At 38.4% G+C, this 144,179-nt stretch overlaps 1 protein-coding gene across 1 annotated transcript; it reads left to right on the top strand.

Moving 5' to 3' along the window:
* The first annotated feature begins 123,258 nt into the window (after positions 1–123,258).
* On the top strand, positions 123,259–123,957 carry LOC142169637 (uncharacterized). Its single transcript, XM_075231527.1, has one exon. It carries the CDS (start codon positions 123,259–123,261, stop codon positions 123,955–123,957), a length of 699 nt encoding a protein of 232 aa, XP_075087628.1.
* The last annotated feature ends 20,222 nt before the right edge of the window (positions 123,958–144,179 follow it).

Here is a 144,179-nt window from a genome sequence, read left to right as displayed (position 1 = left end):
GCCATTTTCATTGGCCTTGTTTATACATGTTGTTTCAATTACCTTATATTATGTGTTTCGTATAGATCATATTGCCATTCTATTTTGAAAGAGGATTTTTAGCTATATATACTAGTGCTATTCGACAGTACTAACGTCCCTTTTGCCAGGGGCGCTGCATCTTTTAATGGATGCAGGTATACTTCTACATGATGATATGGATCTTTGATAAGGATTTTCTGCGCAGCAAATTGTGGTGAGCCTGCTACAATTCCAGTGGGCATTTGAGTCTAGTTGGTTTTATGTACTTATGTATCTATTGTCATAGAAGCTCCATATATATTGTGGGTCATGTACTTAAGTATTTGAGTTTCGTCATATATTTATGTTCACAAATATTTATGAAGTTATGTACCCATCACGAGAGAAAAAGAAAAGAAAAGAAAAAAAAAACTTTTCGGGCCATTGAGCCAAATGCATTCAAATATGAAAGTCATGATTTAATTATGTTTTGATAAATCAAGCATGAGTTATGATGAGTGGTTGATGAAACATAGGCTTGCTCGACTGGGTTCACTCGGTTGAGCACCGGTCGCGCTCCTCGAGTTCGGGGCGTGACAAAAACACAAGTACAAGAACTGCCAACCAGCCCTAAAATGTCTCGAAACCCTTCCAAAACACACTCAGGCCCCCCAGGACCCCGTCTGGACATACTGACAAGTCCTAATACCCTCCTTGAACCTATACAAAGACTCAAAACACGAGAATTAACATCAAAAACAAAGAATCGACAATCAAAACACAATTGGAACTTCTCTTAAGTTCATCAGCCTTCAAACTTCAAACCAAGCATTTGATTCAAGCCTAACAAATCCAGAATGAAACCAAACTTTGCGCATAAGTTCCAAATAAAAAAAGACCTATTCCAACTTCCAGAACAACAATACTATTTCGATATCATCAATGTCAACCCCCGATAAAACTTAGGAACTCTCCAAACCTTCAAATTACCAACTTTCGGCAAATAATGCAAAAACTCATAGGAACCTCCAAATCTAAATTCGAAAACTAGTCCAAAATCACCATACGAGCCTACTAGAATACTAAAATCACTAACCCGAGGTTATTTACACAAAAGTCAAACCTTGGTTAACTCTTATAACTTAAGCTTCTAAAAAAAAAACTAAATATTCCAATTCACTCCAACACCTTCCCAGAACCAAACAAACTATCCCCACTAGTGACAAAACAAAACCCAAAAAAGTATCAAATGGGACACGAGGCTCAAATACACAAAATGATTGGCCGTGTCATTACAGCGTGGGAGATAGTTGTGTCGTGATTAGACCGTACCTTAGACTTTTGTATTTATGATATTATTTTGAGATTTATTTCGCGTTATTATTTATAGCATGGCTTGCTTAACGAATAGATAGTTTGCTTACGTTATTGTTGTTGAGTGTTTGCTTGGCAAGCAAGCGGGCTAGGCCTTTTGTTGTGACATAGTTTGACTTAGAAGATGTTTATATCATAGTGGAATTAGGAGCATATCCATATGAACTTTGTGGTATGCTTATCACGTACCTTGAGGACATTTGATGCTATTTAAGTCATTGTAAATAGGTTCACCAAGCTCGAGCACATTATACCGGTGAATACTTATACTTCCAAAAGGTTAGCTTAGATTTACATCTGGGAGGTAGTATGGTTGCATGGGGTACCTATTTATATCATTTAAGACTGTGGTACTCAGTTCACATCTCAATTTTGGAGAGCAGTACAACCGGAGTAGGGTATGTAGGTTGAGCTTCGCTCATCTTTTCACCCGCAGATGGATGGTTTGTCCGAGTGGACTATTCAAATTCATGAGAACATGTTGAGAGCTTGTGTGATTGGCTTTGGAGGCCATAGGGATCAACTTTTGCCTTTGACAAATTTTGCTTACAATAATAATCATCAGTCCAGCATTTAGATGGCTTCGTATGAGGCATTGTATGGTAGACAGTATCGTTCTCCTATTGGTTGATTTGAATCGAGTGAGGCTAGGTTATAGGGTACAGATTTGATTTCAGATGTTGTCGGACCCGACAACCTATTTTTATCAATTCCATTTCCGTTCGGTGGTTCAAGGATGCCAGTAACTTCATATAATGTATTATATCTTGCATGTATGGTCAGTTTCAGTTTACGAGAGGTTTAGGATTGTTTGGAATAATGATTCTCATTTTGGAAGCATTAAGTTGGAAAAGTTGACCAAGTTAGACTTTTGCGTATTTGATCTAAGGTCAAAGTTTTGATTGTCCTATTAGGTCTGAATGATGATTTTGGACTTGGGCGTATGTCCGAATGTGGATTTGGAGGTTCCTAGGTCGTTTTGGCTTGAATTAGCAAAAATTAGGTAGTTGAAAGTTTGAAAGGTTGATAGGTTTGACCGATAGTTGACTTTATGGGTATTAGGTTTGGATTGCAGTTCTGTTAGTTGATATAGGTCTTTTGTGTCATTTGGGACATAAAGGCAAAACTTGAGGTCATTCGGAGTTTATTTGATATGGTTCAACATGAGTTTGGGAAGTTGAAAGTTCATTAGTTCATTAGGCTTGAATTTACGTGTTATTCGTAGTTTTGATATTGTTTGGTGTGGTTAGAGGCCTCAATTAGGTCTGTGTTATGTTTTTGTATTGGTTTGTATGATTGGATGGGGCCTTGGGTGTGTTTCCGATAAGTTATGGATCATTTTTTAACCTTGTTGAATTGTTGAAGATTTTGAGTACTGATGCTTTCACACCTGCAGATAAGGTCCTCGGATGATGCACCGCAGAACCGGCAAGGAGAGTGCAGGTGTTGAAATTGATTTGAGAAGGAGAGTGCAGATAAGGGCCGCAGATGCTACACTGCATGTGCAAATGCATGTTGTTGACCGTATATGCGGTTTCGTTAGAAGTTGCTCGAAAGTCGCAAATGCAATGGTTTGACCAAAGAAGCGGTACTGCAGATGCAGTTAAATGATCCATGTATGCGGAATCTCTGGAAGAGTTATATGACGAAGGATTTGATTGTTTTTCTTATTACGGGAGTTGTAGAGCTCGGTTTTAGGTGATTATGGAGGGGATTTTCACGATTTGGATTGGGGTATGTATTTTTTGACTCGTATTTATTTATTTTACATGATTCCAACCTCGATTTAGTGTTTGATTGATGTTTTGAATTGGGGATGTTAGTGAAAACGTTTCTAAAATTTAAATTTATGATTTGAAAGCCAATTAGAGGATGAAATTGGATGATTTTGATACGGTTGGACTCGTATCGGAATGGGTGTTCAGAATGTGTGAGTTGGGCCAAGCCCAGGGTTAACTTTTTGGGTTGACTTTATGATTTTAGTTAAATATCAAATCTTTATTATCCGAAATTATTTCCTATGGCTTTTCTTTAGGATATTAAGTTATTTTGGCTAGATTCGAGTCGTTCGGAGGTTAATTTATGAGGGAAGGGCTTATTAGAGGATTGATTTATCTTGTTTAAATTAAGTATCTTGCCTAAGTCTATGGGGTGAAATAACCCCGTAGGATTCGTCTAATTGCATTATTTGAATATATGTGAAAAATATGTACACGAGGTGACGAGTGTGTACCCGGGCCTATATGTGAAAATTGACCGGTTTAGACTATTAGGTTATTAATATGCTTTTAATTTAAGTTGTTGTTATATGGAATATCTTTCATTGTCAAGTTATTTCTCGTTTTATTTTGTTTTTGAAATTCTTGTATACATTGTTGTTGAGCCGTAGGCTATGCTTTATTGTGATATTCGTATTGTTGTTTAGGTAATATTGTGGTATATGTGGACATGTGGGGATTTATTGTTGTTGTGCGGAGCATATGGGTGGCAGTTCACTCTTTCTGATTGTGCGGAGCGATAAATGTGGCTATTGATATACTGTCTGGGAGGAGTGATACGGGTGGCCATTGTGTTATTGTCTTGGAGGAGTGATATGGGTGGCTATTGTATTATTATCGGGGCGGAGCAATACGAGTTGCTATTAATATATTTTCTAGACGGAGCAATAAGGGTGGCTATTATGATATTGTCAACGCGGTGAGATATGGTTGGATATATATGGATGTTATGTGATGGGCTGGGGCATGTTGTTGATAAAAGAGGAGTATTCTGGTTATTTCTTTTGAATTCTTTGTGTGTGTCATGCATATTACGTGATTTGTTGTGTTGTTCCCAATGTGCTACTTGGTGTCTCTTATATTACTTTATGATTTGAGCTGTGATAGTACACTTGCACATGCATACACTATAACATGTCAATTATACCAGTCCAGGAGTATGAAACTTGGTTTTCATTGATCATGTACATATATTCTTGTATATCTTCGTTCTATACGATGTGGTTTAGACTTGTAGCTCGTGACCACGCCGGGTGGTTTATGATATTGAGCCTGTGACCACACCGGGCGATTTGTGATATTGAGCATGTGACCTTGCTGGGCAGATTGGGATATTGAGCCCCTGACCATGCCGAACGGATTGTGATATCGAGCCTATGACCACGCTGGGCAGATTATAATAATGGCATATGAGTTGTCCGTGCGATTGTGACTTATATCGTGGCACGATGACTTAGCCGTTTGAGGGCGATTGATAATGTGGGCATGAGGTGTAATGTTTATAAGAATCGTGATCTGTGACGTGAGAATTGTGATTCTGAGGTGTGGTCCCTCGAGGTGACTCTTGTTATAAAACCTGCGTCAAAACGGTTTGATGATTAGAACTATCACTGTCTTTCCTTAATTACTTTCACTTGTATTTTATCTCTGCTTTTATTATTTTGTCATTTTATCACATGATTTCTCTGTGTGCCATTTATTTACTTTGCTTTCCGTTGCTAGATTTATATTGATATTTTGCACAAGTTACTTTATTAGTGAGTGTCTTGAGCAGATCCAGGTATTGAGCTAGCAGATTCAGTCAGTGAGAGCTTCTTGATCGTGAGGATTCAAGGTAAAGCTGCTTCATTATCGGAGTACCTTGGAGTCATTTCCTTACACTATTACTGTCAATTCTCTGTTCGAACAGTATTGTATTTCACATTTTCTATGTATTCAGTAGAGTTTGTGACTATGTACTAACTAGTATTGGGGAATTTGTTGTGATTATTGTCGCGTAGGCTTGTATTACCTTTATTTCTGTATTTATATTAAACCATGTTTTCATTATGTCATGTTTAATTGGTTTAACTATTGTAAGTGATCGGCTTACCTAGTTTTCGAGACTGGTATCACGATCCCAAATTCACACCTTAGGATGTCGTTATTGCGCCTAGTCTCTAAGACTAGATAAGCCTAACAAACATCAAGATTTAGCGAAAAAATAACGATTTAAATATCAACTTAAACTGGTAATCTTTTAAAAATAATCAGGCAGTAGAACTGTCAAATAACTCCAAAACCTGGTGGAACCGAGTCATAAGCTCTACAGAAAGTGCACTAATAATCTCGAAGTACAATATTGTTTTGATCATGAAATAAACAGTAATAGAACTAAAAGCAGAAGGTGAAATCGAGGCCTGTGAACGTCGAGTAGATATACCTTGAAGTCTCCAAAAATAACTGATCAATCACTAGCATCTGGCACGAGCGGATGTACCTGAATTTGCACAGAAATATGCAGAAGCGTAGCATGAGTACTCCACAACGGTACCAGTATGTATCAATCCTAACCTTGGTAGGGTAGTGACGAGTTCAGGTCAAGACACCTACTAGGACAAAAAAATTGAACAAAATATAATATAGTCTAATGACGGCAAGCGAGGGAATGAATGATAGCAAAGCAGTACAATAATGTAGTCTAATAATAAAATTTAAGGTAATAAAGGCAACAAGGAGTGAACACATGAAAAAATAACAAAATATGTTCAACCAACAAGCCTTTTTAACATAGAATGTACAACATGAATCACAGCCGTGGTTCCATACCTCACAATCTCATTTCCCAAGTCACAATCATAATCTTCCTTATTCGCGTATGCTTTGCATTTATTTTTGAAAATATTTTTTCCGAAATAGCTACATGCATTTTAGCCACCTTATCTCACCACGTGGCTTCAAGTAATTTTGTTACTAGCAACAGGCATATAAATCCCATCTTATCTCACTGCATGCGTATCAACCCCTATCCTAATACCACCGCATGTGTATCAATATCACAGCACAATGATCAACTCTCACCACACATGCCCATATGCCACAACACTTGCCAAATCAACAATAGCAGTGTTACCACGTCATATAGCCTACGGCTCAGCCTACGGCTCAACACAATGTGAACAAGAATCTAAAAAATAACAAAATGAATGAGAAATACTTAACAAGGAAAGATATCTTAATAGAAAAAAGTGCATCGCTTGCTTGAAGTCAGTTCTTTCTCGCCTTCGAGAAGCATGTTGTCGTTCAACAACTTCAACCTTAATGTTTCAATAGGTTTCACAACTTCAACTTCAATAACTCAAAACGAACGTATTTCCACGAAATGAAAACTCCCAATTCAAGCGTATAGCATAAACATAACGATGAATAAGATAGTATAAAATAGCAATTACGTCTAAGTGCATAAGAATAAAACAACACGAAGAGACATCATGTAATAGCAACTTCAATTAAGAATAATTCAACAATAAAAGAGGTAACAAGACAATAAGAGAGTAAACACTTCAACCTAAGCATATAAGAGCAAACTTGATAATAAAAGATAGAACATGTGCTAACAACATCAAATAGAACACGTGAGAGTAAATTTAACAATGGAAGATATAACATGTTATGACAATTTCAATTATGTGCATGGAAGAAGCCTAAGAGTCTATATTTGTCAAAATACCACCGGTCAAATACTATATATAAGCCCGTGTACACACTCGTCACCTCGTGTACATGTCTTCCACATAATTCAAATAACACAATCAACCCAAATCCAAAGGGGTAGTTCCCCCATGCAAAGTTAGGCAAGTTACTTACCTCAACTAGGCCAAATCAACCCTCAAAAATAGCTTTTCACCTAAATTTTACCTCAGTATGGCTCCAATCTAACCAAAAATGACTTAATAACATCAAATGATGCAAGGAAAACCAATTGCGACATCAGAGACACTAGCACACCAGCCGCCTGATTCTGTTCAAAACTATTCTAAAACACGTACGAAACTCACCCGAGCCCTCGGCGCTCCAAACCTAACATCCACACAAGTCTAAAAATATCATACGAACTCACTCGCCTGATCAAAACACAAAAATAATATCTAGAACTACAAATCAAAGATCAAAATGCATGAATTTCAAAAGCAAATATAAGAACCTTTATAATTGCAACCAAGCGTCGAATTCTATCAAACCAACTCCAAATGACACCAAATTTTGCAGACAAGTTTCAAATAGCAAAGCAGACCTATTCCAAGTCACAAAATCAAATTTCGAAATCGATACCCAAAGCGGATCCTGCCCAAGCACTAATATAAAGTCTATATGGCCTGCTGCGGCATACAGCCCGATCCCATAATAATAGATAAAGCCTATAAGGTCTGCTGCGGCGTGAATCCCGATCCATAATAATAATAATAATAATAATAATAATAATAATAATAATAACAATAATAATAATAATAATAATATAAACCCAAGAAGGCCTGCCACAGCGTGCAGCCCGATCCACAACCTTACTTACATCACGACTCTCTAGTCTCTCGGGCTCACAAGTCTCATGCCAATCAGCCCGAACAATGATACATGATTCAACAATAAATGACAACAGAGACTGAGATATGATATGCAAATGATGGATGTGACTGAGTACATAATTGCAATTTAAGCAAATAATTCAATAGCAAAAATGCAGTGGGTCCCAACAAAATAAGCATATAGCCTAGACATGATTTCTAACATAGATTGCAGCTCAATTACTCAAACACGTAGGGATTACATGAATAGCAACAAGGATTGATAACTACACAATACCACGAAATCAACCGAGTCACAATTACCACGATGCACGCCCACATGCCCGTCACCTAGCATGTGCGTCACCTCAATACCAATCACATAACACATATTTGAGGGATTTATACGCTCAGAACCAAGTTTAGAAGTGTTACTTACCTCAAACCGTGCAAATCAAAACTCCAACAAGCCGTTGCCTCGCGAATCGGCATCCGGACGACTCAAATCTAGTCACAAATAACTTAATACAATCAATACAAGGTATAGGAATCAATTCCATATGATAAAGCTAAGTTTTTTAACCAAAGTAAAAAAGTCAACCCCAGGCCCACGTCTTGGAATCCGACAAAATTTATAAAATTTGAACACCCATTCATTAACAAGTCCAACCATACCAAAATCATCCAAATCCGACCTCAAATCACTTTTCAAATCCATAAAATATAGTTTATGAAGTTTCTACAATATTTTCCAATTTTTCCAACCCAAAACACTAATTCAATGGTAAAAATAATGATAGATTCATGTATATTAATTAAATTCGAGTTAGAATCACTTACTCCAATCAACTCCTTGAAAATTCCTTCAAGAATCGCCACAATCCAAGCTCCCAAAGTTCAAATGTGAAATAATACTCAATCCCTCGTTTTTGAAATTAAATAGTTTGCCTAGTTGTTCCTGTTTGCGATAGCGGAAAGTCCCTCGCGATCGCGAAGGATAAAAAGAAGCTCACACGAACACGAAACTCCAGCTGCGAACGGGATGCACAACAACACAGACCTACGCGATCGTGGACTCCTACTCGCGATCGCCAAGAACAACCACGTGGGCTCTCCGGGCCTCCTCTTCATTCTTCGCAAACGCGGCACCTCTCACGCGTTCACGAAGCACTAACTCCCAAGCATCACAATCATGGACCAACTCTCACGAACACGTAGAACATTTTTACCAGTCACCCAAACAAGCCTTCGGAATCACGGACCTTCTCGCATGATCGCATATAAGGAAACCAGATACCTGAAAGTCAGCAATCCCACAAGTCCAAACGCAAATCCGAAACCAATCCGAATCTCACTCGAGGTCCCTGGACCCCAACCAAACATACCAACACAATCTAAAATATCATACGAACTTAGTCGAAGCCTCAAATCACATTAAACAAAATTGAAAACATAAATTATACCCTAATTCAAGCTTAATGAACTATTGAACTTCCAACTTCTAAAACCAATGCCAAAACACACCAAATAAACTTCGATTGACCTCAAATTTTGCACATAAGTCATAAATAATATAGTAGAACTATTTCAACTCCGGGAACCAAAATTCGAGCCCGGTAACAACAAAGTCAACTCTCGGTTAAACTTCTCAACTTTCCAAACCTTCAACTTTACAACTTTCGTCAATTCAAGCCAAAACGACCTACAGACCTCCAAATCAAAATTCGAACATAATTTTAAGTTCAAAATTACCATACGAAGCTATCGGAACCATCAAAACTCCATTCTGGAGTCGTTTACTCATAAGTCAACATCCGGTCAACTCTTTCAATGCGAGCTTCTAACCTTGGGACTAAGTGTTACTGTTCATAATGAAACATCCCCGGAACCAAACCAACCACCCCGGTAAATCGCATAATAAGAAGAGAGCATAGAATAAGTAGTAAACGAGGAAACAGGGTTACAATACTTAAAACGACCGGCCGGGTCGTTACATCTAATATTTCTTGGTTCACTTGCAATGTTCGAGAACACCCTATAAATATGCTTCTATGTTTCTCCATCTAACGGGTGACATAGAATACCGGTTGGCCTTCTATGTTTTTAGTGTCATATCATATGAGGAGCGAAGCTTATTGATGCATACAACCTCTTTAACCTTGGCATAAGGGGTAATAATGCACCGCCTTCACCAGAACCTTCTTCTTATTAGAATTTATGATTTTCTTATAACGAGGCTGGTTACAAAACCTACAATTTTCTAACGTTGCATCATCCTTAAAAAATAATACGCATCCTTTCTTTGAATAGTTAATCCTCTATGATGAAAGTCCTAACTTGGACACCAATTTCTTTGCAGTATAGAAATCTTTGGATAAGTCAACTTTATTCGGATTAAGTTCTTTCATAAGCTCAATGATAAAATCCATGCCCGCTTGAGAAATAGAACTATCTAATTTGATAGTTAGTAGTCTAACTACAATAGAAAACTTGGAACGCATTGAGCCTTCGTATAGTGGACGACTAGCTTCCTCTAGTTATTCATAAAAATGCTAAGCCTTATCATTTGGTTCAGATTAAGCCCCTAGGAATATCTCAAAAGAGTCTCTCATCATTTCATTAAATCGAGAATTTTCAACATTATTCTCTGATGCGGGACTACCCTAAAAAAAAGAATAATGAAAATAATTATTCCCTCCATGAACAGTCCACGCATAATAAATATTTATAAAACAATTCTTATAACGATGAAATCCAACAACATCTGGTCTCAATAACTTGATACACTTGCATTTAATACAAAGGCACCTAATTGTCCCTTCAATGAGAAAATCATTCAGTGATTTTGCCTTAACAATAACTCCCGCAACCCCTTCTATAAATTCATCCCCCAATCCCGCGTGATTAGGATGAGTCCTATTATACATCCATGTACGTTTTTCAAATTACATAAACATAAAGAGAGAAAAAATTAAATTTTGATATTATATTCTTTCAAAGGTTTTTATTTCGAAGGCATAGCATTATTCCAAAAACTTTAATTAATAAGTAATTCTTTAAAAAAATTCTATTTTGACAATTTTCTTAGCATTATGCCAAAAACTTTAATTAGTAAGTAATATTCTATTACATTAAAAGGTTCCTATTTTGAAATTACTTAGAATTATCAAACACTTTAACTAATAAGTTTTATTCTTTCAAATTAAGGGTTTTGTATTTTGAAAGTGCACTAAGTACTATGCTAAACACTTTAATTGTTACTTAGTATTATTTCATTATTTCTATCTAACTTAAAGTGAGTTAAACTATATGTAAATGTAAATTAATAGTTATCTCCTAGCATTAAAGTAAAACTAAAATTTTAAATGTACACAAAAGAGAGTCATTCATGAAAAAACAATAAGAATGACTAAAAACTTAAAGAAACAACAACAACAAAAATTAAGGTGCTAATTCCATAAATCAATGGACAGTATTACTCAAATAAGCTGAAAAATTATATCAATAGAAGAATACTGCTATATTTACTAGTGCGAACAAATTCCTCTCAACATTTTCGCATGTATTTAGCAACAAACGATAATGAAAATAGTCGACTAATAAAGCCCTCTTCATCTTAAGCCTACCCGAATCTTCGCATAATATTAAAATTTACACATCTATTACTTATGGTGGGTCTCAAACATAAAAAGCTGTAATTTCACACTTATTCGAGACAAAATAAACTAAATATCAGAGAACCACTGGTACCTAGTTGTAAAAACATGGAGAGAGAGATGTAGATAGAGATAGAGATAGAGATAGAGAGAGACTGGCGGAGAGACACTTGGCAGTTGAGTTGTCGTCGCCGGCCGCCAATCACGACCGTTGAGTCTGCCGGTTGAAGAGACGAGACAATAGAAGAGAAGAAGAGAATGTGTGAGAAAGGTAAAGAGAATTAAAACAATAAGGGTTTAGGCCCGAAATAATTTATCTGACTACAATAGTTGCAAACTCGTCTGACTTACTTCCAATTGTTGCAGTCAGAGAAGTGTATATAATTTCATGAAACTTTATGAAAATAGTAGTAAAAAACTTAGTGACAAAAATTCTAAATAAAATATAAAAAAATAAAAATGAAGTTTCTGACGACAGTAGTTGAAATATTTGTCACGACCCAAAATACAACAAGTCGTGATGACACCTAATTCAACCCGCTAGGTAAGCAACCTAACAGTCAACAGAATCCAAATGAAACTAATAAGAAATCAATGATGAATTAAATGTACTTTTATACAATAACCCAAGGACTTGTAGTACAAGTCACGACCCACGAAAACTTAGATTTACAAAGTGGGTATACAAATAATACAACATCCGTTTGGTATAAACATAAACGAAATTTAAAATCTAAAGCCATCAAGGACGAGTGGTAGCTATATCCGAAAGGTAGGTAAATCTTCAGTGTCGGCTCCACCCATGCGCAGCAACACCAGCTCAAAAATTGCGTGCAGATGTGTAATATGACTATAACCAACACCATGTACTCAATAAGTATCATAACTAACTTCGGCGAGATAATAGAAGCAAGAACTATAAATGATACTCGCTAATACCAGTACAGTTCATAATTCTAGCAAGTATAGAATAGAAAATATGATCAAATCATGAAATCACATATAAAACGTATTCTGCCCAGTCAACAATCCAACATATAAGGAAGATATGAAAATAAATCAGGTATCAAATAAGGAAATTGCAAGTAAAAATTAATTGCAATAACCAAATATTAATCTGTTGCGGCGTGCAACCCGACCCAAATAAAATTCACATCATGGTTCGTAGGCCCACGTCTAAATCTCAGTAACCGAACCTAAACAATAACCTGCTCTCCCAGAGCTCACATAAACCAGAAACCCATCGATTTCTCATAATCCGTGTGTACACCATCAAGAGAGAAATATGAGAGGGTGACCCTAGGGGATGAATCCGTATCCACTCGCTGCACGGACAACTCACGTGCTAAAAATATCAACCGCACTGACAACTCACGTGCTGCACGGACAACTCAAGTGACAATAATATCATTATCTGAATCCGCACGGAGAACTTACGTGCTACACAAATAACTCACGTACCAATCATATCAATATTTGGATCCGCACAGAGAACTAACATGCTACACGAATAACTCACGTATTGCACGGACAACTCGCGTGCTAATAATCACAATCCACCCGGCGTGGTCACATGCTCAATATTACAATCTGTCCTGCGTGGTTACAGGTACAATTTCCCAATCCGCCCCGCGTGGTCACAGGCGTAATATCGCAGTCCACCCGGCGTGGTCACAGGCATAATATCACAATTTGCCCGCGCGTGGTCACAGGGACAATATCATCATTTGCCCGGTGTCGTCACAGGCTACTAGTCCAAACCATATCACACATAAAGCAGATAAGCAAGTATACATGTAAATGATCAAAGAACATCAAATTTTAAAATCCCAGATTGGTATAAGTGATATGCTACGATGTATGCATGTCCAAGTGTGATATCATAGCTCAAATCATGTGAATACCTCACGAAATAGTAGTTATCAAGCTTGATCAAGAGATTAACCTCTATGCAACCTCAAACATGGCACAAATTGCTCAAACCAAGGGTACAAATAAGAGAAACATCACAACATAAAACTTAGCAATCAATTTAAAGCATATCACATCCTAAGCACTCCCCTGAGCATGGAAAATACCTCGTGCACGCACATGGGCTTAGCCCAACACATGTACGCCATTCATAGCATGTAGCTATCATAAATAACTCCAACAACTAGTGCCTCAACCATGTTTAGTTAAGATACTTACCTCAAACAAGCCAAATCGATACTCTAAAATGCCATCCTGAGCGAATCGACCGCCGAACGACTCGAAACTATCTAAAAGAAACTATTCACTTTAGAAACATTTAGACAAGAACCCCCATGTTCTCTTTTAAATTCATCAATTTAATTCCAAAATCAAAGATGGAATCATATAATATAATCAAATTCGAGTAGAAAATACGTACCCCAATCCATGTGCTAAAAATCCTCTCCAAAATCGCCCAAATCCGAGCTTCCCAACTCAAAATGTGATAAAATGAGCTCAAGGTCCGAAATAGAGTACTTTATATCACTGCTCCAACAATACCCATCGTGATCGCGGAAAATCTTTCGTGATCACGAAGAACAAACGCTACTGCCCTACAATGCTCTAACACGGCCTTCCAGTCACAATGCGAACGCAATGCTCAAACATCCATAACCTACGCCAATGCAGCCATCCAGTTGTGAACGCGATGTAGAAAATCACCCAGCTCAAGACTTAACCTATGCGATCGCGGTTACATCTTCGTGATTCCAATTAACAATTGAGGCACCAGAAATCAGCAGAAACCAGCAATGAAATTATCCTCTGAAATGATCAGAAACCACTCTGAAATTCACCCGACCCCCTTGGGATCTAGTCCGAACATACCAACAAGTCCCAAAACAGAACACGAACCTACTCAAGGCCTCAAATCGTACATAAAAATATCAAAACCATGAATCTCACCTCAAGTCAAACTTAATGAATATTTGAACTTTCAAATTCCAAAATATGTGCCGAACCATATCAAATCAACTCGGAATGACTGACCGTTTGGTAAACAAGTTCCAAATGACATAGCAAACATAGTCCAATTGTTGGAAAAATAATCTAAACCCGATATCATCAAAGTCAACTCCCGGTCAAACTTATGAACCTTCCAAACCTTCAAATTGTCAACTTTTGCCAAATAGAGCCAAAATCCATATAAGTTGTATAAGCTCACCATGCACATACCCATGGGTGATCCCACGCTACCACAATCCATATAAGCCCAACAACACAACCTAACTAAAAATCCTCATTTCAACCTTAGTCCATAAACCTTAGATCACAAATCCCCAACATCTAGAACTCATTATAATACTCGAATCTCGCATCTATACGTGTATATGTTTGAACAAGCTGTACCAAGCCATAATCATAACCCAAGACACAATAACATGGTATACCACATAACTCAAATAATCATAGCAATAACTTCCGACCACAATAGCTACCCAATAACAAACCGGGTACCGGTAACAAACCTCATATCAAATAAAACCTTGTTCTGAACATTTGTACACTGCCGATGATGAAAGAAACACGCAGAAACTCATAACCACTCATCAGATCAATAAGTCGTAAAGCTATCTCGCCCGATTAGAACCATTGCCGAATTTTGAGCTGACAAATGAAATTATTCTCCCAACTCACCTTAATAAGATATGATAGCACTCATATCAGGTCCAATAACCCCATCTCATCCAATACAAGTTGATTTACCGACTTCCTCACCAATACTACCTAGAGCCACATAACATGCAATCGGTGCACCAAATAAGCAATAAGTCAGATGTACCCAATGATGAAAAGAGAAAATAAACGAGAGAACTGTCCCGCAAGCTCAACAGATACTACCACAAGGAACAATGCTATAACCCATCACACAAAGTACAACCAAATCACAAGAAACAAACATAAGGGATCATATCCCAATATAACTCCGTCGCAGTGCTTGACACAATCCAAACACCGGTCCATATGGAATACCTCGAGCCATGAGGCTTAAAATAAATAATCATATGCATTCCAACAAAAATCACTTGAAGATAATGAACATAATAATGGAGAAAAAAACAGTACAATATACCACAAACAGGAAGACCATAACCAAGGCGCAATCAACCATTCATCACCCCAAGAACCATCTTGCTCGAATTTTTCCACAAGGCTCAAACAAAAATGCATCATGTGTGCAAATAATCAACATATCATAACCTATCATAGCATAGAAGACTAATACATAGAACATATCAGAACACGAACAAGCTCAACTCTAACCGAATGACACACCCCTCAACAATAGTAGTGCTGAGTTAAATAATCCGACTCGGTGTAGAATACACGTCCTCATTAGGCTTACCAATGGGCCCTAAAATCAACTTTGGTCATCCACAACTAGATAAATAACACTCCGAATGTTCACAATAACCTAGCTATAACACGTACTATTAGCTGTCTAACTTTGGTCATGCCATCACAATCCGCAACCAAGAAACAATCTGCTGCTGGTAACTCCTAGTCTCCAAATCTCTGGAATACTAGAATCACCATTTTCGATCCCAACTCGACCACTCAAGTGACTGACACATCCCTCATGCACAATCATCCAACGAGAAATACTTCCATAATTCTTCCGTGCCATCTAGCAAAATCTGAACATCAATAGTCGATCAACCAGGCAATTATCGTAATACTAATTAAGTATCCTCAAGTAAAAACACAGTGTGCCTTTCTGACTTTGGTCATCCACAACTAGATAAATAACACTCCAAATGTACACAATAACCTAGCTATAACACGTACTATCAGCTGTCTAACTTTGGTCATGCCATCACAGTCCGCAACCAAGAAACAATCTGCTGCTGGTAGCTCCTAGTCTCCAAATCTCTGGAATAGTAGAATCACCATTTTCGATCCCAACTCGACCACTCAAGTGACAGACACATCCCTCATGCACAATCATCCAACGAGAAATACTTCCATAATTCTTCCGTGCTATCTAGCAAAATCTGAACATCAATAGTCGATCAACCAGGCAATTACCGTAATACTAATCAAGTATCCTCAAGTAAAAACACAGTGTGCCTTTCTGAAATATACGCTCTTCTCAAGTGATATCAAAATAGTGCCAGCATTATTCTAAACCTTTAAAACTGTCCATGTTGTCTAGAACTCATGACCTTCCCTTCGATACTGAACCACTAACTTGTACATACAAATCTCAATCTCACACGACGCACCGCATCAATCATGCCAACGTACGAAAAATACGAGAACCCCCATTATCAATTCATAGTCACAAGCAGGACACTTATTCCATCAACTAGCTTGACTCAAGAGAAAATTACCACATCCAACATACTCCTCATGCCAGTAGAAAACATCCATCTCAAACAGTGGTAGAAATCGTCGAGAACGCTTCGAAACCCATTAGTGCAATACCAACCCATCTAAACTGAATCCCTCTAACTCAACCAAGTTATGCAGGTCGCCAGACTCAAGAGTATTACCATCAAACACCAGGAAAGCCTCACCCATTCAAAAGAGTACTTCTAAGCTCGCCCATTTCCTTAAATTCCTTCAAATTACATTTATGTTAAACACTTTCCCTTGCCAGTACACTATGATCCTTAACCCCAAGCTCACCACAAGAGATTCTATCATGAAACCACCTCATCATAAAGCCCATAAGCCATTATATTCTCTCTTAAGCACCCAAAATCCCGCACCTGATATACCCACTCTAAAGATACCTTATGTGAATCTGAAGCTGTTTTCTTAACCTGTCTGATACTCAAATGTAAAATCCATAATGATACAAAAATACCACGAGTCTCTACATCAACCAATGTAAATCTGAGATCTTAACCATTTACAAATTCGAAAATTCCTCAAATATTACATATGATTCTTGAACCCATTAGAACCTTCTAGAGAGTCATCCACCGTATCCTAATCTCAAATGCACCATCCAAACGATCCGAACGACGTGTGTCCCATTAGAACACCAACTCCTAAAGAATTAACCCCACCTTAACGCACCCGAGTGACTCCTTTTTCTTATCACATTACATCCATAACGAATAACAAACCTAAACCATTCCAAGATCTCCATATATCCATAAAGTGTAATACATCATGCATCTAGAAATTTCCTTGATCAAGTCATAATTGATCCTCAAACCTGCCTCAAACCGAAACTAATGTAGCACATAACCATGCAACCTGAACACTTGGCTCAAATCCATAGAACACAACATATGATAACTCACAATACCCTCACTCCATTACTAGAATAATCCCACACTCTAATTCAACTAAATTCTTCATAAACTCATGTAACACAAATCATGAAATACCTCAAATCATCTGCTAAGATCACATTCATCCTCGTGTCACTTAAGTCAACTTCCTCAATTGATCAAAACACCAATTGCAACACATATAACCCGCCGGTAGAAAGAAACTCTCCACAAAACATTATAACAATCACACATATGTAGACTACCATGCAGGTGATAAGATACCTGCTTAGCCTCAAATTGGCATCGCTCTACTCACTACCATGGTCACAACCACCATGCAATCACTAAATCTTCCCTAGTCTAAGCTTGTCAACAAGACATAAGAATCCACTTCATCCCACAAATGAACAACATGTAAGATCCCTCAACACGCTCATAACTCGAGAATGTAAAACTCATTAAGACAGAAATCAAGCGCCCAATAGGCCTTTTTATATCGCAAGCAAACTCTTCTCGTCACATCCAAGCCATCTGAACACTCATTATATGGCCATCCAACCACTCACCAAGCCATAAATCGCACTCCTAGGGACACTACTGGTCATATAAGTCCAAAAGCACATACTTACACAACTGAAACTACCGAGCCCAAGTTGCGGTCTAACCTGGCCTCAAGTCCTCCAGACTGGCCTAACTCCGCAACATAGAGAACATATCTCACACCTCATCCATAGAATCAGAAGTTGTCAATGCACAGCTGATATCGAGTGCTCACCTAACATACAAGTGAGTGAAAGAAAATCAAAGAGATATGCTTCAAGTTGAACCAACGCCACACGATAAGGAAAGAAAAATGGGAAGTTCATCCAGGATGCCTTGTAGCCTCTCGAAGATAGGTATGGACATCATCATACCAGTCCGCAAGGCACTACTAGACACTTGCTCATGACTCGTAGAACCTATGAACCTAGAGCTCTGATACCAACTTGTAACGACCCAAAATCCAACTAGTCATGATGGCACCTAACCCAACCCGCTAGGTAAGCCAACTAACAGCCAACACAGTCCAAATAAAATTAATAAGAAATCAAAGATGAATTAACTGAACTTTTATGCAATAACCTAAGGACTGGTAGTACAAATTACGTGCCACTAAGGCTTAGATTTACAAAGCGTATAAAATAATACAATATCTGTTTTGAATATACGTAAACATAATTTAAAATCTAAAGCTACCAAGGACATGTGATAGCTATATCTATAAGGTAGGTACATCTTCAATGTCGGCTCCCACCATACGCAGCAACACCATCTCCAAAATCTGCACACAAGGTACAAAAGTTTAGTATGAGTAAAACCCACCCCCTATACTCAATAAATACCAAAATCTGCACACAAGATGTAGAAGTTTAGTATGTGTTGCACGGACAACTCACCTGCCAATAATATCAATATCTAGATCAGCACAAATATCTCACGTGTTGTACGGACAACTCACGTGCTATGAATCACAATCTGGCCGACATAGTCACAAGCTCAATATCATAATCCGCCCGCCGTGGTCACATATACTATTTCACAATCTGCCCGGCGTGGTCACAAAAACAATATCACAGTCTGCCCGACATGGTCACAGGCACAATATCATAATCCGCCCACCGTGGTGACATGCACAATATCACAATCTGATCGGCGTGGTCACATGCTACCAGTCCATAGCATATGACACATGAAGAAGATATGCAATTATATATGTACATGATCAAAGAACATCTAATTATATAATCCTTGACTGGTATGAGTGACATGCTAAGGTGTATGCATGTGCAAGTGTGATATCACAGCTCAAATCTTGTGAATACATCACAAAATAGCAACTATAAAGCTAAATCAAGAGATTAATCTCTATGCAACCTCAAACATGGCGCAAATAGCTCACAACAGGGGTACAAATTAGTGAAACATCACAACATAAAGCTTAGAAATCAATTTAAGGCATATCATAGCCTAAGCACTACCCCGAGCATGGAAAATACCCCATGCACACATATGGGCTTAGCCTCACACATGTACGCCACTCAGAACATATAGCTATCACAAATAACTCTAGCAACTAGTGCCTCAAGAAAGTTTAGGTAAGATACATAGCTCAAGAAAGCTAAACCAATACTCTAGAAATGCCATCCTGTGTGAATCAGCCTCCGAACGGCTCGAAACTAGCCAAAAGAAACTGAAAATATCAAATAATGCCATAGGAATCATTGCAAAACGATAAACGTTGAATCTTTTGCCAAATACTCAAAGTCAACCAAAAAGTCAATCTAGGCCCGCATCCTGGAACCCAACAAAACTCACAAATTCTGGCAACCCATTCAGATGCGAGTCCAACCATACAAATTTCAGTCAAATCCGACTCCAAATCGATGTTCAAATCTCAAATATTCACTTTAGAAAAATTTAGACACCCCCTCCCCAAATTTCTCTTTTAAATTCATCAATCAAACGCCAAAATCGAAGATGGAATCTTATAATATAATGAAATATGAGTAAAAAATACTTACCCCAATCCATGTGGTGAAAATCCTCTCCAAAATTGTCCAAATCCGAGCTCCCCAACTCAAAATATGATAAAATGAGCTCAAGGTCAAAAATAGAGTACTTTATATCACTGCTCCGGCAATACCCACCACGATCGCGGGAAATCCTTCATGATCACGAAGAACAAATGCCACTGCCCCAAAATGCTCTTTGTGTTCGCGAGCCTACACACGCGGACACGATGCCCACAAATGCCAACTCCACGAACGCGCCCCATGCCTCGCGAATACGAAAAAGAATTCACCAGCTCCCAACTGCCCAGCGCAAACACGGTAAGCTAGTCACGAATGAAGTGCAGAAAATCATCCAGCTACAGACTTAACCTACGCGATCACGAAGAACAGCGAAAGTTCCAGAAATCAGCTAAAAACAGTAATGAAATCATCCTCCAAAATTATCCGAAACTGCCCCAAAACATAGCCAAGTCCCTCGGAATCCCATCCGAACATACTAATATGTCCCAAAACACAAAATAAACCTACTCGAGGAAAATCACACATAACAACATCAATACTACAAATCGTACCTCAAATCAAATTTAATGAACTTTCAAACTTTCAACTTTCAAAACTTGTGTCAAACCATATCAAATCAACACGGAATGACCTCAATGTTTTTTCACATAAGTTATAAATGACATAATAAACCTATTCTAATTCCCTGAACAAAGTCAACTCCCAGTCAAACTTGTGAACCTTCAAATTGCCAACTTTCGCAAAATAGAGCCAAAACCTTCTAGAAACATTCAAATGCAAATCCGGGCATAAGTCCAAATCCAAAATCACCATCCGAACCTAACAGAACAATAAAAACTCCGATCCGGGCTCAAATATACAAAATTCAAACTTAGTCATCTCCTCCAACTTAAAGCTTCTTATTTAAGAGTCATTCTTCCAAATCAATTCCAAACAACTCGAAAACAAAAACCGACCATACACGGAAGTCATAATAAACCATATGAAGCTAATCATGACCTCAAACAACTGAAATTAATGCAAAACCTTAAAACAATCGGTCGGATCGTTACAAATTATAACTAACATTTTATAGTCGGAAATTATAGTCAGGAAAGAGCTTATTTTATGATAGTGTGCTCGCATATGTGAGCTTCACTAAGTTTCTGATCCATTGCACCTGCACAATAAGTTCCACTTATGTGGAACATCGACGGGGCAAAGGACCTCGCAGATGCGCCATCGCTTTTATGCACTTCCTTCGCATGTGTGGGCTGCCAGCTCCAAGCCAAGATCCACTTCTTCAGACTACCTTCCGATTTTACGGGCTCGCACCTGCGAACCATAGCTCGCAGGTGAGAAACACTAGTACTAGAACTGCCAACCAGCCCCCAAATGTCTTGAAACTCATCCTAAACACACTCGAGCCCCCACAGGACCCCGTTTGGACATACTAACAAGTCCTAATATCTTCCCTGATCCTATATAAGGACTCAAAACACTATAATTAGCATCAAAAACTAAGAATCGATGATCAAAACACAATTGGAACTTCTCTTAAATTCCTCAAACTTCAAACCAAGCGTTCGATTCAAGCGTAACAAATCATGAATGAACCTAAACTTTGCGCACAAGTTCCAAATAAAAAAAGACCTATTCCATCTTCCGTAACAACAATACTATTCTGATATCATCAATGTCAACCCCTGGTAAAACATAGGAACTCTCCAAACCTTCAAATTGCAAACTTTCGACAAATAATGCCAAAACACCTAGGAACCTCCAAATCCAAATTCAAACATCCTAAGTCTAAATTCAGCATACGAGCCTACTAGAATCCTAAAATCACTAACCCAAGGCTATTTACACAAAAGTCAATCCTGGATTAACTCTTATAACTTAAGCTTCCAACAAAGAAACTGATGTTCCAATTCACTCCAAAACCTTCCCAGAACTAAACCAACTATCCCCACAAGTGATAAAACAAAAACCAAGCATACAAAAAGTATCAAACGGGACACGTGGCTTAAATACACAAAATGACTGGCTGGGTCGTTACAAGTTAGGAGACAATGGTATCGTGATTAAACCATATCTTAGACTTATGTATTTATGATATTATTTTGAGATTTATTTTGCGTTATTATTTATATCATTACATTGTTAATGAATTGATAATTTGCTTACGTTATTGTTATTGAGTGTTGGTTTGCCAAGCAAGCGGGGTACGCCTATTGTCGTGACATAGTTTGACTTAGAAGATACTTATATTGGAGTGGAATTAGGAGCGTATAACTATGGACTTTGTAGTACGCTTGTCATGTACGTTGAGGATATTTGATGCTATTTAGGTCATTGAGGATAGGTTGACCAAGCTCATGCACTTTATACCGGTGTTGAATATATATACTTCAAAAATGTTAGCTTAGATTTACACTTAGGAGGTAGTACAGTTACATGGGGTACCTATTTCTATCATTTAAGACCTTGTTACTCAATTCACATCTTAGTTTTGTAGAGCAATACAACCAGAGTAGGGTACGTAGGTTGAGTTTCGCTAAGCTTTTCACCCGCAGATGGACGGTTTGTCTGAGTGGACTATTCAGATTCTTAAGGACATGTTGAGAGCTTGTGTGATTGGCTTTGGAGGCCATTGGGATCAACTTTTGCCTTTGACAAATTTTTCTTACAATAGTAGTCATCAGTCTAGCAATCAAATTACTTTGTGTGAGGCCTTGTATAGTAGAGGGTATCATTATCCTATTGGTTGATTTAAACCTAGTGAGTCTAGGTTGTAGGGTACATATTTGGTTTTTGATTACAGACGATCCGACTGGTCATTTTCATTTCTGTTCGATGGTTTGAGTCTACGAGTAGCTTCATATGATGTATTATGACTTGTGTATATGGTCGGATTCGATCTATGAGCGGTTCATGATTGATTTGGAAGAATGATTCTCATTTTGGAAGCTTTAAGTTCGAAAAGCTGACCAAGTTTGACTTCAATGTATTTGATCTCAGATCAGAGTTTTGATGGTTCCATTAGGTCCGTATGGTGATTTTGGACTTAGGAATAGGTTCGGATGTGGATTTGGAGGTTCCTATGTTGTTTGGGTTTGAATTAGCGAAAATTGGATAGTTGAAGGTTTTGGAAGGCTGATAGGTTTAACCGAGAGTTGACTTTGTGGGTATCGGGTTTGGATTGCAGTTCCGGGAGTTCATTTGGAACACGAATGAAAAACTTAAGGTGATTTGGAGTTGATTTGATATGGTTCAATATGAGTTTTGGAAGTGGAAAGTTCAGTAGTTCATTAGGCCTGAATTTACGTGTGATTCGTAGTTTCGATGTTGTTTAGTGTAGTTAGAGGCATCGAGTAGGCCCGTGTTATGTTTTGCGATCGGTTTGTATGATTTGACGGGGCCCAAGGTGTGTTTCAGATGAGTTGCAGATCATTTCTGAACGTTGTTGAATTGCTGAAGATTCTGAGTACTGATGCTTTCCCACCTACGCATAAGGGCCACATATGCGGCACCACAGAAGCGGTCAGGATAGTGCAGATGTGTAAATTCATTGGAGAAGGCAGGGACTATAGATGCAGTTATCTTGGCGCAAAACCAGAAGCACACATGCGGTGAAGGTCCGTATAAGCAAATGCGTGTTGTTGACCGTATATGCGGTTCGTTAGAAGTTGCTGGGAAGTCGCATATGCAACGGTTTGACCACAGAAGTGGTAGTGCAGATGCGGTTAAATGATCCACATATGCAGAATCTACGGAAGAGTTATATGTCAAAGGGTTTTAGTTATTTTCTCATTTTGGGTGTTGTAGATCTCGGATTTAGGTGATTTCATAGGGGATTTTCACGATTTAGATTGGGGTATGTATTTTTGACTCAGATTTATTTATATTTCATGATTCCTACCTCGATTTAGTGTTTGATTAATGATTTGAATTGGAGATTTTAGTAAAAACTTCTCCAAAACATAAATTGATGATTTTAAGGTCAATTAGAGGACGGAATTGGATGATTTTGGTATGGTTGGACTGGCATCAGAATGAGTGTTCAGAATTTGTTAGTTGAGCCAAGCCCAGGGTTAGCGTTTTGGGTTTTATTTCATATGGCTTTTATTTCTTATGGCTTTTATTTATGATATTAACTTATTTTTGGCTAGATTCGAGCTATTCAGAGATTTATTTGCGCGGGAAGGGCTTATTATAGGGTTGATTTAGCTTGTTTAAGGTAAGTATCTTGCCTGACATTATGTGGGGGAAACTATACCGTAGGATTTGATCTAATTGCATTATTTGAATTATGTAAAAAATTTGTACATTAGTTGACGAGTGTGTACTCGGGCCTATATATGGAAATTGGCCGGTTTAGACTCATAGGTTATTAATACGCTTTTAATTGAAGTTTCAGTTATATGGAATATCTTTCAATGTCAAGTTATTTCCCGTTTTATTTTATTGTTGAAATTCTTGTATACATTATTGTTGAGCCGTGGCTATGCATTATTGTGATATTGGTGTTGTTGTTTAAATAGTATTGTGGCATATGTGGACATGTTGTGGGGATTGATTGTTGTTGTGCGGAGCATATGGGTGGCAATTCACAGTTTCTAATTATGTGGAGGGATACGGGTGGCTATTTATATACTGTCTTGGCGGAGTGATACGGGTGTCAATTCTGTTATTGTCAGGGCGGAACGATACGGGTGGATATTAATATATTGTCTAGGCAGAGTGATAAGGGTGGCTATTATGACATTATCAACGCGGTGATATAAGGGTGGCTATATGGAGATGTTATGTGATGGCATGGGGGCGTGTTGTTGATAAAAGATGAGTATTCTTGTTATTGCTTTTGACTTCCTTGTGCGTGTCATGCATATTACGTGATTTGTTATGCTATTCCCATTGTTCTACTCGGTGTCTCTTATATTACTTGATGATTTGAGCTGTGATAGTACAGTTGCACATGCATACACCGTAACATATCATTTATACCAGTCCAGGAGTATGAAACTTGATATATGGATCATGTACATGTATTCTTGTATAATTGCTTTCTCTACGATGTGGTTTGGACTGATAGCCCGTGACCACGCCGGTCGGTTTATGATATTGAGATTGTGACCTCACTGGGAGATTTGTGATATTGAGCATGTGACCTCACAGAGCGGATTGAGATATTGAGCCCGTGACCACGCCGAGCGAATTGTGATATTGAGCCTATGACCATGCTGGGCAGATTGTGGTACTGGCATGTCAGTTGTCCATGCAGTCGTGACTTATATTATGGCATGAGGTCGTAGCCATGAGGTGCCATGTTTATAAGAATTGTGATATGTGACTTGAGATTTATGATTATGGGGTGTGGTGCCTCATGGTGACTCTTGTTGTAAAACTTGTGTCAGAACAGTTTGATGATTAGAACTGTCATTGTCTTTCCTTAATTCCTTTCACTTGTATTTTATCTATGCCTTTATTATTTTGTTGTTTTATCACATGGTTTCTATGTGTGCCATTTATTTACATTGCTTTCTTTTGCTAGCTTTATATTCATATTTTGCGCAAGTTACTTGATTGGTGAGTATCTTGAGCAGATCCTGGTATCGAGCTAGCAGATTCATGCAGTGAGAGCTTCTTGACCGTGAGGATTCAAGGTAGAGCTGCTTGATCATCGCAGTCCCTTGGAGTCATTTCCTTAATTTGTCACGCCCCGACCTCAGGGAGCGCGACCGTCGCTCAACCAGGATAACCCTGTCGAGCAAGCCAGCTAGATTTCCTTCTACCCAAACTCACCCATGAATAACGAGAAGATATATTTTCATTAATTAGACAATAAGGAGATCATGTATACAACACCAATCCATTACTATTAGCTACTTCATTTATAAGTCCCCAAAATATTACATTACACATCCATAGTTTAGAAGTGGAACATGTGATTCAATTACAACATCTATAGTTTGACCTTCCCAATACCAACATACAACCCACACCATGTCTACGGAGCCTCTAACGGGTACAAAAGAGTACTAGGATAGTGCCGGCAACAAGGCCCCGGCTATACCTCAAAACACAATACATGAGAAACAAACGATACATGACCCCGATATAAAGTGGGGCTCACCAAGTCAGATGAGAGGAGGATGTACTGCTATCACTGATCGATACCGCCTGCTATGGAACCACCTGCATCCATTAAAAGATGTAGCGTCACTGACAAAAGGGACGTGAGTACATGTGGAATAGTTTATTGAGGGACTCACTCACCCTATCAGGCTTTAGATGGCCAAGGAGGTCGGAAGTGAGATTTCTTTTTAGGCGGCTGCTAATATCGCGAGGAGGATCGAGATGGTTCTTGCATAGGAGAGAGGGTAGAGGTCTGATAAGAGGCCTCATCAGTTTGGTGGTTTCAGTGGTGCCTCGACTGGAGGCAGAGGTAATTTTGGTAGGGGTCATCCTCCCAAACTGTTTCATTCAGGACTTAATGCATCTCACGGTGCTTCGGGTAGTCACAGTTCTATTATGCCTTACTATGGGCAACTAGCATTCAGTGCACATTCAGCTCCTATCAGTGCATCGCCACTCCAGAGTTACTACAACGATTATCCGGCCCATTTGGGCATTATACGGAAGGCGATGCCGTTCGCCAGTTGGGTGGTTTGAACCGGGAGAGGCTCGGTTATTAGGTACCAATTTGGTTCAGGATAGACATCGCACAACTCAGTCTAGGCAAAAGAGTTTTGCCAACCGTAAAGTTCGTGATATTGCATTCATAGTTGGAGAAAGAATATTGCTTCGGGTTTCACCTATGAAAGGTGTAATGAGGTTTGGAAGGAAGGGCAAGTTGAGCCCTAGGTATATCAGACCCTTTGAAATTCTTGAAAGGGTAGGTGAAGTAGCCTACAGGCTTGCATTACCACCTAGTTTATCAGCAGTTCATCCGGTGTTCCATGTGTCTACGCTCCGGAAATATCATGGTGATCTGTCCCATGTGTTAAATGTCCCTAATGGATAGCATAGTCGATCGGATCGTGATCGAACTCCGTGTTAAAGACAGTGGTATTTATATTAAGAGAAATTATGGTTGATGTCTCTAATGAGATGGCCTTGCCGATCGGGTCGTGATCGGACTTCGTGCTAAGAGTACGGTGGTACTGGTTTTGTGAATATTGGTATTGGTATGGTGAATAATGGTACTGGTATTTGTGAGCACCTAATTTTTGACTATATTTGGATTTTTATCCCCTTCTACTATGTAAATATTTTCAGAATTTAATATATATTTTTTAGCTTTGTTACACTTATATATATATATATATATATATATATATATATATATATATAGAAAAATTATTAATAATTTAAAAGGTCAATTATTACTATTAGTATTATTTATTATTATTATTTTTATCTTTATTTTTAAATAAAATGAATTAAAACCGAAAATAAATAAAAATTAATTATTATTATTATTATTATTATTATTATTATTATTAAACAAATTTCGGATAGGAATTAAAAAATAGGAAAAGTAGAAATATAAAATTAAAAAGTAAAAGTAAAAGTAGGTAGAAATTATTTAATTAAAAAAAGTGGAAAAGAAAGTCGGCTAGGCCGTCTTATTAGAGACATCAATCTTTTTATATCAATCATCACATTTCATAATACTTTCACATCTTTTTATTTCATTGGCACTAGTGGTGATAATTATAAAATCATTCTTGGCACGTTGGCCATATTCAGTATTTCATGCTCACCTTATCAATTTCAAATATCATTATCATCATCAACAACAAATACAACTCAAATCAAGGTGTGTAGTACACATGTGAGCAATTTAAAGTCTAAGGCACATAGAGATATTTCACAAAATTTTGGCATAATAGCCTTCATTTGAACTTGACTAAAAGTGAAAACATTATTAATGCACAACCCATATTTTAACACATCCTCAATCGGTAACATAACATGAATAGAGCATTTGTGATGCTTGTTGAACATATATCGTTCAACCCAATCTTACTCGGAATAGCCAATTTCATAATGAATCACTCGGGACTTACATACCTCACTTGAGCTTTCTTACACTCTAAAACGTTCCGGAATTTTTAGGAAGATGATCATGGTTCTAGCTCACTTGAGCATTTAATCAAACACTATGTGTGCATAAGGTTTCAATGTCCCTTTTATAAAGGATTTCATCATCCCACAACCCAATTTTTACCATTTTTAGCTCAACAATCTTCCTACACCCTTTGATAACACATGCATGTAAAATAAACAACTCTCATGCCCAGAAATTTATCTTGCTAGTTACCCATTTTTAGAAAATTTCAAAATTAGGGTTTAGGGTGTAGAATCTTACCTCTAGGATGAAGACCTAGTAAGCTTCCCTTCTTAATCTTCCAAAACTTGAGCAAGAATTGAAGAAAAATTATGGAGGAACACCTTCTCACTCTAGGGCAGTCTCTCTCACTCTAAAATATTAGATTATGTCTCAAAAATGGCCCAAAGAGTGTATTTAACGAAATAGGGCCATGTTTTAAAAACCCAAAAATGGAGCTTCGGAACAAGGTATGCGATCACATAACCGATATACGTACCGCATATCGGTCACATATTTGATTACAGAATAGCCAAAAGAACTGCCTGTGTATGCAGACCGCATAACCGTTATGCGGTCGCATAATGCACCGCATAACAGTTATGCGGATCGCCTAATTGCTTCCAATTGGTCCAATTAACTACCTCACCCATTATGAGGTCCGCAGAGTGATTTTGCGGTCGCATAATGGACCACCGAAATGTACTTTTCCGCCAAATATTTTTCTTTACTTTTCGGTGCATTGTTCAACCCAAAAAGGCCGAGCCGCGGCGAGCTTGCGAGGTAGAGGTCTACAATCCTCAAACCCATAAGCCTATTCCGGCACCATGAAACATTATTTCCTTTGCAAACTTTACCGGGCTTTACACTTAAGTACTTCAAAATTTTCCAGGGTGTTACAGGCCAAGCAGGTAGAGGGCGTCCTAGATGGGGTGGCCAGGCTCATTTCTATGATTTTCGGGTCGGACGGAGGCTACTACTTCAGATGCTATCATCATAGGTATTGTTCCGATATGTAGTTTACTCATATGTGGCATTTTAATTCGCTCCATATTTGGATATATCACATGATTCTTTGAGTGCTCATATTTTTGTGTCCACACATGTTTAGTTACTCTATCAGTCATGTTTAGTTACTATTGGTGGTTATGAGAAAAGTGTTGATCTATTGTTACTCAATATGGTAGACTTTGATGTGATCTTGGGCATGGATTGGTTTTCGCCCTATAATGCTATTCTAGATTATCACGACAAGATTATGACACTGATATGCCAGGTTTGCCACAGTTGGAGTGGAGGGGTACATTAGATTATATTCCTAGCAGGGTTGTGTCCTTCTTTATGGCAAAACGGATGGTTGAGAAGGGGTGTGAAACATATCTAGCCTTTGCGAGAGATGTCAGTGCTAATACTCCTATCATTGAGTCAGTTTCGATAGTGAGAGGCTTCCCATATGTATTTCTTGTACATCATCCGGGTATGCCACCCGATAGAGATATCGATTTTAGTATTGACGTGTTGCTGGGCACTAACCCAAATTTTATTCTATAATATAGTATGGCACCAGCGGAGTTGAAGGACTGAAAGGAACAACCTTAAGAGTTGCTTGATAAGGGTTTCATCTGGCAGAGTGTTTCACTGTGGGGTGCTCCGGTTCTATTTGTGATGAAGAAGGATGGTTCTATGCGAATGTATATTGATTATCAAAAGATGAACAAGGTTACAATGAAGAATAGGTATCCATTACCGCGTATTGATGACTTATTTGACCAGATTCATGGTGCTATAGCATTTTCAAAGATTGATTTGAGGTCAGGGTATCATCAGTCAAAGATTCGGGAATCGAATATCCTTAATACTGCTTTGAGGACTCGGTAAGGTCACTACGAGTTCCTAGTGATGTCATTTGGGCTGAAAAATTCCCCAGCAACATTTATGCATTTGCTGATTAGTGTATTCCAATCATATTTTGATTCCTTCGTCAACATATTCACTGACGGCATCTTGGTGTACTCTCGTAGCTGAGAGGATCATATGCTGCATTTGAGGACCGTGCTCCAGACCTTGAGTGAGAAGAAATTATACGCATACTTTTCAATGTGTGAGTTTTTGGCTTGATTCAATATCATTTTTGGGTCATGTGGTATCTAGTCAGGGGATTATGGTAGATCCGAAGAAGATTGTGGTAGTTCAGAGTTGGCCCAGGCCGTCTTCCACTACTGCGGTTTGGAGTTTTCTTAGTTTGGCTGGATATTACAACCGTTTCATATAGGGTTTCTCATCTATTTTTGCACCTTTGAACAGATTGACCCAAAAGGGTGCTCCATTCAGATGGTCTGACGAGTGTGAGGAGAGTTTTCTGAAGCTCAAGACTGCCTTGACAACAACTCTAGTCATGGTTTTTCCTTCAGCATCGAGTTCATATACGGTGTATTGTGATGCTTCGCGAATTGGTATTGGGTGTGTTTTGATGCAGGAGGGTGGGGTAATTGCTTATGCATCGCACCAATTGAAGCCCCATGAGAAGAACTACCCCATTCATGATCTAGAGTTGGCAGCTATAGTTCACGCATTGAAGATTTGGAGGCATAATCTCTACGACGTGTGTTGCAAGGTATTCACAGATCATCGGAGTCTACAATACTTGTTGAAGCAAAAGGACCTGAATTTGAGGCAGCGGATGTGGTTAGAGTTGTTGAAAGATTATGATATCACTATTCTGTATCACCCTAGGAAAGATAATATGGTGGTCAATGCCTTGAGTAGAAAGGTGAAGAGTATAGGTAACGTTGCATATATCCCAGTTTGTGAAAGACCATTGGCATTAGATGTTTAGGCATTGGCCAAACAGTTTGTGACATTGTATGTTTCAGAGCCAAATCGGGTTCTAGCTTGCGTGGTTTCTCGGTCTTCTTTGTATGAGCGCATCAGAGAGCGTCAGTATGATGACCCCCATTCACTTGTCCTTAAGGACACGGTGCAGCAAGATGATGCCTAAGAGGTTTCTATCAAAAATGAAGGCGTGTTGCGGATGCAGGGCCGGATATGTGTGCCCAATATAGATGGGTTGCGTGAGTTGATTCTTATTGAGGCCCACAGTTCGCGGTACTCCATTCATCCTAGTGCTGCTAAGATTAATTAGGATTTAAGGCATCACTATTGGTTGAGGAAAATGATAAAAGATATAGTAGAGTGTGTGGCTCGATGCTTGAACTTTCAGCAGGTGAAGTACAAGCATCAGAGGTTGGGTTGTTTGCTTCAGAGACTTGAGATTCCCGAGTGGAAGTGGAAGCGTGTTACTATGGATTTCATTGTTGGGCTCCCACGGACATTGAAGAAATTTGATGCAGTGTGGGTGATTGTGGATAGGTTGACCAACTCAGCACATTTTATTTTGGTGGTGACGACCTATTCTTCAGAGAAACTAGCTCAGATCTATATCTGTGAGATTATTCGCCATCATGGGGTGCCGGTGTCCATTATCTCCGATCAGTGCACTAGTTCACATTGCATTTCTGGAGAGCTGTACAGCATGAGTTAGGAACACAGGTTGAGTTGAGTATAACATTTCACGCTAGACGGACGGGCAGTCCGAGCGCACAATTCATATCTTAGAGGATATGCTACGTGCCTATGTTATGGATATCAGGGGTTCATGGGATTAGTTCTTTCTGCTTGCAAAGTTTGCCTACAACAACAGCTACCATACGAGTATTCAGATGGCTCTTTATGAGGCCCTATATGGCAGATGGTTCTCTAGTTGGTTGGCTTGAGCCGGGAGAGGCTAGGTCGTTGGGTATAGATTTGGTTTCGGATGCCTTCGAGAAATTCATGTTGATACAGGATCGGATGTTTGTGATGTAGCATTTATGGTAAGAGATGGTTTTGTTGCGAGTTTCAAGTGATGAGGTTCGGGAAGAAGGAAAAGTTGAGCCCTAGGTGTATTGGTCCTTTTGAGATCCTTGAGAGGGTGGGGAAGGTGGCCTACAAGCTTTCATTGCCAACCAGCTTATCAGCAGTTCACCTGGTGTTCCATATTCCATCATCCGGAAGTATCAAGGTGATCCGTCCCATGTATTAGATTTCAGCTCAGTCCAATTGGACAAGTATTTGGCTTATGTTGAGGAGCCGATGACCATCCGGAAGCTTGCATTGGTTTGTCTTATTTATTAAGACTTGATGTTATGTTTGACGGGGTCCTGGGGCTCCGCGTCTGATTCGGATTGAATCCGGATTCATCTTGGCCTTGGAGGATTTTCTATGCCTGCTGAACTCTGGTGCAATCGCACCTGCGATGGTATGGCCGCGGGTGCCGCACCGCAGAAGCAGCCTTTGATTCGTAAGAGCGAGATTTGGCATGGTGAACTGGTCCGCATGTGCGGACATAAGTGTGTAGATGTGCAACCGTAGAAGCGAGAATTTTTCCGCATATACAGAATTTACACCTTGGGCGGGGGACCGCAGGTGCGGTGTTTTTGCCCAGAAGCGGGACTCACAGATGCACTTTTGGTCCACAGAAGTGGAAGCGTAGGGGCGTTGTTTGTGCCTTAGAAGAGGATATTTGCTGAGCCTTAATGAAGCCGCATATGCGACTAAATGACCGTAAATGCAAAAATCACTGGGCAGAAATAGCTTCTTCGAGGGTTTTATTTCATTATCCATATTTCTAGTTAGTGAGCTCGGTCTTGAGCGATTCTGGAGGGGATGTTTATGGATTGGATTGGGGTAAGTGTTTTTGACTTGGATTTGTTTATTAATCATGATTTCATCATTGTTTTTAGCATTTAATTTGTGATTTGAGTTAGAGAAATTGGAGATTTTTGTGAAAACATTCCTAAACTATAAATTGAGGATTTGAAGGTCGATTTGAGGTCGGAATTGGATAATTTTTGTATGGTTGGACTAGTATCAGAATGGGTGTTCGGATTTTATATGTTTGGTCAGATTACGAGGCACGAGCGCGGGGTTGACATTTTTAAATGACTTTAAGATTTTCTTTAAAGATTGCAACTTTATTTTCCGAAATCATTTCCTATGGATTGTATTTATTGTATCAAGTTATTGTTCTAGATTGGAGCCGTCCGGAGTTGAATTTTTTGGGAAAGGCTTATTAGGGGATTTATTTGGCTTGCTTGAGATAAGTATCTTGCCTAACTTTGTGTGGGGAACTAACCTTTAGGACTTGGTTTGATTTGCGTTATTTGGATTATGCGAAAGATGTGTACATGAGGTGACGAGATTGTACATGGGCTTATGTGTGGTGTTTTGACCGGTCTAGACTATTAGACTCTTTTATGCATTTAATTAGAAATTTTAACATTATGATATATCTTCCTTTATTAAATTTCTCTTACACGTTTTATTTGATGTTGTTATCACATGCCCCATCCCTTATTGTCAAACATGCTCTTACATGCCTTAATTTTCTTTGCTATATCTCTCATTGTTATATTACCTCTTTTATTGTCGAGTTATTTTTATTTGGAATTGTTATTCATAATGTGTTTTCTCGTGTTGAGTTATTTCATGCATTTAGATGTAGATACTATCTCATACCATCTCTTTCATTGTTAAGCTTATGTTGCACATTTAAAATGGAAATTTTCATTTTGTTGAGATACCTTCATTTGGGTTATTGAAGTTGAAGCTATGAAAGCTAATATCAAATTGAGGTTGAAGTTGTTGATTATTGAGATGTCTTTCCTTGATGAGTAATTCTCATTCATATTGTTATTATTGAGATTCTTATTCATATTGTGGTTGAGACGTGGGCTATATGTTGTGGAAACTTTGGTGTTATTGATTTTTGGCAAGTTGTGGCATATGGGCACTTGTGGTGCTAGTTGTTGTTGTGTTGTGATATTGATGCACATGCATCGGTACAAGGATAAGGATTAATATGCATGTGGCAGCATAAGCTGGGATTTATGTGCATATTACTAGTAAGGGAATTACTTGAAGCCACACGACGACGTAAGGTGGGCTAAAGTGCGTGTAGCTATTTCGAAAAAAATATTTTCAAGACTATCTAAATGAAAGGCTCACGTAGCAGTATAAGGAATATTGTGATTGTGATTGTAAAATGTGGTTTCGAGGCGGTACCTCGGCTATGATTCTTGTTTTTATTTCTTTATTGACCTCATTTGTATTTGTCCACATTGTTTTCTCGATGTTCTTATCATGTGTTCCCTCCTTGTTGCCATTATTGCTTTAAATTCCGTTGTTAGCTTATCTTATTGTATTGTTTCAGTGTTACTATTTCCTCATTTTCATCATTAGATTGTATTATACTGATTCAGTTTCTTTCTTATCCTAGTAGGTGTCTTGACCTGAAGTTGTCACTACTCTACCGAGACTAGGCTTGATACTTATTGGGTACTATTGTGGTGTATTCATAATATGCTTCTGCATATTTTTGTGCATATCCAGGAACTTCGACTTAGGATAGGCATCAGTGATTGGACCATATAATTCGGAGACTTCAAGGTATACCTGCTCAGTGCTCGTAGGCCTCGGAGTCACCTTCTGTCCTTAATTTTGCTATTGTTTACTCTTTATCCAGACAATGTTGTACTAGGGATTTTTTAGTATATTCTTATAGTGCTTATGACTCAGTTCCACCGGTTTTGGGAATTTTGTTACAACAGTTTTGTTTGGAGTTATTATGAGTTTTATCGAATTATCTCATTATCTTAGCTGTTAAATTCCGTTAAATTTTTCATGAAAGCACTTAATTGGAATTGTCATAACATGTTATATTTTGCATTATTAAACTTACTATCACATGTTCTATTTGACGTTGTTAGTACATATTTTATCTTTTATTGTCAAGTTTGCTCTTATATGCTTAGGTTTAAGTTGTTACTCTCTTATTGTCTTGCTACCTCCTTTATTGTTGAATTATTCTTATTTGAAGTTGCTATTACATGATGTCTCTTTATGTTGCTTTATTCTTATACGCTTAGACGTAGTTGCTATTTCATACTATCTTATTCATCGTTAAGTTAATGCTATATGATTGAATTGAAAGTTGTCATTTCATGGGTATACCTTCATTTTGAGTTATTGATATTGAAGTTGTGAATGCTATTAACACATTGAGGTCGAAGTTGTTGATTATTAAGATATCTTTTCTTGTTGCATATTTCACATTAATTTTGTTACTTTTGAGATTCTTATTCACATTGTGGTAGAGCTGTAGGCTATATGTTATGGTAACATTGGTGTTGTTGATTTTGCAAGTGTTGTGGCATATGGACACGTGTGGTGCAAGATGATTATTGTGTTGTGATATTGATATGCATGCGGTGGTATAAGGGTAAGGGTTGATACGCATGTGGTGAGATATGGTGGGATTTATACGTGTGCTGCTAGTAAGAGAATTACTTGAAGCCCCGCGGTGAGATAAGGGGGCAAAACGCGTGTAGCGATTTCGAGAAAAATGTTTTCAAAATAAAAGCAAGGCTCACACGGTGATATAATGAAGATTGTCATTGTGACTTGTGAAATGAGATTATGAGATGTGGTACCTTGGTTGTGATTCTTGTTGTACATTCTATGTTAAAAAGGCTTGTTGGTTGAATAGTTTTTCTTATTTCTTCATTCTTCTTGTATTTGTCCGTATTTGATTACTCGTTGTTCTTATCATTTGTTCACTTCGTGTTACCTTTATTGCCAAAAATTCTGTTGTTAGACTACATTATTGTACTGCTTTACTGTCATTCATTCCCTCACTTTTCGTCATTAGACTATATTATACTCTATTCAGTTTTCTTGTCCTAGTAGGTGTCTTGACCTGGCCTTGTCACTAACCTACCAAGGTTAGGCTTGATACTTACTGGGTGCCATTGTGGTGTACTCATGCTACGCTTCTGCACATTTTTTGTGCAGATCCAGGTACCGCTTGTGCTGGACGCCAATGATTGATCGGTTATTTTCGGAGACTTCAAAGTACACCTGCTCGACGTTCGCACACCTCGAAGTCACCTTCTGTTTTAGTTTTACTATTATTTATTTCATGTTCAAAGCAATATTGTACTTAGAAATTATTAGTGCACTCTCTGTAGAGCTTATGACTCGGTTCCACCAGGTTTGGGAGTTATTTGACAGTTGTAGTGCTTAGTTTTATTTAATTGATTACCACTTTAAGTTGATATCGAATTGTTATTTTTTGCTAAATCTTGATATATGTTAGGCTTACTTAGTCTTAAAGACTAGGTGCCATCACGACATCCTAACTAAGGTGTGAATTTGGGGTCGTGACACCTAGTCTCTGATACTAGGTAAGCTGATCAGTTACAATAATTAAATCAATTAAACATGACATAATGAAAACATGGTTTAATATATTTACAGAATAAAGTTGAAACAAGCCTACGCAACAATAATCACAACAAATTCCCCAAGACTAGGTAGTACAAAGTCATGAACTCTATTGAATACATAGAAAACGCGAAATAAAAATACTGTTCGGATAGAGAATTTACAGTAATAATGTAAGGAAATGACTCCAAGGGACTGCGATAATCAAGAAGCTCTACCTTGAATCCTCAACATCAAGAAGCTCTCACTGCCTGAAACTGCTAGCTCAATACCTGGATCTGCACAAAGATGTGCAGAAGTGTAGTATGGGTATACCACGGTCGGAACCCATTAAGTATCAACACTAATGTCGGTGGAGTAATGACGAGGTTCAAGTCAAGACACCCACTAATCAAGTAACTTGTGCAAACTATAAATATAAAGCTAGCAATAGAAAGCAAAGTAAATAAATGGCACACATAGAAAGCATGTGATAAAAAAATAATCAAAACACAAGTGAAATCGATTAAGGAAAGACAATGACAGTTCGAATCATCAAACCTTTCCGACACAGGTTTTACAACAAGAGTCACCCCAAGGCACCACACCTCATAATCACAAATATCAAGTCACATATCACGATTCTTATAAACAGGGCACCTCATGCCCACATTATCAATCACCGTTTCACGACTAAGAACTCCTGCTATAAGTCACAACCGCACGGACAATTCATGTGCCACTATCACACTCCGCCCACCATGGTCATAGGATCAATATCATAACCCGCTCGGCTATTTCACAAGCTCAATATCATAACCCGCTCGGCTATCTCACAAGCTCAATATCACAATCCACCCGGTAAGGTCACATGCTCAATATCACAAATCACCCGATGTGGTCACATGCTGAATATCATAAACCGCCCGGCATGGTCACGGGCTACCAATCCTAACCACATCATAGAGAAAGAAGATATACAAGAATACATGTACATGATAAATGAACATCAAGTTTCATACTCCTAGACTAGTATAAATGACATGTTAAGGTGTATGCATGTGCAAGTGTCCTACCACAGCTCAAATCATCAAGTAATATAAGAGACACCGAGTAGCACATTGGGAACAATACAACAAATCTCGTAATATGCATGACACACACAAGGAAGTCAGAAGCAATAACCAGAAAACTCCTCTTTTATCAACAACACGCCCCAGGCCATCGCATAACATCCCCATATAGCCATCCTATCTCACCGCATTGACAATATCATAAGAGCCACCCTTATAGCTCCTCCCAGACAATCCACCTATATCGCTCCACCCCTACAATAGCACAATATCCACCTAAATCACTCCGCCCAGACAGTATATCAATAGCCACTTGTATCGCTCCGCACAATCAAAAAAAGTGAAACGCCACCCATATGCTCCACACAACAACAATTAATCCCCACAACATGTCCACATATGTCATAATATTACCAAAACAACAATACTAATATCATAATAAAGCATAGCCCATGGCTCAACAAAAATGTATACAAGAATTTCAATAATAACAAAATAATACGGGAAATAACTTGACATTGAAACATATTCCATATAACAACTACTGTAATTAAAATCATATTAATAACCGAAGAGTGAAAGCTTGTCAATTTCCACATATAGGCCCGGGTACACACTCGTCACCTGGTGTACACATTTTTCACATAATTCATATAATGTGATTAGACCAAATCCTATGGGTTACATACCTTAAACAAGCTAAATAAATCCTATAATAAGCCATTCCCGTGGAAATCAACCTCCAAATGGCTCAAATCTAGCTAAAATAACTTAATATCATAAATAAAAGCAATAAGAAACAATTTCGGATAATAAAAATTCAATATTTAACTAAAATCATAAAGCCAACCCAAAACGTTAACCTAGGGATTCGCCCGACTCACAAATTCTGAACACCCATTCTGATATTGAGTCCAACCATACCAAAATCATCCAATCCGTCCTCTAATCGACCTTCAAATCATCAATTTATGTATTAGAAACGTTTTGGCTAAAATCCCAAATTAAAATCATCAATCAAACACTAAATCGAGATTGAAATACTTCCCCCAATCATAATCGTGAAAATCCACTCAACAATCACCCAAATTCGAGCTCTACAACTAACAAAATTAGAAAAACAATCAAACCCTTTGACATATAACTCTTCCAGAGACTCTGCATATGCGGATCATTTAACCGCATCTGCGGTTAAACCATCGCATCTGCGACTTCCCAGCAACTGCTGATGAACCGCATCTATGGTCAACAACACACATATGCATCTACGGACCTTCACCGCATGTGCTCTTCTGCTTCAGCGCCTAGATAACCACATGTATGACCCATGTCTTCTCCAATCAATTTCCACACCTACACTCTCGTGGCCGCTTCTGCGGTGCCACATCTGCGGCACTTATCCGTAGGTGCGAAAGCATTAGTATTCAGAATATTCAACAATTCAACATGGTTCAAAAATGATTCGCAACTCATCCGAAACACACCCAGGGCCCCGTACAATCATACAAAACATAGACCTACTCGAGACCTCAAACCACACCAAACAACATCAAAATTATGAATCACACGTAAATTTAAGCCTAATGAACTAATGAACTTTCAACATCCAAAACTCATGCCGAGCCATATCAAATCAACTCTGAATGACCTCATGTTTTGCATTCAAGTCCCAAATGACACAACAGACATGTATTCAACTCCTAGAACTGCAATCCAAAACTGATAGCTATAAAGTCAACACTCGGTCAAACCTATCAACCTTCTAAACCTTTAACTATCCATTTAATGCTAATTTTAAGCCAAAAAAAACCTAGGAATCTCCAAATACACATCCGTACATACGCCTAAGTACAAAAACACCATATAGACCTAACAAAACCATTAGAACTCCGATCTGAGATCAAATATGCAAAAGTCAAACTTGGTCGGAAGTGCAAACACTTCGCACCTGAGAGCCATGGTGCGCAGGTGCGAGCCCGTAGAACTAGAAGGGAAGCTACAGAAGTGGAGCTTATCTGGGAGCTGGGATCCCACACATGCGGAGGAAGTGTGTAGAAGTAATGGCGTATATGTGAGGTCTTTTGCCCCAGTGTTGTTCCACACAAGTGGAACTTGTTGTGTAGGTGCAATGGATTGGAAACTTAAGTGAGCCCACAGATGCAAGCATATTATCAGAAAATAGTTTTTCTGACTATAACGTTTGATTATAAAATGTCAGTTGTAATTTTGTAATGACCCGACCGGTTGTTTTGAGGTTTTGTATTTAGTTCGGTGGTTCGAGGTCATGAGTAGCTTCATGTGGTATATTATGACTTAGGTGTATGGTCATTTTTGATTTTTGAGTTGTTTGGAATTGATTTGGAAGAATGATTCTTAAATAGAAAGATTTAAGTTGGAAGCATTGACCATGTTTGAATTTTATGTATTAGAGCTCGTATCAGAGTTTTTATGGTTCCGTTAGGTCCAGATAGTGATTTTGGACTTGTTCTTATGCCCGGATTTGTATTTGAATATTTCTAGAAGGTTTTGGCCCTATTTGGTGAAAGTTTGCAATTTAATAGTTCATAAGTTTGATCGGGAGTTTACTTTGATGATATCAGGTTCGGAATGTTGTTCCGGGAATTGGAATAGGTTTGTTATATCAATTGTAACTTGTGTGAAAAATATTTGAGGTCATTTCGGGTTGATTTAACATCGTTCGACACAAGTTTTGAAAGTTGATAGTTCGAAAGTTCATTAAGTTTGTTTTGAGGTGCTACTTGCGGTATTCATGTTGTTATGTTTGATTTAAGGCCTCGAGTATGTTCATTTTGTGCTTTGGGACTTGTTGGTATGTTCGGAGATCTCGAGAGGCTCAAGTGAGTTTTGGGGTGATTTCAGATCATTTTGGAGGATCATTTCTATGCTGGTTTCTGTTGATTTCTAGTACCTCAGTTTTTCTTCGCGATCACGTAGGTTAAGTTTGCAATTGGGTGATTTTCTCCACTACATTCGCGACTGGATGACCACGTTCTCGTAGGTTTTGGAGGTTTGAGTATCGCCCTCGTACAGTGGAAACGTGTTCGTACTGGACAGGTGGGAATTGGTGAATTCTTCTTCGTGTTCCGTGGCATAGGGAACGTTCGTGGATCGTTTGCATATGTGGTCATCGCGTTCCCGTGTGTAGGCTCGCAAACGCATAGAGCATTTTGGGGCAATGGCTTTTGTTCTTCGTGATCGTGAAGGATTTCCCGCGATCGCTAGGGGTATTGCTTGAGCAGTGCTATAAAGTACTCTATTCCGGACCTTGAGCTCATTTTATCACATTTTGAGTTGGGGAGCTTTAATTTGGGAAATGCTTGAGAGAATTTTTACCACATGGATTGCTGTAAATATTTTTTACTCGGATTGGATTATATTATATGATTCTATATTCGATTTTGGCATTTGATTGGTGAATTTAAAAGAGAGGTGGGGGGTGGAGGGGTGGGGGGAGGATTGTCTAAATTTTTCTAAACTGAATATTTGAGATTTGAACATCGATTTGGAGTCGGATTTGAGTGAAATTGGTATGGTTGGACTCGTTTCCGAATGGGTTGTCAGAATTTGTGACCTTTGTCGGGTTCCGGGATCCCGACCTATGTTGACTTTTTGGTTTACTTTGAGTATTTGATTAAAGATTTGACCTTTATCGTTTGGGTTTGATTCCTATAGTATAATTTGATGATTTTGAGTTACTGTTGGCTACTTTCGAGCTATTTGGAGGCCGATTCGCACATGATGAAATTTCTAGAGTATCGGTTTGGCTTGCTTAGGTCAGTATCTTACCTAAACTTTGTTGAGGCACTAGTTGCCATAGTTATTTGTGATAGCCACGTACTATGAGCGGCGTACATGTATGGGGCTAAGTCCATGTGCGTGCATGGGGTATTTTCCATGCTCGGGGTAGTTCCTCGGCTATTATATGTCTTAAATTTGTAGGTATGTTTCATGTTGTGATGTTTCTCGTATTTGTACCCATGTTGTGAGCTAGTTGTGCTATTTTGTGATGCATTCACCTGATTGATATCACACTTGCACATGCATACGCCTTAGCATGTTACTTACACTAGTCCGGGATTATGAAGTTTGATGTTCTTTGATCATGTACATGTATTCTTGCATATCTGCTTTATGCGTGATATGGTTTGGACTGGTAGCCTGCGACCATGCCGGTCAGATTGTGATATTGTGTCTGTGACCACGCCTGGAGGATTGTGATATTGTGATTGTGACCACACAGGACGAATTATGAATGTTACATTCCGTACTTTTGTACATTGGATTTGTCGTATGATAATTGACATAAGTTCAAGGACAAGATTATTTTTGAGGTTATAAGTACTTATGCTATTTATAACAAGTATTAAGTAAAGTCATGAAGGTTAGAGGGTAAAGGAATCGAAGAAAATGAGTTTCGTCAATATTTGACATTTTTGGATGAAACAAATTGTCCAAGCTATAATACCACGTATTTATGGACTAGTGCTATACCACATGACCATGATAGTAAGGTATATAAAATATATTAGTACTTAAGTGAAATGAGGCATATAAATATTATTGTATGAATAATTGGTTAAATATTGGTATAAAGTTGAAGAATATGGAATTAGTTATAAGTGGTGTGCAGGAACTATTTTTTCCGCATAGGATCATGACAACTAATGAAAATGTGACAAATATGTGTGTATAATCTGGTGGTGTCATATTTTGGGATGAGTATGATTGCTAAGCATTGAAGTGTATAAGTGTGGTGGACCCCATAGCCCACCAATAAAGATTAGTTAGGATCATTTATTTAGGTGGCTTTCTAGAAAAGAACTGAAGATTTTATATATATATATATATAATAGAGATACCCTTAAGCTCATTGAATAGCAACAGCAAAAGTACACGAGCAATCATATATTTCCATACTTGGAGGAGATATAACGTGACTTCTATTTATATAGCAGCTACCTTTTTATCTTTGAAAATTATATATAACACCAATACATCATCAAATGGATATATCATCAACGTGAATTTACATTGTAGCAGCACCAACATTAGTTGGTAATTTATGGAAGAAGAGTGTAATCTTTCACAAAGATAATATACGGGTTTTGCGCACCACCTCGATCTCGTTGTTCTGTTTTTGCGCGTTGGTTAATCCGAGCTTTCTTCGATGTGAAGTAAGGTGGAATAAGAGTACTTCTTGGCAAATAAGGTAAGAACTTTTCTCTCCTTGGTATATTTAAATTTGTCTAGGGCATGGCTAAATTGTGGGATGAGCATTATGAAATTAATAGCGGAAAATTGTATCTTTATGTTGTTGTTGTTGTATCGGCTATTTGCTAATTTTATAAGTTTTTTGTGGCTGAAAATTATTGGAGTAATTTGAGTATACAGTTGGTGTAGTCATTGATATGTGTTTTGAAGGAAAGAAAAGACTGGAGAAGTATGGTTGATAATCGTAGCCGAGCTTTCTGCTCGCTGTATCATTCCTTAGGTTGTAAAACTTGTTTTAGGAATTGCTAGCTATGTTGTTGTATTAACTTGACTATGGTAGGCTTGAGGGAATGATAAGAACAGGGGAAATAATGTCTATTTCAATGTTGGATAGGTTATCTTCCATTATGCGACTAAGCGAATTGTTTGTATGGTTAACAATATTATTATTCTTGTTATCGTATAGATCATGAAGTGGATATGAGTTGAGCTCTTGAGCCATTAGGTTAAGACCAGGTATGTTATTGCTATCCCTTCTTTCCTTTTCGCATGATCCATATGATACAACGAAACGAGCAAACACATATCTTTCACAAGTGACTCTATTCTTAGAAGTCTTAGGGGTACTTATGTTCTTGATTCCCCATGTCCTATTATTATATCGTTTGTTCATGGGTCTCTGAAAATACGTATGTTGATAAAATTTATTTAGTGATATTAATCGAAAGCATATTAATCTTATTAATTTTTGAGAGGTCTTATATACTTACTTCATTATGCATTGCATTCATTTGTACATGTACATTGACCCATGACCAGATGATGTTATTATATGGAAATGGGGTATGGGGAAAGATTACGGCGTTATATATGCAAAACTACTTGATCAGTTGGTATACATTGATGATTTCACCACAGAGGCTGAGATGATATGATGGGATGCCCTTAGAGCCTTGAAGATGTTATGTGCGCATAGACCTATGCATTATATGACATTTATATGCATATGCATGACATTATAAATGTTTCATGATTCACATAGCTATTCAGACATACAGGTTAAGTCCTTTACTCCATGTTTCTTTTATGTCTTTTATATACTTAATTTCATGCCTTACATACTCAGTACATTATTCGTACTGACATCCTTTTTGTTGTGGATGCTACATTCATGGCTACAGGTGTATGTAACCAATTTGACGAGCCCTCATAGTAGACGAGGTTAGCATTCAGCGAAGAATCGGTAAGACTCTACTTCATTTGGAGTACAACCGTGTCTATAAGTCATCATGTCAGAGTTTTTCTTTAGACTTATGGGTAGGCCGCGGCCCTGTCCCATTTGATGTCGAATAATCTTAGAGGATTTGTAGATACATGTTCATTATGTACAGTATGTCAGAGGCCTTGACATCCCATGTGTATTCATGTTTTAAGTACGATGGATGGTTGATACAGCGGTTGCCCATTTACAATTGTACATTATGAGTTGTGGCCATGTTGCCCCATTATAGTTACGAGAGGAATGGGTTTAGTTAACTTAACCTATGTATGTTCTAGTTTTGGTCGAAAGATCATGACTTATAAAGTGGTTCGCTCGGGCCAGCACGACACCGGGTGCCAGCCACGCCCCCAGGTTTGTGCATGACAGTGAAATTTCTACTTGTGACAATGCTAGGATGATTGTGATATTGAGCTTGTGACCACGCCAGACGGATTGTGATTATTAGCACGTGAGTTATCCGTACAACACGTGAGATGTCCGTGCAAATTCAGATATTTATATTATTGGCACGTGAGATTTTTGTGCAACACACGAGTTGTCCATGCAATTGATATTATTAACATATGAGTTGTCCATGCAGCGTATGGATACAGTTCCATCCCCCCTAGGGTAAACCTCTCATGTTTCTCTCTTAATGGTGTATACGCAGATTATTAGAAACCAACAGGTTTGTAGTTGATGTGAGCTCTAGTAAAGCTGGTTATTTATTTGGTTCGGTTACTAAAATTCTGATGTGGGCCTGGGAGCAGTGAAGAGAATTCTATTTGGGCCGAGTTGCACGCCACAACAATTGTTATTTAGTTATTGCATTTCATCTTTACTTGCAATTTTCTTTGTAGTTACCTAATTCTTTTGTATATCTTCCTTATATGCTGGGTTGTTGACTGAGCAGAATACGTTGCAAAAACCGAGAGCACCAATGTGGTTTTATATGTGATTTCATGATTTGATCGTATTTTCTATTATGTACTTGCTGGATTATCAATTGTACAGGTGTTAGCGAGTATCATTTATAATTCTTGCTTCTATTATCTCACTGAGGTTAGTTATGATACTTATTGAGTACATAGGGTCAGTTTTACTCATACTACACTTCTGCACCTTGCGTGCAGATTTTGGAGCTGGTGTTGTTGTGTATGGCGGGAGCCAGCATTTAAGATGTATCTACCTTCCGAATACAACTATCACTTGTACTTGGCAGCTTTAGATTTTAAATTATGTTTACGTATATTCAAAACAGATGTTCTATTATTTCATACGCTTTGTAAATCTAAGCCTTAGTAGCTCATGACTTGTACTTCTAGCCCTTGGGTTATTGTATAAAAGTTCAGTTAATTCATCATTGATTTCTTATTAATTTCATTTGGATTGTGGTGACATTTAGTTGTCTTACCTAGCTTGTTGGGTTAGGTGTCGTCACGACTAGTTAGATTTTGGGTCGTGACAAGCTAGTATTAGAGCTCTAGGTTCATGGTTCTACGAGTCATGAGCAAGTGTCTAGTAGAGTCTTGCGAACTGGTATGATGATATCCAAGCCTATCTTCGAGAGCCTACAAGGCATCTCTAATAAACTTCCCATTTTATTTCATTATCGCGCGGCATTGGTTCAGCATGAAGCGTATCTCTTTGATTTTCTTTAACTCACTCGTATGTTATATGAGTGCTCGATATCAGCTGTGCATCGACAACTTGTGATTCTATGGATGAGGTGCGATATGTGTTCTCTGTGTTGTGGAGTTAGGCCAGTTTGGAGGCTTGTAGGACATATTAGACCATAACTTGGGCTCGGTAGTTTCAGTTGTCTAAGTATGTGCTTTTAGACTTATATGTCAGGTAGTGTCCCTAAGAGTGGGATTTATGGCTAGGTGAGTGGTTGGATGTCGATATGATGAGTGTATAGATTGCTTGGATGTGACGAGAAGAGTTTAGTTGGGATGTCAAAAGGACTATTAGGTGTTTGATTTATATCTTGATGTGTTGTACAGTCCCGAGTCATGAGCATGTTGAGGGATCTTTCATGTTGTTCATTTGCAGGATGAAGTAGATTCTTATGTCTTGCTGACAAGTTGAGACTCGGGAAGATTTAGCGATTGCATAATGGTTGTGACCATAGTAGTCTGCAGAGAGATTCCAATTTGAGGCTAAGTAGGTAGGTTATCACCTGCAGGGTAGTCTATGGATGTGTGATTTTTATGATGTTTTGTGGAGAGTTTCTTTCTACCAGTGGGTTATATGGTTTGAAATTTGAGTTTGGATAGCTTGAGGAAGTTTACTTGAGTTTCACGAGGAAGAATGTGATCTTAGTAGATGATTTGAGGTATTTCATGATTTGTGTTACATGAACCTATGAAGGATTTAGTTGAATTAGAGTGTGGGATTATGGTAGTAATGGAGTAATGGTATTGTGGGTTATCAGATGTTCTGTTCTATGGATTTGAGCCAAGTGTGTGAGTCTGCTACCGACAATCAGGTTGTATGAGTATGTGCTACATTAGTTTCGGCCTGAGGCAGGTTTGTGGCTTAGTTATGAGTTGAAGAGGTTGGTTTTGAGGATGACTTGAGCAAGGAAATTTCTGAATGCATGATGTATTACACGTTATGGATATATGGAGTTCTTGGAATAGTTTAGGTTTGTTATTCATGATGGATGTAATGTGCTAAGAAAAGGGAGTCACTCGATTGTGTTAAGGTGGGGTTAATTCTTTGGGTGTTGGTGTGCTAATGGGACGCAGGCCGTTCTGCTCATTTAGGTGGTGCATTTGAGATTAGGATAAGGTGGATGACTCTCGAGAAGGTTCTAATGGGTTCAAGAATAATATGTGGTATTTGAGGAATTTTCGGATTTGTAAAAGGGTAAGATCTCAGATTTATATTGGATGGTGTCGAGACTCGCGGTATTTCTGTATCATTATCGATTTTACATTTCCGTATCAGAGAGGTTAAGGAAACAGCTTCAGATTCACATAAGGTCTCTTCAAAGTGTGTATCTCGGATGCGGCATTTTAGGTGCCTAAGATGAAATATAGTGGCTTATGGGCTTTATGAAGAGGTGGTTTCATGATATGATCTCTTGTAGTGAGCTTGGGGTTAAGGATCGTAGTGTATTGGCAAGGGAAAGTGTTTACATGAAGGTAATTCGAGGGAATTTAAGGAAATAGGTGAGCTTTGTAGTGATTCGGGTCGGCATGGTAATAGATATGATCGGTTCTTTTAGCTCTTTTGATGCGGTAAGACTTTCCCGGTGTTCAGTGGCAATACTCTTAGGTTTGGTGACCTGTGTGACTTGGTTGAGTTAGATGGATTCAGCTCTGATGGTCTGGTCTTGCTCTAATGGTTTTCGAAGGGTTCTCAATGATTTCTACCACTACTTGAGATGGATGTCTTCTAGTGGCATGAGGAGTATGTTGCGTGTGGTAACTTTCTCTTGGATGAGAGTCAAGTTGAAGGTTTCTAGCTGATGGAATAAGTTCCCTGCTTGTGATTCAAAATTGATAATGGGGATTCTCGTATTTTTTGTACGTTGGCATGATTGAGGCGATGTATCGTGTGAGATTGAGATTTGTATATACAAGTTTGTGGTTCAGTATCGAAGGGAAGGTCATGAGTTCTAGACAGCATGGACGATTGCAGAGGTTTAGAAGAATGTTGGCACTATTTTAATACCATTTGAGAAGAATGTGTATTTCAGAAAGGCACACTATGTTTTGACTTGCAGATACTTTATTGGTATCCTAGTAATCGCCAGGTTGATTGACTACTAATGTTCAGATTTTGCTAGGTGGCACGGAAGAATTATGGAAGTATTTCTCGTGAGATGATTGTGCATGAGGGATGTGTCAATCACTTGAGTGATCGAGTTAGGATCGAAAATGGTTATTCTGGTATTCTAGGGATTTGGAGACCAGGAGTTACCAGAGGAATATTGTTTCTTGGTTGCGGGCAGAGAAGGTATTACCAAAGTTAGATAACGGATAGTATAGCTAGGTTATTGTGGACATTTAGAGGGTTATTAATCTAGATGTGGATGACCGAAGTTGATTTGAGAGCCCATTGGAAGGCCTAATAAGGACATGTATTCCACACTGAGTTGGATAGATGAGCGTGCTCGTATTATGATATGTTCTATTAATTATTCTTCTATGCTACGGTGGGTTATGATATGTTGATTATTTGCACACATGATGCATTTCTGCTGGGCCTTCTGGCGAAATTTGAGCGAGATCATTCTTGGGGTGATGAATGGTTGATTGCGCCTTGGTTATTGTCTTCCTATTTGTGGTATATTATACTATTTCTTTCTCATTGGTTATGGTCATGCTCTTCATGTGATTGTTGTTGGAATGCATATGGTTGTTGATTTTGAGCCTCATGGCTCAAGTTATTCCATGTGGACCGATGTTTGGAATCAGTCAAGCACTGCGGCAAATTATTTTTGGATATGATCCCTTGTATTTTGTATCGTGTGTTTTGGTTCTACTTTGTGTGATGGGTTATAGCATTGTGCCTCGTGGTAGTATATGCTGAGCTTTCGAAACGGTTCTCTTATTTGTTTCTCTTTCAATCATTGGGTACATCCATGTTGTTGCTTAGATGCGAGAATCGAGTCTTATAATTAGTTCCGGATGTTGGGGATTTGGGTTCTAAAGTTTGTGAACTAAGGTTGAAGTGAGAAGTTTTAGGTAGGTTGTGTTGTCGGGCTTATATGGATTGTGGTAATATGGGATCACCCATGCGTATGTGCATGGTGAGATTATATAGGGATTTGATGCCGTTGTTACGACTCTTGGCGCGTTCGAGGATGAACGTATGTTTAAGTAGGGGAGAATGTAATGACCCGACCGATCGTATTAAGCTTTTGCATTCAGTTAGGTGGTTTGAGGTCATGAGTAGCTTCATATGGTGTATTATGACTTGTGTGTATGGTCAGTATTGGTTTTCAAGTTGTTCGCAATTGATTTGGAAGAATGATTCTTAAATAGGAAGCATTAAGTTGGAAGAGTTGATCAAGTTTGACTTTTGTATATTTGACCCCGGATTAGAGTTTTTTTTGGCTCCATTAGGTTCAGATGGTGATTTAGGACTTGGACATACGCCCGGATTTGCATTTGGATATTTCTAGACGGTTTTGGCTCTATTTGGCAAAAGTTGACAATTTGAAGGTTTGGAAGGTTCATAAGTTTAATAGGGCGTTGACTTTAATGAGCCGTGTTAGGATTATTGTTCCGGCAATTGGAATAGGTTTGCTATGTCATTTGGAACTTGTATGCAAAATTATCGATCATTCCGAGTTGATTTGATATGGTTCGGCATATGTTTAGGAATTAGAAAATTGAAATGTTCATAAAGTTTGATTTGAGGTATGATTCATGATTTTGATTTTTTTATGTATGATTTGAGGCCACAATTAGGTTTGTGTTATTTTTTGGGACTTGTTGGTATGTTTAGACCGGATCCCGAGGAGCTCGGGTGAATTTCTGGGTGGTTTCAGATCATTTCGGAGGATGATTTCATTATTGGTTTTTGCTGATTTTTGGTGCCTCAGTTGTTCTTAGCGATCGCGAAGATGTATTCGCGATCGCGTAGGTTAAGTCTAGATCTGGACGATTTTCTACATCGCGTTCATGACTGGATGGCCGTGTTTGAGTAGGTTGTGGATGTTTGAGCATCGTGTTCGCATAGTGGAAACGTGTTCGTGCTGGGCAACTAGGAGCTGGTGAATTCATCTTCGCGTTCGCGAGGCATTGGGCACGTTCGCGGAGCATTGGCGTCAGTGGCATCGCGTTCGCGTGTGTAGGCTCGCAAACTTGTAGAGCATTTTGGGGCAGTGGCATTTGTTCTTCGCGATCGTGAAGAATGGGTATTGTTGGAGCAGTGATATAAAGTACTTTATTTGGGACCTTCAGCTCATTTTATCACATTTTGAGGTGGGGAGCTCGGATTTGGGCTATTGCGAAGAGGATTTTCACCACATGGACTGGGATACGTATTTTCTACTAGTATTTGATTATATTACATGATTCCATCTTCGATTTTTCATTTGAATGATGAATTTAAAAGAGAATATGGGGGTTCTTGCCTAAATATTTCTAAACATAATAGTTGCTTTTGGCTAGTTTCGAGCCGTTCAGCGGTCGATTCGCTTGGGATGGAATTTCTAGAGTATCGATTTAGCTTGCTTGAGGTAAGTATCATACATAAACTTGGTTGAGGCACTAGTTTCCGGAGTTATTTGTGATAGCTACATGCTATCAGTGGCGTGCATGTGTGGGGCTAAGCCCATGTGTGGGGTTAAGCCCATGTGCGTGCACGAGGTATTTTCCATGCTCGAGGTATTGCTTAGGCTATGATATGCCTTAAATTGATGCTAAGCTTCATGTTATGATGTTTCTCTTATTTTTACCCTTTGTGTGGGCTATTTGCACCATGTTCGAGGTTGCATAGAGTTTAATCTTCTGATTAAGCTTGGTAGATGTTATTTTGTTATGAATTCAACTAATTTGAGCTATGATATCACACTTGCACATGCATATGCCATAGCATGTCACTTATACCAGTCCGAGATTATGAAATTTGATGTTCTTTGATCATGTACATGTATACTTGCATATCTGTTTTATCTATGATATGGTTTGGACTTGTAGCCTGTGTCGACGTCGGGCGAATGGTGTTACTGTGCCCGTGACCACGCCTGGCGAATCGTGATATTGTTGATGTGACCACGCCGGGCGGACTATGATATTGCGCCGGTGACCACGCCGGGCAGATTGTGAAATTTTTGCCTGTGACCACGCCAGCAGATTGTGATAGTGAGCATGTGACCACGCTGGTGAATTGTGATTATTAGCACGTGAGTTATCCGTGCGACACATGAGTTATCCGTGCAGCACATCAGTTCTCTATGCATATCCAGATATTTATATTATTCGCACGTGAGTTGTCCGTACGGTTGATATTATTAGCACATGAGTTCTCCGTGCAACATGTGAGTTGTCCGTGCAGCGTGTGACTCGGATCCATTCCCTTAGGGTCACCCTCCCATGTTTCTCTCTTGATGGTGTACATGTGAATTATGAGAAATCTATGGGTTTCTGGTTGATGTGAGCTCTTGGAAAGTTTGGTTATTATTTTTGTTCGGTTACTGAGATTATGATGTGGGCTAGGAACCATGATGTGATTTGTATTTGGGTCGGGTTGCACGCCGTAGCGGATGAATATTTTATTATTGCATTTCATTTTTACTTGCAATTTTCTTGGTTGTTACCTCATTTGTTTGCATATCTTCATTATATGCTCGATTGTTGACTGAATAGAATACGTTGACAAAACTGAGAGCACCAATGTGGTTTTATCATTAATTTTATGATTTGATCATATTTTCTACTATGTACTTGCTAGAATTATGAATTGTATAGGTGTTAGGGAGTATCATTTATAATTCATGCTTCTATTATCTCGCCGAGGTTAGTTATGATACTTATTGAGTACATGGGGTCGGTTCTACTTATACTACACTTATGCACCTTGCGTGCAGAGTTTGGAGCTGGTGTTGTTGCGTATAGCGTGAGCCGGCATTGAAGATGTATCAACCTTCCGAATATAGCTACTACTTGTCATTGATAGATTTAGATTTTAAATTCCGCTTATGTTTATTATAAACAAATGTTATATTATTTTATATCCGCTTTGTAAATTTAAGTTTTAGTGGATCGTGACTTGTACTACTAGTTATTGAGTTATTGTATAAAAGTTCAGTTAATTCATCATTGATTTCTAATTCATTTCATTTGGATTGTGTTGGCTGTTAGTTGACTTACCTAACGGGTTGGGTTAGGTGTCATCACGACTAGTTTAATATTGTTATCGTAAAGTTTCATGAAAAATTTTGCGCGTTGATATTTCCGACTATATTATTCAGAAAGTTAATTTAGAAAGTCAAACCGCTTTTGGCCAAATGGTCCTAACACTTGTGGTCGAAATGTTTTTAAAATAATTATTTAAATAATATACAATTTTTTGACTGCAACAATTTGAAGTTAGTCAGACGAGTTTGCAACTATTGTAGTCAGATAAATTATTTCGGGCCTAAACCCTTATTGTTTTAGTTCTCTTTACCTTTCTCACACATTCTCTTCTTCTCTATTGTCTCTCCTCTTCAACTGGCAGACTCAACGGTCGTGACCGGCGGCCGATGACGACGTCTTTGTTGCCAAGAGTCTCTCCGCCAGTCTCTCTCTATCTCTATCTCTCTCTCCCTCTCACTCTGTCTTTCTACAACTAGGAACCAGTGTTTCTCTGATATTTAGTTTAATTTCGAATATGTGAGAAATGACAACTTTTTATTTTGTTTATGAAATAAAACAGGCTACATCTTCAGGCCAAGGGCTTCTCTCTCCTCTCTCTTCTCTTCTCACAAGAAATACTTACAGATAAAATACTTAAAGATAAAATACAGGAAAGCTATGGAAGATAAGCAAGCTATGAATCAGCAAGAAAATATGAAAGATCAACAAGAAGACACCAAGAATCTACAAAAACAGGTATGTAACAATATAAACATGACTAGCTAAACTAGTATATTCCTGATAATCTCATACATGTAGATTATATTTATCCATTTTCATAGGTTTTTTCATCTATTGCAAATTCTTCTTTGTTCATTTTTTAATCTATAGCTCTGATACCATTATTGGGTCGGGTCCCTTTCGTTGTTAATTGATTTCATTTGTTAGTTAGTCTGATCTAAAAGCTTTTTCATAAAATTCTCTTTGTAGTGGAATTAGTCTAATTATTTCTGATATGCATTCTAATACATATTCTATATATTCTATATCTTGGGTTCTTTGATAGTCTTCTATATTTTCTATTAGATTTTTTAATAAATTTATATTTTCTGTAGTTTGTTGCCAGTATTGTAGATATGTATGATTCATTATATGCTATCAAAATATAGGTCTAGTTCATATAAATCTGTTTCTGGTATGATTAGTTCTGTCCAATTTTGGTCTATTATTTCTGTTATTTCAAAGGCTAATATTTTTTCATAGATTATTCTTCTTACATCATTATTAATGTCTTTTATTATATAAAGTATAAGTGTTTTATAGGTAATATCGTCGTCTATTAGATAAGTGTTCATCTTATCATATGATTTGCTAAAACATATTCCTTTTAATCTCTATGTCTATTATCCTTATTCATCATATTATAATAAGTTATTTTAATCATCTTTTCCGGTCACTACCATGATTTTCTGCTTCAATCAGTTACCCTAACAGCGCTTCAACTCATGTTTACTCCCCTAAACGGCCTTCTGCCTACCGGTTTCAAAAATATACAAAAATGTTGAGAGGAATTTGTTGCCACTACTAAATTGACCAGTATGCTTCTATTGCTATAAGTTTTCAACTTTTTTAAGTAATACTGTCCATTGATTTATGGAATTAGCACCTTAAGTTTTGTTGTTATTGTTTCTATAACTTTTTAATCATTGTTATTTCATTTGCATGTATGACTCTCTTTTGTGTACATTTAAAATTTTAGTTTTACTTTGATGCTAGGAGCTAACTATTAATTTATATTTACATATAGTTTAACTCACTTTAAGTTAGATTGAAGCAATAAAATAATACTAAGTAACAATTAAAGTGTTTAGCATAGTACTAAGTGCACTTTCAAAATACAAAACCCTTAATTTGAAAGAATAAAACTTATTAGTTGAAGTGTTTGATAATTCTAAGTAATTTCAAAATAGGAACCTTTTAATGCAATAGGTGCCTTTGTATTAAATGCAAGTGTGTCAAGTTATTTACACCAGGTGTTGTTGAATTTCATCGTTATAAGAATAGGTTTATGAAAAATTATTATGTGTGGACTGTTCATGGAGAACATAATATTTTTCATAATTCTTTTTTTTTTTAGGGTAGTCCCGCATCAGAGAATAATGTTCAAAATTCTAGATTTGATGAAATGATGAGAGACGCTTTTGAGATATTCCTAGAGGCTCAATCCGAACCAAATGATGAGACTTAGCATTTTTATGAACAACTAGAGGAAGCTATTTGTCCACTGTATGAAGGCTCAATGGGTTCCAAGTTCTCTATTTCAAATAGACTACTAATTATCAAATCAGATAGTTCTATTTCTCAAGCGGACATGGATTCTATCATTGAGCTTATGAATGAAGTTAATCCGAATAAAATTGACTTATCCAAAGATTCCTATACTGCAAAGAAATTGGTGTCCAAGTTAGGACATTCATCATAGAGGATTGACTGTCGTGAGAAAGGATGCATATTATTTTTAAGGATGATGCAACGTTAAAAAATTGTATGTTGTGTAACCAATATCGTTATAAGGAAATCACAAACTCCAACAAAAAGAAGGTTCCGATGAAGGTGATTCATTACTTACCCCTTATGCCAAGCTTAAAGGAGTTGTATGCATCAATAAGCCTCGCTCATCATATGAGATGTCACTATGAACATAGAAGGCCAACCAGTGTTTTATGTCACCCGTTAGATGGAGAAACATAAAGCATGTTTATAGGATGTTCAGGAACTTTGCAATTGAACCAAGAAGTATAAGGTTGGGATTATATGCTGATGGATTCACTCCATTTGTAGTCTCTCACGTACCATGCTCATGTTGTCTAGTGTTTGTTACACCGTATAATCTTTCTCCTGAGTTTGGTATGACATGTCCGTAATTGTTCCTAACTTGCATTATTCATGGTCCGCACAATTCAAAAATATTGATTGATGTATACATGCAGTCTTTGATGGATGAGTTAAAGTTATTGTAGCGTCAAGATATAGAAAAAATAATACTCCCTCCGTTTTAATTTATGTGAACATATTTTCTTTTTAGTCCGTGCCAAAAAGAATGACATCTTTCCTTATTTGGAAACAATTTACCTATATGTAATAATTTATAGCCACACAAAATATATGTGCCTCATTTTACACCATAAATTTAAAAGTTTTTTTTATTTTCTTAAACTCCGTGCCTAGTCAAATGGGTTCACATAAATTGAAACGGAGGGAGTATATATCAACTAAACAGAACTTCATATTGCGTGCTAGTTTAATATGGACTATAAATAATTTTTCTGCTTATGGAATGTTATCCGAGTGGTCGACTGCTGGAAAGTTAGATTGTCTGACTTGTATAGAGGACAGAAAAGCAATAACCTTGAAACATGGAGGTAAGAACACATAGTTTAATTACAATCGTTGTTTCTTGCCAATGAATCAAGAATTTAGGAGAAATATTAGTGCATATATAAATATTTAAACTGATTATGAGGATCCACCATCAGTCTTGTTATCAAAAGAAATTTGGAACAAAGTTAGGGATCTACCTAAGGTAACAGAGTCTACATTACCTAATAAGTTACTTGGCTATGGTTCTACCCATAACTGGACTAAATAAAGCAAATTTTGGGAGTTACCTTATTAGAAGCATAATCGTCTTCGGCATAATATTGAAGTCAAGCATATTGAGAAGAACGTTTTTGATAACTTGTTTAATATTGCGATGGTTCTCAATAATAAGACAAAAGTTAAGGATAAGGGTTAATGTGCATGCGGAGGCATAAGGTGGGATTTATGCGCGTGTTGCTAGTAAGGGAATTACATGAAGCCATGTGGCGACATAAGGTGGGCTAAAGTGCAAGTAGCTATTTCGAAAAAAAATTATTTTCTAGACTATCTAAATTTAAGGCTCACACAGCGGTATAATGAAAAATTGTGATTGTGATTGTAAAATGAGGTTTTGAGGCGGTAACCCGGCTGTGATTCTTTTTGTTATCTTTTTATTTCCTCATATGTATTTGTCCGCATTTTTTTTTGATGTTCTTATCATGTGTTCCCTCCTTGTTTCCTTTATTACTTTAAATTCCATTGATAGCTTACCTTATTGTATTGCTTTATTGTCACTATTTTCTCGTTTTTATTACTAGATTATACTATACTTGTTCAGTTGTTTTCTTATCATAGTATGTGCCTTGACCTAGCCTCGTCACTACTCTACCAAGGCTAGGCTTGATACTTATTGGGTACCATTGTGGTATACTCATACTATGTTTCTGCACATTTTTGTGTAGATTCAGGTACTTCGACTTATGCTAGGCATCAATGACTGGACCATACAGTTCGAAGACTTTAAGGTATGCCTGCTCAGCGCTTGCAAGCCTCGGAGTCACCTTTTGTCCTTATTTTTTCTACTGTTTACTCTATATCTAGACATTGTTGTACTTGGGATTTTTCAGTATATTCCTGTAGAGCTTATAACTCATTTCCGCCGGTTTTGGAAATTTTGTTACAGAAATTATGTTTGGAGTTATTATGAGTTTTATCGATTTATCTTATTATCTTAGCTGTTAAATTTTGTTAAGTTGTTCATGAATGTTAGGCTTACCTAGTCTTAGAGACTAGGTGCTATCACGACAACCTTCAATGGGATTTTGGGGTCGTGACTAGTTGGTATCAGAGCTTTAGGTTCATAGGTATTATGAGTCATAAATAGGTTTAGTAGAGTATTGCGGATTGGTATGTAGATGTCTGTACTTATCTTCGAGAGGCTACGCAATTATTAGAAAAATTCAACTTCCTTGATTCCTTATTGTGTGAAGTTATTGATTTCGAAATCTGAATTTTTGTCTATCTATTCTCTCGCAGATGGTGAGGACTCGCACTGCTAGATCCGAAAATCAAACACCTTTGCCCCTACTAGATCCATGCAAGGCCGGGGCCGGGGTAGAGGCCGAAGAGGAGCATGTGGTGCAGACCGAGCACCTGCCCTAGCAGCAACTGAGGAGCCACCAGTAGCTTCGGTTGCAGGACAAGCACCCGAGGCGCCTGTTGTCACCCCCGCACTTCTGCAGACTTTAGCACAATTTTGAGCATGTTAGGAACTCTAGCTCTAGCGAGATTGATTCCCATTGCACTAGATACATCTCAGGCAGGGGGAGGAGCTCAGACTCCAATGGCCCATATTCTAGAGCAGCGGGTTTATATTGATCAGCTCCGAGAGGTTATGCCACTGCAGCCTATTATTCCGGTTCAACCCGAGGTCAGGGCAGTGGCATATGCGGAGGAGCAGCTGAGACTTGAAAGGTTCAAAAAGTATCATCCTCCCACATGCAATGGCTTAGTTACCGAGGATGCACATGGTTTTCTGCAGAAACGCCACTGTATTCTCCACACCATAGGTATTGTGGAGACTAGCAGAGTTACCTTCAAAATATTTTAGATGTCTGGAGCAGCCTACTAGTGGTGGCAGGCTTACGAGGAGGGTAGCCCAGATGATGTAGCTTCACTCACTTAGGCTCAGTTTTCAAAGATGTTCCTGAGAGAGTTTGTTCCCCAAACCCTTCAGGATGCATGGCACACATAGTTTGAGCAGCTACGCCAGGGCGCCATGTTAGTGTCAGAGTATGCTATCAGATTTAGTGAGTTATCCCGACATATGCTTGCTTTGGTTGCTACAGTCAGAGATCGAGTTTGCAGATTCATCAAGGGGCTCAACTATGGTATTTGATTCAGCATGGCTCAATAGTTGGAGACGGACACTCCATTTCAGCAGGTGTCATTTTATTTCCCTCAGTATTTGGATATATCACGTGATTCTTTGAGTGCACCCATATATGTGTCCAAACATTTAGGAGATTCTATTGTTGTAAACCGTGTCTATCGGTCGTGTTTAGTTACTATTGGTGGTTATGAGACCAGAGTTAATATATTGTTACTCAATATGGTACACTTTGATGTGATCTTGGATATGGATTGGTTGTTGCCCTTTCATGCTATTTTGGATTGTCACTCCAAGACTATGACACTAGATATGCTAGGTTAGTCGCGGTTGGAGTAGAGGGGTACATTGGATTATATTCCTAGTAGGGTTGTGTCCTTCTTTACGGCATAGCGGATGGCTGAGAAGGGGTGTGAAGCATATCTAGCCTTTGTGATAGATGTCAGTGCTGAAATTCCTATCGTTGAGTCAGTTTCGGTAGTGAGAGACTTCCCAGATATATTTCCAATAGATTTTCTAGGAATGCCACCTGATAGAAATATCGATTTCGATATTGACTTATTGTCGGGCACTCACCCCATTTCTATTCCACAATATCGTGTGGCACTAGCAGAGTTTAAGGAGATAAAGGAACAATTTTAAGAGTTGCTTGATAAGGGTTTCATCCGGCAGAGTGTTTCATCGTGGTGTGCTCCGATTCTATTTGTGAAGAAGAAGGATGGTTCTATGCAAATGTATATTGATTATCGGAAGTTGAACAAGGTGATAGTGAAGAATAAGTACCCATTATCGCGCATTGATGGCTTATTTGACCAACTTCAGGGTGATATAGTATTTTCAAATATTGATTTGAGGTCAGGGTATCATGAGCTGAAGATTCGGGACCAGAATATCCTAAAGACTGCTCTCAGGACTCGGTATGGTCACTACAAGTTCTTAGTGATGTCATTTGGGCTGACCAATGTCCCAACAACATTTATGCATTTGATGAAAAATGTATTCCAGCCATATCTTGTTTCATTCGTCATCATATTCACTGACGACATCTTGGTGTACTCTCGTAGCCGAGAGGATCATGAGCAGCATTTGAGGACCGTGCTCCAGACCTTGAAGGAGAAGAAAATATATGCAAAATTTTCAAAGTGTGAGTTTTGGCTTGATTCGGTGTCATTTTTGGGTAATGTGGTGTATCTAGTCATGGTATTAAGGTAGATCCGAAGAAGATTGAGGTAGTTCTGAGTTGGCCCAGACTGTCTTCAACTATTGAGATTTGGAGTTTTATTGGTTTTGCTGGATATTACCACCGTTTTGTTGTTGGGCTCCCACGGACTTTGAAGAAATTTGATGTAGTGTAGGTGATTGTGGATAGGTTGACCAAGTTAGCACATTTTATTCTGGTGGTGACGACCTATTCTTCAAATCAACTGGCTCAGATCTGTATCCGTGAGATTATTCACCTTCATGGGGTGCCAGTGTCTATTATCTTCGATCAGTGCACGCAGTTCACATTGAATTTCTGGAGAGCTTTGTAGTATTAGTTAGGCACACAGGTTGAGTTGAGTACACCATTTCACCCAGGAGGACGGGCAGTCCGAGCACACGATTCAGATCTCAAAGGATATGATACGTGCCTATGTTATGGATATCGAGTGTTCATTGGATTAGTTCTAGTCGCTTACAAAGTTCCTACAATAATAGCTACCAATCGAGTATTCAGATGGCTGCTTATGAGGCCCTATTTGGGAGACTGTGTCATTCTCCAGTTTGTTGGTTTGAGCCGGGAGAGGCTAGGTTGTTGGGTACTGATTTGGTTCAGGATGCCTTGAAGAAAGTCAAGTTGATGCATCATTTGCTTCGTACAACACTGTCTAGGTAGAAGAGTTATATTGATTGGAAGATTCGCGATGCAGCATTTATGGTGGGAGTGATGGTTTTGCTGTGGGTTTCACTCATGAAGGGTGTGATGAGGTTCGGGAAGAAGGGAAAGTTGAGCCCTAGGTATATTGGTCCTTTTGAGATCCTTGAGAGAGTGGGGGAGGTGCCCTACAAGCGTGCATTGCCACCTAGCTTATCAGCAGTTCAGCTGGTGTTCCATGTTCTATGATCGAGAAGTATCACAGTGATCCATCCCATGTATTAGATTTCAGCTCAGTCCAATTGGACAAAGATTTGACTTATGTTGAGGAGCCGGTAGCCATCTTGGACAGACAGGTCCGAAAGTTGAGGTCAAAGAACATTGCTTCCATAATGGTTCAATTGAGGGGTCAACTAGTCGAGGAGGTGACTTGGGAGACAGGGCATGATATGCATAGCCGTTATCCTCACCTTTTCAGCACTTCAGGTATGTCTCTATACTCATTTGAGGACGAATATTTATTTAAAGAGGAGGACAAGGTAACGACCAGGCAGTTCGTTTAGAGTATTGTAGCCCCGTTCCCCTATTTATTGCATCCTCTATATTCAATTGTGGTTATGTGAGTTATCAGGGTGGTTGGTTCGATTTCGAGTGAGTTACAGAGTGAATTGGGTCACTTAGTCGCAATGTTGGAAGCTTAAGTTGGAAGAGTTGACTTTAGTTTGACTTTTGTGCAGAAGACTCCAGAATGGAGTTTTGAAAGTTCTGATAGCTTTGTATGGTTATTTTGGACTTAGGCGTTTGTTCGAATATTGATTTGGAGGTTTGTATGTTAGTTTGAGGCTTTTGGCGGAAGTTGGGAAGTTGAAGGTTTGGAAGGTTGATAGGTTTGACCAAGGGTTGACTTTATTAATATCGGGTTCAGATTGTGATTCCGGGAGTTAGTATAGGTCTGTTGTGTCATTAGGGACTTGCATGCAAAATTTGAGCTCATTCGGAGTTGGTTTGATATGATTCGGCGTTAGTTTTAGAAGTTAAATAATCATTGGTTCAATAAGCTTGAATTTGGATGTGATTCGTGGATTTGATATTGTTTAATGTGATTTAAGACCTCGAGTTAGTTTGTGTTGTGTTTTGAGACTTGATGGTATGTTTGACGGGGTCCCGGGGGCCCTGCGTGTGATTCGGATTGAATCCAGATTCATCTTTGCCTTGGAGAATTTTCTATGCGTGCTGAGCTCTGGTGCAATCGCACATGCGATGGTATGGTCGTAGGTGCGGCACCGCAGAAGCGGCCTCTGATCCGCAGGAGGGAGATTTTGCCGGGTGAACTGATTCACAGGTGCCTACATGAGCACATAGATATGCAACCGCAAAAGCAAGAATTGTTTCGCATATATGAAATTTGGACCTTGAGCAGGGGACTGCAAGTGAGGTGTTTTTTGCCCATAAGCGGGATTCGCAGATGCGCTTTTGGTCCACAGAAGAGGAAATGCAAGGCCGCTGTTTGTGCCGCAGAAGTGGATATTTGCTGAGCCTTAATGAAGCCTCATCTGCGATAGTTTTTCCACATATGCAACTAAATGACCGCAGATGCGGAAATCACTGGGCAGAAATAGCTTCTTCGAGGGTTTTATTTCATTATCCATATTTCTAGTTAGAGAGCTCAGTTTTGGGCGATTTTGGAGGGTATTTTTATGGATTAGATTAGGGTAAGTGTTTTTGACTCAAATTTGTTCATTAATCATGATGTCATCACTGATTTTAGCATTTAATTAGTGATTTGAGTCAGAAAAATTGGGGATTTTTTTTAAAACTTTTCTAAACTATAAATTGAGGATTTGAAGATCGATTTTAGGTCTGAATTGGATAATTTTTGTATGGTTTGACTCATATCAGAATGGGTGTTTGAATTTTGTATGTTTGGTCGGATTACGAGTCACGGGCCCGGGATTCACTTTTTTAGTTGCCTTTTTTATTTTCTTGAAAGATTGAAACTTTATTATCCGGAATCGTTTCCTATGGATTGTTGTAAGGCCCCGTAAAAATTTACCTAAAACCTGGGTTTTCGGGATGCTGAGGTAGACTTATACATTGATAATTTTAGAAATATAGGGAGTTAGTCACAAATTTGGGGAATGCTAGTGTGTGAAGCAATAGTTGAATCACGTGAATGCTAATGACGGACTTCGACCCTCATTCGAGGATGAATGATCCTAAGCGGGCGAGGATGTAAGGCCCCATATATTTTTATCTAAAACCCGGGGTTTCGTGATGACAAGGTAGACTTATGCATTGATGATTGTAGAATAAGCTCGCCACGGTTCATACTTTCCTTTGGGTTGAATGGTGCGTTGGGGAGTTGAAGAAAATAGTTGGAAGTGCAGGGCGTTTTTGCGGTCCATTCTGCGGTCGCAAAATTGATCTACAGACCGCAGATCTCATATTTTAGCCCACCTTATCACACCGCATGGTTTCTAGTAGTTCCCCTACTAGCCACGTATTTCAAGCCCACCTTATCACACCATATGCATTTCAACACGCAGACCTTATACCACCGCATGTGTATCAATAATAACAACAGCACGGCAGAAACCTCGTGCAACACAATAACAATTTTCTCAACAAAACATGGATGCCAAAAACATAATAACTCAAATAAACGACTTTCACAATATGTTCCCACATGTCATAATATTTCCTCAAAATAGTTTCAATATCATAACCACATATAGACCTCGGCTCAACAGCCTTGAATACAACCACAACAACAATAACACTAGAATGCGGCAAGTAACTCAACACAGGAACTTCATAACACAAACAAACGGAAGACTGAACTCACACAGAAAGACACAACAGGGAAATAATAGTCTCAACAAGAATAGTTCAACAAGGGAGAAGTAATGTGTAACAATGATTCCACGAAAGTGCAATTCTACATAAAGAGAGATAGCATGAATCAATGACCCCAAATAAGAATACGTCAACAATGAAAGGAGTAACAAACTTCCATTAAGGCTAAGCAATTACAGACGAGATAATAATGATTTCAATTAAGGTTAAGCAATTACGGAAAGATAATAATGATTTTAGTAAAGTTTAAGCAATTACGGAAAGGATAGCATGACGATAAAAGAGGCAACAACTTCAGTTAAGGAACATAAGAGTATGATCGATAATAAGGGTAGAACATGAAGCAATTAATTCCAATTAAGACACATAAGGGTGAATTTAGTAAATAGGGGTTTTAACATGAAAAACAACTTAATATCTAATGAACATAAGAAGCTAAGAGCCCTAAACGGTCAAATTTTCACAAATAAGCCTGAGCACGTACTCGTTACCTCACGTACATAACCTTCACATGACAAAATTAGAACAAATTACTCAAATCCTAAGGGGTAGTTCCCCCACACAGAGTTAGGCAAGATACTTACCTCACACCACCCTCAATCAATCAATTAGAAAACCTTTCCCTCGATTTTCCAACTTCGAGCGTCTCAAATCTAGCCAAAATAATTTCATACTATAAATATAATTATAGGAAACTAATTTTAAATAATAATCTTAGATAAGAATTGAAAAATCGCTTTAACAAATTTGACCCGGGCCCGCATCTCAGAACCTGACCAAAATTATAAAAAAATTGAATACTTATTCGATATCGAGTCCAAGCATACAAGAATTACACAAATCCAATAAACAATCTCGCTCAAATTCCCAAAATTTGTCATAAGAGCTTTCCTCCATTTTTTCCCAATGTTTCAACCTAAACCACTAATTAAATGATAAAATAGAAGACATAAACATGGAATTTTAAAAAAACTAAGTAAGAATCACTTACCCCAATCACTCCCTTGAAAATCTCTCCAAGAATCGCCTCCAACCGAGCTTCCAAAATCAAATTTGTAAATTAAACTCAAACCCTCATTTTTTAAATATTTAAGTCTACGCAGATGTCATTAATCGCAATCGCGAAGCAGAAATTATACTGCCCACAATTTATATAAGGCCCCGTAACAGTGCGTTGGGGAGTTTATGAAAATTTTTGGAAGTGTAGGGCATTTTTGCGGTCCATTCTGCGATCACAGAAATGATATGCGGACCAAAAATCTACCGTAGACTGAAACAGAAGTCTGGGCACATTTTTGGACCATTATCATTTCGAGGGCCACATAAACCATCGGAGACCCAGGATGAAAATTTACGGAGGAAGGTACGCGATGCATTATGCTACCGCATAATAGGTCTGCAGACCACAGACCAGTCGCTGAGTGAGGCAAAAATGCCCAGTTTCGGAGTGCCAATATGCGGCCCAGCAGATCTGCATCGGGGCTTCATTTTTCTGGTTTTATAAACCCGACCCCATTCTTATAAAATAATCTTAGGGATCATTTTAGAAGGTTCAAACTTATATTTTAGAGAGAGGAAGGTGGTCTAGAGTGAGAAAAGGAATTCTAAATCATTGTTCATCAATCTTTGCTCAAGCCTTGATGATTTCACAAGGGTAACTCTCAGTGTCTTCAACCAAAAAGGTAAGATTCTAGCCCTAGCTTTCAATTTAGAGATTTAACTAAAAATATGTAATAATCCAAGCAATTATTGGGTGTGGGAGTTGTTCATTATGCATGCATGTACTATATAGGGTTGTGGGAAGATTGTTGAGCTCAATTGGGTAGACTTTGGGTAGTGAAATGGAGGAATCCACCATAGTAGGAACTTGAACTCACAATACCCACCTAGTGTTTAACAAAATGCTCAAATGAGCTGGAACCATGAACTCCTTCCTAATTTGTATTAAATGTCTCTAAATAGATTGAAAGTGCTAGGATTTTCGGAACTGTGTAGTAAATTAATAAAAGTTCAAATCGAGGTATGAAGGCTAAACTCTTTTTCTGGTATTGGAATCCTCGTATTCTTACAAAACTCCATCGTGTGAATTTGAAAATGGAATGCTATTGATGTGGGGTATTCAAACTAGTAAAATTGATTTCCGATTGGCATAACGTGTTAGAACCCTCGTGTGTTAATGATTCTCTAATTTGACTTAATTATGTTATACCCCTTCTGGGAAGAAGATCTTGTATGAAATTAATGTGATTAAACACTTATTTCTCATATGATGAAACCTTATGAACCTACACTTGATAAGGCCAAAGGTGCCAAATGGTTGATTTAAAAGGAAACTCTTTTGTGCATACTATTATCGTTTTGGGAATCCAAAATATGGCATTGTGAATACACCTCTACCCGCATACATTGATGTGAGGCGGCGGGGCCGCTTTGTGTAGAGTTATAGTATTGTGAATACACCTCCACCCATATACATCAGGGTTAGGCGGCAGGGCCGCTTAGTGTAGAGTTTGTGGCATTTTGAATACACCTCCACTTGCATACATTGGAGTGAGGCGGCAGGGCTGCTTTGTGTAGAGTTTCTGGTACTGTGATTGCACCTCCACCCGCATACATTAGGGTGAGGTGGCAGGGCCGCTTTGTGTAAAGGTAGTTGTAGAGGATCTCGTATTTAAGAACTTATAAATGTTATTGTAAGCTCTTAATTAATTTTCTATGGCTTTAACGGCTAACTAAGCCTTTTATTGTTACCATGATTCATCATATTTATGTTGTATTTTGATGTCCTTGCATAGGTGTTTGGTTTTCATGCTAGTACTATTTGACATGTACTAACGTCCCTATTTCTGGGGGCGCTGCATCTTTAATGAATGTAGGAGGTTCCACAGCAGAGGGCATTGACTAGTGATAGTGGTATACTCTCTTCCCAGTTGGCTTGGTGAACCCCACTTCATTTCGGGGTCGTGCATCTTTTGTTGTATGTGTATTATGTTTTGAGGTATAGACGGAGCCTTGTTGCCGGTACTATCATTATAATCTTTTGTATCTATTAGAGGCTCCGATGACATGGTGTGGTTGTGTATTGGTATTGGGAAGGTCAAGATAGTAATGTCTTATGTGTATTACATATTCCACTTCAACTATGAAAGTGTATGTATTTTGAGACTTTATAAATGAAGTAACTAATGGTGATAGAACTAGTGTTGTTCATGAACCTTCTCGGTGTTAATTAAGGAAGTTTACCTTCTCTTTATTTATGGGTGAGTTGGGTAGAAGGAAATCTAGAAGATTTGCTCGGCCGGGTTATCTCGGTTGAGCACCGGTCGCGCTCCCCGAGGTTGGGGCATCACAATTGTATTTATGGTATTAAGTTATTTTGGTTAGATTAGCCGTCCGGGGTTGGATTTTCTCGGGAAAGGTTTATTATGGTATTGATTTGGCTTAATTGAGATAAGTATCTTGCCTAACTTTGTGCGGGGGAACTACCCCTTAGGACTTGGGTTGATTTACGTTATTTGGATTATGTGAATGACGTGTACACGAGGTGACGAGTGTGTACATGGATTTATGTGTGGTGTTTTGACCGGACTAGACTCTTAGACTCTTTTATACATTTAATTAGAAATTGTAACATCATGGTATATCTTCCATTGTTAAATTGCTCTTATATGTTTTATTTGTTGTTGTTATCACATGCCTCATCCCTTATTGTAACATGCTCTTACATTCCTTAATTGCATTTGCTATCTCTCTAGTTGCCATATTACCTCTTTTATTTTCGAGTTATTTTTATTTGGAATTGTTATTCATAATGTCTTTTCTTGTGTTGAGTTATTCCATGCATTTAGATTTAGATACTATTTCATACCATCTCTTTCATTGTTATGCTTATGTTGCACATTTAAAATGAAAATTTTCATTTTGTGGAGATACCTTCATTTTTGGTTATTGAAGTTGAAGCTATAAAAACTAATATCACATTGAGGTTGAAGTTGTTGATTATTGAGATGTCTTTCTTTATTGAGTAATTCTCATTCATATTGTTATTATTGAGATTCTTGTTCATATTGTTGTTGAGCTGTGGGCTATATGTTGTGGAAATTTTGGTGTGGTTGTTTTTTGGCAAGTTGTGGCATATGGGCACCTGTGGTGCGAGTTATTATTGTATTGTTATATTGATGTGCATGAGGCAATACAAGGATAGGGGTTAATGTGCATGTGGCGGCATAAGGTGGATTTTATGTGTGTGTTTCTAGTAAGCGAATTACTTGGAGCCACGCAGCGATATAAGATGGGCTAAAATACGTGTAGCTATTTCGGTAAAAAATATTTTCAAGACTATCTAAAAGTACGGTATGAGGAAACATTGTGATTGTGATTGTAAAATGAGGTATCGAGACGGTACCTCGGCTATGATTCTTGTTGTTATCTCTTTATTTACCTCATTTCTATTTGTCCGCATTGTTTTCTTTATGTTCTTATCATGTGTTCCCTCCTTGTTGCCATTATTGCTTTAAATTCTGTTGTTAGCTTACAATATTGTATTGTTTTATTGTCATTATTTCCTCGTTTACATTATTGGATTATACTATACTTTTTCAGTTTCTTTCTCATCCTAGTAGGTGTCTTGACCCGACCTCGTCACTACTCTACCGAGACTAGGCTTGATACTTATTGGGTACTATTGTGGTGTACTCATGCTACGCTTCTGTACATTTTTGTACTTCGACTCAGGCTAGGCATCAGTGATTGGACTATACAGTTTTGAGATTTCAAGGTATACCGGCTCGGCGCTCGTAGGCCTCGGAGTCACCTTCGGTCCTTATTTTTGCTATTGTCTACTCTTTATCTAGAGAGTGTTGTACTGGGGATTTTTCAGTATATTCCTATAGCTCTTATGACTCAGTTCCACCGGTTTTAAAAATTTTGTTACAGCAGTTCTATGTGGAGTTATTATGAGTTTTGTTGAATTATCGCATTATCTTAGATGTTAAATTCCATTAAGTTGTTCATGAATGCACTTAATTGGAATTGTCAAAACATGATATATCTTGCATTGTTAAATTTACTCTCACATGTTCTATTTGACGTTATTAGTATATGTTTTATCTTTTATTGTCAAGTTTGTTCTTATATGCTTAGGTTGAAGTTGTTACTCTCTTATTGTCTTATTACCTCTTTTATTGTTGAAGTATTCTTATTTGAAGTTGCTATTACATGATGTCTCTTCATGATGTTTTATTCTTATGCGCTTAGACGTAGTTGCTATTTCATACTATCTTATTCATCGTTAAGTTTATGCTATATACTTGAATTGGGAGTTGTCATTTCGTGGGAATACCTTCATTTTGAGTTATTGATGTTGAAGTTGTGAATGCTATTGACAAATTGAGGTCGAAGTTGTGGATTATTAAGATATCATTCCTTGTTGAGTATTTCAAATTAATATTTATTATTTTTGAGATTCTTGTTCATATTGTGGTTGAGACGTGGGCTATATGTTGTGGTAACATTAGTATTGTTGATTTTGCAAGTGTTGTGGCATATGTACATGTGTGGTGCAAGTTGATTATTGTGTTATGATATTGATACACATGCGATGGTATAAGGATCAGAGTTGATACGCATACGGTTAGATTGAAGCAATAAAATAATACTCAATCCGTTTTAAATTAGATGATGTACTTTTTTTTAGTCTGTTGCAAAATAAATGACAAATTTCTAAATTTGAAAATAATTCAACTTTAAACTCTTCATTTTACCCATTTTATCCTTAATGAGAAGCTTTTATAACCACACAAATGTCATGGCCCCATAAAGCTTTTACCCCTTCAATTTTTAAGACCACATGTTTTAAAAGTCTTCTTTTTTTTCCTTAAACCTCGTACCGAGTCAAACTACCTCATCCAAATTGAAACGGAGGGAGTACTAAGTAACAATTAAAGTGTTTAGCATAGTACTAAGTGCACTTTCAAAATACAAAACCCTTAATTTGAAAGAATAAAACTTATTAGTTAAAGTGTTTGATAATTCTAAGTAATTTCAAAATAAGAATATAGTAGAATATTACTTACTAATGGTAGTGTTTGGCATAATGCTAAGAAAATTCTCAAAATTGGATTTTTTTAAAGAATTACTTATTCATTAATATTTTTGGCACAATGCTAAGCCTTCAAAATAGGAACCTTTGAAAGAATATAATATCTTAATTTATATATTTTTTCTCTTTATATAGATGGAATTTGAAAATCATAGATGGATGTATAATAGGACTCATCCTAATCATGCGGGATTGGGGGATGAATTTATAGAAGGAGTTGCGGGAGTTATTGTTAAGGCAAAATCACTGAATGATTTTCTCATTGAAGGGACAATTAGGTGCCTTTGTATTAAATGCAAGTGTATCAAGTTATTGAGACCAGATGTTGTTGGATTTCATCGTTATAAGAATTGTTTTATAAATATTTATTATGCGTGGACTGTTCATGGAGGGAATAATTATTTTCATTATTCTTTTTTTTAGGGTAGTCCCGCATCAGAGAATAATGTTGAAAATTCTCGATTTAATGAAATGATGAGAGACACATTTGAGATATTCCTAAAGGCTCAATACGAACCAAATGATGAGGCTTAGCATTTTTCTGAACAACTAGAGGAAGCTAGTCCATTACTGTATGAAGGCTCAGTACGTTCCAAGTTCTCTGTTGCAACTAGAATACTAACTATCAAATTAGATAGTTCTATTTCTCAAGCGGACATGGATTCTATCATTGAGCTTATGAATGAACTTAATCCTAATAAAATTGACTTATCCAAAGATTTCTATACTGCAAAGAAATTGGTGTCCAAGTAAAGACATTTATCATAGAGGATTGACTGTTGTGAGAAATGATGCATATTATTTTTAAGGATGATGCAACGTTAGAATATTCTATGTTTTGTAACCATCCTTGTTATAAGGAAATAACAAATTCTAATAAGAAGAAGGTTCTTTTGAAGGTGATTCATTACTTAACCCTTATGCCAAGGTTAAAGAGGTTGTATGCATCAATAAGCTTCGCTCCTCATATGAGATGTCACTATGAACATAGAAGGCCAACTGGTGTTCTATGTAACCCGTCAGATGGAGAAACATAAAGCCTTTTTATAGGATGTTCACGAACTTTGAAATTGAACCAAGAAATATAAGGTTGGGATTATATGTTGATGGATTCACTCTATTTGCAGTCTCTCCCGTACCATGTTCATGTTGGCTTTACACCGTATAATCTCTCCTGAGTTTGGTATGACAAGTCTGTAGTTGTTATAACTTGCATTATTTAGAGTCCACATAATTCAAAAAGTTTGATTGATGTATACATGCAGCATTTGATTGATGAGTTAATGTTTTTGTAGCGCCAAGATGTAGAAAAATATTACATATCAACTAAACAGAACATCAGATTGCGTGCTAGTTTAATACGGACTATAAATGATTTTTCTGCTTATGGAATGCTATCTGAGTGGTCGACTACTGAAAAGTTAGATTGCCCGACTTGTATAGAAGACACAAAAGCAATAACTTTGAAACATGGAGGTAAGAACACATAGTTTAATTGCCATCATTGTTTCTTGCCAACGGATCAAGAATTTAGGAGAAACACTAGCGCATATATGAATAATCAAACTGATTATGAGGATCCACCGTCAGTCTTGTTGTCCAAAGAAATTTGGAATAGAGTTAGGGATCTATCTAAGGTAACACAATCTCCATTACCTAATAAGTTACCTAGTTTTAGTGCTACCCATAACTGGATTAAATAGAGCATATTTTGGGAGTTACCTTATTGGAAGCATAATATTCTTCAGTATAATCTTGACTTCATGCATATTGAGAAAATCATTTTTGATAACTTGTTTAATATGGTGATAGTTGTCAATAACAATACAAAAGTTAACTTGAAGGCAAGGATGAACTTGAAGGAATATTGTAGGGGAAGTAAGTTGTACCTTACATACTTGAAGAATAAGATTCAGAAGCCCTGTGCAGTTACATATTCAATTTGGATGAAAGAAGAGAGATTTGTCATTGGGTTACAAATTTGAGTATGCCGGTTGGATAAGCGTCAAACGTATCTAGGTGTGTTGACATGAAAGAAGGAAAATTTATATCAATGAAAAGCCATAATTTTCACATATTCACAGAATTATTTATACCTATTGCATTCAGTGCCTTGCCTTATAGAATATGAAAGCCTATCACAGAGATAAGCTTATTTGTAAGGAGTTATGTTCTAGAACGCTGAGGGTAATGTCCGCTTAACTTTAAAAAAATCCGCAAAAATTTTTTCTCTAGATTTTTTATTGGAACAAATTCCAATTCACCTTGTGCAAGAGGCATGAATTGGAGGGCCAACTAAAGGTAGATGGAGGCATTCCTTTGAGAGGTAATAATTCTTAATCATTTATGCATTATTTATTTTAATTAAACATTGGTTCATCTAAGAAATCATAATATACAGGACTATTGGTAAATGTAAGTGGACCGTAAGAAATAGATCGAGAATTGAGGGATCAATATGTGAGGCATATCTGGCAAAAGAAACTTCTTATTTTTTCGTATTAATTTGAACATAATGTGTCATGTTTGAGAGATAGACCCATTCGACATGACGATGAAGGAAGTACCGATCCTTCGGTACCACCCTTTTCCATATTCAATCAACCATGTAAAAGAGGTCCAAAACATAGTCCAAAGCAAATTTTGACAGAGAATGAGTTAAAGTTAGGTACAACACATGTATTATTGAATTGCCTCGAGGTCCAATAATTAAACACATGTATTACTGACAGCTACAACACATGTTGTTCGGGATTGATTTGGGAAAATAATTCTCAACTAGGAAGCTTTAAGTTGGAAAAGTTGACATGGTTTGACTTTTATTTATTCGACCACAGATCGGAGTTTTAATTGTTCCGTTAGGTCCGATTGGTGAATTTGGAGATGGGCGTATACCCGGATTTGCATGTGAAGTTTTCAAGAAGGTTTTGGCTCAAAATGACAAAAGTTGGCAATTTAAAGGTTTGGAGAGTTTATAGGTTTAATAGGGAGTTGACATCAATGTTATAGGGTTCACCACTTGGATTAGGTTAAGTATTTTTGACTCGTATTTGATTATTTTGCATGATTCTATCTTTTATATTTGCATATGAAAAATGAATCTAAAAGAGAAATTGGGGGGGGGGGGGTGTCAAAACTTTTTTAAAGTGAATAATTAGGTCTTGAACATCGATTCGGAGACAGATTTGAATAAAACTAGTATGGTTAGACCAGTATTCGGAGTCAGAATTTATGAATTTTATCGTGTTCCGGGGTACGTGCCCGGGTTGACTTTTTGGTTGACTTTGAGTATTTGATTAAGGATTCAACCTTAAACGTATTAGTTTATTGCCTATGACATTATTTGATATTTTTGAGTTGCTTTTGGCTAGTTTTGAGTCGTTCTGAGGTCGATTCGCCCGGGATGTAGTTTCTAGAATATCATTTTGGCTTACTTGAGGTAAGCATCTTACCTAAACTTGGTTGAGGCACTAGCTGCCTGAGTTATTTGTGATAGCTACGTGTTATGGGTGGCGCATATGTGTGGGGTTGAGCCGATGTGTGTAATGACCCAACCGATCATTTTGAGCTCTAGCGCTTCGTTCGGCGGTTTGAGGCCATGAGCAGCTTCACTTCAGGTATTATGACTTGTGCATGTGATCGGAATAGAATTTCAGGGAGTTCGGAGTTGATTTGGAGAGAAAATTCTAAATTCAGAAGCTTTAAGTTGGAGGAATTGACTAAGGGTTGATTTTTAGTAAACGGCCTCAGAATCGGTATTTGAAGGTTCCAACAGGTTTGTATGATGATTTTGGACTTGGGCGTATGTCCGGATCGGGTTTTGGTTGACCCAGGAGTATTTCGGCGCCTATTATGGGAGTTGGCAGCTTTCGTGAAAAGGGTCGCAAGTGCGAACCCGCAGGTGCGGCGATGTGGTCGCAGAAGCGATATTTGGACGGAGCTGAGATGGCTGCAGATGTGAGGATGTTTCCGCATCTGCGAGCCCTCAGATGCAAGGAAAGCTCTGCCAAAACGGAATGCGAGCTGGCAGCTGGAGTCGCAAAAGCGAAAAATCTCCGCATGTGCAAGACCACAGGGGCACGTTTGGTATCGCAGGTGCGGAGCTGTGCTGGGCAGAGGATATGTGCAGGTGCGAGGTTTTGGCCGCACCTGCGATACCGCAGATGCGGCTGATGTACCGTAGGTGCAGAAGGTCAGCTGGGCAGATTGATTTAAGAACAGGACTTGGCTCATTTTTCTCCCATTTTTCACTTGCTTGGGGCGATTTTAGAGAGCTTCAAGGGGAGAGTCATCATATGACAAGGTAAGTGATTCTCACCTATTGCAAGTTAAATACTTGGTTTATATATGGATTTAAACATGGAAATTTTTAGAAATTTGGGATCTTGAAGAAAAACCTAAAAATTTGGTACTTTTGGATTTTGACCACGAAATTGGACATGGAATTGAGAATAAATTATATATTTGAGTTCGTAGTACTATGGGTAGTGTTTGTCTTCGAAAAGTTTCGGAATCCAGGCATGTGGGCCCGAGGGTGATTTTTATCGACTTTTCGAGCGGAGCTGGAAATTATTGTAAATTGATTTATAATGAGTATTAGAGTATATATTTATGGATTTGCACCTTTATTGACTAGTTTTGGAGCGATGTCCATCGGTTCGAGTTGTTCGAAGGGCTTGGGAGCTGGTTATTGAATTTCGAAGAGAGGTAAGTCTCCTTTCTAACCTTGTAAGAGGGAATTAACCCCATAGGTGAATCAAATCATTATGTGCTTCTATTTGTGGGGGCTACGTACGCACGAGGTGACGAGAGTCCTTGTGTAGCTACTATTATGCTTATGTCCGGGTAGTCTAGGACGCATATCATGTTGTACTTGCGATGTTGCGCCCTACTTGTTATTTCAATTATTTTAAACATTTAGAAAATCGATAACAGAATTGTAGACAGGTTAAACTTCATTTACTTGACCGTTAAATGAGAAATTGTAATTCTTGGAATATTTGGCCTTAATAAATCATGAATTGGTTGTTTAATGTGTTTTTCTCTTTTGTGGAGTGGGCCGTACGATCTCGGCATGATTTGCGCATGATTGAATTGTTGCTTTGGAATTTATTATAATTGATTTTGCTTTTATTGGCCCGAGATACAAAAAAATGTAAAACGATGAAAAATATATTTGGATATTTCTTATTAACAAAAGAATTGTTTACTTATTTCATGAATATTGAGCTTACAACCGTTCTACGTAATCCATGCTTAATTATATCATTGATATTTTATTTATATCCCATAGTAAGTGTCAAAGTTGACCCCTCGTCACTACTTCTTCGAGATTAGGCGGAATACTTACTGGGTACGTGTTGATATACGTACTCATGCTACACTTGCTGCACATTTTTGTGCAGGTATATTTATGTCTAGTGGCCTTGTGGGCACAGAGACACGGTTATTGCGGGGAATTAGGAGAGCAGCGCTCTATACCACGATCCATAGCCAACAAAGTCTCCTTCAGAGTTTTTATATTATTCCTGTCCAATTTGCATTCCGGACAGATGTTGTATTTTATTTTACTTCCTAATTGATACTTATGCACTTGTGACATCGGGTTTTGGGGTGAGTATGGGTTGTCCTGTATTGAAATTGTTAAAAATATTATTATTTATTTTGTAAATTCTATCTTTTACTATTTAATTGAAGGAAATATAATTTCAGAAATATTAAAATGAGAACCAAATTAAGTAGTTATTTTTGGCTTGCCTGACAGCGGTGTCCGGCGCCATCACGACCCTTAATGAATTTTGGATCGTGACAATATGGTATCAGAGCGCAAGATTTACTTAGGTCTCACGAGTCATGAGCGAGTCTAGTAGAGTCTTGCGGATCGGTACGGAGACATTTGTACTTATCTTCGAGAGGCTACAGGGCTGTTAGGAGCACCTCCCTTTTTGATTTCTCATCGTGCGACTTGATTCCTTTGAGGCTTATGCCTTCATTTCCTCCCTATTCAATCTTATGCGACGAGAAGCGCTTGTTATGAATTTGGAATTGAGAAATTTTAATGGCACTAATGATGTAGAACAGGATGTTTCTCCCTGCATATTCGATTGGGCTAATGTCGTCGCCTTATGGAAGGATGTTCTATCATCTCAGCTCAGTAGCTGTATTTCTGATGATTTTGGGACTATGCACCAATTGCTATGATGTTCATGAGTTGTTATAGCACAATATTTAGGAAGGTCAGCTGGGCAGGGGCGGAAGGTCAGCTGGGCAGATTGATTTAAGAACGGGACTTGGCTCATTTTTCTCCCATTTTTCACTTGGTTGGGGCGATTTTGGAGAGCTTCAAACGGAGATTTTCATCATCTATGACAAGGTTAGTGATTCCCACCTATTGGAAGTTAAATACTAGGTTTATATATGGATTTAAACATGGAAATTTGTAGAAATTTGGGATTTTGAAGAAAAACCTAGAAATTTGGTACTTTTGGATTTTGACCACGAAATTGGACATGGAATTGAGAATAAATTATATATTTGAGTTCGTAGTGCTATGGGTAGTGTTTGTCTTCAAAAATTTTTGGAATCCAGGCATGTGGGCCTGAGGGTGATTTTTATCGACTTTTCGAGCGGAGTTGGAAATTATTGTAAAGTGATTTATAATGAGTATTAGAGTATATATTTATGGATTTGCACCTTTATTGACTAGTTTTTGAGCGATGGGCATCGGTTCGAGTTGTTCGAAGGGCTTGGGAGCTGGTTATTGAATTTCGAAGAGAGGTAAGTCTCCTTTCTAACCTTGTAAGAGGGAATTAACCCCATAGGTGAATCAAATCATTATGTGCTTCTATTTGTGGGGGCTACGTACACACGCGGTGACGGGAGTTCATGCGTAGCTACTATTATGCTTATGTTCGGATAGTCTAGGACCCATATCATGTTGTACTTGCGATGTTGCGCCCTACTTGTTAATTCAATTGTTTAAAATATTTAGAAACTCGATAACGGAAACGTAAAAAGGTTAAACTTCATTTACTTGACCGTTAAATGAGAATTTGTATTTCAATTAATATTTGCCCCTTAATAAATCTTGAATTGGTTGTTTAATATTTTATTCTCTTTTGTAGAGCAGGCCGAATGCCTCGGTAGCAGATAGATGCATCTATGGTTCGCACTGTTCAACCCTCGGCAGTGCACAGTTTAGATATTTATGTTGGATCGAGCCGTACGACCTCGGCATGATTTGCGCATGATTGAATTGTTGCTTTGGAATTTATGATAATTGATGTTGCTTTCATTAGCCCGAGATACAAACAAATATTAAACGATGAAAAATAAATTTGGATATTTCTTATTAACAAAAGAATTATTTACTTATTTCATGAATAGCGAGCTTACAACCGTTCAACGTAATCCATGCTTAATTATATCATTGATGTTTTATTTATAGCCCATAGTAAGTGTCGAAGTGGACCCCTCGTCACTATGTTTTCGAGGTTAGGGGAGATACTTACTGGGTACGTGTTGATTTACGTACTCATGCTACACTTGCTGCACATGTTTGTACAGGTACATATATGTCTAGTGGCCTTGTGGGCGCAGAGACACGATTATTGCGGGGACTTAGGAGAGCTGCACTCTATACCACGATCTGCAACCAACAGAGTCTCCTTCAGAGTATTTATATTATTCATGTCCAATTTGAATTTCGGACAGATATTGTATTTTATTTTACTTCCTAGTTGACGCTCATGCACTTGTGACACCGGGTTTTGGGCTGACTATGGGTTGTCCTGTATTGAAATTGTTAAAAATATTATTATTTATTCTATAAATTCCACCTTTTACTATTTAATTGAAGGAAATATGATTTTAGAAATATTAAAATAAAAACCAAATTAAGTAGTTATTTTTGGCTTGTCTGACAGCGGTGTCCGGCGCCATCACGACCCTTAATGGATTTTGGGTCGTGACAATGTGCATGCACCGGCATATTTGTTATGCTTGGTGTAGTGTATATGCTCTAATATGCCTTGGTTGATTTCTAAGCTTCACGCTGGGATTGTTTTATATGTGTCCCCCTGTTGAGAGCTATCTAAGCCACTTTTGAGGTTACATATAGGTTAATCTCCTGATTTAACCTGACAATTGCTAATTTCGTGATGTATTTGCCTGATTTGAGCTATGATAGCACAATTTGCACATGCATGCACCTTAGCATATCACATATGCCAGTCCAGGAGTACAAAATTTGATGTTCATTGATCATGTATATGTATTCTTGTATATCTGCTTTTTGTGGTATATGGATTGGAGTGGTAGCACGTGACCACACCGTGTAGGTTGTAATATTCAGCCTGTGACCATGCTGGGAGGATTGAGATATTTACCATGTGACCACGCCAGGCGGATTCTAGTATTACTCATGTGACCACGCCAGGAGGATTCTGATATTAAGTATGTGACCACGCCCGACAGATTGTGATTATTAGCACTGACTATGTCATGCATATCCAAGTTATTGATATATATATATATATATATATATATATCACGTGACCACGTTGTGCGGTTGTGATATATTAGCATGTGAGTTGTCCTTGCAGCATGTGGATACAGATCCATCCCCCTAGGGTCACCCTCTCATGTGTTTTCTTGATGATGTACATACATATTGTGAGAAACCACCAGGTTTCTGGTTTATGTGCTATGCGGAAAGCTGATCAGTGGTTTGGTTCGGTTATGGCATCTCTGAGGAATGTCTAGCCAGTGTCTCATGTGGTTATTGCATTTTATTTTTATTTGAAATTTTTCTTGATTATTTATCTGATTTATTTGCATATCATCTTTATATGCTGGATTGTTTACTGAGCAAAGTAGGTTATGTAACTGTGTGCACCAACGTGGTTCCTTCTTTGATTCATGACTTTATAATATTATTGTTCTGTACTTGTTGCATTTATGAATTGTACAATTATTAGCAAGTATCATTTATTATTCTTGCTGCTATTACCTTGTCGAGGTTAGTTATGATACTTGGTGGGTACGCGGGGTTGGTTGTACTCATACTACACTTATGCACCTTGAGTGTAGATCTTGGAGCTAAGATGTACTGGATGACGGGAGCTGGCACTGAAGATGTACCTGCATTTCGGATATAGCTACCACTTGTCCTTTGTAATTACAAATTCTAATTCTGCTTATGTACATTCCAAACAGATGTTATATTTAATTTAATACCTGCTTCATAATTCTAAGTATTAGTGGCTCATTACTTGTACTACCAATCTGTGGTTTATTATATAATAATTCAGTTATTTCACTTATTGACTTTTATTATTCTCGTTTGAGTTGTGTTGACTGTTGTTCGACTTACCTAGCGGGTTAGGTTAGGTGCCATCATACCTAGGTGGATTTTGGGTCATGACATAATTCTATATAGTGAATTCTACCCTTAATTTAAGCCCACACCTAATGTGAATTCTTCCTCGGGTTTTCATATTAGTCAACAAAATATCTCATTAGCACTGCCTACGTCATCATCAACTCCAGTTGCATCTTTGTCATCAAGCACACCTAGTGTATCTAGGTTAAATATTGGAGTCTCTGGCACACCACCATTGCCATCCATTGGTAATGCTACACCAACCACTTCATGGATGTCGACGTGATAGAGAGATTTCACAATATGATGCTTATTGTAGGCTGATTATCGTTCATGATGAGAATGATGGGTAAGTAATCCTTATGGTTATTTTTAGTTTGTCGAATATACATTTTACAAATCTAAATTTTGAAGCAGGTTTTCCCCTATATACCGCAGCGCGTATGGTTACAGAGTCTCTTAAGCCATTTTACAATGATGATTGGGGTAGATGAAAAAAAATTTCATATCATATCAAAGATGGAATGTGTAATCAGTTTAGAGTACATATAGTATTTATTTTTAAACTATTTATCAAATACCCAATTTCACTCTAATTTGTTTAATTATTTTGCAGACGAAGTGTGCATAGAAGCAATGTTATGATAATGAAATAAAAGATATTTTCAAAAATAAAGCAAAAAAAGGATTTCAGATTCCTTGTAAGAAGCTCGAGAAAAGAAGAAGAAGCATGTTTGGATAAGAGAAATATGTGGATAATATTTTTTGACAAGTCGGATGTTCCTAAATTTAAAAGGACATGCACTGCTGGATCAGTTGATTAGACATCCGTCCTCCCTACTAGAGCCGTACGAGCCGGGGCTAGGGCAGAGGCCGAGGAGAGGCACATGCTACAGCCAGAGCACCTGCCCGAGAAGAGACCGAGGAGCCACCAGTAGCTCTGATTGGGGGACAGACACCCGAGATGCCTGTTGTTACCACTGGACTTGAGGAGACCCTAGCACAGTTTTTGAGCATGCTCGGCACTTTAGCTTGGGATGAATTGATTCCCCTTACACTAGCTACATCTCAGATTAGGAGAGGAGCTTAGACTCCGCTGCCCATACTCTAGAGCAGCGAGTCTACATGGATCAGGTCCTGGGTGTCATGCCAGGACAACCTGCTATTTCGGTTGAGACTGCGGTCCGGCCAGAGGCATCTGAGGAGGAGCAGAGGAGACTTGAGAGGTTCAAAAAGTATGATCCTCCTACATTCAATGGAATAACTATCGAGGATGGATAGGTGTTTTTGGCACGCCCCAAAATCAGGTGCGCGACCGGTGCTCAGCCGAGTGAACCCAGCCGAGCAAGCCTATTAGATTTTCTTCTACCCAACTCATCCATGAATAAAAAGGAGATGTACTCCATTAATCAAACATTGAAGAGATTTCATTAACAACTCCCATTTCAATTCCATTAGCAGCTTCATTCAAAATTTTCAAAGTATTACAAGTTTATAAATATAATGGAAAATATGTTTGTCGAATACCAACATTTTTAGTTCAATTCCTCACATTAAACACAGCCCACAGCCTGTCTACGGAGCCTCTATGTACAACACAAGAGTAGTATGAAAGTGCCGACAATAAGGCCCCAGCTATACCTCAAAACACAATGTACGGCTCAAATGACATCAGGCCCGGAATAGAGTAGGGCTCACCAAAACCTGCTGAATAGAGAGCGACTGCTAACGAGGACCAAAGCTTCCCACTGATGAACGACCTACATCCATTAAAGATGCAGCGCCCCCGGCAAAAGGGATGTTAGTACATATGGAATAGTACTAGTATATAAAGCTAACTCTCTTTTTTCAAAATAGAATGCCAATGTAAGAAAAGGGAAAATCATGGAAAGAACAATCAACAATCAATGATATTCAAATTCCAAGTTAAAACATAATAATTTCCAAAATATGAAGATAACACTATGAAGTGATAATCAAAATAGGATGATAATATTATTTTTGGTTTGGAGATCTTTAGCACCGATATACCACTGTTCACAATACCACTGTTCACAATATCAATGTTCACAATACCAAACCACCGTACTTTTAGCACGGAGTTCGATCACGACCCAGTCGACTAGGCCATCTCATTAGAGATATCAACCACAATCACTCTCAATACCAATACCACCGTACTTTTAGCACGGAGTCCGATCACGACCCGATCGGCTAGGCCATCTCATTTGATACATCAAGAACAATCATAATTTCAATTACAATTTCTAGCACAATCACGACCATGTGTGCGACATGGTGTCCAATCACGACCCGATCGGCTAGGCCATCTCACCACAATGCCGTGTGGATCGACATCATCCTTTTCTATCAATCAATCTCATCCCAATTAAGGGGAATAATTTTATCACATCAATTTCATCCCGAATAAGGGGAGTGATTTTATCACATCAAACTCATCCCAAATAAGGGGAATGATTTTATCACATGAAACTCATCCCAAATAAGGGAAATGATTTTTATCACATCAAACTCATCCCAAATAAGGGAAATGATTCACAAAAATAACATAGGTACAAATGTATTTACCTCATCATCTTTCACATTGTATGAATCTCCACTAGTATTTTCAACCAATAACAACAACAATATTTCCTTGGCTCTTTTGGCCATTCACAAGATTCTGTATTCAAGGCACGGTGGCCGTATTTGATATTTCAAACTTTCATTTCTTCCCTATCATGTATCATCATCATACACATATATAATATTTCAGAAATCACAACTTTAAATTCATTAGAAATGAATAACTTAAGCACAATAGATTTCTTTTCGAGAACTGGAGTAAAATAATTGGTAATTGATGCGCAAGTTAAAATTATAAACGAGTAACACAACATTTATTCTTCAAATACTTTCCTACAAAAAGAGCAATACACAATTTCAACTCATGAATATATAGGAGTTCATAACACGTTGGAAATAATTACAAAGCATAGAATTAATTGAAACAACCACATTTGGGAACGACTTGAGTACATAAGCTTTTAGACAAATCTATTTTCGAAGTCAATTTGCATCAGTTGAATCAAGACTCATTTATTAACCTTTCTCACGTCATTTTATTTTATTTGCACCATTGTCCACAAGTATAACTTTCATTCTTGGCATGGCGGCCACACATTATATCACCAACTCTCTTTTTTCACTTTCGAGCATCTTTATATATTATCAACAACAAGGCATTTCAAATCAAGACTTTAGGTACACAACACATATGAGCAATTTAGAATCTTAAGCATATCGAGTGTTCTCACACAATTTGGCATACTAGCTTTCATTTGGAACACGACTCAAAGTCATAACATTTTATTACACAACCCATACTTTGAACATATATATTTCGACATAAGGCTCATTCGGAATAGTCAAGTTTATAAGGAATAACTCGGAACATAGGAATTAGGAACTTGAGCCAGCCATACTTGAAACTCAAGATAACATCATGGAATTCAATTCTAAGAGAGTAGTTTATCCAATATACCTCAAATTCATCCCTTAATGATACTACAATGATCCACTACACTAATCAACTTCAATCAACAATAACAACATCCAATGGGACCAATATTAGTAACAAAATCCATAGTTTAGGCCATTTAGGCATTTTATCAAACCCCTAGTAGGCATGAATCTCTACACCTCTTACCCATAGAATTAGTTCATCCTACTACTACCATTTACCAACAATTTATCCCACCATCATTCTTAAATAATTCATAACTTCCAATATCATATACATGACCATCCATCCACACTCATCCAACAAAATTCCATAAAATAATCACTTTTCAATCTCTACAATGGTTATGTATTTAAATTGGGATCTTATGGATTCATACTCATGTTCCCATAATATATCCATACATATCTATACTCATGTTCCCATAATATATCCATACATGTAAGTCCAAGGGTGTAGGATTACCTTTTAGAAGAAATCTTGCAAAACCCTCCTTTGAGTTCTTGAAGAAATTTCTTGAAGATCTAAGTATTTTATGTGCATATTTCATCAATACTAGTTTAGAAATGATGGAATTTCACAACAAGATAATGGATATTGCTTACCTTGAAGAAGAGTGGAGTTGGTGGTCTTGAGAGAGTGGAGAAGAGCTCCAAAATTTGTCCAAGTGAAGTGGGGAAAATGAACTCCGAAATTGTAGTTATAGGCCCAGATTTCAGGTTTTTGGATGCTGCACCGGATGCTTTGCATCCCCACTTCACTCCTCTTTGAAGCTCGGATGTGGACCTGTATGCTATGGCAGACTCCTCCGCCAACCTTTGGTAATTTGGTCATAGCTTCTTGTAGGAATGTCCAAAGGACCAACGGTTTGAAGCAGTAGAAACTAGACTCGAAAACCTTTAATTTAACATGTCATCCAACATATAACTCCTTGTATATATGTAGATATGATTGTCCAAATTTTTGTCTTGTGCGTACTCATTTGGAACTTTAGTCTATCATGAAATTTCCAACTTGACTTGGACTTAGGGCTCTCCTTCGACCCCACATCACTTATAATATGCCTCGTACACTTATTATCATATCCATTTGATATCCATCCTATTAATAGTCCTCGTCTGTACACAAAATAATATAATTAGCGCACATCAACTTTCTTAATAACGCTTAAGTATTTCGAAAATATTCGGGGTGTTACACTTTTCTAGAGAAGTGCCACCATATTCTCCGTACCATGGGTATTTTGGAGGTGAGAGGAGTTGTTTTTACTATATTTCAGTTGTCGGGAGCAGCGTATCGATGGTGGGAGGCTTACGAGGAGGATAGGCCCGCTGATGCAGTCCCACTCACTTGGGCTCAATTTTCAGAGATGTTTTTGAGAGAGTTTATTCCCCAGACCCTTCGGGATGCATGGCGCAGAGAGTTTGAGCAATTGCGTCAGGGGACTATGTCAGTGTCAGAGTATGCTATCGGATTCAGTGAGGTCTCCCGACATGCACCTGCTTTGGTTTCTACAGTTAGAGAGCTACTCCGCTGATTCATCAAAGGGATCAGTTATGGTCTTAGGTTTAGTATGGCCCGGGAGATGGAGACAGATACTCTATTTTAGCAAGTGGTAGAGATCGCTTAGAGGGTCGAGGGTATTTGGGGCTGACATAAAGAGGCTATGGGAGCCACCCAGTTCATTTAGCACTTCCCGCAACTATTAGCGCTCCTGCTATTCCGAGGTCTTAGGTTTCCCATTATGCTCAGCCATTTTCCAATGTACCTCCTGCACGGGGTGCCTTCAGCAGTTAGTCTAGCCGATCAGGCCAGAGTCAGATTCAACAATCACGCCCGCCGAGATCTTGTTTCCAATGTGGTGATACCAGACATATGCTTATGGACTTCCTCCAATATAGGAGTAGTGCACCTTCACAGACTACAGTAGCTCCATGGATTCCAAAGGGTCCACAGGGTTCGCAGGCCATGGTTGCTGCTCCAGATGACGCTCCTCCTGCTCCGCTTGCTAAGGGCGAAGGTAAGGTGGGTAGTGGTTGCTGTCATCACAAGTGTAGTTCCGGTCTGTCATAGTGATGCATCGGTCTTATATGATCCGGTATCCATTTATTCATATGTGTCCTCTTAATTTTCTTCGTATTTGGATATTTCTTGTGATTCTTTGAGTACTTTTATATATGTGTCCATGCGTGTGGGAGTTTCTATTATTGTGGACCATGTTTTCGGTCATGTTATTCGTGGTTATGAGAAAAGATTCAATATATTGCTACTAAGTATGGTGGACTTTGATGTGATCTTGGGAATGGATTGGTTGTTTCCCTATCACGCTATTCTAGAGTGTCATGCTAAGATTGTGACACTGGCCATGCCAGGTTTTCCACGGTTGGAGTGGAGGGGTACCTTGGATTATATTCTTAGCTGGGTGGTGTCCTTTCTTAAGGCACATCGAATTGTTAAGAAGAGGTGTGAAGCATATCTAGCCTTTGTAAGGGATGTCAGTATTGATACTCCTACCGTTGAGTCAGTGTCGGTAGTTAGAGATTTCATTGATGTGTTCCCATCAGACCTACCGGGCATGCCACCCGATAGAGATATCGATTTTGGGTTTGACTTGGTGCCAGGCACTCAGCCTATTTCTATTCCACCATATCATATGGCACCAGTAGATTTGAGGGAATTATAGGAACTACTTCAGGAGTTGCTTGATAAGGGTTTTATCCGGCCGAGTATCTCTCCTTGGGGTGCTCTAGTTTTTTTTGTGAAGAAAAAAGATGGTACTATGCGAATGTGTATTGATTATAGGCAGCTGCACAAAGTTATAGTGAAGAATAGGTGACCACTACCGTGCATTGACGACTTGTTTGGCCAGATTCAGGGTACCAGAATGTTCTCAAAGATTGATTTGTGGTCAGGGTATCATCAGCTGAAGATTCGGAATCTGGATATTCCAAAGACTGCTTTCATAACTGTGTATGGTCACTACGAGTTTCTAGTGATGTAATTTGGGCTGACCAATGCCCCAACAACATTTATGCACTTGATGAACACTATATTCCAGTCGTATCTTGATTCTTTCGTTATCGTATTCATTGATGAAATCTTGGTGTATTCTCACAGCTGGGAGGATCATGAGCAACATTTGAGGATCGTGCTCCAGACCTTGAAGGAGAAGAAGTTATATGTAATGTTCTCCATATGTGAGTTTTAGCTTGATTTGGTTGCATTTTTGGGTCACGTGGTGCCTAGTGAGGGATTCAAGTTAAACCTAAAGACAAGAGAGACAATTTAGAGTTGGCCGAGACCGTCTTCAGCTATTTAGATCCAGAGTTTTCTTAGTTTTGTCGGATATTATCGCCATTTTGTAGAGGGTTTCTCATTCATTTCTGCACATATGACTAGATTCACCCAGATGGTTGCTACTTTCATATGGTCTGATGTGTTTTAGGAGAGCTTTCAAAAGCTCAAGACTGCATTGACTATAGCCCCGATGTTGGTGTTGACTACATGTTTGGGGCCTTACATCGTGTATTGTGATGCGTCGCATATTAGGCTTGGCGCGGTGTTGGTGCAAGACATTAGGGTGATTGCCTACGCGTCTCGGCAGTTAAAGATTCATGAGAAGAATTACCATGTGCATGACCTAGATTTGGCAGCCATTGTTCACGCATTAAAGATTTGGAGGCACTAGCTATACGGCGTTCCATGTGAGGTATATACCGACCATCGGTGTCTCCAACATCTATTCGAGAAAAAAAACCTTAATTTGCGTCATTGGAGATGGTTAAAGTTGCGGAAAGATTATGATATCACCATACTATATCATCCCAAGAAGGCCAATGTGTTGGACGATGCATTGAGTAGGAAAGCGGATAGTATTGGCAGTTTGGCATATTTACCGGTAGTAGAGAGGCCACTACCCATGGATAAGTTGCTACCGCTTGTAGAGTTCACCTATAACAGCAGCTACCAATCGAATATTCAGATGGCTCCTTATGAGGCCTTATATGGGAGACGTTTCCATTCTCTAGTAGGTTAGTTTGAGATGGGAGAGGCTAGGTTGTTGGGCATTGATCTGGTTTGGGTGGCCTTGGAGAAAGTCAAGTTAATTCAGGATCCGCTTTGTACAATACAGTCTAGACAAAAGAGTTATGATGATCGGAGGGCTCGTGATGTAGCATTTATGGTGAGAGAGAGGGTTTTGCTGCGGGTATCACCCATGAAGGGTGTGATGAGGTTTGGGAAGAAGGGAAAGTTAACGCAACATTGGTCCTTTTGAGATCATTGAGAGAGTTGGTGAGGTGGCTTACATACTTGCATTGCCACCCAGCTTATCGGTAGTTCACCCGGTGTTCCATGTTTCCATACTCCTGAAGTATTATGGTGATCCATCGCATGTATTAGATTTTAGCTCAGTCCAATTGGACAAGAATTTGACTTATGTTGAGGAGCCGGTGGCCATCTTGGACAGGTAAGTCTGAAAGTTGCGATCAAAGAACATTGCTTCAGTAAAGGTTCAATAGAGGGGTCATCCGGACAAGGAGGCGACCTGGGAGACCGAGAACGTCATGGAAGTCGTTATCCTCACCTTTTCGTCACTTCAGGTATGTCTCTATGCATGTTCGAGAATGAATGTTTATTTTAAGAAGGGGAGAATGTAACGACCCGACCGATCGTTTTGTTTTGGAGCCCCATTTCCCCTTTTGATGCTTCACACATGTGTGTTATTGGTTTTATAATTTTTGTGGTTGGTTAGCTTCATTCCGAGAAGGTTTTGGGTTGATTTGGACCCGTTGATTCTTGGTTTAGAAGCCTAAGATGGAAACAATTACCAAAGTTTGACTTTTATAAAAACAACCTCGGAACGGTATTTTAATTGCTTTGATAGGTTCGTATCGTGATTTCGGACTTGGGCATATGCCTGAAATTAAATTCAAAGGTCCCAAGGTTGATTTGACTTGTTTTGCCAAAAGTTGGCAATTTGAGGTTTAGAAGTTTTTCCAAGTTTGACCGTAGGCTGACTTTTTACTATCGTGTTTGAAATTTTGTTTTGGGAGTTGGAATAGGTCTGCTTTGCTATTTGTAACATCTCTGCAAAATTTGGGGTCATTTGGAGTTGGTTTGATAGAATTCAGACTCTTGGTTGAAATTCTAGAGGTTCTTGAGTTTTCTTTTGAAATTCACGCGTTTTGATGTTCTATTTGTAGTTTTAGATGTTATTTTTATGTTTTGATCGTGCAAGCGAGTTTGTATGATGGGTTTAGACTTGTGTGGATGTTTGGTTTGGAGCACCGAGGGCTCGGGTGAGTTACAGACGTATTTCAGAATAGTTTTGAACTAAATCAGGTTGCTGGTGTGCTGGTGTCTCTAATGTCACAATTGCGAACACCAATATAGCAATTACGATTGTAGCAGAGGGGGTAGGTTTTCAAAAAATAGGCTAGACTGGGTAGGTTTGCATTTACGACACTTTAGTCGCATTTGCGAAGGGAGCATGCTACGTAATTGCGATGCCAATGTCGCATTTCTGACTTCCCACATAGGCTGTCAGTGCCTCAATGAGAAGAATTTTTGAAATTTTGAGTGTTTGCAATTGCGAACCCAGTGTCACAATTCCGACATCTACAACTGAACAAAAGGTTAGAAAGTCGGGATTTTATCTCATTTCGCTCATTTTAGAACCCTAGACTCGGTATGAGGCGACTTGGAGAAGGGATTTTCATCTACAATCATTGGGTAAATAGCTTTAATGAATTTCAAACTATATTTCATGATTATATATGAGATTTAACATCAAATTTATGAGAATCAAAGAGAAATTTTGGGGATTTTGTCTAAGTTTTGAAAAATGAAAATTTGGGGTTTGAGAGTCGAATTGTACTCGGAATTGAAAACAAAACACATATATAGACTCATGGGGTTATGGGTAGTCAGAATCTACCCTTAGACTCAGATTTTGACCGAGCAGGCCCGGGGTTGAATTTTGTTGGCTTTTGGGAAGATCATAGCTTTATCTATCGTAATTGGTTTTCCTTGCATTGTTTGATGTTATTAAGTCATTTTTGGTTAGATTTGAGCGGTGCAGATTTGTGTTGATTTTGTTATTTGAATTTTGTGGAAGACGTGTACACGAGTTGATGAGTGTGTACACGGACTTATATGTGGTATTTTGACCGATTTAGACTCATATGCTTCTTCCATGCACTTAATTGAATTGTCATAACATGCTATATCTTCCATTGTTAAATTTACTCTCACGTGCTCTATTTGACGTTGTTAGCACATGTTCTATCTTTTATTGTCAAGTTTGTTCTTATATGCTTAGGTTGAAGTTGTTACTCTCTTATTGTCTTATTACCTCTTTTATTGTTGAAGTATTCTTATTTGAAGTTGCTATTACATGATGTCTCTTCGTGTTGGTTTATTCTTATGCACTTAGACATAGCTGCTATTTCATACTATCTTATTCATTGTTATGTTTATGCTATACGCTTGAATTGGGAGTTTTCATTTCATGGGAATACTTTCATTTTGAGTTATTGAAGTTGAAGTTGTGAAAGCTATTGACACATTAAGGTCGAAGTTGTTTATTATTACGATATATTTCCTTGTTAAGTATTTCTAATTCATTTTGTTATTTTCGAGATTCTTGTTCACATTGTGGTTGAGTCGTGGACTATCGTTGTGGTAACATTACTATTATTTATTTGGCAAGTGTTGTGGCATATGGGCATGCGTGGTGTAAGTCGATCATTGTATTGTGATATTGATACGCATGCGGTAGTATTAGGATAGGGGTTGATACGCATGCAGTGAGATAAGGTGGGATTTATACGCCTGGTGCTAGTAAGGCAATTACTTGAAGCTACACGGTGAGATAAGCAGGCTAAAATGCACGTAGCTATTTCGGAAAGAAATATTTTCAAAATAAATGCAAGGCTCACGCGGTGATATACGGAAGATTGTGATTGTGACTTGTGAAATGAGATTGTGAGGTGTGATACCTCTGTTGTGATTCTTGTTGTACATTATATGTTAAAAGGGCTTGTTGGTTGAACATTTTTTGTTATTTCTGCATTCGTCTTACTTGTATTTTTTCGTATTTGACTACTTGTTGTTCTTATCATGCGTTCACTCCTTGTTGCCTTTATTGCCCTAAATTCTGTTATTACCCTACATTATTGTATTGATTTCCTGTCATTCGTTCCCTCGCTTTCCGTCATTAGACTATATTATATTATGTTAAGTTTTATTATCCTGGTAGGTGTCTTGACCTGGCCTCGTCACTACCATACCGAGGATAGGCTTCATACTTAGTGGGCACGGTTGTGGTGTACTCATGCTACACTTCTACACATTTTTCTGCAGATCTCGGTATATCCTCTCGCGCCGGATGCTAGTGATTGATCAGTTATTTCCGGAGACTTCAAGGTATACCTGCTCGACGTTCTTAGGCATCGAAGTCACCTTCTGCTTTTAATTCTATTACTGTTTATTTCCTTTTCAAAACAATATTGTACTTCGATATTATTAGTGCACTCTCTATAGTGCTTATGAGTGGGTTCCACTAGGTTTGGGAGTTATTTTTGACAGTTGTACTGCTTGGTTTTATTTAATAGGTTACCAGTTTAAGGTTATATACAAATTGTTATTTTTTTTCTAAATCTTGATGTATATTAGGCTTACCTAGTCTTAGAAACTAGGTGCAATCACGACATCCTAAGGTGTGAATTTGGGGCCGTGACACCTAGTCTATAAAACTAGATAAGCCGATCACTTACAATAGTTAAACCAATTAAACATGACATAATGAAAATATGGTTTAATATAAATAAAGAAATAAAGGTGATACAAGTCTACGCGGCAATAATCACTACAAATTCCCCAAGAGTAGATAGTACAGAGTCACAAACTCTACTAAATACATAGAAAATGTGAAATACAATATTGTTTAGAGAATTGACAGTAATAATGTTGTAAGGCCCCGTAAAATTTCATCATGGAATTTATGGTTTCGTGGTGCCAAAGTAGGCTTAAGAGGGCAATTCTGCAGTCAGTTTCGCGATCGCAGAACCATTTGCGGGCTGCATATTCATCGCGGAGTTGAGCAGAGAATTTGTTGAATTTTGAAGGTTGTTCTGCGGTCCATTATGCGACCGCATAGTGGTTTCGCGGTCCGCACATCCGTCGCAGACTTGGCATGAAGAATTTTGGAAGCGTGATTTTGAGGTCCACGCTGCGGCCGCATAGGTGGTCTGCGGACCGCAGATCTGCCGCAAACCTGTCCAGACCAGCACAGATTTGGAGGACAATTTTACGGTCCAATTTGCGGACCGCATACGTGATCTACGGTGCATTCTGCGACCACAGAGTTGAGATCGGAGGGTCCATTCTCTTATTTTATAACCCGACCCCAACTTGATTAAAAGCCCCTGAAGCTCATTTTAGAGCAAAAATCTGATATTTCGAAAGAGAAGTGAGAATGTTCTAGAGAGAAAGAGAGGAGGAAGCCCCAAGTGTGTTGTTCATCAATCCTTGTCCAAGCTTTGAAATTCAACAAGGAAATCTCACAAGGTCTTCAACCTTGAGGTAAGATTCTAGCCCTAACCCTCAATTTCGAAATTTTGTTTGGGAATAGGTAATGGGGAGGAAGGTTTTGAGGATGAAGGTTGTTGCTTATGCATGAATGTACATTCATGATCTGTGGGAAGGTAGTTGAACTCAAATGGGTAGACTTTGGGTTATGGGGTGCTTGAAATCCTCCACAGGAGAAGCTAGTAATAATAATGCCAACCTAGTGTTTGATAAAATGCTCAAATGAGCTGGAAACATGAACTCCTCCCTAATTTGTGTTCAATTTGGCCATATCTCTAAATAGATCAAAGTTGCTTGGATTCCAGGAACGGTGTAGTGAATTAAGGAAAGCTCAAAGCGAGGTATGTTGGCTAAACTCTTCTCTTAGAATTGAACCCCACGATATCCTTGTAAGTCCCGTGTTACTCATTATAAATTGATGATTTCGAATAAGCCTTGTGTCAAAATGATATATGCTTAATATGTATTCCAAATGTTCTTGTTATGTTATGTACCATTTGAAAATGTGTTCGAAGCATGGGTTGCATATCTAAATGTTATAACTTCAAGTCGTGATCCAAATGAAGCTATTATGCCAAATCGTGTAAGAAATCTCAATGTGCGTAACATTCTTATTTGCTCACATGTGGACTTAAAGTCTTGAATAAAAATGCTTTATTGTTTATGATCCATGATGATTTTTGAAAGTGAAAGAAGCGAGTATGAGATGTAAAAATGTGACCATCGTGCCAGGAATGAGAATTACATTCGTGGCCAATAGTGCAATGAAAAAATGTGTGAAAAATTATGAGATGAGTTTTGACTCCTTTATATAATAATTTCATTAATGCCCTCTAATCACCCACGGCTAGTACAAGTAAGTGATAGTATGAAGATGAACTGTGGCTGCTTGCCAAAATGAGAATCATGAGGCATGATATGTTCCAATAGTTTCAACTATAGTTGTATGCTTCTGAAATAATAATGTAAATGACCTTGATGTTAGGTCACCAAGAATCATGAATATATCTAGTGACCTTAAGATGGAAAGGAGGTATATAATGAGGTGGAAAAGAGACGTCCTATGTTAATTAGTGACGAACCTTAAGAAAAGGAATTGGGTCGATGCACTATTGAAATCTACTTAGTGATTTTCCATGCATGTGTTAATGTAATAAGCATGAACATGAAATATTTCAATGATCCGGGGACTTACGACCTTTACGGCAATGTTAATCATGTCGATTGAGTGTAAATAGGGTCGTGTGCATGATGGTATAATATGTGAATCCTATGGACGGTCTATGAAACGCATATATGTATAATATGAATGAATCCTGTGGACGGTCTATGAAACGCATAGGTGTATAATATTAATGAATCATATGGACGGTCTATGAAATGAATAGGGGCATAGTATGAATAAATCCCTATGGACGGTCTATGAAACGCATAGGTGTATAATATGAATGAATCCTGTGGACTATCTATGAAACACATAGGTGTATAATATAATATGAATGAAACCTATGGATGTTCTATGAAACGCATAGGTATATAATATAATATGTGAACCCTATGGACGGTCTATGAAACACATAGGTGTACAATATAATATGTAAAGTCTATGGACGGTCTGGTGAGACGCATAGGCAACACGAACAATGGTGCCACTTCCATTTCCCTTGTTTGTACATGTTGGTACTTTTACATTATATTTTGTATCCCACGCATAGTTCATAGGGCACGCTTGATCCTAAAAAAGGTTCAGAATGATGTAAGTATAATAAGACTTGACATGTGATGCTATGGGTCATTTCGTAGTTTATTGACAAATCGATGGTATAAAATACGTAGTGATAAAATATAGAGGGCAAATTTCTTTCATTGCTTTGCATGTACAGTACATAATCGGAGGCGCATAAGCTTTATGCCATGGCAAGCGTGGGCTACACGGGTACGGTTTGTTTGACCGTTTGACCCTTACAACGAATCTTAATCATCAAGCCTTGGCTTTTAATATTAACTAATAACACCTTCTAAGGATCCTAACTTAGGGGGTAGTGGCCCCTAGTATTTGAGATCGAACTTGTGAGGGCTCGAATATTGTTGGTCCGGTATAGGTGATCAGCAACTCTGGCTTTAGGCCTGCCTTCAAAATTAAGGGAGCACGTTTTACTGTTGCCCCATTAACAACTTTGTCGTAAAACCCACTGTGGGAAAAACTGGTTCAAGAGAAAAAAGTACAACACGTGCTTTCAGACCTAATTGTCACATATGCCCTTGGCCGAATACCTGCATAAGTTAGTCCAAAGTATAACAAATTTCAAAAAGGAATTATGCTCGTACCATAGAAGTAGTATCGCTTTAAGTGTGCCACGTTCTAGTTGTTCGGTAGTTGTATACCGTTTCCCGACTCGAGTTTATATGAACCTTTCCCATTTATTCTGGCATCTCTATATGGTCCTTCCTAGTTCGGGCCTAGTTTCCGGTCATTTGGGTTCTTGGTGTGTAGCGTTACTTTCCTTAACACCAAGTCCCCAACTTGGAAATGTCGAAGGTTAGCTCTTCGGTTGTAGTACCTCCCCACTCGCTACTTTTGGGCAACCAACCGGACCAGGGCGGCTTCTCGCCTTTCGTCCAATAATGTCACGACCCAAACCGGTGGGCCGCGACAGGCACCCGGTACCTTACTTAATCGAGTACCAACGTAACGTATCTTTCTTATTACATCATCATATACACGTGACATACGGGCCTAATAGGCCAACATCATCATTTATAAATTCAAAACATATGCCGACAAGGCCGTACAATCTTTCACATACACGACATATGTCTACAAGGCTCTAAGAGTACATAATTGTCATAAAGGTCGGGACAGAGCCCCGCCATACCAAACCATACACATCTAAATCATACTGACCAAACAAGCAACTCCGGAGCAAATGGAGTGCACCAATATCTTCTGCTGAGCCGTTCGCCTACTTGGAGGACTCTCGACTTGTCTATCGAGACCTGCGGGCATGAAACGCAGCGTCCCCAGGCAAAAGGGACGTCAGTACAAAAAATGTACCGAGTATGTAAGGAATGAAAATCTGTAAATAATAGACATTCGGCTTTCTTTCGAAAAATCCAGCAGCTTCACCACCCCAAAACCACCAGCCCTTAACCACTTTTGAGCCATCATTAACCCCAAAAACAAATAGCCACTAAATCATCAATTTTGCAAGGTCGATTGAGGTTGCAAGTTGAGATTTACCGCTTGAGTGTTCCGTGGTCCGAAGGGTCCAGTTGAGAGCTATCCGATCATTGAGTGGTTGTAATTTAAATCCACAATCATTAATACAAAGGTTCACTTCTCTTTCTATTTTGTTTTTCTCATTAATGTTTTGGGTCACTCTGTTTTAATTTAACTTTGAGTATGATATGATCGAGTTCGCATCTGAGTGCGCTAAGATTAATTTGTTCTCATGTTGAGTATTTGTTACGATTAATTTATTGTCCTTTTTAGTAGTTCATATGGTTAATTTTATTGATAAATATGTATTAATTCATTACTTTTCTTGTTTATTCAATGAAGTAATGGCTTTCCATTTTAGCATGCTTTACTTTCATTTTGATCTCCTATCTTAGTGACTAAATTGGTCATGCCTGTATCTATCTATTCCTTCCATAAATTTAGTCTAGTTTCAAATATTGGTTAGCAGTAAAATTATAAGAGATTAGGTTGGGCCATGATTGGTGTAAGACTTTAATTGGACTTCCCTAGCGTATTTATGGGCTAATTGTTGCACATGACCAAAAACAAATAAACATTCACAAGCTAGCCAACTTTTTCCATAATTAATTTACTTCATTTCCTCCATAACAATATACATACCTCATGACCTTATAATAATGTCAAAATTAGTAATTGAATAATATTCGAACACCGTAGCTTGATTTAGGCGCGATTAATAATAAATCATCGTGACTATGAGTACGGTTCCTGTGGCATAGTCATAATACGTAAACCTCAATTCAAGTGCGCGTTTCACGCGACTTGACCATAACTTCAAATAATAATAAAAATAAATATGTTGTAAATCGCGGGTGCATTTCACATGGCACGGTTCACAATGTGTACCAAAATGACAAGTGTGCGACATCGCGACTTGTTCAAATAAATTTTATAAATATTAAAAAGTGGTAAAAGACAAAAATGCACAATGGGTTTAAAACATGTAATAAATTAGATAATTACACCGAGTATTAATTGTTAAGCGACCGTGCTAAAATCACGGAACTCAGGAGTGCCTCACACCTTCTCCCAGGTTAACAGAATTCTTTACCCGGTCTTTTGTGTTCGCGGACCAAAAATAAGAGTCAAATTTCCTCGATTTGGGATTCTAAAATAAATCGGTGACTTGGGACACCAAAAATTATTCCAAGTGGCGAATCTGAATAAATAAATAATCCCATTTTGAATAATGTCACTTAAATTAGAATAACTCCCCTATCCCCTATGCCCTCGGGAAAAAGGAGGTGTGACAGCTCTGGCGACTCTATTGGGGAAACGAACCCAAAACTTCTGGTTCAGGATTCAGAATTCGAGCTTAGATGACTTTTATACTTGGCTTTTGTTTATTATCTGATTTTTACGTGCTTGAGCCTAATGTGCTAAATGTCGCTTCTTACCACTTTGATATTATACGAACTGTCTATAAACTGTTACGAAACCCTCTTCTCTTTGAGTTTTCTAAATCTTCTGGGAAGTGTGCACTTCGTGTGGCTTCTTTTCTGTTAGAGTCATACCACTAATTTTAGAATGAAGATCGGACAAGTTGCAAAGTCGGTGAAGCTTCTGTATTCCCGGTACGCTGCTCCCCCTCAGCTCGAGTTGTCTGCTCGGGTAAGCCAGGTCTAGAACAATACACCTAGGATATAAACCTAGAATAACATAGCCTCATGTCAGATCCCTAGTAGGAACGTTTATTTACATCACGTGCATTTGACTTTGGGGACTCAAGATAGGGTTTGGGTCTGTCTAGGACAGGTGTGCCCAATATATCGGACCATCTTGATGCATTTTACGTGCTACTTGTGCATATGTTTATTTCGGCTTGCATGTTGACCGGCTTCTAGAATAGGGAAAGGGAACCAAGAAAAAACAAAGAGTGAGGTAGAAAAAATTTTTTTACCCGGTTTTGAAAATTCAGGTATTTGAAAAATACTGAAACTCTAAAAAAAAGTCTTTTTCAAAATAAGTCATTTTTTCCTATTGCTCCAAAACCTACCGAACTACGCGGGTCTTATTCTCACCGGATGTGAGATACGTAGGCAAACCTCATCGGTTCCGGCCCCATTTTTTAAAAAATCCAAAAACAAATTCCTCTAATGCATTATTTAGGAGTCTTTTCTTAGAAAAATCCAAACAAATAAAAATAAAATAAAAAAAAACTTTAAACCCAAAAATATTTTCTTTGTATAAGTTTTTCATTTGAAAAAAGAAAATAAATCAAATCAAAATCCAAAAAAATATTTTCTACCTTTTGTTTTATAAGTCTTTCTTCCAAAATTCAAAAAAGAAAAAATCAAAATCTAAAAAATATTTTCTTTGTTTTGCAATTTTTACAAAAAAAAAAAAAAAATCCAAAAATATTTCCTTTCTTATTTAGAAGTCTTTCATTCACCAATTCCCCAAAAAAAAATCGAAAAAAAAAACAATTGAAAATATTTTCGTTGCTATGAGATTTTGTCGAATTATTAGTATATGAGTAAAAAAAAAGTTAGTTTATATATTTTATTTCTTATCTTCCCGAACTACGCAAGATCTGATTATGCGGCGTCATGATACGTAGGCAATCCCCATCAGATTCGATCATTGACATCAAATAAACTAAGTGAAAAAAAAAACAAAGAGCGAAAAAAAATATAGAAAAAAAGAAAAGAAAAAGCAAGAGTGAAAAATCCAAAAAAAGAACTCTGTGTCCAGATTGACAAAGAAACCGCGGAATATTTTGTGAAGATGCTGTCATAAGACACGAGCAAGCCGCCAGGGGAAAGCCTCCAATGGACGAAACAGAAATGGTTACGGTCTTCCTACAGGCCCAAGAGACGAATTACTTCCAGAACATGATGTCTGCTATGGGTAATCCGTTCGCCGAGGCTATCAAAATTGGGGAGATGGTCGAAAATAGTTTAAAAACAGGCCAAATCTTGAGTCATGCTGCCTTTAAGACCACATCACAGGCCGTTCAGAGTGATTCGGAGGGTTTGATGAACAGAAATTGGAGAGATGAGCAATTTGATACGGCACTGAAAGCCCTTACAGCCCTTGCCGAGACAGAGGAAAAGCCAAAAACGGTCGCCAAGGCTAAAAGTTTCCCATCAGGCGGGAGTCTCAGTAACCAGTCTTGCTATCCTTTCTATGTCCGGATTATCTCAGGGTGTCATCCGGATGTTTTACTTTATTGTCTTACTTTCCGGTGTAAACCCATCTATCTTTAAAATTCAAAAACAAAATCAATCGAAATACAAAAAAAAAAAAGAACAAATCAAATAAAATTAATATTTCATTGTCCGGGAATGTCTCATTTCTTAATTTTTTCACTTCTCTTATTCTTTTTTCAGTTCTGTTAAATGCAGATTTCAATAACATGGCATGCTTGCAAACTGCATGCCCCGATCCTAAAACGATGTCAGGCTTCGAAATAATGAATCAAGAATCAGAATGCAATGAAGATAGATTTAAGGAAATAAAATAAAGAATCGGAACAGCTAAAGGAAAATTGGCTTCAGGTTGGAAAGGTCCATACATTGAACAAGAGTACTGCCAAAAGAGAGTATTGTACTTGGGACACATCGAAGAAAATATCCCCGAAACAACTGTCAACGCAGGTGCAGTCAAAAGGTACTATGTTGGATCCTCTATATAGCATTAATGTTCTCCGATTGGGATGAAGAAGGCATTCTTTCTCACTATCCAAACATTTAACCCTTTGCAAACCCTTTTGAGGCAGCTCCCATTCTTTGATTACCCTCATTGGAACCCTGAAGTCATTATTGAAAAATAAAATGAATGAAAAATGAAAAAAAAATGAAAAGAGAAGAAAAAGAAATATACAAAAAAAAGGAAGAAAAGACAAAGAAAATGAAATAAAAATGAAAAAAAATAGAAAAAAGGAAAGGAAAAAAGAAATAGAAGAAACCAAAACAGAAAAGAAAACCAAAACAAAAGAGAATCAAAAACAAAGTTCTCGTCCTTGAACTACGTTCGACTTGATTCCGAAAGGATACGTAGGCAGCCTCTCTCTGGGGTTCAGTCACACCAAAACAAAAACCCAAATTCCCCCAAAAGTGAAACTGGGGCAGATTTTATAATGGTTTGGCGATAGTTTTGTCTGAAAGGTTCCAAAGTTGTAATTTAATCCAAATCCTTTTTACCCAAATCCTTTTCAAGTCCTTCCGATCAATCGGCAAAGAGATTCAAAATGGGAGGATACAGTTACTTGGATCTGATACAACAAAATGAGAGAAATAAAATGAGAGAGTCTTATTGGTGAAAACCTCACGTGCACCGTAAAGTGATGGTAAGCAGAAAAATTGAAAATGAGAGAGTTTTGTTAGTTAAAACTCGCAAAGAGAGGCGATTATGAGAAGAGAAATGAGATAGGTCAATTGGTGAAAATCCCCAAAGGGCACCACTAATCCAAAAGAGGATCCTCACAGTCACTAGCACCGACACAGTCCTAGGCAAGGTCTCTCGGTTTCGAGGCGAAAGTTGTGATGAATTTCTGAGAGTCTGACGGTTCACACAGATCAGACATCCAGTCTAAAAGGCATGTCATGTTCATTGAAGTATGCATGTACTCCAAATAAGTCCTTTTTTCTCTTCCCCGAAAGGGACACCTCTTGTCTAAATTCATTATCCATTCCATTGTTTATTTTTCTTTGAATCCCTTTCGGTCTAACTCTGTTCCAAACTGAGGCAAAGAAGGGATGGCAAGATTGATTTACAGGGTTCTCATTTGATACAAGCCAATATGCAAAAGGGCTCCCAGCCTCGGCAGGGGCATCAAGTCGACTCCGACTAGCAATGATAATCGGTGACTCGAAGTCAAAGACTCTTGAAATAAGAAAAGCAAAGTCAAATGCCCACAAAGGCAAAATAAAGTTGAAAAGGTTAAGTCCCACGTGGCTAACCGTCTTGGCAAAGTTTGAAAAGCCAAAGGTTCCCCAATGCTCTGAAGTTAAATTTAGAAGAAAGAAGTGAAAATCCTACAAAGGCAAAATGAAGCTGAAAAAGGTTAAGTCCCACGCGACCAACCGTCATGGTAAAGTTTTGGAAAAGCCAAGGGTTCTCCGGGCCAAGAAATGCAATCAGTATTCAGGAAACAACTAGTTGCAGCTGAAAGGGCCGAGATCAAGTGACTGAAACAATCAAGGCCACAAAATCAACCACCGTTTCAAACTGACAAATTGTTCTTTGTTTGAAAAAAAATAGGGAAACAGGTGCAATCCAAAAGCAACCTTGCAAGAAGCAGGTGCAACCAAAATGAAATTACGCAAAGGCTAGAAATAGTTTTGCAGCAACTACTGCAAAAGGGAAGTCTTCTCAAAACTCTTTCCCGCATTTTACTCATTATCTTAAAAAAATATATGAAATTAAAAAGAAAGAAAAAAAATCATGGTAGTATAGGGTCTCCAATCCCTAGCTGTGTTTTCCAACATAGGGTCTCCACTCCCTAGTTGATGATATTTAGACATAGGGTCTCCACTACCTAGTTGATGATTTTTAGACATAGGGTCTACACTCCCTAGTTGTTTTTCCAACATAGGGTCTCCACTCCCTAGTTGATTTTATTTTAGACATAGGATCTCCACTCCCTAGTCGTTTTCCAACATAGGGTCTCCACTCCCTAGTTGATTTTATTTTAGACATAGGGTCTCTACTCCCTAGTTTACTTTTCTAACATAGGGTCTCCACTCCCTAGTTGATGTTTTTAAACATAGGGTCTCCACTCCCTAGTTGATGATTTTCCAACATAGGGTCTCCACTCCCTAGTTGATGTTTTTAGATATAGGGTCTCCACTCCCTAGTCTCTTTTCCAACATAGGGTCTCCACTCCCTAGTTGATGATTTTCCAACATAGGGTCTCCACTCCCTAGTTGATAATTTTTCCAACATAGAGTCTCCACTCCCTAGTCTCTTTTCCAATATAGGGTCTCCACTCCCTAGTTGATGTTTTTAGACATAGAAGCTTCATTCCCTAGTCTGCTTTTCCAACATAGGTCTCCACTCCCTAGTTGATGTTTTTAGACATAGGGTCTCCACTCCCTAGTCGCTTTTCCAAAATAGGGTCTCCACTCCCTAGTCTCTTTTCCAACGTAGGGTCTCCACTCCCTAGTTGATGATTTTTAGACATAGGGTCTCCACTCCCTAGTCGCTTTTCCAACATAGGGTCTCCACTCCCTAGTTGATTTTATTTTAGACATAGGGTCTCCACTCCCTACTCGCCTTTTCCGACATAGGGTCTCCACTCCCTAGTTGATTTTATTTTAGACATTGGGTCTCCACTCCCTAGTCTCTTGTCCAACATAGGGTCTCCACTCACTAGTTAATGTTTTTAGACATAGGGTCTCAATTCCCTAGTCTGCTTTTCCAACATAGGGTTTCCACTCCCTAGTTGATATTTTTAGACATAGGGTCTCCACTCCCTAGTTGATGTTTTTAGACATAGGGTCTTCACTGCCTAGTCGCTTTTCCAACATAGGGTCTCCACTCCCTAGTTGAAATTATTTTGGACATAGGGTCTCCACTCCCTCGTCGTTTTTCTAACATAGGGTATCCTCTCCCTAGTTGATGATTTTTAGACATAGGGTCTCCACTCCCTAGTCGCTTTTCCAACATAGGGTCTCCACTCCCTAGTTGATGATTTTTAGACTTAGGGTCTCCACTCCCTAGTCGGTTTTCCAACATAGCGTCTCCACTCCCTAGTTGATTTTATTTTTAGACATAGGGTCTTCACTACCTAGTCACCTTTTCCAACATAGGGTCTCCACTCCCTAGTAGATTTTATTTTAGACATATGGTCTCCACTCTCTAGTCGCTTTTCCAACATAGGGTATCCACTCCCTAGTTGATTGATATTTTAGACATAGGGTCTCCACTCCCTAGTTAATGATTTTTAGACATAGGGTCTCCACTCCCTAGTTGCTTTTCCAACATAGGGTCTCCACTCCCTAGTTGATTTTATTTTTAGACATAGGGTCTCCACTCCCTAGTCGATTTTATTTTAGACATAGGGTCTCCACTCCCTAGTTGCTTTTCTAACATTGGGTCTCCACTCCCTAGTTGATTTTATTTTAGACATAGGGTCTCCACTCCCTAGTCTCTTTTCCAACATAGGGTCTCCACACCCTAGTCTTTTTCCCAACAAAGGGTCTCCTCTCCCTAGTTGATGTTATTTTAGACATAGGTTCTCCACTTCCTAGTCTCTTTTCAAACATAGGGTCTCCACTCCCTAGTTGATATTATTTTAGTCATAGGGTCTCCACTCCCTAGTCGCCTTTTCCAACATAGGGTCCTCACTCCCTAGTTGATGTTATTTTAGAAATAGGGTCTCCACTCCTTAGTATCTTTTTCAACATAGGGTTTCCATTACCTAGTTGATGTTATTTTAAATATAGGGTCTCCACCCCCTAGTCTCCTTTCCAACATAGGGTATCCACTCCCTAGTTGATGTTATTTTAGTCATAGGATATCCCCCTAGACTCTTTTCCAACATAGGGTCTCCACTCCCTAGTTGATGTTATTATAGACATAGGGTCTCCTACTCCCTAGTCGTCTTTTCCAATATAGGGTCTCCACTCCCTAGTTGATTTTATTTTCGACATAGGGTCTCTACTACCTAGTCGCTTTTTCCAACATAGGGTCTCACTCCCTAGTTGATTTGATCTTAAATGCAGGGTACACCATTCCCCGATATCTTTGCCAATATAGGGTATCCCATTCTCTGGCCACATTTTCCCAATATAAGGTACACCTATCCTTAGTTGAGACATCCTTTTGACAATAAAAGAACACAATCCAAAAAAAATGACATTATTATGGTACACCACTCCCGACCTTTTATTTCTTTCAATAAAGAAGTAGTTTAGAATTTTGTTACAATAACTCACGAAATTTTTCTAGTGCAAACTGGGGGCAGAAAAATATCGTTCGATTGTTTGTTTTGGTGTCTGAGTAGGTTTTACCTCGAGGCACAGGGTTCGAGATGACCAAAATAAGAAGTCTCAATTCAGAATAAAAGAAATGAAAAAAATAAGTGAATCCAAAATGCAAAAGCAATTGAAAAGATGTGGAATGCTAAGACATGACTGAAGCCACAAGTATTGGAGTCCCGTTTTGATTAGAAGAAGCTATAGAACAATGAACTAGAACCTACAGCTAGCGAGCATCAAGGTATAGATCAGAGTCTGCATGAAGAACCAGTCAAGACTCAAGATCAAGTTTCTGAAGACTCATAGATAGGAATCTTATAACTCATAATTGATAGGATTGTTTAGTTTCTTTTTTATTTTGATATAATAGCTGGACCGCGGACCGGAGCCTCGACGGAACCTCACTCGACTCCTCAACTCATCATTCCTCCATTATCCTTGACTACACGCGACCTGATTCCCCTATAACCCGGGATATGTAGGCTGTCCAAAACCAGGACTCGGTTGCACCCTATCTTTTATTTCTTTTCCTTTTGAATAATGGTTTGGTCAAAGATTAGTCACGTGGCTCACCTAGTCTTTGCCTGAAAACTCTTCATGTTTCCAAGCAAAGAGGGGCAGCTGTGAGCACCTAATTTTTTACTATATTTGGATTTTTATCCCCTTCTACTATATAAATATTTTTAGAATTTAATATTTTTTTTTTATCTTTGTTACACTTTTATATATATATTTCGGATGGGAATTAAAAAATAGGAAAAGTAGAAATATAAAATTAAAAAGTAAAAGTAAAAGTAGGTAAAAAGTATTTAATAAAAAAAGTAAAAGAAAGTGGAAAATTTAAAAAATAAAAGTAAAAAAATGTGGAAATTTAAAAAATGAAAAGTAAAATAAAGTTAGAATTAAAAAATAAAAGTAAGGGTATCTGATATTTTTTTAAAAAAAAAAGTAAAAGTAAGTGGGAAATAAAAAAAAAGTAAAATAAGTGGGAAATAAAAAAAAAGAAAAGTAAAAAAGTGGGATTTTAAATATATTAAAAGCAAAAAAAGTGAGAAATTAAAAAATAAAAGTAAATGAAAGTGGGAAATTATTTTTTAAAATATATAAGAAAAATGAGAAGTGGAAATTCTTTTTAATTAAAAATAAATAAATAAATAAAAAATAAAAATCTGAAAATTCCGAAAATTTTTTCTGTAAATAGAAGAGAAATGTGATGAAAAAAAGAGGAGGAGAGAAAGGAAAAAATAGGGAGGAAGGAATTGAGAAAATTTTATTTTTCTTCTTCTAGGATAATAAAATTTATACTCGTTTTATTCTTTCTTCGGCTTTCTTTCGAAAAATCCAGCAGCTTCACCACCCCAAAACCACCAGCCCTTGACCACTTTTGAGCTATCATTAACCCCCCCCCAAAAAAATCTCCAAAAATAGCCACTAAATCGTCAATTTTGCAAGGGCGATTGAGGTTGCAAGTTGAGATTTACCGCTCGAGTTTTCTATGGTCTGAAGTGTCCAGTTGAGAGATATCCGATCATTGAGTGGTTGTAATTTAAATCCACAATCATCAATACAATGGTTCACTTCTCTTTCTATTTTGTTTTTCTCATTAATGTTTTGGGTCACTCTGTTTTAATTTAACTTTGAGTATGATATGATCGAGTTCGCATCTGAGTGTGCTAAGATTAATTTGTTCTCATGTTGAGTATTTGTTACGATTAATTTATTGTCCTTTTTAGTAGTTCATATGGTTAATTTTATTGATGAATATGTATTAATTCGTTACTTTTCTTGTTTATTCAATGAAGTAATGGCTTTCCATTTTAGCATGCTTTAGTTTCATTTTGATCTCCTATCTTAGTGACTAAATTGGTCTTGCCTGTATCTATCTATTCCTGCCATAAATTTAGTCTAGTTTCAAATATTGGTTAGCAGTAAAATTATAAGAGATTAGGTTGGGCCATGATTGGTGTAAGAATTTAATTGGACTTCCCTAACGTATTTATGGGCTAATTGTTGCACATGACCAAAAACAAATAAACATTCACAAGCTAGCCAACTTTTTCCATAATTAATTTACTTCATTTCCTCTATAACAATATACATACCTCATAACCTTATAATATTGTCAAAATTAGTAATTGAATAATATTCGAATACCGTAGCTTGATTTAGGCGTGATTAATAATAAATCATCGTGACTATGGGTACGGTTCCTGTGGCATAGTCATAATACGTAAACCCCAATTCAAGTGCGCGTTTCACGCGACTTGACCATAACTTCAAATAATAATAAAAATAAATATGTTGTAAAATTGCGGGTGCATTTTACGTGGCGCGGTCCGCAATGTGTACCAAAACAACAAGTGTGCGACATCGCGACTTGTTCAAATAAATTCTATAAATATTAAAAAGCGGTAAAAGACAAAATGCACAATGGGTTTAAAACATGTAATAAATTAGATAATTACGCCAAGTATTAATTGTTAAGCGACCGTGCTAAAATCACGAAACTCGGGAGTGCCTCACACCTTCTCCCAAGTTAACAGAATTCCTTACCCGGTCTTTTGTGTTCGCGGACCAAAAATAAGAGTCAAATTTCCTCGATTTGGGATTCTAAAATAAATCGGTGACTTGGGACACCTTATATTATTCCAAGTGGCGACTCTGAATAAATAAATAATCCCATTTCGAATCATGTCACTTAAATTGGAAAAACTCCCCTATCCCCTATCCCCTCGGGAAAAAGGAGGCGTGACAGCATTGTGGACAATGGTATATCGATACTAAAAATCTTCCAATATGAGATATGGAAATTAATTTGAACATTGTCTTGATCCTAAATTGAGGCTTGATGTTGATTAAGTCTTTCATTGATATTATGATAATCTTATTTGATTATTTGTCATTCTATTGAGAGGGTGTTTAGTTATACATACTAGTACTATTGGACGGTACTAACGTCCCTTTTGCCGAGGGCACTGCATCTTTAAATAGATGCAGGTGGTTCCACAGCAGGAGATATTGATCAGTGATAGCAGTGCACTTTCTTCCCAGGTGACTTGGTGAGCCCCACTTCATTCTGAGGTTATAAATCTTTTGTACTTTGTGTATTCTGTTTGAGGTATAGTTGGGGCCTTGTTGCCGGTATTATCATTGTACTCTTCTTTATGTATAGAGGCTCCGTAGACATAGTGTGGGTTGTGTATTGGTGCTAGGGAAAGACAAACTATGTTATGTTGTGGATGTATTACTTGTCCATTTGAGACTTTAAAAATAATGAAACAATAGGAAATGAATTGGTATTGTAGACATGAACACATTTTCGTCTAATTAATGATAATATGTATTATCTCTATTCATGGATGAGTTTAGGTAGAATGAAATCTAACAGTCTTTCTCGGTCGGGTTCACTCGGTTGAGCGCCGATCGCGCTCCTTGGTTTTGGGGCGTGACAAACTTGGTATCAGAGCCTAAGGTTTTAAAGTGTCCTAGGATGTCTCGGAGTCGTGTCTAGTAGAGCCCTTATTATCGGTGTGTTGTCGACCACATCTATAATTAGGATGCTACATGGGTATTTAGGAATAATACCGTTCTTTCATGTTCTTGATCGTGCGATAAAGCTTGTTGTAATTGTTCCTCCTTTAACTCCTCAGTTGCTCTAATTTTCAGTACATGGCGCCTAAGAAGAAGGTAAGAACTGGCCAAAGAGCCATTGTCACCCCAGGAGTGACAGTTGATCGTATAATTGATCATGCGGGTGATCACCCGAGGAGTGAGAATATTCCTCCAGTTACTACACTGCCTAACTCTACTACAACTGATCAGACCGCACCTGTCCCTACACCTACAAAAGGTGCAATAGTTCCTCCAACTGATATACCAGTTCCAACTTCCGATTCTGGTATTTCTGATGTTGATCTTAGGGGAGCCATACAGATGTTGGCTCATATAAAGGCATCCGAAACCCATAGGTCAAATGTTGCACCAACTTCTTCCAGTCAGCCAGGGGATTCTACTGGTTCCAGGGTGAACAGGTTTCTCCAGTTGGATCATCCAGTGTTCACGTGTACTAAACCAGAGGAAAATCCCAAGGATTTCATTAATGAGATGCACAAAACTCTCAGAGTTATGCGTGCTACTAAAACAGAGGCAGTGGAATTGGCCTCCTACCGCCTGAAAGAGGTGGCATATTCTTGGTTTTAACTATGGGAGGAGTCCCGTGAAGAAGGGAGCCCTCCGGCGAGGTAGGGTTAGTTTGCTGATGCCATCATTGATCTTTTCTTGCCTGCCGAGACTAAGGCAGCCCATGCTGCTGAGTTTGAGAACTTGAAGCAAGGTAGTCTGAGTGTGTGGGATTACCATATGAGATTCGCGTACCTGTCTAAATATGCTATTTACATGCTGCCCACTATGGAGGCTAGAGTTCATCAATTTGTGCAGGGCCTTAGTCCCTTGGTAATTAATGAGGCCGCTACAGCAGCCTTGAATTCTGATATGAACTATGGAAAGATGGTGGCATTCGCTCAAGCCACAGAGACCCGCAAATTAAGGAACAGAATGGAGCGTGAGGGTAGTAATAAGGCCCGGTCTACGGGCAACTTTTGTGGTTCTTCAGGTGGTGGCAAGCCAACATTCAGAGGAGGGTCGTCAGGGCCATCACAGTCCTTTGCTTAGTCTTCAGCTAGTGCACCTCCATCAGGGCCTAGTCAACTGTAGAAGTGGAGCCGTTTCAGGCCCAGTCAGGGCAACAGGGGATCCAATCAACAGGGTCGTCATGGTGGTAGATTCCAGCAGCAGAGGAAGCCCCCATGCCCTAGGTGTGGAAAGATGCACCTAGGAATATGCTACATAGACTTACACATATTCTACGGATGCAGATTGAGGGGTCACATTCAGAGGGACTGTCGTTCGTCCCGCTAGGGTGCGGGCAGGGGCATGGCATAGCCAGCCAGTTCTGCAGCTACTACATCCGCAACACCTCCTCTAGCTTGAGGCACTCCAACACTCGCAGGGCGTGGTGCAGCTAGGGGCAGAGCTCAGAGTTCGGGAGGATCCGACCGTTTCTAAGTTATGAGGGGTCGCCAAAATTCAGAGGCTTCTCCAGATGTTGTCACATGTATATTAACCGTCCAATCTCATGATGTATATGCTCTTATTGATCCCGGTTCCACCTTGTCATATGTCACACCTTATGCTGCTATGGAATTTGTGATAGAACCAGAACAACTTTATGAGCCGTTCTCTGTATCTACTCCGGTTGGTGAGTCTATTTTAGCCATGCGGGTTTATAGGGATTGTGTTGTTATGCTTCGTGGTCGGGACACCTTGGACGATCTTATTAAATTGAGAATGGTTTATTTTGATGTGATAATGGGGATGTATTAGCTTTATTCTTGTTTTCCCAAGCATGATTGCCGAACCAGGACTGTTAGGTTTGAATTTCCAAATGAGCCAGTTATTGAGTGAAAGGGTGATGATGTAGTGCCAAATGGTAGATTTATTTCCTACCTTAAGGCCACAAAGATGATAAACAAGGGATGTATTTACTATTTGGTCCGGGTTATGGATACCGATGCTGAGGCACCTACACTTGAGTCTGTGCCTGTTGTGAACAGGGAGATTGATTTTGGGATTGATGTGATGCCAGGCACACATCCTATATCTATTCCACCCTACAGAATGGCACCAGCAGAACTGAAGGAGCTAAAGGAACAATTGAGAGATTTGTTAGAAAAGGGTTTTATCCGGCCAAGTGTGTCGCCTTAGGGCGCACCGGTAATTTTTGTAAGAAAGAAAGACGGGTCACTGAGAATGTGTATTGACTATCAGCAACTTAATAATGTTACAATCAAAAATAAGTACCCACTGCCAAGGCTAGATGACTTGTTTGATCAATTGCAAGGTGCCGGGTACTTCTCCAAAATCGATTTACGATCCGGGTATCATTAATTGTAGATCATGGAGGGGGATATTCCGAAAATAGCTTTTAGAACCCGGTATGGGCATTTTGAGTTTCTAGTAATGTCTTTTGGGCTAACAAATGCTCCAGCAGCCTTCATGGATCTTATGAATCACGTTTTTAAGCCATTCCTCGACTACTTTGTGATAGTGTTCATTGATGATATTCTTGTATATTCACGAAATAAGGAGGACCATGCTGACCATCTCAGGATAGTTCTGCATACCCTGCATCAGCACCAGTTATATGCAAAGTTTTCAAAGTGTGAATTTTGGCTTGAATCAGTCATATTCTTGGGTAATGTAGTTTCTAGTGAGGGAATTAAGGTTGATCCTCAGAAAATTTCAGCGCTGAAGAATTGGCCGAGGCCTACAACTCCAACAGAGATTCGCAGTTTCTTAGGCTTAGCTGGATATTACAGAAAGTTTGTGGAGGGGTTTTCTACTCTTGCCTCTCCATTGACTAAATTGACGCAGAAGGCAATTAAGTTCCAATGGTCAGATGCTTGTGAAAAGAGTTTCCAGGAATTGAAAGCATGATTGACTATGACACTGGTGTTGATTCTACCAGAGGGTATAGATGGATTTGTGGTATATTGTGATGCTTCATGAATTGGGCTTGGATGTGTATTAATGCAACATGGGAAGGTGATAGCTTATGCTTCTAGGCAACTAAAGAATCATGAAAAGAACTATCCAACACATGATTTAGAACTTGCGGCGGTGGTATTTGCATTGAAATTTTGGCGTCATTATTTATATGGAGTCCGTGTGGATATATTCACGGACCATAAGAGCCTTCAATATATTTTCAAATAGAAGGAGTTGAATCTGAGGTAGAAAAGATGGCTTGAATTACTCAAGGATTATGACTTTTATATTTTATACCATCCGGGGAGTGCTAATTACAAGGTATATATTATACCTTGTAATTATGAGTTATGCCTTATGAAAATGCTAAGGGATATTCCTATGAAATATGTATGACTTGTACATTTGGTGTTGAGGGTGTTCCGTTCTGGTAATGCAATTGCTTTTGAGGCCACAATTGGTGTTGTTTTGTATTATGTTACGTTGTTGGATTATGTATATGCTGTTAGGATGTGTTTCTGGGGCTCTCTGACAGGTGGATAGGCCTAGTTACAAGGGAAACTAAAGCGAAAATTTTGGAGATTTTGGGAAATAGTCAAATTTGGGGCTGCTCGAATGTGGTATGAAATAAACTGAGTTGCATAAGATACTAATGACAGATTTTTACCCTCATTCGAGGACGAATGATCCCAAGCGGGGGAGAATGTAACACCCCAAAAAATTTCGAAGTACTTAAGGGTAATGCCCGGTAATGTTTGCAAAGGAAATAATGTTTCATGGTGCCAGAATGGGCTTACGGGTTCGCATACGTGCTCGGACTTTTTGGGTTGAACAATGCACCGAAAAGTAAAGAGAAATATTTGGCGAAAAAGTGCATTTCTACGGTCCATTATGAGACCGTAGAATCACTCTGCGGACCACATAATGGCCGCAGAGTGAGGCAGTTAATTGGACCAATTGGAAGCTATTATGCGGTCGACTACGCGACCGCATAACCGTTATGCGGTGCATTATGCGATCGACTATGCGACCGCATTACTGTTATGTGGTGCATTATGTGACCGCATAACAGTTATGCAGATCGCATAGTGACCGCATACACAGGCAGTTTTTTGGCTATTTTGTAACCAAATATGCGGTCCGCATATCGGTTAAGCGATCGCATACCTTGTTCCGGAGCTCTATCTTTGGGTTTTTAAAACCCGACCCTATTTAGTTAAATAAACTCTTTGGGTCATTTTTGAGACATAATATGATATTTTAGAGTGACAGAGAGTGCCCTAGAGTGAGAAGGTGTTCTTCCATAATTTTTCTTCAATTCTTGCTCATGTTTTGGAAGATTAAGAAGGGAATCTTACTAGGTCTTCATCCTAGAGGTAAGATTCTACACCCTAAACCCTAATTTCAAAATTGTTTGAAAATGGGTAACTAGCAAGATAAATTTCTGGGCATGAGAGTTATTTATTTTACAAGCATGTGTTGTCAAAGGGTGTAGAAAGATTGTTGAGCTAAAAATAGTAAAGATTGGGATATGGGATGATGAAATCCTTCATAAAAGGGACATTGAAACCTTATGCACACCTACTGTTTGATAAAATGCTCAAGTGAGCTAGAACCATGATCGTCTTCCTAATTTTGATTCAATTTATTATATTTCTAAAATAGATTGAATTTGCTAAGAATTCTGGAACGTTTTAGAGTGTAAGGAAGCTCAAGTGAGGTATGTTGGCTAAACTCTTCTCTTAGAATTGAATCCCACGATATTTATGTAAATTATGTAAGTCCCGAGTGATTTATTATGAAATTGGCTATTCCATGTAAGATTGGGTTGAACGATATATGTTCAACAAGCATCGCAAATACTCTATTCATGTTATGTTACCAATTGAGGATGTGTTAAAATATGGGCTGTGCATTAATAATGTTTCGAGTTTAAGTCAAGTTCAAATGAAGGCTATTGTGCCAACATTTTGTGAAATATCTCTATATGCCTTAGACTCTAAATTGCTCACATGTGTACTACACACATTGATTTGAGTTGTATTTGTTGTTGAAGATGATAATGATATTTGAAATTGTTAAGGTGAGCATGAAATACTGAATATGGCCAACGTTCCAAGAATGATCTTATAATTATGACCACTAGTGCCAATGAAATGAAAAGATGTGAAAGTATTATGAAATTCGATGATTGATATAAAAAGGTTGATGTCTCTAATAAGACGTCCTAGCCGATCGGGTCGTGATCGGACACCATACCGCACACATGGTGGTGATTGTGCTGGAAATTATAATTAAAATGGTAATTGTGGTTGATGTACCTAATGGATAGCCTAGCCGATCGGACACCATGCTGCACACATGACTTTCTTGAAGGCATCCGAAACCAAATCTATACCCAACGACCTAGCCTCTCCTGGCTCAAACCAACCAACTTGAGAACGACACCGTTAGCCATATACGGCCTCATAAGGAGCCATCTGAATACTCGTTTGGTAGCTGTTATTGTAGGCAAACTTTGCAAGCAGCAAGAACTAATCCCATGAACCCCTGATATCCATAACACAGGCACGTAACATATCCTCTAAGATATGAATTGTGCGCTCGGACTGCCCGTCCGCCTGGGGTGAAATGTTGTACTCAACTCAACCTGTGTGCCTAACTCATGCTACACAGCTCTCCATAAATGCAATGTGAACTCGTGCACTGATCGGAGATAATGGACACCGACACCCCATGATGGCGAATAATCTCACGGATATAGATCTGAGCTAATTTCTCTAAAGAATAGGTCGTCACCACCAAAATAAAATGTGCTAAGTTGGTCAACCTATCCACAATCACCCACACTGTGTCAAATTTCTTCAATGTCCGTGGGAGCCCAACAATGAAATCCATGGTAACACGCTTCCACTTCCACTCGGGAATCTCAAGTCTCTGAAGCAAACAGCCCAACCTCTAATGCTTGTACTTCACCTGCTGAAAGTTCAAGCATCTAGCCACACACTCTACTATATCTTTCATCATTTTCCTCAACCAATAGTGATGCCTTAAATCCTAATTAATCTTAGCAACACCAAGATGAATGAAGTACCGTGAACTGTGAGCCTCCATAAGAATCAACTCATGCAACCCATTCACATTGGGCACACATATCTGGCCCTGCATCCGCAAGCCGCCGTCATTTTTGATAGAAACCTCTTAGGCCTCACCCTGCTGCACCGTTTCCTTAAGGACAAGTGAATGGGGGTCATCATATTGACGCTCTCTGATACGCTCATACAAAGAAGACCAAGAAACCACGCAAGCTAGAACCTGATTTGGCTCTGAAACATACAATCTCACAAACTATTTGGCCAATGCCTAAACATCTAATGCTAATGGTCTCTCACAAACTGGGATATATGAAACGCTACCTATACTCTTCACCTTTCTACTCAAGGCATCGACCACCATATTAGCTTTCCTGGGGTGATATAGAATAGTGATATCATAATCTTTCAACAACTCTAACCATATCCGCTGCCTCAAATTCAGGTCCTTTTGCTTAAACAAGTATTGTAGACTCCGATGATCTATGAATACCTTGCTAGACACATCATAGAGATTATGCCTCCAAATCTTCAATGCGTGAACTATAGCTGCCAACTCTAGATCATGAATGGGGTAGTTCTTCTCATAGGGCTTCAACTGGAGCGATGCATAAGCAATTACCCCACCCTCCTGCATCAAAACACACCCAATACCAATTCACGAAGCATCGCAATACACCGTATATGAACTCGATGCTGAAGGAAAAACCATGACTAGAGTTGTTGTCAAGGCAGTCCTGAGCTTCAGAAAACTCTCCTCACACTTGTCAGACCATCTGAATGGAGCACCCTTTTGGGTCAATCTGTTCAAAGGTGAAAAAATGGATGAGAAACCCTATACAAAACGGTGGTAATATCCAGCCAAACCAAGAAAACTCCAAACCTCAGTAGCTGAAGACGGCCTGGGCCAACTCTGAACTACCACAATCTTCTTCGGATCTACCTTAATCCCCTGACTAGATACCGCATGACCCAAAAATGATACTGAACCAAGCCAAAAATCACACATTGAAAAGTACACATATAATTTCTTCTCACTCACGTTCTGGAGCATGGTCCTCAAATGCAACACATGATCCTCTTCGCTGCGATAGAACACCAAGATGTCGTCAGTGAATATATTGACGAAGGAATCAAGATATGGTTTGAATACACTAATCAACAAATGCATAAATGCTGTTGGGGCATTGTTCAGCCCAAATGACATCAGTAGGAACCCGTAGTGACCATACCTAGTCCTGAAAGCAGTTTTAAGGATATCCAGGTCCCGAATCTTCGACTGATGATACCCTGACCTCAAATCAATCTTTGAAAATGCTATAGCACCCTGAATCTGGTCAAATAAGTCATCAATGCGTGGTAATGGATACCTATTCTTTATTGTAACCTTGTTCATCTTTCGATAATCAATATACACAACCCTGCTAGGAATATAATCTAATGTACCCCTCCACTCCAACCACGGCAAACCTGGCATATTAGTGTCACAATCTTGGCGTGATAATCTAGAATAGCGTGATAGGGCGAAAACCAATCCATGCCCAAGATCACATCAAAGTCTACCATATTGAGTAACAATAGATCAACATTTTTCTCATAACCACCAATAGTAACTAAACACAAAAATAGATTATCCACAAGCGTGTACATATACACAGAAGCACTCAAAGAATCACGAGATATATCCAAATACGGAGCAAAGTAAAATGACACATATGAATAAGTTGATCCTGGATCAATAAGACCAATACATCTCTATGGTACCCTCTGTCCGACCCGAAAATCATAGAAATGAGCCTAGCCGCCCCTTCTAGGGCGACCTCTACCTGCTTGGCCTCCGCCCCTAGCTGGCATTGCTGGTGGGGTGGCAACTGGAGCTGCAATCAAGTCCTGTGAACCATGTGGAATCTGAGGATTCTTTGTAGTTTTTGGAGATGCACCCCTCCTAAATTTGGGACAGTCTCTCACCATGTGTCTAGTATCGCCACACTAAAAACAAGCTCTCGGTGGGCATGGCTGTTGAAACTGTCTCTGTCCTTGTCGGTTGGACTGATCGCTAAAAGCACCTGGTGCAGGAGGTGCACTGGACAGTGGTAGTTCATAATGGGCAACCTGAGACCTGGAGGTAGTCGGAGCACTGCTAGTAGCTGGAAGAGCTAAATGAACTGGTGGACTCATATATCCCCTACCATGACGGGTTGTAGCTATAGCATTGCCACCACTAAATCCTCCAGTACCTCGAGGCCTTTTGGGCTCCATGTCCTCCCTCTCTTGGCCCCGCATACCCTCCAACCTTCGTCCAGTCTCCACCACCTGCTGAAATTGAGTGTCTGTCTCCAACTCTTCAGCCATGCTGAATCAAATACCATAGTTGAGACCCTCGAGGAATCTACGGAATCGATCTTTGATTGTAGCAACAAAAGCAGGCGCATATCGGGATAACTCACTATATCTGATAGCATACTCTAACACTGACATGGCACCCTAGCGTAGCTGCTCACACTATGTGCGCCATGCATCCTGAAGGATTTGGGGAGCAAACTCTCTTAGGAACATCTCTAAAAACTAAGCCCAAGTGAGTGAAACTACATCGGTTGGGCTACCCTCCTCGTAAAACTGCCAGACATCTGAAATGTAGTGAAGGTGACTCAGCTCGTCTCCACAATACCCATGGAGCGGAGAATACTGTGGAACTTCTCTAGAAAACCCTGTGCATCCTCTGTAGCTAGGCCACTGTAAGTAGGGGGATGATACTACTTGAACCTCTGAAGAACAACATGCTGCACTAGCATAACCTCCGGGACCTGATCAACATAGACTCGCTGCTTTGAAGTATGGACCGCGGGAGTCTGAGCTTCTCCCCCAGCTTGAGATGTAGCTAGTGCAAGGGAATCAATCCCGCCTGAGCTAGAGTTTCGAACATGCTCAAAACATGTTCTAAGGTCTGCTAAAGTCCGGGGGTGACAACAGGCGCCTCGGGTGCCTGTCCCCCAACCGGAGCTACTGGTGGCTCCTCAGTTGCTACTAGGGCAGGTGCTCTGTATGCACAACGTGCTCCTCCTCGACCTCTACCCCGGCCCCGGTCTCTCACGGATCTAGTACAGGGCACGAGTGTCTGATCACCGGATCTAGAAGTGCGAGTTCTCACCATCTGTGAGAGAATAGAAAGACAAAAATTCAGATTTTGAATTCAATAATTTCGCACGATAAGGAATTGAAATTTTCCTAATAGTTGCGTAGCCTCTCGAAGATAAGTACAGACGTCTACATACCGATCCGCAAGACTCTACTAAACCTTCTTATGACTCGTAACACCTATGAACCTAGAGCTCTGATACCAACTAGTCACGACCCCAAAATCCCACCTAAGGTAGTCATGATGGCACCTAGTCTCTAAGACTAGGTAAGACTAACATTCATGAACAACTTAACAAAATTTAACAACTAAGAAAATAAGATAATTCGATAAAACTCATAATAACTCAAAACAGAATTAATGTAACAAAAATTCCCAAACCCCGTTGAACTTAGTCATAAGCTGTACTGGAATATACTGGAAAATCCCTAATACAACATTGTCTAGATAAAGAGTAAACAATAGCAAAAATAAGGACAAAACGTGACTCCGAGGCTTGCAAGCACCGAGCAGGTATACCTTGAAGTCTCTGAACTGTATGGTCCTGTTACTGATGCCTAATCTAAGTCGAAGTACTTGGACCTGCACAAAAATGTGCAGAAATGTAGTACGAGTACACCACAATGATACCCAATAATATCAAGCCTAGCCTCAGTAGAGTAGTGACGAGACCAAGTCAAGACATCTACTAGGATAAGATAAAAGCTAAACAAGTATAGTATAATCTAATAATAAAAATGAGGTAATAGACAATAAAACAATACAATAAGGTAAGCTAACAATGAAATTTAAAGCAATATGGGCAACAAGGAGGGAACACATGATAAAAACATCATGAAAACAATGTGGACAAATTCAAGTGAGGCAAATAAAGAGATAACAACAAGAATCACAACAAGTACCGCTTTGTAACCTCACTTTATAATCACAATCACAATATTTCCTATTACTGCCACGTGAGCCTTACAATATTTCTTATTCACGAAATTGCTACACGTACTTTAGCCCACCTTTTGTCATCGCGTGGCTTCAAATAATTCCATTACTAGCGACACGCGCATAAATACCACCTTATGCCGCCACATGCATATTAACCCCTATCCTTATGCCTCCGCATGCGCATCACTATCACAACACAATAACAACTCGCACCACAAGTGCCCCTATGCCACAACTTGCCAAAAATCAATAATACCAAAGTTTCCACAACATATAGACCACGGCTCAACCACAATATGAACAAGAATCTCAATAATAACAATATGAATGAGAATTACTCAATAAGGAAAGATATCTCAATAATCAACAACTTCAACTTCAATGTTATATTAGCTTTCATAGCTTCAACTTCAGTAACCCAAGATGAAGGTATTTCCACAAAATGAAAAATTCCATTTTAAATGTACAACATAAGCTTAACAATGAAAGAGATGGTATGAAATAGTATCTATATCTAAATGCATGGAATAACTCAAAACAGGAAAATATATTATGAATAACAATTCCAAATAAGAATAACTCAGCAATAAAAGAGGTAATATTACAATGAGAGAGATAGCAAAGGCAATTAAGGCATTGAAGAGCATGTTCGACAATAAGGGAAGGGGCATGCGATAATAACATCAAGTGAAAGATGTAAGAGCAATCTAACAATGGAAGATATATCATGATGTTACAATTTCTAATTAATTGCATAAAAGAGTCTAAGAGTCTTGTCTGGTCAACACACCACACATAAGGCCATGTACACACTCGTCACCTCGTGTACACGTCTTTCACCTAATCCAAATAATACAAATCAACCCAAGTCCTAAGGGGTAGTTCCCCCATATAATGTTAGGCAAGATACTTACCTCAAACAAGCCAAACTAATCCCCTAATAAGCTTTCCCACGAAGATCCAACTACGAATGGCGTGAATCTAACCAAAATAACTTAATACCTTAAATACAAACCATAAAAAATAATTCCGGATAATAAATTTGCAATCTTTAAAGAAAATCAAAAAGTCAACCCCGGGCACGCACCTCAGAAGCCGTCCAAACTTACAAAATCCTAACACCCATTCCAATACGAGTCCAACCATAAAAAAATTATCCCTTTTCGAAATCGACCTTCAATTCCTTAATTTATAGTTTCGAAATGTTTTCACAAAAATTCTCAATTTCTCCAGCATAAATCACTAATTAAATGATAAAAGTAATGATGGAATCATGATTAATGAACAAATCCAAGTCAAAAGCATTTACCCTGATCCAATCCTTGAAAATCCCCTATAAAATCACCCAAAACTAAGCTCTCTAACCCAAAATATTGATAATGAAATAAAACCCTCAAAGAAGCTATTTCTTCCCAACAATTTCTGCATTTGCGGTCACTTAGTCATATCTGCGACTCCACATCTATGGATAAACCATCGTAGATGCGGCTTCATTAAGTCTTAGCAAATATACGCTTCTGCGGCACAAACAGTGCGCCTGTGCTTCCGCTATTGTGGACCAAAAGTGCATCCGCGAGTCCAGCTTCAGCGCAAAAACACCACACATGCAGTCCCCCACCCAAAGTAAATATTCTGCATCTACGAAACAATTCTGGATTATGTGGTTGCGCATCTGCACGCTCATGTCCGCACCTACGGATACAGTTCACCAGGCCAAATCTCGATCCTACGGCTCAGAGGCCGCTTCTTCAGTGCCCCACATGCAGCCATACAATCGCAGCCATACAATTGCACCAGATCTCAGCAGGCCTAGAAAAACCTCCAAGGCCAAGATGAATTCAGATTCAATCAGAATTATACCCGGTGCCCCCAGGACCCCATCCAAACATGCCATCCAGTCTCAAAACACACCACGAACTTACTCGATGCCTTAAATCACATCAAACTATACCAAATCTATGAATTACACCCCAATTCAAGCTTATTGAACCAATGAAAATTTAATTTCTAAAACTAATGCCGAATCATATCAAACCAACTTCGAATGATCTCAAATTTTGCATGAGAGTCCCAAATGACACAACAGACCTATACCAACTCTGAAAATCACAATCTATATCCCGATATCAATAAAGTCAACACTTAGTCAAACCTATCAACCTTCCAAACCTTAAACTTCCTAACTTTCGCCAAAAGACTCAAACCTACCTACGGAACTCGAAATTAATATCCGGACATACGCCTAAGTTAAAACTCACCATACGGAGCTAACAGAACCATCAAAACTTCATTCTATAGTCGTCTATGAAATAGTTAAACTCCAGTCAACTCTTCCATCTTAAGCTTCCAACTTTGGGACTAAGTGTCCCAATTTACTCCAAAACTCATATGAAACCAAACCAACCATCCTAGCAAGTCACATAACCATAATTGAATATATAGGAGGCAATAAATGGAGGAACGGGGCTATAATACTAAAAATGTCCGGCGGGATCATTACAAGTAGTTCCCCCACACAAAGTTATGCAAGATACTTACCTCAACTATGCCAAATCAACCCTCAAAATAGCTTTTTCCCTACATTTTGCCTCTGCATGACTCTAATCTAACCAAAAATGACTTAATAACATCAACCAATGCAAGGAAAACCAATCACGATAGATAAAGTTATGATCTTTACACAATTCCCCAAAAGTCAAAAAAAGTCAACTCCGAACTTGCCCGGTCGAAACCTGAGTCCAAGGGTAGATTATGACTACCTATAAGTCCAAGTTGACTCACAAAACCCAAATTTGTATTTTTCAAAACATTGACAAAAATCCAAAAAATCTCTCTTTGATTTTCATAAATTTGATGTTAAATCTCATATATAATGATGAAATATAGTTGGAAATTGATTAAAACTACTTACCCAATGATTGTAGATAAACATCCCCTATCCAAGTTGCCTCCTACCGAGTATAGGGTTCTAAAATGACAGAAATGAGATGAAATCCCGACTTTCTAAACTTTTGCTCAGTTGCAGATGTCGCAATTGCGACACAGGGTTCGTGATTGCGATATAACGACTTGGCCGGCCATTTTGAGTATTGCAGATATGTTCCACTATTTATTGCTTATTTTGTGTTCATTTGTTGTTATGTGACTTGCCGGGGTGATTGGTTTTGTTCCGATGATGTTGCGGAATGAATTGGGATACTCCGTCCCAAGGTTGGAAGTATAAGTTGAAATAGTTGAACAGATGTTGACTTATTTGTAAATGACTTTGGAATGGAGTTTTGATGGTTCTGATAGCTCTGTATAGTTATTTTTGACTTAAGAGTGTGTCTGGATGTTGATTTGGAGGTCCGTATATGATTTTGGCTTGAATTGGCGAAAGTTAGAAATGTTTAAGTTTGGAGAGTTGAGAAGTTTGACCTGGAGTTGACTTTGTTGTTACCAGGCTCGGATTCTAGTTCCGGAAGTTGATATAGGTCTGTTGTGTCATTTATAATGTGTGTGCAAAATGTTAGGTCAATTTGAGTTGATTTGGTGTGTTTCGGCAATTGTTTAAGCAATTGACAATTTAAAAGTTCATTAGGCTTGAATTGGGGTACGATTCGTATTTTCGATATTTTTTATGTGAATTTGAGACTCGCATTGGTCCGTTAGGTGTTTTTGAACTTATTGGTATATTTAAGCAGGGTCCCCGGTGCCCCGGGTGTGAATCGGATTGGAATCGAGATGATATAGGACATAGTTATGTGCTGATGCCACTATTGTTCTGCTGTCATCGCATCTGCGGTGGGAATGGCCGCAGGTGCGCACTGGCGGGTGCAAGGGATTTATCGCAGAAGAGGAAATGACCAGCCACAGGAAGAACAATGCACAACCGAGAAAGCGGGTTTTGGCGCCGCAAATGTGGAGTTTGGGAATTTGGCTATGGACCGCAGGTGCGGATGTGAGGCATAGAAGCGAACTCGCAAGAGCGGTCGATTCTCTGCATGAGCAGAACCGCATAAGAGAAAACTTAGAGGCCTAAGTGAGGGCCGTACCTGCGAGAGAAGTTCAGCAGGTGCGCAGCCACAGATGCGGCTGAGGGCTCGCACGTGCGAGATCGCTGTGCAGCAAAGTGTGTTTTTGACGGTTTAATTTCATTCTTCATTTTTTGAACTTAGAGAGCTCGGTTTATGGCGATATTTTGAGGGATTTTCAAGGAAATCATCGGAGTAAGTGATACTAACTCAGATTTGGCTATTATACATGAATCCATCGTTATTTTTGTTATTTAATTAGTGATTTACGTTGAAAAATTTTGAGAACAATTGTGAAACTTCATAGACCGAATTTTGGGGATTTGAGGTCGGATTTGAATAATTTTATTATGGTTGGACTCATTACTTAACGGGTGCTCGGATTGTATAAATTTTATTGGATTCTGAGACATAGGCCCGAGGTTGACTTTTTGACTTTGCTTAACGATCTTAACTTTATCATTTGGAATCTATTCCTATAGCTTATATTGATAGTATTACGTTATTTTTGGCTAGATTCGAGCCATTCAGATATCGATAGGCATGGGAAGGGCTTGCAGGCGAAGTGATCGATACGCATGGGAAGAACTTTTGACGGCCAATTTTGACCCTCCCTTTTAAATTAATTTATTTATACTTAATAATTTACAATAACTATTTTCAAAGTATTTTCTAGTAATAAATATACGTATTTTTACAAATTAACCAAGTATTAGTTTTTAAATTAATCGCGTAGTATTAACATTATGTAATTAAAAATATATTAACTATTATTAATATTATTAAAATAATTCTTATATATACATTATGTGAAATTTGAAATTAATGTTGTGATCTAGGGAAAACAAAGTTTTTTACAAATAATTAATTGAATAATAAGGAGTATATATAGTAATTATAATTTTTACCATATTTACTTAAAATTATTAAGTTTATTTAAATTAAATTAAAAAAATATTTAAAAGATAAAAAGGCCACAATTGAAATTTCCAAATCAAAAAACATAATAGCCATTTTTTAAATCATTTTTGGCCTATTTTCTCAAGCCTAGTCCAAAATTACCCAACCCAAACACCGATCTCTTTCCCTGTTGGCGATCCAACCCTTCACATTTGCATCAATCACAACATGCCACATCACCCTCCCTCATCACTCACACAAGGAGCACAAACGAATTTGAGTCGTATGTTCCTCAGATCAATGACTCACATTTATTCCCTGACTTTCCTTTTAATCTAAATACCCGCCCCCAGAGATCAAATCTCAACCATCCAAATTCTTTTGATCTAACGGCCCTCGATTTTCCCAATTAAAATATTTCTAAAAAATCCAAGTTAACGTATCTGCACAAGCTAGGGCGACACTAGGGAAAACTCTTCTCTCTCTTGAGAATTAGGGCGACACTAGGGCAATCTGCGGCAAAAACCTGCGTATGGCCACTACGGCCGGCGACCAACCTCCTGTGGGGATTGGTTTGCCTCCCCCTACCACTGCCCAGCCTTTGAACAACAATCCACCAGTAAATACACCCTTAGATTTCAAAAATATTAATACCTAGCACGTTGAATGGCCCCATGCAAGTTAACGCATCTGCACAAGCTACTGTCGCACCCATACCTCTTCGACGTGCAACACTGTTACAAGGACAACCCATGGTAAAATTTACTGCGGCAGACATTGATCGCATGAATGTGCTTGAAGGCTTATAGTACGCTGTTGTATATAAGTTCTCATATGGATGGCCTGAGCTCCAGGAGTTACGTCGAATTATACCATCTCAATGTGGGATTAAAGGCGAATGTAACGTGGGTTTTTGAGGGACAAGCATGTTTTGATTCGATTGACTCTATGGCAAGATTTTATAGACTTTTCATCCAAAAGTGTATATTACGTTAAAGACAAAGCTGAATATGAATATCAGTTGAGGACGCTAATTTATGATGATAAATTCAAGGCCGGAGAAGAAACACCAAAAGTAATGGCATGGATTTCATTCACAAATTTGTTACCTACTTTCTTTGTCAAGGAGTGCCTATTTTCTCTTGCTTTGACAGTTGGAAAGCCACTGCATCTTGACATGGCTACTATCAATAAAATAAGGACTAGTCGAGTGAAAGTTCTTGTTGATCTTCTAGCAAATTTAGCTAAGAAGGTACGTATGGATATTGAGAATGAAGCAACTGGGGAAGTAAGGACTGAATGGGTGTCAATTAGGTATGATTACCTGCCCAAGTCCTGTAAGGAATGTAAACATCAAGGTCATGAGATGATCGAGTGTTGGAGGATGCATCCAAAACTAATGGCAAACAAATCTGCTGAGAATCAATATTCTGAGAATGTGTTTTCTGAAGGCAGTAAGGAAAAAGGGAAAGAATCTGCATCGTTGATGATTTTTTCTAGTGAAAAAGTTATTGGTAATGTAGGTGCACAATGGAAGAATGTAAGGGACAATCGAGGTAAAGCTGGGACTAAGCAAGACAGTCAAGCAAAAACTGAAAATAAGTTGGTTCCGGTGGCTAATTCTTGTGATAAATAGTTTCAAACTCGTAACAAATTTGCAGCTTTAGAAGGTGTTGAAGAAGGGGAGGTGCAGAAAAATCAATTAGTTTTCATTGAGGAAGATCAGGAAGTAACTCAAGTAGAAAAACCTTCTCCTACTAAGGATGGGAATCAATGTAATGTTAATCGTAGTCCTAGAAACATTCCAACTGGAAATTGTAAAAGATTGAATCCAGCAGCTCCTACTTTTAATCCATCACCGGCTGGGATTGATGCAGCGATAGATGGGGTAACTTCTAGTCCTAATAGTAGAAGGAATAAGGAAGTTAGAAATGTTGAATCAACAGCTCAATGGGTACAAAGAACCTTTAAAGGTAATGTTGTAGCTAATAATACTTCATGTCAAGATATTCCAACCCAAGATACTCGTGTGGAAGGATAGTTGGCCAGAAATCTAGACAAGATGAATAATACTGATGCAGAGGCAAGGAATGATATGTTTGAGGTCAATAAGAAAATTCAATGGTCTGGAGGAAGCATGTGGGCTGATCAAAGGGAAGAAGATTCAGAGGAAGGGGAAATTCCAGTGGAATGCAAGCTAAAATAGATTTTGATATCGAAGTAGAATAAGAGGAACAAAGTGTAAATGGAGATGCAGTAATTACCAATAACAATGAGGAGGAGAATGTGAACAATACTGATGGTACACAAAATACAATTGCTAATAGCAAAGGAAGTCAAGTGGTTGCAGGTAATCCTAATATGTCTACTATAAAGCCTAAAGATGTTGATGTCAACATAGGTGATCCAGGTGGAACTAGAACGATTGTTTCAGTTCTTGAAGTTGCTAATAATGAGAATAGGGAGAATGCAGTTTTTGGAAATAAATAGTTGACTAAGGTTCAATCAGCTGCTGAGAATAAAAGCAATGTGCCATTAGAAATCAGTCAGGGGAAGCAGCATAATAAAACTGGGGATTAAGCTATGATTCCTAAACATCAGAAGTCTAATATACTGGAAGCAGTAGGCGTAGATGATCAAGGGGAAGGGGAACACAATGAAATAATAGGCAAGGACTTTGATGAAGAGATAATTGCCCATAATTTTCAAAATTTGGCCAGGCAAGGTGACCTTTCTCCGAGGCAAATGGAGAAGGTTAAATCAATAGCTAAAGGGAGGAAGAAACCAGCAAAAGATAACTCAATTGTTCCATCAATTGGGGTCCAAACAAGAAGAACCCTAACCAAATCAACTAATTTGTAATGAATGCATTTATTTGGAATGATAGGTTAGTGAAGACTAAACAAGCCTTTGAGAGGCTTATCACAATGAATAGACATCATCACTTTGAGTTCATTAGACTCATGGAACCTATGCAACAAGCTAGAAAATTGTAGAGGTATAGAAGGAAATTTGGCTTTGCACAAGCGATTGCAAATGTTCAAACAAGATATGGGCATTTATTGATGAAGTATTTGAAGTTACTATTTTATACGATATGGTGCAGCAGTTGACATTGAGGTTGTTTCACACTGAAACTCACGTGGAACTCACTCTTACTTTGGTCTATGCAAAATGTAATGCTATTGAGAGGATTGAATTGTGGGATTCACTATATGCAATGGCAAGAGATATGACTGTCCCATGACTAGTTGGGGGAGATTTTAATATAATATGGGATGAGGAAGAAAACTTTGGAGGATTGCCTGTGTCCTTGAATGAGGTTGATGACTTCAGACATTGCATAAACACTTGCAATCTCAGTTATTTGGGCTTCAAAGGTAGCATCTTCATATGGTGGAATAGAATAGCAGACGAGGAATGCATTTTTAAAAGGCTTGATCGATGTTTAGCTAATATGGAATTTCAACAAACCTTTCCTGGATTAGAAGTCACACATCTATCAAAGATAGGATCAGATCACTGCCCTATGATTTTGAAGTGTGACATTGAAACTGCTCCAGTGAAAAAGGCTTTTCGATTTCTCAATTTCTGGATCAAGAATAATACATTTAAAGACCTAGTGAGGGAGAATTATCATGTTAACTTTAGTGCCAATCTATTTATCATGTTTAACCACAAACTGAAGAAGTTGAAGAAGGCATTGACAGTTTGGAGTAGGGCAACATATGGTGATATATTTCAGAAGATAGCTAGTTTGGAGGAAGTGGTGATGGTTCATGAAGCTCAATTTGAGGCATTTCCTACACAAGAGAATAGAGAAAGACTACAAAAGGTACAGGCAGAAATGATCAGATATCTTGCTATTGAAGAAGAATTCTGGATACATAAGTTAGGAATGCAATGGTTCAAGGATAGAGATAGAAACACTAAGTTCTTTCATATACAGGTTAATGGTCGAAGGAAAAGACACCACCTCAAAAGGATCCAAAATAGTGCTAGAAATTGGATAGAAGAAGAGGATGAAATGGCTGAGGAGGCAGTTCGATTTTTCAAGGATCAGTTTACAGAAACAACTATCCCTTCAGCATTTGGCATAATTGATCATGTACCGAGATTGATAGAGATGGAACAGAATGCAGAGTTGATCAACTAGCCAACTAAAGAGGAGGTCAAGATAGTTGTTTATGGTCATAATAGAGAAAGTGTAGAAGGTCCAGATGGATTCACAGGTAGTTTTTATCATGATTGCTGGGATATCATTGGGGATGACATTTTTTATATGGTTTGAGCTTATTTCGATGGCAAAGAATTGCCCAAATGTGTTACACACACGAATCTGGTTTTATTGCCAAAGAAGAAAGAGGTGACAACATTCTCAGACATGAGGCCCATAAGCCTTAGAAAATTCACCAACAAAATCATCTCAAGGGTAATACATGAGAGGTTAGTAGGATTGCTTCCTAACATAATATCTGAGGAGTTATTAAGCTTGATATGACCAAAGCGTATGATAGACTTTCTTGGTTATTTTTTACAAAGGTATTAAGGAAGATGGGGTTTAGCAAGAGATTCATAGGGCTTGTGTTTGGAATTGTCTCAAACAATTGGTATTTAGTACTCATAAATGGACAACCTCATGGTTTTTCAAATCAACTAGAGGTGTCAAGCAAGGGGATCCAGCCTCGCCGACTTTATTCATTTTGGCTGTTGAAGCATTGTCCAGGGGCTTAAATACTTTGCATTTGAATCCATATTTTTGTGGATTTATATTACCTAAGTGGAGTCCTAAAATCAATCACTTATCATATACGGATTATACCATTATCTTCTCCTCTTCATGCACTATTTCTTTACAATTGGTGATGGAGGTCTTGAGAGCATATGAAGCTGCATCCGGATAGTTGGTGAATAAGAGTAAATGAGCCATTTATATGCATCATTCTGCTAGCATGGAGGTAATTACAAAGGTGGAAAGGATCACTGGAATTGATAGACAGGAATTTCCATTTACGTATTTAGGATGTCTTATCTTTTACGCTAGGAGGAAGATGGATTACGATCAAGGATTGATCACTAAAGTGATGGATAAACTGCAAGCATGGAAGGGTAAATTGTTATCCATAGGTGGTCGAGCAATGTTGATCTCTCATGTGCTTCAAAGCATGCCCACTCATTTACTATCACTAGTTAATCCTCCAAATAATGTCATTAACAAATTGCACAAGATTTTTGCTTAATTCTTCTGGAGCAGTTCTATAGGTGGCGGTACTAGACATTGGGCTTCTTGGAATAATTTGTGCATGCCATGTGATGCGGGGAGCATTGGTTTTAGATCTTTGCATGATGTTTCAAAGGCTCTATTCTATAAATTGTGGTGGAATTTTCAAACTAAGCCAATCCTCTGGAGTGCCTTTATGAGTCAGAAATATTGCAAGAAACTAAATGTAGTGATAGTACCATGGAGGGCGGGGTCTCAGATATGGAAGAAGATATTGGAGTGCAGGGATTTGATTGAACACCAAATTACTTGGTATCCAAAGATGGGATCCTCTCTTTTTTAGTTTGATAACTAGACGGGACTGGGGGCTTTATATTTCCTTGTTCCTCCAGAGTTTGGAGTAGATGAAACAGTCCATAATGTGTATGATGTGATGGATGATAGTGCTTGGAATGCAGATAAAATTCTGGAGATACTGCCAGGAGAATTTGCAGAGCATATTCTTCTACATATGAAGCCTCTAGTGGTGCATGATGTTATAGACAAGCCTCAATGGATGCTGGAAACAGGAGGAGAGTTAAGTGTAAAGTCAGCATAGGAATACTTGAGAAGAAGAAATGAACCTGCTAATACTTACAAGAAAATATGGGTGAAAGGTCTGCCTTTCAAGATTTCTTTCTATATGTGGAAAGTGTAGAGAAATAAGCTGCTTTTGGATGATTTTTTCAGGAGAGTGGGATACCCAATGGCTTCTAAATGCTGGTGTTGTGCTGAACCAAAGGAGGAGACAAGGAAGCATCTCTTCTTTACATCATATGCTGCTAATAGAGTGTGGAAATATTTTTTTGGGCATGCAAGTATTGCATTGAATGGGATTACATTTCATCAGGCTGTGACTAAGTGTTGGACTGCTGATGTGATTCCTAGATTACAACCTATTCTGCAAGCATTACCAACTGTTATTGTATTGGAGTTATGGAAGAGAAGAAACATCTACAAATATGGAGATGCAGTATCTATAAGTAGAGTCATCTATCAGGTTTCCACAAGTATGCAATCCTTAGTCAGAGTTAGAAAGCCAGGCCTGCAAAATATGCCACACAAATGGCCAGAAATGCTGAATATAATGGAGGCCTATATACCTAAACTGAAGGTTACTAAGGTGATGTGGGAATGTCCAAGTCTAGGGTGGATAAAGGTTAATACAGATGGGGCATCTATGGAAAATCCTGGAAGAAGTTCAATTGGTTTTGTGCTACGAAATGAGGAGGGCGATGTAATATATAGATGTGGAAAGGAGGTATAAGAAAGGACAAATACTAAAGCTGAAGCAAACGCAATTTTCGAAGCCTTGAGGTCTTGTGTGAAAAATGCCTATGTGCTTATTGAGCTTCACACTGATTCAATGATGCTCAAAAATGTGATAATTGGATAATGGAGTATGCCATGGGCCAATACTAAAGCTGAAGCAAACGCAATTTTTGAAGCCTTGAGGTTTTGTGTGAAAAATGCCTATGTGGTTATTGAGCTTTACACTGATTCAATGATGCTCAAAAATGTGATAATTGGATAATGGAGTATGCCATGGGCCATTACTACACAGGTAGAAAAGATTAAGGAAATGATGGCAAGGATCAACGTAACAGTGGCCCATACATTAAGGGAGGGAAGTAGATTGGCTGATCATCTAGCTAATTATGCATTAGATGTTGGATCTATTGAGGCTCACTATTTTTGGGAGATAGATAATTAAGGGAAGAGGATAGTGAATAATGAAAAATTACAATGCCAGTATGTAAGAGTAAAAATAGCAAGAAATTAGGAGGAGAGGTGATAACAAGGTGGAGAAGCAGGCTTCAAACAACTTGAGAAATATGGTTACTTGAAGCAATGAGGATTGAATGCAGTTTAGAGTTAACATGATCAAGGGGTGTATTATGCAAAAAGATAATGCACCCATTAGCATTGATATCACATACAGGGAGCCATGCGAATAGCTGTGCAGAATAATATATTTCTGCAGATCATCATACTCGAGTCCTTAGGGAGGAGGAGATGATGATTTTTTTAATACTAACTTTGTGTTCTTTTTTGCAGGGATCTTTACTGTATCCATGTCCTAATATCTGCTACAAATTCAAAGGGTGGTGTTAGCAGTTGATGCCCATTCCCTTGAAGGAGTATTAATACTAGGCATAAGCATGGAAACATATAAAATTCTGCCCTGAAAGATAATCGATAGGGGATTTTGGCAGTCGAATATGGGAACAATGGGTGCATTGTGTTGCAAAACACCAATACACCTTATTAGTTCTACATCCTGAGAATGGTTCCAATCAATGGTTACCACAGATTACTATGGGAGATTACACGATCACACGTCTAAATATGGGATATGAAAAAGAAAGCCCAGAAGCTTGATCAATTTACGACATGACTTGGGATTTTGGAACTCAAAATTGAGAGCACTGGATGCATCGTGGAACATCACCCTAATGAATATCAGTACCTCTACATCCCAAGAATGGTTCCAACCATTGACATCAACAGATGGCTGTTGGAGATCACACGACTACCTGCTCAAACAGTGTATGCTCACACATGCTCGAAAATGCTAGAACTTAGTCTCATTGAGAAGCACGTATAGTTGTCCAAGAAACTGTGAGAATGCAACTGTATTACTGGATACTAGGAATCATGACAATCAAATAATACTAAGGGATAGGATTGGAAGAGGTAAGGATAGTCACGATATTCTTCTGGAAAGACAAGGGTGTTCCAAGACAGTAGGCTTTGCAATAGAAGTTGCTACAGATTATGTGGATGACCGTAGGAGTTACACACTTGAGGAAGATGCAGATGCAGGTTTGCAAATCAATTTGAAAGATTCATTACTGGTTTTATTATGTTCACAGTTGATACAGCAAAGGGAAGATAGTCAAAATTGCAACAAAAAAGGCTACATACAGGCTTCAATTGTGAAGATTTAGCATGGCTAGCTTTTATAAACCAGTTTCACTGCTTTATTATCCTACTTTTTGTGATATCATTGTTGATTACATCGCCCAACATTGAGAATAGGAATTATGTATTCGTCAAAGTATATTTCTTTCATCTTGTAAGACCTCCTAACACTTTATTTTATTTTGAGTTTTATATATATATAAAAACTATACCTAGGCACCTTGCCTAGTTGATATATATAAAAGATCACCAAATAATATGGGTCATTGATCAACAGATCCAACGACTCATGTTCCATCTATCAACCATAACCCTCAGAGACCAACCCCCAATCCCCTAACCCTAAATCATTTCCCCTCTGACCCCGCCGCCCTTCTTTCCCTTTTCTCTCTCACTTCTCTCAACCTCACCGACATGGCCAGCAAATAAACCTTGCACAAATTCATGCAAGGCTTCAAATAAGCCATAGATTAATACTTTTTGTCTCTCCACCCCCCTAAATCCCGCCAGTAACACCTTTTGCTCTCAAAATCTAAGAGATTAGAAACAACTCATAAGGTTGAAAAACTATTCCTTTGTTCTTTCAAATCAACTTGCAAATTTATCTCCTTTTCCCCTACGAGATGAAGCTAGTGAGCCTAGTTTCCACTCTCGTTGTTAGAATACAAAAACCCCAATTCGAAACCCTAGACCTTATTGATAAACTTTCATATTATCTGGTTTCTCCGCTCACTCTGCACAATCGGAGCATGCATGTGCACGATTCAGAGTTTCATCATGAATATTATGTACCCATAGGGTCAAACAGAGTAACCTCTGAGTTTTAGGATTTGTCCGTTAGTTCTTTGCCTTGAGTGGTCGACTGTTCTCCACTCAGGTAAAAACTATCATGAATTTACCTCTATCTTTGAGATTTTATTTCACTTGATTTGCTATCATCACCTACCATGCGTCACTCTCCACTACTGATTTGAATCTAAAATCCTAAGAGCCTTAAATGGCACTATAAATAGAGATCTTTAATGTTCTCACGAAGACGACAACCTAACACTAAAATCCTCTACACAATCACTTAAGAGCACTTTGAAGATCAAAAGCCTAGGGTTCCTCACTATTCTTTTCTTTTTCGTTTCTGAGTATTGTTGCTACTTCAAACTTGATGTTTTTCGGGTCTTAAGCAACAAAGAGAGTCTTCGTTTGGTCTGATGCCTTCAAAAAGGTCAGTGCACTCCTAATGTCTCTATTTTAATCACTTTATATAAACATTATGAATATGATGTTGGTTTTGTGTGAACAATATTTACTTATGATTTTTACCATTAGCATGAAAATGTTTATCTTTCATTTGTGATAATATGTTTTCTATGATCATATGTCCTGCTTTTTGAATCTTTAATTAGTAATTTATCAAACTATTATATGAATCTTGATGACTTTTATTTCTGAGTCTAAATAATCTGCACAATTAAAGTAGTAATGTGCCTTGATTGATCATTCATGCTCACATAAACTTCAATGCATTCTATTGATGATTCTGCAGTGACATTCACCTTTACCTATTGTTTTCCCTGTATTCTATTAGTCTTATAGTCGAGTCAATTGTATGATAATCATATCTGAGATGAATCTGAAGGTTCCTAAGTTTATATCATCTACCATATAACTTAAGCATGAAAATCTAAGTGTTTATATGCTTTTCTTCTCTATACTTGTGTCTGTTAACTTTGAAAGCAGCCACCGGGTTGTCACTATGATATTCTCATAATCTCATCTAGTTATTGGTTGCATCTGTTGACCTAGTCTTGCTTGAATTGAACTTTCTTCTTTTCATGAATACCAATAACTCTAATGTATACATCCTGTTAGGATTATGTTATCCTCCCTTCTTAAACAAGCAATGATCATGTTTTGTTATAGTTGACAAGTGGTTGTTTCGCTGTCTCGTGATTAGTTAAAATCTTCAAATATATGTTCCATTCAAAACCTACTTGGTATAGTACTTCCCTGTCTTTAATCTCTTTGAACTACTATTGTTTTTTCGTGAAGCTTACATGCATCTATCATTAAGTTATCTTCCATAAAAAGTAGGACTTAGTTATTCTATTATAATCAAGTGAAAACTTTTAAAAGCTGAAGCATGACTACTTCACATTTAGATACTAAACTAGACTTATGCCTAAGTTAAACTTTTTTTAATATAATACTTTCCTTTATCTGTAACTTCCTCCCCTCATGACATGTTTAATTTGATCTTGTAATATGAAAGGCTCCCCCGTCTATATGAAGTCATAACCTCATTTGAAGTGTTCATATAACTGACTGAATAATGTATGTTCATGTTTGATTCCTGATTTCATGCTTTGTTCTGAACCACCCTAGTCCTTTCCCGATTGTTAATTTGAAACTAAACCTGATCTTTAAACCTTATGAGGTCCTTTGTTGATACTGTCTGAACATGATAACTTGCTATGGTTAATACTGTTAGAGATATAACTCTATTGAGCTCTTAGGGATTCCATTTTCAAATATGTGGACTTGTAGTCACGTTGGAAGTTCAATCCTTTTTCTAATATCTTCTGTAAAGGTGGCCACCCATAACTATTTCGTCTGAATCTTTATTGATGACCCTTAAAGTACTAAGTAGTATCATTAACCACGCATGTTCTAGAAGCAAACCAATCAGTTCTCTGTTGGGTTGCCAGAGACAGGAGCATCTATATCTTTGTGTTGCTGCATGCATGAACCCTGTATAGCTTGTCCTTCCTTTGAGTGTGCTCTTCTCTAATATCCAAACCTTTAACAGTATGCTTGTGATGTTTCTGCTCCTGTACTGTGTGTGTTCTAAAGTCGGACCTTTAAACTTACTTGATATGTATTCTTTTATTTGGTATCAAATGTAGACTATATGTTCTTATGTTAGGAGGGAAGGTATATTTTTGTGGTAAGTAATGCTATAGCATTTAGTTTACATTGAAAGAGCCTCATTAGCACTTAAACCTATAAGCAAAATATGATGTTAGTGTTTAGGGGTATTTGAGAGTGGATTTTAACTCTAGGTTGGGATGCCCTCCCAAGCACAAGCATTGCCCTGGGCCTTGAGTCCCTTGGGAACTTTGAAGTGTCGGGGGATTCAAACGGGGCATTGACCTTGAGTAGAATCTCTTGCTTAGCCCTTAATTCATTGACACATTTGTTTATTTAGGGGTTTAATTTTTAATGACAACGAACGGTTTTCAGTGTAAATTATTTGCCGTGTATAACTACCACATTAATATAATTTCCCATAGTATTTGATTATTGGTAATTTCCTATTCAGTCGCTTGTCTATATACATTTCATACCTGTTTGAATATGCTGAAAATATGAAATATACATCTAATCACCTTCTTTCTTTTTTAGGAATGTAAACACTTGGGCCTGCTGAGTTCCTAAGTAACTCAGTCCTAAACCAGCCTTGTTGCATTTTCTGGAGGGTCCAGTCAGCTATAGCTGTATCTTTCAATTGCTGGGCTGACCTTCTTGAGGCCCAACCACCAGAGTCCAGTCTTCTTTCCCTCGTCCCTCCTTCGTTAATATTTATTGCTTCGATAATCTAGTTTACTGCTTCATTACTTTCACCTACTGCCCTTGTCGTTTTATCGCATTTTGTTATCATGTATTTAACACTCATATATTAGATCATGTACTTTACCTTCATGCTTTAATATCACATGAAACATAGGTATGCTTTAAATAATATAGGAATTAAAGGTAATTAGTTAGTAACTAATCTTCACTGTGGTAATTATAATGTATTCATAACATTACCTTGATCTCACTCACTTGCTTTTTCTTAAAATTTGAAAAGAATCACCAGTTTTACTAACAAGAGGTAAATCAGAATTTTATAAAACAGCGAAGCGCCATCGCCCAAAAAATGGATTTTTGAAAGACTGCCTCTCTTCATATTTTAGAATCAAGGTACATTTAGATTCACTTTATTAAAAACATCTTTAAGAATTATATAAACACCAATTCACTAAATCAACTGCTTCTATAACTTAATCTCATTTTGCAAGCCTTATAAAATATGGACTACTTTCAGAACTCTTTTAGTCTATCTCTAGACTTTTTAGAAATTCACAATCCCTCTTAAAGTCTTACATCTCTTTATATACCCTCCCTTAGATGTATATAGTAAGTCGTGCTTTTAATGGTAATTAAGCATAGTATAAATAACCGATCCCTTAAAATTAGTCCAAGTCCTATGGAGCTACTTAGGTAGATTTTAAGAGGTACCTAACACCTTTCCCTTTGAAGAATTAGAACCCTTACCTGTAATCTCACTAGTTAGCAGACCAGTAAAAAATGTAACTTAGTAATCAAATAGGTACCCTAGTATACCTTTAAATATTAGGTGACGACTCTCATTCATCAACAACAGAGAAACCACAAGTTGAATCCTGTCTTGACTAGTGCAAAATAGGGTGCAACAATATGACGACTCTGCTGGGGATATTCACACTTAGGTTCTGACCTTAGCAAACTTAGACTAATTTGGCATCTAGATTTATTTATACCTTGCTTTCTAATTATCATTCTTATTGCTACTACACCCTTGTCTGTTACTGCTTTATATATACACTGTCATCATATCTCTCCTGATCGAGTCTTGGTCGTACACTATCACACACAATGGCACGCGAGGGTTGTCTTTTACACCCATCCAAACCTTCATTTCAAAACTCTCTAGTTTCAAAGAATGTCTTTGTCATGTCAACTGACATAACTTCTCGCAGCCTTCAGTCCCATTCAAAGGTAGGAAACAATCTACTCTAGCAAAATAGGTTATACTGCATAAACCCTAGGTGAGTCTGGTCCTTGGCACCGACACACAATTAGGAAAGCCACCCTAATGTCAATGGGTCATGCACCCAATGACATGACTTCTATGGAAAGACAAACAAACTTGACAAGACACTTAATGATCCAAAGTAAACACTTACCCAAAACATCATTCTTTTACCCACCTCAAAAAATGGAAATCAACCGAAACATCCCTGAAATCAGCATGGTAATGGGAGCACCACACTAACTAAAATTGTGGTGGAAGAATATTCATCGGGAACACGGAGATGAGGTTCGGACGCACCTGGGGGAATTAACCGCATTGTTGAACATCCAAGCAGACAAGGTACTCACTCACATGTTGATAGAATTTTGGTATCCGGCTATGGTGGTGTACAAATTTGCCGACGGTGAGTTAATACCAACATTGGAAGAAGTCATATGTTTCACGGAGCTGTTGTTCAACAGAAGAAAGCCAGTATTGCCAGTTACTATGCCCTGTTACCGATTCTTGGATGCCTAAGTCCTTGCCAATAGTAGGAGTCTGCGAAGTATCGAGGATGGATAGGTGAGCCTCGACCAGCTGTTTGACAGATTTAGGCACCATGAAAGATACGAATGATATTCAAGGGAGTTTAATGCGACCAAGTGACGTGGGAGAGTCTCAGGCCTATCACTTTTTCATTAGCACTGTTGGGAGTATTGGTCTTCCCGCAGCGAAGGGGCCGTATCAACATAAACTTATTACCAGTGGTCATGGCGACCTTCCGTGGCAATGTTCAAGCTACTTTGGTGCCGATGGTGTTAGCTTAGATGCTGAGGGATCTATCCGCATATGCACGAGGGTATGATTTCTTTAAAGGTTGTTACTTGCCGCTTCAGATCTGGGCTACTAAACATTTCTTCTAGCGCGAGGCCACTATCGCCTACTTAGTGGGCGTCAGCAATATGATCCGCATCAACAATGCAAGAATTAGACATTAGGTCTCCCCAAATGGGCAAGAAGCATAGAGGGAAAGGCTAACCAATCTGACAAAATAATGGATCAACTAGAAGCTCTCCTGGTTAGGTGGAAGTCAATATTGAGGACTCCTTGAAAATACTTCATTGAGCTGATCGGACTGGAAAGTATTCAACAATACTCATCCATAGGGGTCCTCAGATAGTTTGAGATAATCCAGGATGTGCCTTTATGAACAAGGACATCGCTATACGAGGATGAGTACAATGGGCAGATTACCATTCCCAGGATAAAAAGGCTACAAGAAGACTGGAACGACCTGGTCACAAGGCCTATGGGTTAAAACTCATGGTGTACTCCTAAGTATTACGTCTGTATTAACGAGGAAGAAGAGCTGGCCTAGCCAAGCAGAGAGGGTATAGCCTAGTTAGAGGGTGCGATGGATGCTTTACAGATTGACCATGAGATCCTGCCACACTACCTTGTGACCAGTTCAATGCATCGCCAGGTGGTCCCAAGATTCATTGAATACATGCTGCCACCTGCTAAAGATGATGATCGAGAAGTGGAGTGCATCCAGATAGAGTCTAGCACAGAGCCAGAAAAAGATCCAGAGGAGGAGTTTGAATTCAACGATGATGAGGAGGAGTTTGAGGAAAGCCCGGAGGAGGATCCGGAAGAGGAGCTAGAAGAAGAGAAGGATATGGGAAACGACTTAGGGGATGGTTTTTAGAGTTGGTTGATTTTCTATCTTCCCCACTTTGTACCCTTATCCCTAGTTCTCTCTTTACTTTCCAAAAGGGCAAGTTGTCAAAGACCATGCAGTTCTATGAAACATTGATGTAATCCTTGTTCCCACTTGTATCATTCCAAATAATCAATGAAAATAAATTGCTTCGGATCTGAATGTGTCAAGTCTAAATATTTGTCAAGTCTCTGCGAATTAGGCCTACCTCCGGCAATGAGAGGTCCCTGCGAATTCTAGGAAATGCGCTATCCATAATGCACAAATTATTTGCTCTATGTGATTTTCTGCTTGTATAAATGAAGAAACTGACTCTTGTTCCTTTTTTCTTTACTTTTTTCATCTTATTTTATTATTATCGCCGAAAAGAAAAGAAAGTTGGTTTGTGTCGACTAAAACTGGCGGAACCACCATACAATCTAAGGTCAAAAGGAAAGACGCCAGCCGCAAAAGACCCAACTAAACATGCTCTATTTATAGTCGACAGCCCGGGATGATCGGGGGAAAAAGACAACACTAGGAATGATGAATACGTGGCCAGGATGGCCAAGGAAATGAAGTCTTCAAGGGAGGAGGCACAGCGTATCAGAGAACTGGCACACCTGGCCGTGGAAACTTCAACTACCATCACGCCATATCATGCCAAAACAACAACACCCCAACTTCAACTACCATCACTCGAGTCATACCTTCAGTAACCCCCGCTAACCCACCAAACCCCCCTATTCACACTCCCTATGCACCACAATACTACTAATGCAACTACCCCTCCGCGTGACGGAGTCACTTTCACCACTAACCAGCACATACCTATGGCACATGCCGCCACTAATGAGCGGTATGTTTCCCCTGTATATGCCATTTCTGAACCTATATTTACAGCACCTGTCATGGTCTGGGTGCCTTACGAGATTGACCAATACGGCGAGATGGAGAGAGAAGCAAGGCATAAGGAATAGGAGTCAGTATCTGAGCTGTTACAAATGTTGAGAAGGCAAATGAAGAGTCTCCATGTTTCCCGGGTAAGTAAAAATATGGACTACGAGGATCTGTGTAATCATCTAGATGTGGATATACCAGCAGGGTACTAACCCACAAAGTTCGATATCTTCAATGGGACGGGGGACCCTAACACACATTTGAGGCCATATTGTGACAAGTTAGTCGGAGTAAGGAGGAACGAGAAGCTAAGAATGAAGTTATTTTTAAGAAGTTTGACGGGATAACCACTCACCTAGTATACTCGACAGGATCCGCAGAATTGGAGAACTTTGAAAGACATGGTGGAGGACTTCATGAATAGTTTTCGACTCAACACAAAGATCACTCATGATTGGTTCGCACTGGTGAACCTGCAGAAAAAACCATCTGAGTCGTTCCAACAATACGCACGTCGGTAGAGGTCAGAGACCGCCGGAGCGCAACCTTCGCTGGACTACAGTGAACTAACCAAGTATTTAATCAGAGCCCAATAGGGAATATACCTTTAAAAGATGATGGGAATGATGGGACAGAAATTCCCCGAGCTGGTCAAGATGGGAGATTTCTTAGAAGAAGGCATAAAATCTAGTAGAGTCCAATCCATGGCAGCATTGCAAGAGGGCAGCAAGGCCATCCAGTCAAGGTCAATCGGTAGCGGAATAAAGAACAAAGAGAAGGCCTCAGCATTCGTCCCTTATTATCAACCCAACCCACATCACTAAAAAACCTCTTATTCCCCAAGAAACCATTCACCACCACCCACTTACGCTTCAGTCCATAATACCCATCCATACTACCACCCTCAACAACAATACAACCCTCCTCAAGCCAACACTAACCAAAACCCACAATGACCATATGCTCCTATCCAAACCACTACACATCAAAACTGACATGTTTATGATCCACGCCCTTTTCCCAACTTTGAAGAGAGGGGTCCTATAACTTATACCCTGATTGCAGAGCCTCTGGCCAAATTGTTCGAGAGATTGAGAAGAGCAGGATTGATACACCCAGTCGAAGAATGGGTTCCTGAACACCCCTCCAAGTATTTAAATTCCACTAAAAGATGCATGTACCATTCCACTGTACCTGGGCATGATACTGAAGATTGTTTTAAGTTGAAAAATGAAATTGAAACCCTGATCGAAGCAAACATGATTTAGAATTCACTCTTCTTTCCCTCATCTCATTCGTTACTATTTATTGCTTCCATAATCTAGTTTACTCCCTTCATTACTTTCACCTACTTCCCATATCGTTTTATCGTATTTTTTATCATGTATTTAACACTCATATATCAGATCATGTACTTTACCTTCATGCTTTAATAACACATGAAACATATGTAAGCTTTAAATAATATAGGAACTAAAGGGAATTAGTTAGTAATTAATCTTCATTGCGCTAATTATAATGTATTCATATCATTACCTCGATCTCGCTCACTTGCTTTTTCTTAAAGATTTTTGAAGCTCAGAATTTAATCAAAATAGCACCCCCGTTTTTAGAAAGGGATATTAGAAAATACAGTGAAGCACCATCACCCAAAAAAATGGATTTTTAAAAGACTGCCGCTCTTCAGATTTTAGAATCAAGGTACATTTAGATTCACTTTCTTACAAACATCTTTAAGAATTATATAAACATCTATTCCTTAAATCAACCGCTTCTATAACTTAATCACATTTTGCAAGCCTTATAAAATATGGACTACTTTTAGAACTCTTTTAGCCTATCTCTAGACTCTTTTATACATATTCACAGTCCCTCTTAAAGTCTTACGTGTCTTTATATACCCTCTCATAGATAAATATAGTAAGCCATGTGTTTAATGGTAATTAAGCATAGTATAAATAATTGATCCCTTAAAATTTATCTAAGTCCTATGGAGCTACCTCAGGTAGATTTTAAGGAGTGCCTAACAACTTTCCCTCAGAAGAACAAGAACCCTTGCACATAATCTAACTGGTTAGCAGAGCAGTAAAAAATATAACTTAGTAATCAAATAGGTACCCTAGTATACTTTTAAATATTAGGTGGCGACTCTCTTTCATCAGCAACAGAGAAACTACAAGTTGAATCCTGTCTTGACTAGTGCAAAATAAGGTGCAACAATGCGAACCCTCAAAATTGCAAAAAAATGCTTTGAAAATGCGGTACTGACAGCCTAAGTGGGAAGTCAGAAATGTGACATTGTCTTCGCAATTGTGAAGCCTGCTCCATTTGCAAATGCGAACCTACCTAGTCTAACATATTGTTTGCAAATGTGATCAAGGCATTGCAAATGCGATACCTGAGCTCCTTCTGCTATGATTGCAATTGTATGCCGGTATTCGGAATTTTGACATCAGATACACCAGGACAACAACAATTTGATTCAATTCAAAACTATTATGAAATACGTCCAAAACTCAACTGAGCCATAGAGGCTCCAAACCAAATAAAAACTACGAATAAAAATAACATATAAAACTACGAATCGTATATTAAAACACATGAATTTTGAAAGAAATCTCAAGAACCTCTAGAATTGCAACCAAGCATCTAAATCATATCAAACGAACTCCAAATGACACCAAATTTTGCAGACAAGTTCCAAATAGCAAAGAGGACCTATTCCAAGTCCCAAAGCTAAATTCCGAACAAGATAGCCAAAAGTCAGCCTACAGTCAAACGTAGAAAAATTTATATACCTCAAATTGCTAACTTTTGGCAAAATAAGTCAAATCAACATAGAGACCTCCGAATTGAATTCCAGGCATATGCCCAAGTCTGAAATCAAGATATGAACCTATCAGATACATCAAAACACTTTTTTAGGGTCGTTTTCATAAAAGTCAAACTTTGGTCAATATTTTCAACTTAGGCTTCTAAACCAACAACCAAAGGGTCGAAATAATCCAAATCATTCCCGGAACAAAACTAACCAACCCGCAAGTTATAAAATCATAAATACACATGTGTGAAGCATCAATGGGAAATGAGGCTCAAAGACACAAAAAGATCGTTTGGGTCATTACACTAGGTACCATCACGATACTTAAGGTAGGATTTTGGGTTGTGACAGATGCTTTGGAGAAGGTTAAGTTAATTCAAGAATGACTTCGGACGGTGCAAAATAGGCAAAAATATTATGCAGACAAAAAGGATCTATATGGCATTTATGGAGGGTGAGAAGATACTTCTAAAACTTCACCGATGAAGGTCGTGATGACATTTGGGAAGAAGGGAAGGTAGAGTACGAGGTTTATTGTAACATTTGAGGCGTTGAAAAGAGTTGGTGATGTTTCTTATAGGCTTGCTTTGCCTCCTAGCCCATTGGGGTACATGTGGTATTTCTTATTTTTGTGCTCCGGAGGTGTAATGAAGAGACGTTACATGTTTTGGGCTTCAGCATAGTGCATTTAGATGATAATTTGTGCTATAAAGAAGAGTCAATAACTATTTTGGACAGGCGATTTGGAAGTTAAGGTCAAAAGAGATCGCTTCGGTGAGGAGATTTGGAAAGAGAAACTAAATGAGGAGGCTATTTGGGAGGCCGAGACAAATATATGGAGAAGATATCCAAAACTTTTCAATAGTTTAGGTACATTTCTAAACCCATTCGTAGACTAGCGTTTGTTTAAGAGGTGGACAATATAATAACCCGATCGATCTTTTTGATTATTAGAACCTCATTCCCCTATTTGATGCTTTTGGTAGGTTTCTTTGATGCTTTATGACTTGCAGGTATTGGTGATTTGGCTTCCGAGGGGTTCAGAAATGATTTGGAAAATTTTGTCCGTAACTAGAGGCCTAATATTAGAAGAGTTTATGAAAGTCAACATTATGGGTAAACGACCCATGATTGGTGCTTTAAAGATTCCAATAGATTCGTATAATAATTTTAGAATTATATGCATCTTTGATTCTGGTATCGGGTGGCCCAGGATTGATTCGGCACTTCTAGTCAAGAGTTGAAATTTTGAACTTAAGAGAATTTGAGATTTTTGGTTTGATACGTGATTCTTGGTTTTGATATGTTTTTGGTGTTTCAAAACTTTGGAGATTATATATAGGGTATACAAACTTGTTAGGATGATTGGACAGATCTTGGGGGTGTCAAATGAGTTTCGGGGTCGTTTCAGAGTATTTTGAGCTAAGTTTATATTGTCGGTTGGCTGGTGCACAACAGTGCAGCGCGATCACAAAGCTGAGTTTCACATGTGGTCAAGGGAGCTTTTGTGATTCTCAATTGCATGGAGGAGGTTTGTAATCGTATAGGCTTGGCAGGTTGTACATCGCGGTCGCAAGAGAGAAGGTCCCGATCGCATAAGAGTCAGGACAGTTGGTTATCGCAGTTTCTTATTTTCACAATTTTTTATTTTTGGAGTTTGGAAGAGACAATATGAAAGAGGGATTTCTCCCAAATCTTGAGGGTAAGTAAATCCTACTTGGATTTGATCATATACCCCGTGGATTTTTGCACCTAAATTATAAATCAAAGAGTAAAATTTGGCAATTGTCTAAATTTTAAGAAAGTGTATTTTGAGGTTTTGAACAGTAATTGGACTCGAATTTGACCTTAGATTCGGGTTTCGACCATGTACGCCCAAGTTAAGTTTTTGTTGACATTCGAAATTTGATTAAACATTAAATATTTACTATTTGGAATTGGTTTCGATGAATTTAGTTGACCTCGTTAAGTATTATTTTTCTAAAATTGGAGTGTTTGGATGCCACGGATTGTAAAGCCCCAAATATTTGCTAACACAGTTGAGCCTAATTGAAGCTTAAAAGAATAATTAGTGAGACCTCGAAGGACATACGAACCCACACGAGGGTAGCGAGAACATCGGGATACTTGAGCGTAAAGCTCATAAGGGTTAGAAGTCCCTAAGTTGAGTGGCTAAATGTATGACTTGGAGTGTTTAGCAAATAAATGAGGAAGAGAATTTTTGCATCTAGGCGTAGCTAGGATACACAGCTATGCTGGAATCCGTAGCTAAAACCAGAAAGAATAGAAGAGGAGAAGAAAAAGCTTCAGCTGCGCATAGCTAGGAAGCATAGCTACGCAGCCATGAGTAGCTATGATGTATCGCTACACTGGCATGTGTTGCTGGAACCAAAGGGAACACAAGAAGAGGTTCAGATGCATAGCTAGAGTGCGTGGCTACACACAGCTCCTACACACCCCATTTTTTATAAATACAAGCAGGCGGGGAGAGATAATTTAGCAAGATTTTTGAAGTTGTGATATTTTAGTGTAACAACCCGACCAGTCATTTTCTGTAATTGCGCCTTGTTACCCTTTTTTATGCTTCACATATGTGTGTTTATGGCTTTATGACTTATGGGGTTGATTAATTTTGTTTTCGGAAGCTTTCGGGTTGATTCAGACCATTTGATTCTTGACTTAGAAGCCTAAGTTAGAAATATTGACTCAACTTTCACTTTTGTGAAAATAACCCCGGAACGGTATTGGATGGCTCAGATAGCTTTGTATCGTGATTTCGGACTTCGGCGTGTGTGCAGAATTGATTTCAGAAATCCGTAGGTAGACTTGTGTTGTTTTACCGAAATTTGGCAATTTAAAGTTGAAAAGTTTTTCTGTATGTTGACTTCTAGCTAGCGACCTCGGAATTTGATTTTGGGGCATGATATAGGTCCTTTATACTATTTAAAACTTATCTGTGAAATTTGGTAGCATTTGGAGTTGATTTGATATGATTCGGGCAATTAGTTATAATTCTAGAGATTCTTGAAATTTACTTTGAAATTCATACGTTTTAGTGTTCGATTTGTAATGTGTTTTGATCGTGCGAGCGTGTTCGTATGATGTTTTTAGACTTGCGTGGATATTTGGTCTTGAGCCCCGAGGGCTAGGATGAGTTTTGAACCTATTTCGGAGTGGATTGAAATGAAAATGAATTTATGGTGTTGCTGGTGCTCAATTATCGCAATTGCGAGCACCAGCCTCGCGATTGCGAATGTGACAGCGGGAGCTCAGATGTCGCAATTGCGACTTCACATTCTCATTTGCGAAGTCAGCAGGATTTTGGCTTGGTTCGCATTTGCGATGCCTCTGTCACAATTACGATGATCATTGAGGTTGTCAGGGTTCGCAATTACGGTCCCTGGTCCACAATTGCGAGGATTCACAAATGCGAACTACAGCTGGTACAAAGGGCTGGGAGACAGGATTTTTCAACACCTTCTCTCATTTTAGAACCCTAAACTCGGTAGGAGGCGATATTTAGAGGGATTTTTCATGTACAAACTTTGGGTAAGTGATTCTAATCTATTTCCAACTATATTCCATCAATATATCTTAGATTGTAACATCAAAGTCATGTGAATCAATGTGAAAATTTTATGAAACTTTGTCAAGTATTTCAAAAATGAGAATTTGAGTTTCGAGAGTCGATTTGGACTCGGATTTTGAAACTAATCACATATATGAACTCGTGGGATAATGGAAAGTCGGAATCTACCATTAGACCCGAGTTTTGGCCGGGCGAGACCCGGGTTGAGCTTTGTTGACTTCTTGGGAAAAGTGTAAAGATTTTAACTTTATCTACTGTATTTAATTTTTCTTGCATTGTTTGATGATATTAAGTCAACTTTGGTTAGATTTGAGCCATGTGGAGGAAAAATTTAGGGGAAAAGCTACTTCATAGGGTTGAATTGGCCTAGTTGAGGTAAGTATCTCATATAACTTTATGCGGGGGAACTACCCCTTAGGATTTGGGATTGATTGTGTCATTTGTGTTATGTGAAAGCCGTGTACGTAAGGTGACGAGTGGGTACATGAGTTGTATGTGGTATTTGACCGATTTAGGCTACTTACACTCTTTCCATGCTTTAATTGTATTGTCATACCATGTTCTAAATTCTCATTGTCACTCTGCTCTTATTTGTGTTAGACGATCTTCACATGCCTTAAATGACTTTGATAATACATGTTCACATCTTATTTGATATGTTGCTCTTATGCTTTGGTTGAACTTGTTGCCTCTCTTATTTTTACATGTTATCTATTTCATTGTTGATTTATCATTATTTGAAGTTATTGTTACATGTTATCTCTTTCATTATTGATTATCATTATTTGAAGCCATTGTTACATGTTATCTTTTTCATAGTCGATTATCCTTATTTGAAGTCATTGGTAGTATAAGGTATCACTTCTATTGTAAGTTATTCTTATTTAGTATCGTGGTTACACATTATCTTCTCATTGTTGAGTTATTGGTATTGAAGTTGTGAAAGCCTTTATCACATTAAGGCGAAGTGTTAATTGTTGAGAATTTTACATTCCTTGTTATTGTTGATATTCTTGTACACATTGTGGTTGAGCCATGGGCTATTATCGTAAAAACATTGATATTGTTGATTATTTTCAAGTTGTGACATCTGGGCACTTGTGGTGTGAGTTGTTATTGTGATGTGATATTGACAAGTATGCGGCGATATAGGGATAGGGGTTAATGTGCATGCAGCGGCATAAAGTGGGACTTATGTGAGTGTTGCTTGTAAGGGAATTACATGAAGCCACGTGGCGTCATAACGTGAGCTAAAGTGCGTGTAGCTATTTTGGAAAAAATATTTTCAAAACTATTTAAATGTAAGGCTCACGCGGCGATATAAGGAAAGATTGTAATTTAGATTGTGAATTGTGAATACGAGGCGGTATCTCGGTTGTGATTCCTGAAATATACGAGGAGGTACCTCAGTTGTGATTTTTATTGTACACGAGGCGGTATCTCTTTGTTATTCTTGTTGTTTATCTCTTGCTGCAAAGAGTTATTTTGTGGGAACAATTCTTGTTGTTCTGTTCTCCCTTGTTCTATCAGTTATTTTCATATATGATCATTGTGGTTCTTTTCAATTGCTTCCTTGTTGTTATCTCTATGCTTACAATCTGTTCACTAGTCTATGTTATTAATTTTCTTCATATTACTCATTGCTCTATTTTCCATGGCTTTTTGTTATTATGTTTTCATTCTGTTTATTATATCCTAGTGAGTGTCTTGACCTGGCATAATCACTACTTACCGAGGTTAGGCTTGATATTTACTTGGTACCATTGTTGTGTACTCATACTATGCTTCAGCACATCGTTTTATGCATATTCAGGTATGTCTGCCCTTGCCGGACGCTAGAGTTGATTTGAATAGCTGCTTTTGGAGACTTCAAGGCATAACTGCTATACGTCCGCAGGTCTCAGCGTCCCCTTTTATTTTAGACCTTCCATTGTTTCTTTCTTGTTTCAAACTGTATTGTAGTTCGAGACTAGTAGTACTATCTTGTAGAGCTTATGACTCTGTTCAACCATGTTTTGGAAAAAATGTTGGATATTGTACTATTGAATTATCATTATAGTATGAAGGTTTTATTTGAAGTTTTAGTAGTATTTCCGCTATTCCTCTATGCTTGTTAGGCTTACCTAGTCGTAGAGACTGGGTACCATCATGACATCCTGCGGAGAAAAATTAGTGTCGTAACATTTAGAGAGAGAAAGGGTCAACCCCACATCTAATACACTTCAAGGTATGATTCCATGGTACATCTATGATGTTATAACATTATTATATATTAGAAGTAAAACATATATGGATCCAATCCATAGGAATTCACTTGAATCTTCAAGAATCACCAAGAACACCAAGAAAAGTATAATTTCTAGGGTTTCCT

The sequence above is a fragment of the Nicotiana tabacum genome, chromosome 15 (assembly GCF_000715075.1).
Source record: "Nicotiana tabacum cultivar K326 chromosome 15, ASM71507v2, whole genome shotgun sequence".
Classification (NCBI taxonomy): domain Eukaryota; kingdom Viridiplantae; phylum Streptophyta; class Magnoliopsida; order Solanales; family Solanaceae; genus Nicotiana; species Nicotiana tabacum.
This window is presented reverse-complemented; position numbering and strand designations above follow the sequence as displayed.

Excerpts from the sequence above, each read along its gene's own strand:
- LOC142169637 (XM_075231527.1), top strand. The coding sequence starts at position 123,259 with ATGGAATTTCAACAAACCTTTCCTGGATTAGAAGTCACACATCTATCA.